Source organism: Gobio gobio, assembly GCF_949357685.1.
Source record: "Gobio gobio genome assembly, chromosome: 22".
NCBI lineage: Eukaryota > Metazoa > Chordata > Actinopteri > Cypriniformes > Gobionidae > Gobio > Gobio gobio.
Window position 1 is genome coordinate 26758025 of NC_137118.1, and position 121896 is coordinate 26879920.

A 121896-nucleotide genomic window follows, 5' to 3' on the forward strand; every position below is an offset into this window, starting at 1 on the left:
GTCTAGCACTGCAAAAGTGACTGCAGTATTGGGAATAGAATATATACACATATTTACACAAGCATGCATTGAAAACAGCATTAAAGTTTAGTACAGAATTCAGAAATATAAGATACGCTTGGTATGTGACAGGCTGACTAGCAGCCCTGACTAATCACTTAAGGAACATCTGATAAAGTAAATGTATTGGTAACATTTAAGTAACAAACATTATACAATGTTTTGCGCGCAAGTAGTTTATGAACGATTAAATATGAATATATTCTTAAATATATTAATCATACTTAAATGATATTGATGAAAAGCCAGTTAATTAAAGCCAATAATGTCTGTATGCTGTATAAATACTACTAAGATGAAGGCGTTGCTCATGCATATTAATTAGTCAGCCTCAACTATTGGCTGAAAGACAGAGGCGGGCGCTAATCAGCTTGGCTCAATTAATAGTCATGCCTTCATTTTGCCTTTTTAACACAGCAGTAAACTTTTGCATGCTTTGTCTGTTGATGTCAAAGGAAGAGAAGGACAAGCAGCCAATTGCAGAGTAAAACATATGCACCAAAGAGCACTTTTGCATTTTTTATACTGATGGTATTATATAAATAAATGAGTTGAATTCTTTTCCACAGTCACACCTGTGTCATTTTCACTCACAAATGCTCACAAAAGTTTTTTGATTATTATGGTTTAAAAATAATTCCCAAAAGGGAGAATTATGCCGTATTTATACACAAGAAAAGACTGACCGTGTGTTTTTAAACCGCTGTGTTCCCAGGTTACCAAATCCAACAACAACCCTGATGAGCTGGGCGGTTTGGCCAATCAGCTGACCACAGAGTTCGGTGACCTGGCGTCAGAGGCCAAATGTGCAGCCATGACTGCTGAAAACGACGAGGTAACTTCGGTTCTTCTGTCTAGATTTTGTGGTCTGCCCACCTTTTAAATTCACGTGAAATCAAATTGACCCACATTTACTTGCTGCACATTATTGTTCTTATTGAGGACAATTCATCAGTGCATGTTATTCCAAAGAAAATAGTAAATGTATACTACCATTCAAATTTTTGGAGTCAATACGATTTTTTTTTAACAGTATTTTAGGTAATATTGTTAACGGGTTTGTTCTTCAGATCGGTTCTCACATCAAGAAGCAGGTGACAGAGTTGGGCTACAGCTGTACTGGACTGGTCAGTAAAGCAGGAGCGCTTCAGTGCAGTCCCAATGACTCCTACACCAAGAAAGAGCTCATCGACAGCGCACGGAAAGTCTCTGAAAAGGTTTACAGTAGTTCTTCTTCTCTTATTTGACTTAGATGTTATTCAGTTTTCATCAGACTCCTAATATCTTCATTCTCTCTCAGGTGTCTCATGTGTTGGCGGCTCTTCAAGCGGGCAATCGTGGTACTCAGGCCTGCATTACCGCTGCCAGCGCCGTATCTGGCATCATCGCTGACCTGGACACCACCATCATGTTTGCCACCGCTGGCACTCTCAACCGAGAGAATTCTGAAACGTTTGCAGATCACAGGTACTTAACTGCATGTGTCCTTCCAGCAGAACTACAGCACCCAAAATGCTTATGAATTGAAAAGGTTTTTAAAGGGTCATGAAACGCAACTAGTCTTGAAAGACTTGAAAGTCACACCTCAGATTTGAAAAAGGCTCAGGATATATACGTGTGGAATGATGGGAATCAGCACAGATGTTAATGGAACCATTAAGAATCTAGAATTGTTCACTTACCTGAATCTGACATTTATGCTGTGGCTCTGATCAGCTCCCAAAATTTGATGGCGTTTTAGAACAGAATGAAACCATTATAATGTCAAATTCAACTAGACGGAAAGAGTTTGATGACAAACATTGATGTTAGCTTGACAAAGACTGTCCGGTAAGTATCAAATAGTTTTAAAAGCTTTTAGGTTTGTAGGTTTTATTGTCAGATTGACAGAAGCAAAATCAAATGAAGACAGGAAAACAAATACGTTTCAGACAGACCACCATTTCAGACCCCATTTGACCTCACCTCATTAGACCCCCAAGAAACTGTATCAAACCAGTTCAATCCCCAGTAACTTTTCGGACCCAATTAAACATCATAAGATCACTAAAGCCCTATTCGCACGGGATAAGCAAGCCTGTGATTTTACTCGAATTTACTGACTATCTCCCAGATATGATGTCAAGACTTGTAAAAAAAAATTTGTTATAGATATAGCTGAATGAAATTATAAACAGTCGTATGGATATAATTTTGATTGTTTTATAGTAATAAAAATAATTTAGTTCAGTTAGAGAACAGACGCTACAATTAAAAACCTAACTGAGCAATAATAACAATATACGGCGGAAGATTCAGTTTCAAAGCTAAATGTAAAAGCGCCCATTTAAGCGAGTTTGTCATTGTACTGTTCTGTTTTTGTGTTTTTCATTAAAAATAATATTAAACACACCATTCAAGCAATTTACTCCCAAATAGCTAATTCTAAAGTGAAAGTATAATCCGCGTGGCCGCACGGGAATTCATAACGATGCGCATTATGTGCAGCCTTGCGCCATTCTTTGTGAAAGATAAAGATAAAAATGCGCATAATATTAATATTATCACAGGACCTCGTTGTTCGGCGAAATATGGTAGGTAATTTGCAGGGGAATTTTTACTTTACAAATTACAGACATGGCCGATTCACGCGGGATTAAGATCACAGACATTCTCTGCAATTATTACAAATCACCAGAGGTCCCCAGATAATACTAATCCCGTGCGAATAGGGCTTAAGAAACCAATCAGAAATCAGGCCATGTTTCTCGGCATTGCTAGCATGTTTTAATAGTTAGCATTTTGCCAACGTTGTTAGGCATTTTTGCATATTACTTTGTTTTGCTAACATGATTTGGCATGTTTGTTAGACGTAGCTAACATATTACACTTTGCTGGCATGTTTCAGCATGTTTTATCAAGTTTCTAACATATTTTATCAAATTGTCATTTGTCAAAATGATTACTTGTTACTTCTGTTAGTGTTCAATTAGTGTATTGTAATAATATTGTTTTATTTCCTGTGTTTGATCAGAGAGCATATCTTGAAGACAGCCAAAGTTTTGGTGGAGGACACTAAGCTGTTGGTGTCTGGAGCTGGAGCGAGTCAAGAGAAGCTGGCTCAGGCTGCACAGTCGTCCGTCAACACCATCACCAAACTGGCTGATGTGGTCAAATTGGGAGCAGCAAGTTTGGGCTCTGAAGACCCTGAGACACAGGTACTGACGCGCCCACCCTGACCCAAAACAGGAACCTCTTCACACGCTTTGTAAACTGTAGTTTGTGTGTTTGTGCAGTTATGTGTGTGTGGCTGTGTGTTTTGAGTCTGTGTGTGTGAGTGTGTGTCTTTAGTCCTGTGCTTGGCAACAATTCTTAGGTTTCTGCTGTTCCTATGGCAACACTAAATAATTCATGGAATATTCTCGAAGCTTGTTATAGCTGTAATGTTCAAGGAAATACAGATTTTGAGGCAAGGATTAATTGCACTTCCATCAAGTTCATGAATGTGATAAAAACGTTATCTTCAAGCCAGTGAAATCTCCATTACAGTATTTTTAAGATCTTTATTCTCACTTTCCACATGCAGCAGCTGTTTTTAAGTGTCCATACTGCATTTTCTTTTACTTTGTATTGCTAGTCAGGGTAATTGGCTGTGATGTAACTGATACTTAATTAACTAGCATTTATATTTGCATAACACCTTTTAGTTGTGTTTTATATTTGCGCTACTCTTACTGTGAGACTTCATTTACATTTCTTGTGAAGTTCTTATACTGATACGTGTTTCTCCTATTACTGCATATATTTTGTGACACACAAGTTTTGATATTATGCCCATGTTTGTGGTGCAGTGACGGAACAACAGTTTTTTTTTTTCGTTTAATGTTCCTTTTAATCCCATTCATCCAAAGTGCTTGTCCTCTGTAGCTTTGGTGTGTGTGTGTGTGTGTGTGTGTGTGTGTGTGTGTGTGTGTGTGTGTGTGTGTGTGTGTGTGTGTGTGTGTGTGTGTGTGTGTGTGTGTGTGTGTGTGTGTGTGTGTGTGTGTGTGTGTGTGTGTGTGTGTGTGTGTGTGTGTGTGTGTGTGTGTGTGTGTGTGTGTGTGTGTGTGTGTGTGTGTGTGTGTGTGTGTGGTGTGTGTGTGTGGTGTGTGTGTGTGGTGTGTGTGTGTGGTGTGTGTGTGTGGTGTGTGTGGTGTGTGTGGTGTGTGTGGTGTGTGTGGTGTGTGTGGTGTGTAATATAACTAGAAGAATCATTCATGAGTTTGCATGTCTGTTAGAATGCACTAGATGTCAGCATAAGCCAGTTGTCATATCATGCGTTTGTTGTCGAATCTCAGGTGGTTCTGATCAATGCGGTGAAAGACGTGGCTAAAGCTCTGGGTGACCTGATCAGCGCCACGAAGGCAGCCGCCGGCAAACCTCACGATGATCCTGCCATGTTACAGCTCAAGAATTCTGCTAAGGTATAAGACACGCACACAAACACTCCAGTTAGCCCTCAGTCTGTCTCTGCTAACTGATCTCAATGAAAATGACTCTTCTTGTTATTATGTGCTGCCCTGAAATCGAGAGTCCTTCCCTTTTACCTACAAACTGAGCTAGAAGAACGGTGTTATTATTGTTAACTAAAACTAAAGCTAAAACTATCAAACATTTTGGATTTCAGTAATTGAAATAAAATAAATATTTGTATTAGTATTATTATTTGATGGAAAAACTTAAACTTAAAAAAAGAAAATGAGACTGAAATAAATAAGTTTAGGTTGAAGTACTAAAATGAGTAAAACTAAAACTGAACTCAAATTAAAGCTAAATAGTAATGTTATAAATTTAAACTACAATTCAAATGAAACTGGAACATATGAAAAGCTAATTCAAAATATGAATAAATACTATAATAGTATGTATAAAATGCCAAAATAACACTGACTCAGAATAGTTAACATGCACAGTATTTCATATGGGACATACATTATCACTTACACAAGTTATATTATTGTATTCAATTATACTTATTCGATTAATATTAAATAGATCTCATGGTTAGGGCTTGGGAATATAATTGAATAAATAATAAATGTGTGATAATTTTGCTGATTATATAAAATTAAGCAACCTTGTGAATGTTGCAGTGAATTTTAATGTGCTTTTTATTTAGCTAGTATGTTTCCTAAAGAGCCTGTCATTAGAAAATATGTTTTTATAAAGTCTTTAGATTTTGTTTTATTTTTTAGTAAAAAGCAGTGTTGAAAAGGTGCCTTTTTATTATTATTTTTTAAATTCTTCACTTAACACATTTTGCACGAATACATGCAAATTGGGATGCAGTTATCAAAAATCTTCTATCTATAATTATTTAATTATATATCCTTAATCCACAAATGATGCACAGTATGTTGATGAACTGATCAGTATGGGCCATTATTTGGATTTTTAAACATGTTTATTTTTTGGTCAGTATCTGAATGAAATGAGTGTTACCAACTGTTTTTTCTGTGCCAGGCTTTAGGCAAAACAGTATAGATTTATAATATTGACTAAACTTAAAAAATATTATTTCTGTTTTGGTGCGTCCCTATATTATTATAACTGATTGTGATCTTCTCCTTTGATTGAGTACTTTGAGCACAGTCTTCAAAGACATAAGTCATCATGTGTGATGTTTCTGTGGCGTCAGGTGATGGTGACAAACGTGACGTCTCTACTGAAGACAGTGAAGGCCGTGGAGGACGAGGCCACTAAAGGAACTAGAGCACTAGAGGCCACCATAGAACACATCAAACAAGAACTGGCTGTAAGACACACTCTCTGAGCATACACATTTAAATCACTACATTCAAATTATATTATAAATAATAATTATTATTATTATTTAAATGTATTAAGTCCAAGGCCACTGGGAGGAAGAAGAGCAAGTAAAATGTTAACAAAAGTGTAGCTTAACATGTTTGTGTTCATCACAGCTTTTGTGCCCATGCTTTGTTTCTTCATCAGGTGTTCAGCAGTCCAGATCCTCCTCCAAAGACATCCACTCCAGAGGATTTCATCCGCATGACCAAAGGCATCACGCTGGCCACGGCTAAAGCAGTGGCTGCTGGGAACTCCTGCCGTCAAGAGGATGTGATCGCCACCGCTAACCTTAGCAGACGAGCCATCGCTGACATGCTGCACTCCTGCAAGGTGAGACGACCGTCGCACATGGCGCTTGACACCTGCACAGGCATATTAATGACTGCATATGCTTTCACATCGACTTCAAATGAGTCTGATCATACAGAATCAGATTTTCCCTAATCCTCTGAAATAAAACAGTAAAGCAATATTGTAAAATGGGTTCATTTAGTAAATAATGTATCCCAAGGTAAGCTTCATTAAGCAAAACATAGCTCTTTCAGAACAATTAAACAGCATGAAAACCCCTATTGTGTAGTTTCCCTTAGGGAAAGACAACAAAGACATTTGAATATGATGCTGTATACTCAAAATTACATTTTCATGTATTTATGTTTGTTTAGGCGATGATGGCAGCCCCTTAAAGGGTTTAGTTCACCCAAAAATGAAGATTCTGTCATCATTTACTCGCCCTCATGTCGTTCCAAACCTGTAAGACTTAGATTTCTGTCCCTCCATTGACAGCTACGTAACTACCCCTTTGACACTTCAAAAAGTTTATAAAGAGATCGTAAAACTAATCCATATGAATCCATATGATCTCATGTGTTACGCAGCACATTTGAGCTTCTGTAAGAACCAATGAGGTTCATTCTCGTGTTACGCAGCACTTTCAAAGTCAAAGTGGTAGTTGTAGTTGTGTAGCTGTCTATGGAAGGACAGAAATCTCTGTTTTCATTAAAATATCTTAATTTGTATTTCGAAGATGAACAAAAGTAAAATGACATGAAGGTGAGTAAATGATGACAGAATTTTCATTTTTGGGTGAACTAACCCTATTAGTGTTTATGTACTGGGGTCCTAATGATCCTAGTTACACCACTTAGTGTGCTTGTTCATGTGTGGCATTATAATTTTTATTGACAATTCATGTATTTGTTTATTCCCAAGGCTTGAGTAGTGCTACATGCAACTTTAATTGAAAAAGATATTGTCATCAGTAAACAGAAATGAGTAGAGAAAATATTCAGTGTGGAGGGCTGAAGTTTAGAAAATAATTTTTAATATAAACAAGTCCACGTCATTTTTGTTAGTGACTTTACTATTATTTTAAAATTTGGAAAATAGTCATATAAATGAGTGTTCAGACTTTGACAAATAGTGTCTATTTATTAATGTTAACCTGAAGAAAATGTGTGATGTTTCTGTTGTTCAGCAAGCAGCATTCCACCCGGAGGTGAAGCGTGATGTTCAGAATCGAGCGCTGCGCTTCGGCTCTGAATGTGCCACTGGTTACCTGGGCCTGCTGGAGCATGTGTTAGTGGTAAGTTAGTAGTAGTTAGTGTCTGCCAGGCCACCCTGTTACATCCTATAAACACACACACAGCCTTCTAGAGCTCTCTTATGGGGGGGTCATTAGGGTTAAAGCTGTGTGAAATAACTGACGCTGCTTTTGTTCCTGTTATTTTAGTGGCTGAACTCAAAGTATGTTTGTCACTCAATGGGTCTCACTGTGGGGGCAGTGAATGAAAAATTTGTCTAAAGCTCTATTTAAATGGTAATTGTTTCTCATGAGGACGTAATGTATTTTCAGCATTTACAGAGGTTAGTCTGTGATTTTATTGCCGTCCGAATACAAAATGTTAGTGTTTTTCTCCCATCACCAATGACTAAGGTGTGTGGTCATTTAATTGCAGTCCGAATCCACATCTCTGAGTTTATAAAATGGGATCAATCCAAAGGTAATTTTGTAAATCCTACCGAGCACTGTATGGTAAATTTTGAGTTTTGCTGTAATTTGCATGTGCATTTATGTGTGCATTATTATGGCAGCAACAGGTATGCAATGCCATTTTTTAAAATATGTATTATTTACAATTAAATACATTAAGAATATAAACCAAGTTATTTTACTTTATGTAAATAAGAGGTTGCATTAACTTATTTCTGCTAATTTTCACATTTTTAAAAGGACATCCATCATTTTGAGAGATAAAATGCAACACAGAAAACCATTTGAACCATTAGCATGTCCATTTTTCCTTTTTTTATAAAATAGGATATTTAAATAAATATTGCACATAAGATTAACCAAATGAAAAGTGTGTTTCCGGATTCGTAGGATCACAAACTCGCACCTCCACCGTGAATTTATCTTCATCCAATTGTTTTATCACAAGGAGCCAGACGTCCTCATGAGAAACAATTGCCTTTCGAATAGAGCTTAAATGTAGATGAAATACGATAAAACATTACAGGTAGGTAACTGGATTTTTGTATTTATTTGTAAAGGTCCTGTTTTTGAACAAAGAGTTGTTAAAGGTGGGATTTTGTGATTAGTTGTAACAAGGCAGAACATTTGCTATGCTGGTCTGAGAAATATTTTTTTGTTGTCTTCTATGTGTGTGTGTTGGTTCACTGATAGCCGGTGAGTTAAAGGGGACTGTTTGTGCATGTGAATGTGTGTTGAATCATCTCTTAACATGAGACAAAAGTTATATAACATAGTGGATGCTACAGTGCTTCTCAACTGGTGGGCAGCAGATCTACATTTATTTCCATTTCCGTCTATACATTTTCACCATTTGAATGTTACTGTAGAACCACATTTTTAAACTTCCTCTTGGACATATAGACTTTCATGACAAGGTTTTCTAACTGACAAATCTTTTAAACATAAAAATTCGCCAGTCAACAAAACGTGGTATGTCTAGACATTCTGACCACATTTTGTGAAATTCTGTCCATAGGGGGCGCAAAAAAACAAACAAAGCTGCAATCATTTGTTTAATGAAGCAAATATTTGTCACCAATATAATGATGAACTGTCTTGAAGTAAAAACCACTTGAGAAGCACTAGTAAGATCTATCAGTGTGGTAACTGGTGTGATTTTATTATCGCCTGATATGGTCCTGAAGGTGACAGTTGGACCTTTTAACTATAACAGAACATTTTGACTAATCAAGAATCAAGATGACATCCCTATTTTAAGAGTTTTTCAGATATACTGAATGAACAGTACTTGAATGGTGTGCAGAAGGATTTAACATTTTGACAGTGTATTTTTAGACTTCACTGTGATAATGTTTGAGTATTTTCCATTGGTGTGTGTGTGTGTTAATCATGTGCACTTAACATTTTGCGCGGAGACCATCAGAACAGAAAGAGACCGGGTGATTAAATAGAATAATTAAAGGATAAATAAATATGATTAAATTAGCATAAATAAATAACAAAGACAACACAGATGTGTGCTCGCTTTCTTAAAGCAACAACACCTAGGTTACTATTAAGAACCCTTAGATTCTTCATGGTTAAACCTGAAAATATCAGGGAATTTTAAAGGTATGTTTTTTCCAGGCCTGGGATAATTTCCATAGTAGCTATAATGTTTATTTCTAGTTTAACTTTGCTTTTAAATATTTTATGTAACAGTTTGTGAATGCTTGAGTGGAATAAAACCAGTGTGAAACATTAGTCTGTCTGTTGAGCATCATATTGGACACATTAGTACTATTATTGATCGTTTACTTTTATTCATTCCAAATATATTTACCACAGTGTGCATAAATGACTGGAACAGTTATTAAAATCCATCGATCGAAACCCTGAAGAGAGAGACAGACTGTCCTTTGTGCTTTTATAGGGTTTGTACAGACAGACAGATGGCATATGTTTGTCTGTGGGTGTGTGTGTGTGTGTTTCTGGTATTGTCCATGTCATTCCCAGCATTCCTCCTCATGGCCAAGTCTTTTCTTAGCCGTCTGTTCCAAATGAACAGCTCTGCTAATGCCACACACCTGTTTCACTGTCACCAGCACCACCCTGGAGGACACGCCGAGGACATGCACTCAAACATCTCAGAAATCACTAGATTAGACTCACGAGTGTCTAACAGCGCTTGAATCAGTGTCAGATTGATTTAACAATCCATTTTTTAACACATTCATGTGTGTGAAGTCTTGTGATCTCCATCCACAGATCATTCAGAAACCCACTCATGACCTTAAACAGCAGCTGGCGAACTACTCCAAACGCGTGGCCAGTTCAGTGACGGAGCTCATACAGGCTGCGGAGGCCATGAAAGGTACAGTGTGTCATGTTTCTCTCCACACCCAGCATCCAGCACTCAGGGTGGATTATCTTCAGCCTGCAGTGCTCCAGATCTAGGGCTTCTATCGTACTCCTTGCCCTCTTGTCCTCTCCATCAGATCAGGTCAAGTGTCCGCTTCCAGTTCTGCATCATGAGCAGGGAATCCAAGTGGGATTTATCAGGATAATCCCTGCCACCCATCACTGAAAGTGATCTGAGAGCTCAGGGTGATAATACCCAGACCCTGATTTAACACATGATGAGAGATGAGGAGAATCTCTGGGGTGTCTGAGAGAGCGAGATAGAGAGAGTTTAAAGGAAAAGGAGGATTTATAGGTGCCAATTCACATGAAAAGGAAGAAAGAAGTTAATGTTTCGGTCTTTCTAGTTTTCATATGAGAGAAATAGTATTTAATATAAGAGATATTAATGAGAATGAGAGATGTATGCTATCTGCTGTTGTTGACTTTCACCGTTAGCATCACTGCACATATGGAGAATATTATGTGCCTTTACACTACTGTTCAAAAGTTTGGGGTCAGTTATTTGTTTGCAGGGTTTTTTGTTTTGTTACCAGGACACAAACCGTGTCCATCCATCGCCTATCAATGACATAATATCCGCGTTACCCATTTTTTGTTTTTTTTTTGTATAAACCATGGAAACACCAAAGACTCTTTAAAGGTGAATTATATAAGATTTTTGCAGTAAAATATCCAAAAACCACTAGGCCAGTGTTATATATTTTGTTCAGTTGAGTACTTAGAATATCCCAAATGCTTCCAACTATTTGTAAATCGTGAGAAATTGCTACTTTGACCAAGGAACCGGGATGTGTGAGCTATGCGTTTGAGGGAGTCGCCTGTCGATTGCGTCATATCTGCGTTACCCTCGGTTTTCTGTTTTATTTAGCTGAAACGCTGTACTCTCACTGCAGTGTGAACAAGTGACATAGCAGCCGCCGAGCAAACGTCATAACTTCCTTTTCAACACACTCAGATATATCTAATACGATAAACAGAGTTCCGTTACCTCATACTCATGACTGGAAAAGAGGAAGTGGCGCCGGCGACTATGCCATAATAACAGTCCCGCTCTTCAATCGCTCCTGCGGCCTTGCTCAGCTCCACAACACTCGGTCCTCCTCTGTTTCATACTACAGTAACGTTAATAATCGCATCCATGAACATGATTTCTGCCCGAGTCCTATCCTGACTCTTTTCCACCGGCTGTGAGGTGAAGACCACATGTCCCAAGATTCTGCGCTCAAACGTGGCGTCATCAAACTACGCCTTTGTTTTGAACAGGCGACCTCTAGTGGATGGAAAAGTTACATAGTGTAGCTTTAATTATATGTTTTATTAGACAAGGGAACAACTGTTTGAAAACGATTACCGTAATACAGCATTTTGTCCGTCATAAAATGTTTTAAAATTATTTGCATGCCATTTAGCAACACAAGCAGCTCTGCGTTACCCCACATACGCTTGACCGGAAGAAACGGAAGCAGCGAATGTGGCATAATAAAAGTTCCGTTGTTGTCAAGCCGTGTTTTGCGCTCGTCTCTCATTAGCAATCGCTTCAGCTGCCTCGTCGGGCTCCCACAGCACTCAGGCCAGCTCTGCTTCATAATACAGTAACGTATAATCACATCCATGAACATGATTTCAGTCCCGTCCCGATTATTTTCCACCAGATGAGGTGAAGACGACAATCCCTCAATCTCAGCGTCATCAAGCTACGCCTTTGTTTTGAATAGCCGACCTCTAGCGGCGACCTCTAAACTACATAGTGTGCCTTTAAATAGATCAAAAGGGAGAAAGACATTTATAAAGTTACAAAAAATAATTTTTCCAATAAATTCTGTTCTTTTGAGCTTTCTATTCATCAAAGAATCCTGAAAAAAAGTATCACGGTTTCCACAAAAATATGATAGTCAGAAATGTTTCATAATAAGTCCTAATGTTCGGATGATTTCTGAAGGATCATGTGACACTGAAGACTAGAGTAATGATGCTGAAAATTCAGCTTTGATCACAGGAATAAATTATATTTTAACATGTAAGAAACATGGAACACTGCTGTGTTTTTACTGTGTTTTTGATCAAATAAACACAGCCTTCGTGAGCAGAAGAGACTTCTCTAAATGTTTTAAAAATCAATACTTTTGAACTGTAGTGTTATCATTCTAATATCAATATAGCAATATCAATTACACTTTATTACACAGTAGTGTTGTTTGTGTAGAGTAGTTTCTTTGAATACTCTGAGTGAAGCGAAGAGGGCTTTTTGAGGTCTGAAAGTTTAGACACACCTACTGAGTAAAAAAACGTATTTATGATATGACTTCTACACCAAACTGGGCTGAAGGCACATTGTCTTCAGGACCAGGCATTGGTGAAGGGATGTTTTCATACCACTGTAAAGTTTCAATAGGGCAGCAGTAGTTTTTAGTACAGGCACACAGCACAACCCTACAGATGAGTTTGATTGGATACGATACTGTCTTTAGGTACAGAGTGGGTAGATCCTGAGGACCCGACCGTCATCGCCGAAAATGAGCTCCTGGGAGCCGCAGCTGCCATTGAAGCTGCCGCCAAGAAACTAGAGCAGCTCAAACCCCGAGCCAAACCCAAGGTGAGAAAACATTTACCCACATCCCTCAGGACTCACACACGTACCACCAACTTAACTGACACATTATACAGCTTGACATCTCACATTTAGCTTGGAAAATCCTGTACTGTTTATATATTCTTAAGCTAATGTTCCTGACCATTATATGACATTTGTATAACTTTTTCCCGTTTGCATTGCCTAGTTTGGATTTGGATTCAAGGTAACACAAATCGTGAATTATGAATGCAGCCACAACTGCAATCATTGAGCATGAATTGTCCATCATCATCATCATCATCATGGATACTGGAATGAAAAAACCATTGTGTTGTGCTCATACGCATGGAAAAAACCCTCAAGATCAGTCACAATGTTCAGACGGTCATGGAAATGAATGTTTGTTCTGTTCTGTTTAACAGGAAGCCGATGAGAGTCTTAACTTTGAGGAACAGATTCTGGAAGCAGCCAAATCCATCGCTGCAGCCACCAGCGCTCTGGTCAAAGCTGCATCTGCCGCTCAGAGAGAGCTGGTGGCCCAGGGGAAGGTATGAACAAGCACAACTCACTGCTGCCATGATGTAAACTTCATCCAGAATGCTTGTAAATCATGTGCTTTGTTTAGCTTAATTAAGATAAGTCAGCACTGCCAAAACCAATGTCTCTTTCTCTGTCAGGTCGGGGCGAGTCCAGCAAATGCGGTGGATGATGGACAGTGGTCTCAGGGTCTCATTTCAGCTGTAAGTCTGTTTCAAACTCATCATCACAAGTAGGGAGCTTATTTTAGCTTAACGGGGTAGTTCATCCAGAAATGAAAATTTGATCATCATTTACACACCCTCATATTGTTATAAACGCAAAAGATGATGTTTTGAAGAATGTTTCAGTCCAAAATAACATTGGTTTCCGTTGACTTTCACTGTATCTTACTTATATAAATATCCAGTCATACAGGTTTGGAACGACATGAGGATAAGTAAATTAATACAAAATTTTCATTTTTTTTGGATGAACTAACCCTTTAACTTTCTCAGTTTGTTCTGATGGATTTTAGAGGCTGTCTGTAAACACATATCTACATGAAGTAGTTTTGATGAGGTGGATGTTTAACATATTTTGTCCATGAATTCATTACTCTAGGCCCGTATGGTGGCCGCAGCTACTAGCAACCTGTGCGAGGCGGCCAACTCTGCCGTTCAGGGTCACGCCAGTGAGGAGAAACTCATTTCTTCGGCCAAACAAGTGGCAGCATCCACCGCACAGCTGCTGGTGGCCTGTAAGGTCAAGGCTGACCAGGACTCCCAGACCATGAAGAGACTGCAGGTCAGTGTGTGTGTGTGTGTGTGTGTGTGTGTGTGTGTGTGTGTGTGTGTGTGTGTGTGTGTGTGTGTGTGTGTGTGTGTGTGTGTGTGTGTGTGTGTGTGTGTGTGTGTGTGTGTGTGTGTGTGTGTGTGTGTGTGTGTGTGTGTGTGTGTGTGTGTGTGTGTGTGTGTGTGTGTGTGTGTGTGTGTGTGTGTGTGTGTGTGTGTGTGTGTGTGTGTGTGTGTGTGTGTGTGTGTGTGTGTGTGTGTGTGTGTGTGTGTGTTTGCTGGGTTTCAGTACTTCCGTACAGATTTTGAGTTACATTTCTGAAGATCCTTGTATTGAGTTAAAAAAAAAAAAAAGCATACACTCTTAAATAAGGAAGGTTCCAAGAGGGGGTTTGGCAGTGATGCCATAGAAGAACCATTTTTGGTTAACCAAAGAACCCTAAACGGAATCAGTTCTTAAAAGAACCTGTGTGTGCGTGCGTGCGTGCGTGCGTGCGGAACATTTAAATAATCTAAAGAACCTTTTTCCACAATAAAGAACCTTTTGTACAATGGAAAGGTTCCATGGATGATAAAGTTTATTCATAGAACCTTCAATGCCAATTTTTTGTATGATCGTAAAAATTGGGGTCAAATTGACCCTTTGGTTTTAATACAGCTCACCAAACTTTTTCTATGAAAAACACAGAAGGAATAAGGTAAAAACAGTAAACCTTTCATATTAATACTTCTCACCCATTGAGAAAAAAAGGAGAACATGCATTTTAAACTGTTTTTTAAACATGTCTGTGAATATTATACATATTTAACACAAAAATAAACATTTTAAACATAAGAAGTATGGAAAAGCACCTTTTTCTGTGTATTTTCTTTCTAATCAAACAGTAGAGCGTTAGCAATGCCAAAATCATTATTTTGATTCCCAGGGAACTGAACATTCATGAACTGAAATAACATCTGACAAATGCATAAATGTAAATGCCCTCAAAGGGTAGATGTTAAACTGACATTATAAAATACATTACAAAATATATATATTTTGAGTCTGTGCAGCTGCCTTTAACCTTGTAACATGCTGGTCAAATTAACCCGCGAATATCATAATCATAATATAAATTTTGTACACACATTCCACCGCACATCAGTGTGTTGACATTTTGCGGACATGTTAATGACCCTAAATGAGGAAAGGCCACTAAATATCAATATCAAAAATCGATATGGGTCAAATTGACCCGCATCCTAATATGAAGGATAAAAAATAAATTTTTCTCTCATCTTTTGCCATTGCAGTGGTCTGACATGAATATACAATGAAGAGCCTTAGTTGTTTTGTGTGCGCCTCTCAACAAAGCCTTTAAATATTGAGTGACGCACCCCCTCCTGCCTCCAGTGAGACAGCTGCCGTCCTGCACAGGGTGAAGGCTGAGGGTTAAATTTAAACCGTATTAACTTTGAGATCACCATTGTATCTCAGTCACGATAGACACCATATTGAATTTTTAAACAAATGAAACAAGCTAATGCCTGCTAAAGCTAATTCTGAGCAAAGCACTAGCATGATTTGTTTGCAGATGCAGTGACATTCAGACGTTATATCTACAGTATCCCTAGTAAAGCTCCATGTTTAGTTTAACTGTGTTTTAGCTGTGCAGCAGTGAGATGAATCTAATGCTAAAGCTGGAATAGGCCCAGTGTCATCATCTGGTCTTACACAGTCCAGCTGTCTGATGTGTAATGTGCACTGATGAGGGCTTGTGATAAAAGCAGTGCTGATGGCTGCTGGGAGATTTTGCATTAATGGTCCTCAGGAATCTGCTTTATCTGTGGGTAATTAATTCCAATATATGTTTCTGTTTATTATGCTTCGAGACATTAATGACAAGCTTCTGAAAAGCAAGAAATTTAACATTTATTGAACCATTTGTCACCCGAGACACTGAGCAACAAGTTTGTTGTTGAACACACTACTTTGATTATTAATTTGCATTAATATTTAGATAACTAGTGGTGCATGGGTCAGGAAATTTGAGAAAGTGTACGTGACTCCCTGATAGCCAAACTGTCTACATCCCATCCATTCACCAACTGAATGACTGCCAACATTTGCATTAGATAAATTAAAGTCAGATTTTTCTTTTTGCATCTTTATTTATCCTTTAAATTAATCGTTACATTGTGCACAGCCACATTCTGAGATTATCTCCAAATGAAGGATACAATGAAACTGACATTTTGTGGAATGGTGTGCATTTATTTGTGGATCTGTTCCTGTCCATGTGTGCACCAGAGCACACATTTGTGAATTTTGAAACATTATCTTACAGCACAACTCCATCTGCTTTCTACTCCAGCCAATCAGATTTTAGAGCAGCCTTTTACTAATGAACTAAGAAACAATCATTCCTTTGCTACCACCCACACTACAATTTCAGCTATAGCAGGTCTTTTATTTTTTTTTTTTACCTGTGATAAACTTTCCTCTCTGCTCCACCATCCTACTTCTGCTGATATTTGTCTGCCCATGAGAAGAGTCTCCTCACCTGCACAAAATATGATGTAACCAAATACAAGTCATATTGAAATTTGTGAGGTTGTAACTCAACCCAGAATTTTCAAAGTCGAATAATTTACTTGCAAGGTTTATCATTTAAAGTGTACCTTTAATATTATTACATTTTTTTTTACCAACTCTCCAGTGTTTAATATGTGCCTTTGTTCCTAGTACTAATAGAGCTGTGCACAGTGATGTAAAATGTCTTCTGTGGCAGCAATGCAGAATCTCTTGGCTTTGCTGGTTTGTGTATAAAGTGCGGGCCAGTCCTTCCTCTTACAGAGATAAATCCGACTACTGACAGTTGAACACACTCAACCCTAAATCACACCTTCAGTCGTGCACAATGCCTCAAAAGGCATAAAAAAAGAAAAAAATATTCCTGGAACGTTGGCCAAAGGAGCTCCAGGATGTGTTTGGTTAAGGCTGCTCTCTCCACAGCTGCATTTCCTTATAAAGCCATCCCTAGAGTCCAGACACATGCTGACCGAGCCTTCCCAATAAATATCAGATCAGTCAGATATGGAGTTTGACTACAAACCCCTGCTTGTTAAAAGCTACTTCATTGGGTTCACAAATTAAAGTAATTGTACTTGTGGTTGTACTGGTAGCCACAAATTAAAGTAGTTGTACTTGTTTCACTTGTAGCCACAAATTAAAGTAGTTGTACTTGTTTCACTTGTAGCCACAAATTAAAGTAGTTGTACTTGTTTCACTTGTAGCCACAAATTAAAGTAGTTGTACTTGTTTCACTTGTAGCCACAAATTAAAGTAGTTGTACTTGTTTCACTTGTAGCCACAAATTACAGTAGTTGTATATGTAGTTGCACTTTTAACCACATTAAAGTAGTTGCCCAACAAATTACAGTAGTTGTTCTTGTAGTTGCACTTGTAGTCACAAATTACAGTAGTTGTACATGTAGTTGTAGTCGTACTGGAAGCCACAAAAAGTAGTTGTACTAGAAGCCACAGATTAAAGTAGTTGTTCTTGTAGTTGCACTTGGAGACACAAATTAAAGTAGTTGTACATGTAGTTGCACTTTTAACCACATATTAAAGTAGTTGCCCAACAAATTACAGTAGTTGTACTTGTAGTTGCACTTGTAGTCACAAATTACAATAGTTGTACATGTAGTTTTAGTCGTACTGGAAGCCACAAATTAAAGTAGTTATACTTGTAGTTGCACTTTTAGACACAAATTAAAGTGATTGTACTAGAAGCCACAAATTAAAGTAGTTATACTTGTAGTTGCACTTTTAGACACAAATTAAAGTGATTGTACTAGAAGCCACAAATTAAAGTAGTTGTACTTGTAGTTGCACTTGGAGACACAAATTAGAGTAGTTGTTCTAGAAGCCACAAATTAAAGTAGTTGTAGTTGCACTCGTAGACACAAATTAAAGTAGTTGTAGTTGCAATTAAAGTAGTTGTAGTTGCACTCGTAGACACAAATTAAAGTAGTTGTAGTTGCAATTAAAGTAGTTGTAGTTGCACTCGTAGACACAAATTAAAGTAGTTGTACTGGAAGCCACAAATTAAAGTAGTTGTTCTTGTTGTTGCACTTGTACTAGAAGCCACAAATTAAAGTAGTTATACTTTTAGTTGCACTTTTAGACACAAATTAAAGTAGTTGTACTAGAAGCCACAAATTAAAGTAGTTATACTTGTAGTTGCACTTTTAGACACAAATTTAAAGTAGTTATACTTTTAGTTGCACTTTTAGACACAAATTAAAGTAGTTGTACTAGAAGCCACAAATTAAAGTAGTTATACTTGTAGTTGCACTTTTAGACACAAATTAAAGTAGTTGGTCTTGTAGTTGCACTTCTAGCCACAAATGAAAGAAGTTGTATGTGTATTGCTATAGAGCTAGATGACAGTCACTGTGTCTAGTATTAGGCTTGTATTTAAGTATTGGTTATTGATATAAGTATAAATATTTAAGGAATGGTATCTGTAGTCACCTGAAGTTTGAGGTGAATCTAGGGGTGCACCAAAATTTCGGCCGCCGAAAATGTTCGGCCGAAAATGGCATTATTGGTTTCGGGCCGAAATAAAAAAAACAGCCGAAACCGTAAACCGAAAATTAATGTCACCCGCCCCTCCCATCCGTGCGCAAGCGCTTAGGTTTCACTCCCGGTCGAGCCGGTATCACGTGACGCGTCTGCCTATCAAAGTTTAAGCATGTCAGCGGTATGAGAACAAATAGAGACGTATCCAGCTGAACTACCCATTGCCAGAAGAGACAACCCCTTGACCCTTTCCATTGCTTGCGCGGAATGCACGCAGGTATTTATCTGCCCCAAGCAGTGTTGCCAAGTCCGCGGTTTTCCGGTGGGATGTTTTTACATGTCCGCGGGTTGAAGCGACCCCAATTATGTGATATTTAGACCCAGGAATGCAAATTTTAGCAGGCAACCCTGCCAATATATATATTGGTATACGTTTTTAAAAAGAAGCCATTTTCGATTTCGGTTTTCGGCCAAGTGCATCCTAAATTTTCGGTTTCGGCCCAGAATTTTCATTTCGGTGCATCACTAGGTGAATCTTAAAGAGTCTCACCTTAAAGCTGAGAATTTGTATTTTGTTGAATGCTCGGAAGAGTACTCTGATGACTTTTTTTTTTCTTTAGGTTGCTGGTAATGCTGTCAAGAGGGCATCAGATAACCTGGTGAAGGCAGCACAGAAGGCTGCATTTGAGGCTCAAGATGATCAGGCTGTGATAGTGAAGAGCAAGATGGTGGGCGGTATTGCTCAGGTAAAGAGAACATCAGTGAAACCTCAGTTACAAGTAAAAACAGACCGCGTCTGTTTTTACTTGGCTTGTTAAAGTTGATTAACACTTGCAATGAATTAATTATGTTATTAATGTTCTTTCTTTAATGTCCTGCAATGTGGATTTTCATATGCATGTGCGTGTATCCTCAGATCATCGCTGCTCAGGAGGAGATGCTCAGGAAGGAGAGAGAGCTGGAAGAAGCCAGGAAGAGGCTGGCCATGATCCGACAGCAACAGTACAAGTTCCTGCCGTCAGAGCTCAGAGAGGATGGACAGGAGCAGTGAGCCGCACCAGAGACTAATCAATGACATTACACAAGAGTATGAGAAAAGTAATTAATGATATGCAATGAGTAAAAAGTGAACCATGTATCAGGATGTCTATTTTAAAAGTGTTTTGTTTATTTCTGTCACTTTTATGAGCATTGCCATGCCAGCTTTATTGTTTTGTTGTATTTTGAAAATATGCCACATATACGTTGGTTATTTTGAATTTCTTCTAAAAGATCTATACTATTTTTTTTTTCAGTACTAGATTAATTTGATCAGCAGTTATGAAAGCTCGTGATCATGGCAGGGGCCAAACAGTGTTTGTAATGTCTGGTTAGCTTTCCGAGACAACATTTGAACTTTCTCGGTTTTCCTTTAAAAGGGTGTCTTCTGCTCTTCTCCCAGTCGACAGCTGTTTTCCCTTTTTTCCCCATTTCTTTTTCTTTCTTTCTTTTTTTTTGTGGCAATGTGGACCAGCGGTGCAATCATTAACTTTGCGTTGAAACAATTCATAGAGAAAACATATCATTTTCTAAAGAAAAGAATAATAAAGCTTTGAAACATTACAAATAGTATCTCCTGTTAATGTTTTTGCAGTGTCAATGTTTGCGTTTGTGACAACTTGGTCTACTGGCATTTCTATCAAAAGTATATCTTTTATAAAGCATAAAAGCCATATTTCCATTTTTGCTTTTATAACGCGTGTTGTTTTTTGTTCTTTTGTTCCAATTCACTGTTGATGTAATTCCCATCCAGATGTATACAGACTATTAGATTAAAAATTATTTGCAGCAGAAGAATTGGTTAATTCAAATGGTTGTGCTTATCAAAGAATTATCAGAGTAATTATAAAGAACTGTTTTAAAGAAAAGACTGTTATTAATGGATCAAATACATAAACCATTTGAGTTTTTGCCATTGTTGCCTTTCCTGTTGCATTCATCAGTATATGAATCTTTCCTGCTTTTATATTTTATAATTGTGTATTTAACTGTTAACAGTTTCTCATTTAAAATAAGCAAACGCACTTAGTCATGTGTTTAACTAAAAACTCATAAATTCACTGATTTTCAAATATCTCCTATTGCATTTGTGTGTTTTTTTTACAGAGGTGCTGTTGTTGGAGGGCTTATATAGCATTAAAAAACGAATAACTAATAAGTCATTAATGAATATTTTATAATGCTTAACATAGTAGTTCATGTGCCTCAAATATCAAGGTGAATCATGCCTGGCTAAAGAGATTCATATTTAGTCTAAACTATAAACTGATTCCTGAACATTATCAGTAAAGCTATTCCAAAGTTTAAGAGCAATGTATGAAAAGTGGCGAAATATACTATTATAAAATTGGACTGATATGATTAGACTCTTAATTAGAACTGCTGCATTTAAACAACATGACGCTTCTGGGACATCCAGCCTGTACTGTCCATTACAAACATTTAGTTTTGAGGTGATAAACATATGAACTAGCTTTTCTGCATCATGAACATGTTTCATAAAATATTTCTAAAGCAGAAAAATGCTTTCTAAGAAACTGGAAATGTGGTTTTCAAAAAACTAGACAACATCAATAATTTTAAATTGTATGTTAACAGCGTATGTTTGAAGTTTTTGGTCAATTTCAAAAAAATGATTAGCCATCCATCTGAAAAATTGTGAAATTTTATATACAGAATACTGCATGTAAAGTTCAAATTAAAATGTATTGTTTCATGATAATATTACCTAAGGGGAGCATGAAAAATGAATAAAAGAGGACAGAAGACTGAGCCTTGTGGTACTCCAGTACTTACTTCACTTATGTTCAGTTTTACAATTCATCATTGACACACAAAATCATACTGATCTGACGTGGGATCTAAACATGGTTAATCCTTGCCCACAAATGTCATTGCAATTCATCTTAAGGACAATGTTGTGATCTCTGGTGTCAAAGGCAACACTAAGAGCTAACAATACTAGCACAACCAGAACAATATGCAATGTGTGCGGCCTCTGTGGGCTAAATCCTGATCAAATGCTTTTTGAATACCATTCCTCCGAAGAAACAGCATGGTGGACACAAATTAGACATATTTGAGTACACAAGTCAAATCAAAACTGTGCCTTCTTTATAAGCGGTATTAATAAAGTCCTTAGGACATGCCCAAGTTATAGTTTTTCTCACTCGCCTAAAGACATTAATATTTTTTTAAACTGTAAGCACAAATTCAGCATTTTATGCCATGTGTTCGTAAAGAAAGTACTAGTATTCAAAAAACATTACAATGTAAACACAACTCAGCTTTGAACACAGTAGACAAAATTATATGACAGTAATCAGTGTGAACAGGAAATCATTGTCCGGGCTGTGAATGTGTATTAAGTATCATATGTGTTGGGAAGGTTACTTTGGAAAGTAATAGGTTACAAATTACAATTGAATTTACCCTATTTAAAATGTTTATTAAAGTAATGTAACTAATTACATTTGTTTATTTTTAGATTGCTTTTCTGATTTCTAGCACTGGAACGCATTTTTATCACTTATGGTGGCAAATCTTAGACAGGTTGTAGCCTAAAGCTTTCAGCGCCAATGTGGATTGATGTAATTGGCAGACTCTACAAATTCAAACAAGAGAACCAATCAAAAGCATCAGAATAGCATCGCTTTACTAAACGGCCTTTAAATGCATCGTGCACATCAAAAACAGGCAAAGCAACAAATTAATATTATTCAACATATCCTAGCTTTTTACAGAAAATATTCAGATGTAACCCCCTTTGTAATCATTAACATTTTCATAAGTAACTGTTATTTAATTACACATTTTTTCTCAGGAACTGTAACTGATTATAGTTACATTTATTTTGTAGTTAAATTACGTAACTCTGTTACATGTAACTAGTTACTCCCCAACACTGGTCATAAAAGAGTAGAGATATATTAGAATTACCTACAGCATCCTTTAGAGACTATGAGAAAATGATCATCACTGTTATGTCATGGTGAAATGTTAAAGATAAAAGTTTGATACGCTAAATGCACAGAGTGTAATGTGTGATTACATCAGTAGCTGTTTTTTTTTCTTCTCCAGGCACTGACCTCAGATCTTCTTCTTAAGTATAACTGGAGAATGAGGATTCAGAGCCTCCCAAACATGGACAAAAGCACAGGGTCAAATGCTGAGCCCATTCAGCAGGACGAATCAGAGCGAGGGGACGTCACTCTCCCAGAGACTTTAGAGAAGTTTCCAAAAAAGCTCAGAGTTCCTCTGGAGGGGATTCCAGCCGCCTCTCTGCTGTGCCGTAGTCAGCTTTGTCCGTCTCTGCCTCCTCTCTTTTGAACAAGTTCTCCTCTTTCTCTTCGGCTGCTAGTAGAAACACAAGAAATCAACCATGGAGGCCATCAAGAAGAAAATGCAGATGTTGAAACTAGACAAGGAGAATGCCATAGACCGCGCAGAACAGGCAGAGATTGACAAGAAAGGTGCAGAGGACAAATGCAAACAGGTAAAGAGACTAACTGAAAATTGAGATTATATCAGACAAGACTGTTTTCTATGGGTCCATGTTTCGGTTGTTTTCCATTGTTCCAACTGTATTCTCTGTTAGGTGAAATAAGGAAAAGTTTGAGGAGGTGTGGTATAAGCAGTGATATAAACATAATACATACTTTATCACAAAATAGTTTATAGCCAGAGTGCTCACAGAAATCATATCATTTGACTTGTCATGTATAATCTGACTTTCTATTTACTGTATATGAATGATCAGTAATCGTGTGGTCATTGGCATCAACTTCCAAAAAAAAAGAATGATTATCCCAGTTTATGGTCCAGCATTTCTGATGCTTGGAGCTATTTTTAGTCCTGTTCCTTAAGACCTGTCAATCATGACTAACTGAAGTGACCGATGCCAAACATAGAAGTGTAAATATGTTAGTATATTTAAGAAGGTAGACTTGATTACAGCCATTTGATTAAGAGCCCCGGGCCGATGGGTGACATTTCCATCGCTTGATTAAACGCGACACAAATAGCAGCACAAATGGGCCTGTCACCTGTTCTTAGCTATTTTACGAAAAGCCATTTAAAGAAGACCTTTTCCATCAAGGATACTGTCATTCTCTATGATGGAAGTGCAGCTGGCTTTTCCAATGATGTCCATTTGATTTTGAATCAGTTATCTCAAAATATCTCATTATTAGAATTGGATTGGTCATGTGCTCCAAAATAGGATTTTTTGTTTTAACAAAGATGTTATTTCCCAAAAGCATGTGCCCTGATGGCACAACTCAATCTATTCTTATCCCAAGGCCTTTGTTATTGCATCCCTGTTGGTCAGCAGCACACATGCTGTCCTTGATCTTTTTTTGTCCCGCTCCACCTTCATGAAATTGTTCCACATAATAGGATCAAGGCTTTGTACCATCTGGAGCCACCAGGCTACATTTGACGCCAAAGCCGCGATGCTTCTCATAACTGGCTCCCCGAGCCTGTCCCGGTCCATTAAATGGACTAAAGGGGAAGGCATCCTTCATGAGCGCATTGTGCGTGTTCACTTGTTCTGTCATTCACCCTAGTTATTTACACTTCTCAATTTATGAGCTGACCAAAAGGCTACCTACCTATGAAGCTGTGGTCTATTTTTGCAGCCAGCATTATGGTCTGCGTTTCCATATGCAGAAGCCGACTGTCTCACTGGCCCAAAGTGAGCAATAAATAGAGGCTGGTTTATGACACTAATCTATGTGTGATGATACAGTTAATGGGTTGTGGTTTACTTGAGGGGGGGGACTGGCAGCAGCTGCAGAAGCAGTCCACTCGTTTATGAGACGGGATTTAGAGATCATCAACTATCATCGATATAGGAATGAGTCAAGATGGAGACACATTACTTGATGAGTAATGATCTTCCAAAATGTGGAGACATAAAAGTTTATAAAAGAATTCCTTTGAATACAACTTGGCGAAATGCCTTTTATCACATCATTTTACTGTATTTTCAGAAATGGGACCCATAATTGTAGCTCTAAACAAGTGTTTTGGGTGTAAGTGAGTCAAATTTTGCTGTGTTTATGTGGATCGAATGTCATTACAATGATGGTAAACACAGGTAAAACATAGCCCCTATATAGACAATGGATCAAAGGGACTAAAAATGCAAAGCTATCTACACAGGTTTAGAGTTAGTGTAAATTAATAACAGAAGTCAACAGAAAGTACCCACAATGATATAAAAGTCAATGTGTGCCTGTGTGTTCATATTTTTTTGTCCCGGTTGGGACTTCAACCTGAATGCACACTGACTCATGGAAACTTGTGTCACTGTGGGGACATAAATTGAGGTCCCCATGGGTACAAAAGCTTATAAATCATACAGAATACGTATATATATATATATATATATATATAATGCAGAAAGTTTTGTGTGATGGGTAGGTTAGAGTAAGGGGATAGAATATACAGTTTGTACAGTATAAAACCCCACAAAGATAGTGAACCAGACATGTATGTGTGTGTGTGTGTGTGTGTGTGTGTGTGTGTGTGTGTGTGTGTGTGTGTGTGTGTAGCTGGAAGAGGAGCTCTTGGCCCTGCAGAAGAAGCTGAAGGGCGTGGAGGACGAGTTGGACAAATACTCAGAATCACTGAAGGACGCTCAGGAGAAACTCGAGCAGGCCGAGAAGAAGGCCGCAGACGTGAGTGACACACATGATCATCAAAGATTTAACATATCTCTCATTCACACCTTGTTTGATTTGTTGTGTGCAATACCTTTCAAAAGAATACACAACTTGTTTTTTTTTTTAAACCACTGACATAAATATTTTGCATGAATCTCACAAATACAAATTCACGTCATATTTCACCCCATAAGATGATCTGTTGCATAAAAAATGAAGCCTATAGGCCTATATATGATGATAATAATACATAATGAGTGTGTTTACATGCACGTGATACGTGACAGGAAAGTGTCCCTATATGGCAGATTTGAGCACATCCAGCAACTCTGTTCTCATCTCCTGCAGTGTTAGGGACCGTTCATGTTTTCCCATTCCAATGCGCAACTTTTCCATTTTACACGTGCTAGACGGACATCTTTGACCGCTGCGCTCGGGTCTTTTGCGGCGTTCATGACACAGCGTTCTAAAAATCTTAATTGTCTTAACAATAGGCCAATGTTGAAAAGACGCAGTGCTGGGTAGTAACTGACCAGCCACTGGTCATGTGACTATAATTGAAAACTGAGAGTCACACAGCAATTGGTCACTGGAATTTTTTGGGTTTTCTCAACATTTCAACATTGCATATCTAATCAACTCCTGATAAACATGTTAATTATTATTTGAATTATCACTGTATTTGAAACAGTATTACTGTATTTGTCTTTCGGACACATTAAAATGTACACATCCACGTCATTTCTTTGACCTAATATATTTATATGAAGAACCCCCCGAGATTTTACTTCGTAAGTTAAGTCAAAATAATAAATAATAATTACTAAAATTAAGTTCAAGGTCAGATAATCAGTCACATGAATGCAGGTAAACAAATACAATTTTATTTGTACTGTTTTTATTATATTTTATGATTTAATTACTTAATAGCTTTTCATTAAACTCACAAACCCCTGCTGCAGTTCCATCACAAACCCAGTCTGGAAAACCCTAATGTAAAGTAATATTTAATGTAATGCACTTTATGTTGTTGAAAACAAAGAATGGAATATATTTTCTTTCTCTTTGTATTTTTATATCAATATGGTACAAGATTATTCTACTCAAACCACTGTAATAAACACATTTGGTCAAAAGTAATCTAAAAGTAGTCTGATTATATGTAGGCCTAATGTAATGGATTAGGTAACTAACAACAATTTTTGTCATAATTTTGGAATCAGTAACCGATTACAATTTGTATGTAATCTACTGAGTTGGACAGAAGTGTTCAGGAGCTGGAATGATGAAGCTCAGCTCGCACGCGCCCTCCTGTGGCGGCAGTTAGTATAGCGTCTACAGTGCAGAGCTCAGGCTGTCAATCACGAGCGGCTTCCTGTCAGCAGCTGCTCTGCTCTGGAGAAGGTGTCGAGCCCATCCACTGTATCATATTCTCTAAACACTTCATAAACACTGTCAGCACCTCGCAGCAGATGCCGTGCGTGCTGCGACTTCATCAAAGACCGCTTTTTGCTTATGGATACATTTTGTGTGTACTGAGTGGATGAAGTAATGACAGTGAGACTCGCAGCGGCAGTAAAGGGTTAACGGGTTCATCCAAAAATGAAAATTGAAAAAAATGAAAATGATTTACTCACCCTCAAGTCATCCTAGGTGTAGAAGACATTCTTCTTTCTGACGAATAAAATCAAAATTGTCCTGGCTCTTGCAGGCTTTATAATGGCAGTGAATAGTTGGGTCATTTTTGAAGTCCATAAAAGTGCATCTGTCCATCATATAACTGCTCCACACGGCTCCAGGGGGTTAATAAAGGCCTTCCATCCATAGGCTATCCATATTTAAAACTTAATAAAGTAAATTATCTAGCTTCTACCAGATCGCCTTCCGTATTCAACTTACGGAAAAAGTGTAGTGCCTCTCGCAGTTCAAAATGCTAACGCTACGTCAGACGACATTGCACACCAGTTACGTCTTTTTCCAATCTGGCGGAAGCTAGATAATTTACTTTATAAAGTTTTAATTATGGATATTTTTCTTATACAAACACATGACTTTGCTTCCGGAGGCCTTTATTAACATCCCGGAGCCGTGTGGAGCAGTTATGGATAGATGCACTTTTATGGACTTCAAAAATGACCCAACAATTCACTGCCATTATAAAGCTTGGAAGAGCCAGAACATTTTTAATATAACTCTGATTTTATTCGTCTGAAAGAAGAATGTCATATACACCTAGGATGACTTCAGGGTGAGTAAATCATGGGCTAATTTTCATTTTTGGGTGAACTAATACTTTTAAGAGCTGTTATGTTTCCGTTCCAAAGCTTAAACATTTCCATTGAAAACATGAGGCCATTTAGTGCGTGGTCAGGAACGCTCACTCTGTGTGTATTGTATTTGCACCATTACGTGGCCAAAAAAGGAAAGAAATCAGAGGAATGCAGTGATTTGTTTAGAGTGAAGAGACGTCAGAACTTCCAGTGCTTCTGCTCATAGTTTCACTGAATGGATCGGTCTGAGGACAGTGAAGTCAGACGTTTGACTCAAACATCCTGCTTTATGGTCATGATTCGCTTGAAATTCATTTGATTGGACACAATTATGAAGAAAGTCTGGAAGTAATAACGCATCTCTCAGATCAAATGCCCAATTTGAGTAAATAAGATTTTTAGACAGGTGACCAAGAATGCAGTAGATATAGTAGTCTATAAGTACTGTATATGTACTGTATATTCATAAGCCTCGCAATGACAACATTTTACTTTCTTTTAACAACATTTTCCCAATTTCACACATTTTACATTGAGTCATTGGAACTAAACAGACAACAGAACCAGGAATACAGATTTGCAAACAAACAGTAGGCCTACATAGGAATAATAAAAAATTTCTTTGACAATGAGGGCGTACAAATTCAGTGGTTAAAGTCACAGTAAAACAGAAGTAGATATTTTCCTCCTTATTGTGAAGTACATCTAGGTGAAACTGATTATTGAAAAATGTAGGACTGGCCCCACTTTTGTGGGCGTGGCATGCACTGGGGCGGGGTTTACGCGCACTAAATGACTGGAGAAGTCCAGCACACATCACTAGAGAGAAGTTGTGAAAAATTCTCATAGAGTAAATTCTTAGCTGGACTATATATTTTTTTTGCCATAGAGTGCAACAGTCGGGTTCTGGAAGTAAAATATTTTCTCCATAGGGAAATTGATTTTGAACAATAAGCCTTTAAAAATTAAAGACAGCCTTATTGTGAGCTATGAGGTGGTTAAAGGATGGTATTGGCTTCTGCTGAAGCCACCAGTCCACTTTATTTTTATCTCTTTTTTTTTAAGTAATCGTGTTTAACAGTGGAATCCCTGGTTAAAAACTACATTACCCATGATGCTGTACAGAAAATTGCAACAATCAGAGAGTCGAAAAAAGCAACATTCTCCAAAAGAGCTCTTTAGCCCCGCCCACTCCCATGAAGCACTGCGAATAAAATAGTCCTACTTAAAATATTTGAATATTATATACAGTATATATGCATATTTTACAGTAAACTTCAAATGTTTTATATGATCGTTTTGAATGCATAGTTTTATATTTCTCCATACTTAATTTGAATATGCTGTTCGCAATGCCTCATGGGATTGTAGTTTTTCCCTCACTAAAACATTACCTTCACTGTCTTGTACCTTTGTATTTTTGATTTTCAAATTCTTTTTAGCTTCAAATCAAAGTTTGTATTGTTGTGATTCACCTCGTAGCTGATTGGCTTGGTTCAAGGCTTATAGCTAACTCTTTAACAAAGAATTTTTTTTTTTTTTTTTTTTTAATTTTACTACTACTAGCCAAATAATAATAATATTACAATAATAATAATAATAATAATAATAATAATTACATTTCAATATAAAAATATATAAAAAAGACAATAAAAGGCCCAATCAAAAAAGATGAAATTAAGACATTTTCATTTGCATGTCTAGTGACCATTAACCATTGTCAGAGAATTGTTAATTTGCAAATATGTTGTAAAATTATTGAAATATTAACCTTAAATTTTGTACTTCAAGTAAATCTTTTTTTACGTCAGGGTTTCAGCTCACAAAAAGTTTTTGAACTTATGTTCTAATGAAGTATTAATTTCAAGCATACAGCTGTATCAATAATACCGTTATTTTTATGAATATATTTAATTTGTGAAGGCACAAATCAAACATGCGATTATTTAAATAAATAGCCTGCTCATTTAAAAAAAAATGAGTTGCTCTTGATTTTAGTTTAGTTAATTAAGACATTAGTTTTTAATAAGTAGGCTATTTACAAACATTTTATGCTGAAGAAATTGTGATGAATGCGGGCGTCAGGTCCCCTGATAGCACATGTACATCTCTGAGACGTCTGCAAGATGCTCATCTGCAATAAGTCTCTTATAATAATAAGACATTTCCTGTCAAATAGACATTTAAAACGTCTTATGATGTTTGTGATTTAGAATGTATGTAAAACTGACATTTTAAAGATGTTTATCAGATGTTTGTACACAACAGATGCTTTCCAGATCTTTAACAGACATATTGGAGACGTACGTGTGCTATCTTGAGAAGAAGGTTTCTGCATTGGAATTCACCTGTGTATCCCTGCTCGCTTTACGTCCTTAATGATGATTTCGTTATGAATTTGGTCTGTTTTTGGTTTACGTGCTGAAGAACAGACCGAGGAAGCATCAATGAGTATTGAGGAGAATCCCTGCTTCTGACAGGGGAGGGTCTTCGGCTGAACCTGCTGCTCCTGCGCTTCGGATCACCTGAAAGCTGCGCGGCGCCATCTGTTGTACCGGCGTCAATCAGCTTTCAGTTGAGCCTGTCGGTCGGATATTTGTTCCGCTCTTGGTCTTAATACGTTACACCATTCGTCGGCGATTTGTTTCTCTCTACGCTAAACTTTAACACTTATGTGGTACATGAACGCATGATTGTTGACTGGGATAGAGCGATATCGCTGCTGTCCTGCCCGTGTCGTGTTTAGCATTGTTAATAGTAGCCTCGGGAATGGCATCGATAACATCCATAGAGGCCGTGAAACGGAAGATCCAGAGCCTGCAGCAGCAGGCGGATGATGCGGAAGACCGAGCAGAAATACTGCAGAGAGAGGTGGACATGGAGCGGCAGTGCAGAGAGAGAGTGAGTGGCCCTCTCTCACACATCAGATGTTATTATTTATCTCTTTATTTAAACTGGTCTGTTGTTAACTTCAAAGATAGCATATTCACTGCAATGTCCCTTTATTGCAAAAAGTCAGTTGTTTGTAAGAAGGGGCCTTTGTAGGCCAGGGGTTTTCAAATGGGGCCTGGGGGCTGGGGCCACAAGGGACTGACAGGGGGTCGGTGGAAAAATCTAGATTAAAACTGTAAAAAAAATAAAGAAAGAAAAAGGCGATTACAATAAAAATATTAGTTTGTTAACAATCTATTAAATCATTTTGATTAAAATGAATTAACAAAATTAGATTAAGTGTAAACATTGCATTTAAAAAAACTAGTTGATTGGCTTAATATCATTTTAGATCATTTTAGATTGTAATTTTTCAGTCTATAGATTTGGTGTTTGTAAAAGATAGATGCCTTTTAAATTTTAGGATGAGGGTCCCTCACGTGAAGATATATTTGGGTGTTTGTGGCATCTAAAAGACTTAAACCCCTTGTAAGTCCGGATGACTGCAATAATCTTTATTAAACACTTGTATTACATGTTATGTAGTGTCACTCACTGTCATTGTGTGCTGATTGTCTTAAACCAAATTAAAACATCAATTTCACTTTGTAAACACATTATCCAAATATCAGTATCCATTTAGGTAGAACAAACAGTGCAGTATCAGTAAAAGAAGTTTGGGCTTGTCGTTGTACACAGAGCTGTCAGATGAACTTGGGCTAATGCGCGGGACAGGAGGAGCGGATTAGAGTTCATGTAGAGGGCGGGTGTGACGCACCGACTCAAATCATCTCTAACATCAAACTTAAGCTGTTTTTATGACATTGGCCTTATAGATTTGTGATACAAGTGTTCAGTTAAAACAAGTGATTATGCAGTTTTAGTCCTCCTGAAGGTGGAGCTCAAAACTTCTAGAACAGGATAATCCTCTTGTGTTCTTGTCTACCGGTAAGAAAAGTGGTTGTTTACATCAGGATAGACAGCAAATAGACCAAGATAATTTCTTGACAGGAATGAAAACGAGGCCGTGAGGGACAGAAGTACGGTGCGTTCAATGGATTGTACTGTTTAACAACATGCCAGTTGTTCAGCTGATAAAACGTCTTTACAGAAAAAAAAACTTTTCAGTATGTCATGATCTAGCGTCTTTATTCAGTGTGTGCCATTGTAAAGGCTGTACGTCTATTCCTCACAGCCTTGAGTTGAGTTCAGTATGGCGTCTAACCTGACTAAAGTCTATTAGATAAAGGTTTTGATGTGCCGTCAAGTTCCTATAGTCCATCTTATCTGTGTTTCACCAGCTTCACTTGAAACGGGCCTTGCAAAAGAAGGGGCCTCCACTTATGCTCAAAAAAGACCTCCACCATCACGCAGTGCACGCACGCCAGTGTCGAAAATTAACAGGCACTTGGGGCAAAAATGCAAATAAAATGAATAAAAATGCTTCCAAAAGCCAAAATATGGTGCAAAAAAAGTCTCGGTACAAGTTCTTGTTTTTGCAAATCACATGAGCAAAAGTGCATTTTTTTCCCGAATATCAGCATCTTTGCAAATGTGATATTGATTTTATTCAACATTTTAATAAACAATAAGGTAATAGCAAGCGGCAACCTTCCGCGGTTTCTCTTGAAGCCAACACAGAAGTGACTTAAACTGCAATTCATCGACTGGCCGCTAGAGACTGGCTCCAAAAGGGTGTCAAATCTGTATCTCCCCCATGTTAAAATGTCCAACTTTACAGCAGAAAAAAACCATGTTTCCAGGAAGCGGCAACCTCCCGCAGTTTCTCTTGAAGCCAATACGGAAGTGACTTAAACTGCAATTCATCGACTGGCCACTAGGGACAGGCTCCAAAAGGGAGCAGAATCTCATTGAGCCCCATGTTAAAATGCCCAACTTTACAGCAGAAAAAAACATGTTTACAGCCTGGTACAAATTGTGGTTTTGGTCTATATGGCTAATTTTGCCCTTCATGATGACAACTGTGCATTTTTTTATAACTCATTCGTTTATATTATATAAAGCCTTAAGGTTCTGCATAATTAAGGGCGTGGCCACTTTGAGTGACAGGTGGATAGTCATTTATCTGCTGTCTGTTAGTCATCACCTCAGCTCCACCCACGTCTTTGCCCATTTTCTGTTATCCGGGAGTGACACGCGCCCATAGCCCATAGGATTCTGATGAGCAGTTTTGAAGCGTAAAGTAGGGTCGAGCTGGCCGTTGCCATCTTGGCAGCGCGTCATCGCGCGTCACTCCCGGATAACAGAAAATGGGCAAAAAGGCGGGTGGTGGGCATAGCTGAAGTGACGCGATGACTAACAGACAGCAGATAAATGGCTATCCACCTGTCACTCGAAGTGGCCACGCCCTTAATTATGCAGAACTTTAAGGCTGTATATAATGTAAACGAATGAGTTCTAAAAAAATTCACCCCATCACAGTTGTACTGAAGGGCAAAATTAGCCGTATAGACCAAAACCACAATTTGTACCAGGCTGTAAACATGTTTTAATCTAGTGTAAAGTTGGGCATTTTAACATGGGGCTCAATGAGATTCTGCTCCCTTCTGGAGCCTGTCCCTAGTGGCCAGTCGATGAATTGCAGTATATGTCACTTCTGTGTTGGCTTCAAGAGAAACTGCGGGAGGTTGCCGCTTGGTTTCTGTGCTGCTCTCTGCGCACGATCTTCACGTGATGTGCGAGTTTCTGTCTGAGTGTTCGTTTGTCACAATATATCAGGCATTAGTTCAACATAATATACATCTGATGGTCTAAAATCGCTTTAATGTTCAAACTGGCAGGCCTTAAAACATACAAATGACAGCTTTGTGAGGACGCAGGTGAAAGAGGTCTGCCTTCTGGGAGTGCGCACATGCGTTGTCAGAGACGCGACACAGCTCGGCTATGTCACAGAAAAAAGCTGAGCACTTTTCCGTATTGTTGTTTTTGAATAGTGCACAATCGCTTTATAAGTTCAAGCCTTTAAACGCATTTACTTGACAAACTTTACGGGGACAAAAGTGAAAGCGATCTGGCTTCGGGGCTTGCGCACGCCGTGTGTGTGTGTGTGTGTGGCAGCGTGTAGGCTATAAGAACGGCAATTAACTTACCTGTATAAACTGTGTAAAACATGCAGTTACTATAGTGATTCTGGGCATCTGTAAACAAAGATAAGTGCTCCTGCATCTCTCTGTGTGCCTGCAAACTGCACTTGATGTGACTGACGGGGCGTAGTCACATGACTAAAACCGAAATAACCGACATGGGAAAAATACGGGTTAGAGGTTCTGAATTTCGATTAATCGTACAGCCCTACTAGAAAGTGAAGGTAACGCTACATACGCGCAAATTACGGCTAGTTGAACAAAATAATGTTGATGTTGGCAACATCAAAATTGGAACCTGAGTTTAATAGCAATCATTTTCATTGTGTGAGCTATGGTCTGTTACATGATTTACTGTAAAACATTTGCTTTTCCAGTAGGTCAGAACAAATGCAGCAGATATGTTGCTTGTTTTAGTTGTTTTATTTTTGTATTTTAACCTGGATTTTGCCATGGAAATATCTATGGCTGGCATGGCCTTAACCCACAAAAGAATTAGGCCACCTTTGTACTGAGCACTGTTGTTTTGCTAGTACAACTATTGTTGTAAGTATTTTATTAGCCAGATGACATCACACTTGCCCTTTTTGAGTAGTGATAAATACGGCTATATATTGTTTTTCAGCATTCTTTAAAATGATAAACAGACCAAGCATTTATTCATGTTCAGTGCATGCTTTATTTAGTGATGTGATCCACATGTAAAGGGTTGACATAGTAATTGCAGTGCTAGGGTGTAGTTAGCTATTAAAGTATTGGACAAACAGTTGACAGAGATTTCAACCCTCTTTACCCAGTGAACTTTGCATTTTTAAAGTTTAACTTTCGGGCCAGCAATGCATGCATTCAGAGAGAATGTTACTGTGTCTGATGGGAACATCTGCTTTTTTCAGCCACAAAAAAATTGGGATGGGAATCATAACAATTCTTAGGGAATGCATGAAAAAGTCACTTTGGATAAAAGCGTCTTGCATAAATGTATTGTATATATGTAAAAATTCTGGTTCCTACAAAGAAATGTATACCGGTTTGATGACCGAATTTTAATTTTTGGGTTAACTAACCCTTTAACAAAGAAGATTTTATACATTTAAAAAGTAAATAAGACATTCATTTAAGAGATTCATGTTTCTGCAGTTAAAATTTTGAATATTAGCTTAAAATACTACTGCTCAGTTTTACATTTTATATTAATTTTATAGCCGTGAATTTGCACATTGTTCTGAGCAGAACAGTATATGGAAATAAGCGTTTGCCAATTAAATACAAGAATTTAGGCCTTTATCTGAGAGATTTATAGTTGGGGTTTTTTCTCAAATAATTGTTAGTTGCAACCACTGACCTTTTTAAACTTTTTAATATAATATAGTGCAGTAATAGGGGATTGTATTTATTGTAATATTTAATGTATGTTCAAATACATTTCTGTTAGTCACTTACTAGTCAGTTAAAAATATTTCGTAATTTGAATACAGAAGACGGTCTGGCAGAAGCTAGATATTTTAATTTATAATGTGTTAAATATGGATATTTTTCTTTCACAAACGCATCGCTTCGCTTCAGAAGGCCTTTATTAACCCCCTGGAGCCATGTGGAGTACGTTTATGATGAATGGATGCACTTTTTTGAGCTTCAAACTTGTGAGCCCTATTCACTGCCATTATGAAGCTTGGAAACATCCGGATATTTATTGATATAACTCAGATTGTGTTCATCAGAAAGAAGGAAGTCATATACACCTAGGATGTCTGAGGGTGAGGGGTAATTTTCATTTTAAAATGAACTAATCCTTTTTAAAACTGTTCATGTGCGACTGATACGCAAAAAATCGGGTGATTTTATGTCAGTGTTTTGGCTGTAAGTCAATGATCTGTCAGTAAGGAATCGGAAAATGGCCACTCGAAAACCGCCTGCCGAAAGTTTAGAACGCAATGAGCAATCCAGTCATTTATATATATAAATATCAGTGGTTGCAACACTAAAACCTTACGGTTTTTGAAAGGGGGAAAACAAAAAGAAGAGTGTTGCACTTAATTTAACATTAATTCACGTCACATGCCATCATCGCCTTATCCAAACAATTTCAATCATATTCTTCCACCGTGTCGTGCAACCCCCTGTGTTCATTGACCGATTTTCCTGTGATCGCAGGCTGAGGCTGAGGTGGCGTCCCTGAACAGACGTATCCAGCTGGTTGAGGAGGAGTTAGATCGTGCCCAGGAGAGACTCGCCACTGCGCTACAGAAGCTGGAGGAGGCAGAGAAAGCTGCAGATGAGAGCGAGAGGTGTTAACTTTAACTACACACCTGGGCTTTGTTCAGAGGCACAGTATTTTATGTATCTGACTCGCATCCATTGTTGTAATATGAACAAAAAATAGACAGCAAGATTCAAGCCAGACTTGTAGGTTTTTTCTGGTCATTTGAGATCCGTCCAGTGTGTTTCCCTGCCTTCGGCCCGAGACACTGGGATCAGCATTCCCGTGACCCTACATAGGACAAGCGGTTTGGAAATGGATGCATGTTTTTCCACAATACCGACTACTCTCTCGGCTAGGTCTCTTGGTAATGCGGACAGTCAGTACTAAATATCTTGTGCATTGTGTGAACAAAGCCTTGGAGAACCATGAGGAAATACCTTAATCCTGTTTAGATTTGCTAAGTTTGTCTGTTCATGGCATTGCCTTAATGCAATACTGACCATGTGCTTTTTTCTCACAGAGGAATGAAGGTGATAGAGAACAGAGCAACAAAAGATGAGGAGAAGATGGAGATCCAGGAGATGCAGCTGAAGGAGGCCAAACACATCGCTGAGGAGGCGGACCGCAAATATGAGGAGGTGTGCATGACACATTATTAAATGACTGGAATCAGTTGAAATGTGGCTTCTTATAACTAGATCCTTTGCACAGTAGATGGCAGTTATTAGGGGTGGTGGTATGGGATGGGTCATTTTTTATCTCAGTAACACTTTATATGACAGTATATTTTTTGCAGGAAATTTAACCCTGAAATGTTCATCATTGCAGTTGCACGTCTTTAAGGCTTATAGGGTTATAGGGCAATGCACTCAAATGTATGAATAAACGAGTCATTACGGCCAGGCCTGAATTTTCACAATGGTGGCAAAGTATTCATGAAGACATGGAAAACACTTTTTTCTAGATTCAGATGAAAGAAGAATAAGCTAATCCCATAAGCTTCCTAAAATATAAGAATTAATTTGTTTTCTTATATTTCATATTTATTAATTTACGAATACATTTATATATGGCAGTGACTTGTGGGAATATCTTGCAAGTTTGGTAGATATTTTTCATCAACACCCTGTATGTATATTCCAAGTTTCATGTCCAGCTGCCATTCAAATTTGAATTTTGAATGGGTGTTGGTGGCCCATTCTCTTAGTTCTTCTTAACTTACAGATCTTTGATATTTACCTGTAATTGGTAATAGCTGTAACTAGCTGTGTTTGTTTGACTGCAGGTGGCGCGTAAACTGGTGATTCTTGAGGGTGAGCTTGAGCGCTCTGAGGAACGAGCTGAAGTGGCTGAGGCGTAAGTACATACAACTCTTTAGTTGAGATTGGCCTATTGCATTATTGTAAAACATTAATAAATCAAATCATCTGTAGCCTTGTGTGTTAACAGTGTCTGTAGTCGTTGATATTTCTTACTGATATAATTTGTTTTTTAGTAGCACTAACATATATTGATTGTATTGGTTTATTCAAAAATCTGTGGAATATGTGTATATGTGCCCATGATAACAAAAGTGATAAAACATTATGGTAACAAAAGTGCATTATAAATGTATTGGCATGAATAATTTAGTATGATATGCATGTCTGTGGTACCTGAAACAAATTACAAAGCTGCTTCCAGCAAACCCGTGTTACCATTCAGTTGTCATTTTGAGCTGACATGACAGAACTGGAATTTCCAAAGTCTTCTGCTGCTGCAAATGCTCTATATTTAGTAACAGAAGAGTTCTCAGGGTCATTTAACAACAGCAAGGTTTCTGATTGTCCTTTCTCCCCGTTTTCCAAATGCATGCTCCATTGTTCCTTATCCGGTGTCTCCCCCATTACCTGCCCCTCCCCCATTGACCTGTTTTGGACTAACCCAGTCGAGTCAGGCAGCTGGAGGAGGAACTTAGACTCATGGACCAGAATTTTAAATCCATGATGGCCGGAGAGGAAGAGGTACTGCTGAGAGACTGACGTAGCACGCTAACGCCGGCTTCTTTTTACTTGATCTATGACCTCCTCTGCTGCTCTTCTCGGCTTTATTCCTATGCCAATGAAACGCATCTTTTTCAAAAAGTAAAGGGGCCTCAACTAGAAGCTTGGGGAAAGTCGCACTTTCATTTCTGCTGTAATGTAAAAATAGCTTGGAAAAGGATTGCTTTTTCATTATTTGAATAAACATTAAAGTAGCTAGGGTTGACCTCTCAACTTACATTCCAAACAAAAATTATATTCTATATTACATGGACTTCTTTTTCTATACAAAGTGGTTTGTGAATAACGTTCAGGCATGTAAAGTGTTACAAGCCTGATGTGCTTGGAACTGTGACTGGTTCTAAAGATAAAATAAGGGAAATTACTTAATTGATACATTTGAGGTTGGGGTCTCTTTAGCTAAAACTGCTGCCTTTCCTGTCTTCTCAAAGTGCTGTCTCTCTCCTCTACTTTGCCCTTTCTTTTCCTGCATCTCTTGCTGTGGTGTAGCAAATCTGGTGACCTTGAGGAAGAATTGAAAAATGTCACCAACAATTTGAAGTCCCTGGAGGCACAGGCTGAGAAGGTAGGCAGAGCACTCAGCATTTTTCAGCGTGAAAGGTCCAAATGCCCTGCTGTTCACTTTCAAGTCAGACTGCTCATGTTTACCTCTGTATTTGTGGTTGTAGTGTTGTTCTTTGCCCAACAAATTATTGTATCACATGTCATTTGTCCAAATTTTAAAAAAAAAACTTAAGATGAGATTCCCCTTGTTAAATCAGCATTGTATAGAGGATGAGATAAGACAATTCTTTTTAATCAGTTCTGTTGGTCAAGTAAAATATCTTTCTCATACTCAGTCTCCATAGACTTCACTGCCATTTCTCTTGCCAACACTATGCATTGTTATTCTTCTGATTTCAGATGCGACAATATTATGTAGCCTATTAAGAATTCTTAAAATATAGAATGACTGCAGAATATTTATTTATTTTTTATTCCCCAGTACTCCACAAAGGAAGACAAATATGAAGAGGAAATCAGAGTACTCACTGATAAACTCAAAGAGGTGCGTTTTCATTTCACTATATTGAATTTTCACTACTCCATCACTATGTGTATACACAATTCATACTGTGAATTATAAACTATGAATACTGTGTTCAGTGCTGGTGAACTGGCTCTGGGCTTGTGCTTTTCTATCCAGTGATGAATGTTGTGTTCATCACTGATAGAAAGGCACAAGCCCCTTGGCCCCATTGAATTCGACACCGTTAAATGTTATACACTCATATGATATGGGAACCTTAAAAGCTTCATCCTAAAGAATCATGCTATCTGAAACTGGATTAAACAGCTTTGACCATGTAAACTGGAAAACATGATACACAATGGGTAATTGCAAGATTGTCAATCCATGCAGCACCACCCATATACAAATTTACATTGCAGTTACTAACATTGTAAAAGTTTGTTTTAAACTTGATTTATTTTTGTAAGTGTTATTATTATTATTATACTAATTAAATTTTGTATATTAAGGGGACTTAAGTCTTATAAGTACTTAATTACTTGCTAAGTCAACACTGGCTCGCCGATAAAAACCCCAGTCTATCCCTGCAGCAGATGTGAAATCTTCATCTACTATGTTGCCATTCTCATTTGAAGTATGCTGTCAGTTATGTCACTTCACTGCCATTCACATCCCCTTTCCCGTGGCCTCATGGGATGGTAAAGTGTCCAGTGCTTGTGCACTTTAGAATGGCCCTGTCCCAAATGGCACACTTCATGTGTCTTGTCTCGTGGACTTATAATGACCACCAAGTGCACGTGACCGTTAAGTCCACAAGACAGGTCCTGTACCAAATGGAACCCTAAGCCCTCGCGATCTTTCTCTGAGTCCACACTTTCGTAATGCTGCTTTGACTGTTGGGTAGAAGTTTGGACTCTGCAAAAGTGCACATCGAGAGTGTCCCACTTGTCATTTTAGGTTTCAGAAGGGTGCTGGCGACCGATATGCGCCCTCAATGCACTTTTGCTGAGCCCACAAGTCCACAGCAAGAAGACCACAAGGGTTCCATTTGGGACAGAGTCTGTTTTTTTATGAATACTGTTTACATAGTTTTACATGTGTGTGCATTCCACTGCGTGAGTTCTGTTCAATGTAAACACATTAGTAGTTGTCTTCTTCTTCTGCTCTTGAGTCTATGGCGACCCATAGAACCGTATGGTAAAAAGTTGTGAAATTTGGCACACCAATTGAGGACAGTCTGAACATTAACCACAGCCAATTTTGAAGTATCTAAATCAATCCTGCTTGTGCCACCAACTGTTTCACTTATGTTTTTGCTAATAACTTTTAAACCAAAATTAAAAATTATAGAGACAAAATAGAAACAAAAATCTGGTTTCCTCTGATTCCTAGGCTCAAGATGATTCAAATGCATAACATTTTTCCGCCATTGGGTATTTTCTGAAAAACCTATGTTTTCAAACTCTAGATGAGTGGTTTTCAAACCTGTCCCGGAGCCACCCCAGCACTGCACATTTTGTGTCTCCCTCATTTATCACACTTGATTCAACTTATCAGCTCGTTAGTAGAGACTGCAAGAACTAAATTGGGGGTGTCTGATAAGGAAGGCATACAAAATGTGCAGGGCTGGGGTGCCTCCAGGACAGGTTTGAAAACCACTGTTCTAAATGGTTTGTCTAGTTTTCACCGAAATATGCTCTGTTTTACAAAATATGTACGTTTGATGCGCATAACCCCCATAGAATTGTTGTTTGTGTAATATTGCTGAAGTGATAATTTTGTCCAAATCGGTTATTGGAAAAATAATCATTGTAAAATTTGATACTGTCTTTCGCTCAAGAGTTCATGAGAACGTTGATTTTCTTTTCTCTAGGCTGAAACACGTGCTGAGTTTGCTGAGAGGTCTGTGGCAAAGCTTGAGAAGACCATTGATGATTTAGAAGGTACACCTTCAAGATTTATTATGCTGCCTGTGAACAGTCTACTAATGACAGAATAACAGCAATGTACTTTGTGTGTATTAGCAGTTTTGATGCCTCACTCTTCATAGTGTGTCATTCCAATTATAACTTCCCTTCCATGTTTTGTAAAACATAATTAGTAATAGGAAAATGGAAAAACTGTTTCGCATGACCAGAATGTGCTGGTGGTATACTAACATTGCTTGAAATGGTGAAGGCGTTGCGTGTGTTTTCGGCAGATGTATCTGGTGTATTTTTAATGTACTGAAACTGCATGTCATCTGTTTTTTGGTGAGGTGACTGACACCTTAGATGTTCAGTGAATGAGTAGACGACACGTGAGAGCATGTATCGTGGGTTTTTGGCGGATGGAGTTTCATTTCAGAGTGACTGATCAAGGCGACTCTCTGAGTGAGGATTGCTTGTGCCAAGGTTTTTTTAACCAAGATTTCATACTAATGGCTTGTTGTTCAAACAAACTGGCCTCTGTAGTCCTCCATCTGACGGCATTATTTTGTCTTTTTCTGCTCATTGTTTCGTTCTGTCTGTTTGTTTGTGTTCTCTGCGGTCGTTCCTCTGGGATGATGCACAGATGAGGTGTACGCTCAGAAACTCAAGGGTAAAGCCCTCAGCGAGGAGCTGGATCTGGCTCTAAACGACATGACTACCCTCTAAACGTGCTCTCTGTCTTCTCCTCATCCTTCTCCTCTCCGGTTTTTTCCCTTCTGTGGCATTGTCCATTTGGCTAGTTCTGGTTTGTTTTCTTCTACATGTGACTTTGAAACGGACATCAGTCTGATTCGATGGAGCTCAGGCTGCAGCTCAAGTTTTGTGTCCTTTCTTTCTCTCCTGATTTTGTAATCTGTATTGGAATGGTCAACATTGTGTATTGTTCCCTCCCAGGACTGTCCATTTAGAGGTTCTTGATAAGCCTGATGTTTAGCAGAGTATCTCTAACAGTGTTGACACTTCCACTGCAGCGTCTGTGTCGTATGTGCTCACTGCTGCTTTACTTTATCCCACTGCTGTTGTAATAAATGTCCTTCCTAAATGTCTTCCTTCAGTTTCCTTCTGTTTCTTGAGATTTATTTATTTGCATTCATCTCACAGATTGACCATCTATTTTATTTGCGAGAGTAAATAAATCAGGTAGTGACAATTTATTTTGATGATCCACTTTATATATTCAATTAACTATAAGTTACTTTGGAACTATATGTCAACTAACTCATTAGAATATTAGTAGACAGTTAGGGTCAGTAGAATAAGTTGACATGTAGTTGCAAATTTACTTCTAGTCAGTAGAATGTCTGTTGAGGAGCATCAAAATAAAGCGTTTTGTCGATATTAAGCAGACTGTCTACTAATACGCTGTTCAATATATCAAATCTGTTCATCCTATAAAGCGATTGTCTCTCTTCAGAATTTCTTTTTTTATCTGTCATTTTTCATTGACAATCATTTCACTGTATGTAAATCACACATTTATGCCAAAATTCTTAATTAATATTCAAAGCAGTCGCACTGTCAACGCATTACTGTTTAAGATTAATCCAATGTTTAACATCATTAAATGTCTTTAAGGCAGTTACTACGCATTCATTCATCTATTTTAATACTGCTCTCAGAAAAATTAGCCACGGTTTTACTGGAGAAAAAAAATGGTTGTTGTAGTTTAACCATTGTATTTGTAGTAAAACAAATGGTAATCAAGCCACGAAAAAAAACATGGTTAACATTTTACTGTAATAAAAACCGTGGGTAATTTTCATAAGGGTGTTTATCAGTCAAATTCATGGACTGCGGCAGGTTAGTTGGGTAATACATATGAATGCACATTTGGAAGGGAACGTTTCAGCAGGCTATGATGTGAGATATGAGATGTAAACATCCTCATTTTGGAAATGCATAGGTCTATGAATGTACTCCCGCATATTATTTTAAAAAATGACCTTCATCCCGCCATATCAGCCTCATCCATGCTTTCCTCTATTCTTTTAGTGTCAGGAAATGGTGAAATCTGAGGTAAGGATATCGTTGTTTAGAATTAGAGCTGCCGGATCGCTGCATGAACACTGGTGAGAGGATTCCGCCATTAATTTTGATTGCATTTGCAATGGGACCGGAAGTAGTGGTACAATGCTTCACTTACCGTAAATAGGAAGTGTGATAAAGGTCTATAAGCCTCAGGCTGATGGAAATGTGAATTCACACAGTAGAGGGCGCAGCTCAAACTAACCTTTCAGCTGTGCTGCCATTCTGGATTGCAGAAGAATAGGACTTAGGAGAAGAAATTTCAACACTTAATTCCACAATAAAAACAAACAAAAAAAACACGTTTGGTTAATAAAGTGAGATTAAATACATAAAGTATATTTGTGGTATTTAAGATATTTAATTAGTGCAGGTTTGTGTAATATTGGATATTCTGAGTTAGCTTTTTCACTGTTTTTATTCATTTTGAGGAATACTGAATCTGTTTTTGTGCAAGTGAGATGAGTTAATGCCTGCTCACATTTAGGGCCCTATTTTAACGATCTGAAACGCAAGTGTCAAAGCGCGAAGCGCAAGTAACTTTGTGGGCGGGTCTCGGCGCTGTTGCTATTTTCCCGGCGGGATAAATGGCTCTTGCGCCCGGCGCAAATCTAAAATGGGTTGGTCTGAAGTAGCTTCATTATTCATAGGTGTGGTTTGGGCGTAACGTGAATAAACCAATCAGAGCGTCATCCAACATTCCCTTTAAAAGCAGGTGCGCAAGTTCCATTATGGATTGCTATTATTATGGCGTATTTACCAGGCGCACGCCAGGAGCGGTTCACAGCCGAGGAGACTGATGTTCTTGTAAGAGCAGTGAAAGACAGAGAAGTGAAGTTGTAATTTTGTACATTATGGTAAAGGTGATTTCACAGTCTTTTTTTTTTCAGTCTTTCAGTTTTTTCAGTTTTTCAGTCGATTTTTTTTCCTGGTTCTTGACGGACAAACCAATTTGTCAGATGTCCTTATATACATATATGTCTTGCCACTATTGGGCAAACAGGTCTTATCCTTAATTATTACAATTAGCCTGAATAATTTGTAAGCTAGATTTATGGCTATTTTTTCACATCTTCGTGGCACACCACAATGATTTCCGTCATCTCATGTGTTAATATTTTTTTAGTGTAACAATTTATGATTTGCAAAAATAACTGTTGCATCTGTGTAGATTACATGAGCAAAGTGTATGCGCGTTGTGCACGCTATACATTATGGTCAAGCATGCGCCCTTAAAATAGCATAATGAACAACGCGCAACGCGCCACTGACTTTAGACTAGGTTTTTTCTGGTCAGTGGCGCAATTGTTTAATGGAACAGCAAAATAGCACCAGGGATTGTTTGCGCCGGAACACGCCTCCTTTTTTGCGCTGAACCGCCCAGGTAGCGCAAGTTCATTCACTAGTTTAGCGACGTGCTTCTGTGGAGGGAAAAGCGCGCTTTGCGCGGGTGCAAAATAGGAATGACACATGCGTCGGTGTACAAAGTCATTTGCGCTGGGTGCAAGATAGGGCCCTTAGTCTAGAAGTACAATAACCATCATGTTTTCACACAGCGCACTCTCCTTTTTCACAATGCCTCTGCACGTACTCACGATTTCTCTCAACATCAGTCTATAAATGGGAAAACAAAGTAACTTACTCGGATATTCTTCAGATATTTTGTTGTAAATTTAGAAGTAATGCATTACTTTACTAGTTACTTGAAAAAAAGTAATCTGATTAGTGATTACAAAACTTGTGTTACTTGTAATGCATTACCCCCAACACTGGTCATAGGCATAGTCTACTTCTCTGTCCATTTTTTTATCCATTATTGGTAGAAATATATTTAATTTGACACACATACAACCATAACATGGTTGGATATGGCCCGTGATCTGCTTCGCTAGTGTTTTCAATCTTACCGCAGTGTTTTGTGTAGAAAGAAACTGCTCTCATGATGGTGTTGTGAATGTGCACTCCTGTATCAGGCAGTGCAGTGATTGGATGGAAACCAATTGTAGGGCATTCCCTCGCATGAAAAATGTAAAAATTGTACTCTGAATCACTCAAAGCTTGATGACACACATGTTTTTCTACACGGTTTTTCATCTATCACAATGAACACAAGGTCAGAAACATACTTTATGCAACAAGGCAAAAGCAGGGTCCTCTTCAACATCATTAACGTCCATTCTCTGGTCTACATGTATTGCTCTGGTGGTGGAGTTTCCTTCAAAACTTAAACAGACTTGCTCATCAGGATTCTCTTCAAACCATTGTTCTAAAAAAATTGACCGATAAAGAAGACCAATCATGTTAATTTCAGCTATGCAAAGAATTCAAGATGTATTTACATTGTGTTTCAGATTCAGTTCAGAGTTTCAGTTCAAGAGTAGCTTCCAGTTCCAGATACCAAGGTGTCCTTGTTACAGTATATTACACATTTAAGGACTGAGTGAGATTAAATAACTGCATGTTAAGTGAAATTACATTTCAGAAAGCAATTGAACCCTTCTGTTAACATCTCGAATGCTTTAGGATTTCATGACCCTTTTAAAAGCATAAATCAGCTGCAGTTGACTAAAATGGACAGATTTTATTGAGTCTCCTGTCTCTAATATCAAATTTAACATCTATGTTTCTTGTTTGCTACCTTAAGATTCTAAAAAAAAAACATTATAGTTATTATCACTGAGGTCAGGAGTGAGTGACTGCTGGATTCCATGCAAATGTGGAAGCGTAGTTTATGGGATTCACTGCATCTGAATGTGCTTTTCAGTCCCATAACTTTCAGTGTTATACTTTGTATGTGGCTAAATAGAAAAATAGAGAAAAATATATGTGATCAGAAAAATTCAAGTCAACAAATGATCATGCTAGTGCTTATTTACTGCTCTTTGAATTCCTTGGAATCTCTTGCTGTCTTCGCCTCCTATACCCTCATTCACTATTCCCTACATTACCGCTTTTGCATAGTTACTTCTTGCTGTTTAATAATCATTTAAAACGTAGGAAACTACCTGAATGGTACTTCATTCGATGCGTGGAGCGACTCTCTCAGTGCATTATGGGTATTATCTAGTCGTTGAGCGTACATTGGTTGTACACTCGTTATTGCGGTGCATTGTGGGACTAAATTGGTGCACTCGATAATGTCCAATATGGTTTTGGACACCACTACAAATGGCTGTCCCTTCAAATAGTGCCCTATTTAAGGGTATAGGGGGCGAAACATCTTTTATGCTGAGTGTTCATTAATTCCAAAGAAAATACATTTACAGAATAAATTCTTAGATGCGCATTAAAGTCACTTGACTTGTAAGTGAAACAACTTCAATTTCTATTTTGCGTTATAAACGGCAGTGACGATCTTCTTGCGCTTTAGCAATATTTCTGTTTTGTTTTGGGTCACAATTTTGCTGTTTGGATAAGACACAGACATATAAGACTTCAGACACAACCTGGTTGGAGTTGCTTGTGTTATTGACTGTGCCTTTAAAATGCTCTGGCTTTATTAAATATTGAATGCTGACATATTACACACTGCCAATGGCTTGCAGACATGGGTGCTTGTAAATAGCCGGTTTGACAGAGGAACAAAAACTTTAGAAATTCATAAAAGGTGCTGATAAATGGAGTACGGAAACTGCACTGGAAATATACTCCAGGGACAGTTATATTACAGGTTTAGGTTTGGGTGTAAATACAATTATTTACAGTGTGGTTTCTTAGAGAATGATCAACAATTCCTCTAATTTTTACAGTTCCTATATCATAATTGTCGAGCTTGCTTATTTTATGTGATACTTTGCGTTTTTCATTATTCTGAGGTTGTATATCAAGGCTGTCTTACCAAGTCTCTTTTTGTTCTCACATCACCAGAGAAACTAGCCCAGGCCAAAGAGGAGAATCTGAACATGCACCAAGTGCTTGACCAGACCCTTCTGGAGCTCAACAATTTATAAAGATGGAGTCTTACAGCACCTGCTCTCCACCTGCAGATCTTTGCTTTGATTAATGAATGTCTTATAGTCACACACTTGCTATTTTCTTTCCAAACAACCCAATGCAAACAATGTCTTGTAATAGTAGCAAAGCCAGCAGTACTTTAAAAAAAATAATTTACTTGGATTTGTAATAAATTCATTGTGATTGTCTAATTTGGTTTGATTTATTCGAAATGCCACGTTTACTACAAATGTTGTTTCCTCAAAAGTCAACTTTTTGACCTGAACTGAAAAAATGTTGTTATTCACTACTTTGGACCATACTAACAATTTTAAAGAAATTTTTTGCACTTTTGAGGTTACTATTTTTTAAGCTTTTTCATTGATTTGTACCAAATTGCACAACCTGTGATTGTAACGAATGTGTCTCAAATCAACTGTAAAATTATAAAACAAATGCTGCAAACTTGTGGCCTTTCTGTGAAATTTGCTGTTCCAAATGCAGCATATGTTTTTGATGTGATTTGTGTGGATTTTATTGGGGAGGGTCCAAAAATTAATTTGTGCTGATATACCCATGCTTGTACAGACCTATATTAATTTAAAATGTTGTGAAATGGCAGTAGGCTAAATCATTGGTCATAATGATATAAAATTGGGCCTGTATGACATGGCTTATGCTTTCGACTGTAATAACTACTGCAAATGTTTGCAAACTGTCTTTTGTCGATTTGACAGATCTGACCAAATCTGTGCAGCGTCCTGTAACAGCACATTGAACATCGCGCTACTTAAGGTGATGATTATACTACTAATGATGGGGTTGCATTAGATTTCTGAAGCGATGTCACTCTTTCTTTGTTATGTGAAAGAATGCAATGGATTTGATTGATTGGGGAAATTTATTTTTAAATTGTTTAAATGAGTCTTAACTCCTCTAATGCAAATCAATATATTGTAAATCCTTGAAAAATCAATGGAATTAGTTGATATATAAAAGGGATATAGTTAAAGAAACAACTTTCGGGTCATTCTTACACACCTTTTTAAATGATTCCTTCAATTTTAAGAAGCCTCACCCCTTTATGTATTCTATGCAATTGTTTGTGCTGATTAAGTTGATTAAAATAATGAAAATAGAACTTTGCCTTTTGACGATTTGTTTACATGCCGATGTTTTTATCGCAAACTTTGAACACAGTTTATGGAGAGATTAGTGAATGTGTATTTGTGCCTTGCCATAGAGAAGTGTTTATGCACAGCTTTAGTGAGGAAAAACTGATTTACATTTGAATAAACAGACTGTTGTGCCTCTGTTTTCATATTTATTAGTCATTTAGGTGTAAAAGAACCCCTTAAAAACCCTTACTAAATAACCATGGAGAGTCAGCAGTTGCTGGAACTCAGACCCCCATTTCAGGTTTTATTTTGAATAAATTTGCAATGTTAGCTATGGTGTGTAAATTGATGTGAAGAAAAATTTAACAGTTTAGCATAAGGCTGCACCATAAAATGTGAAGATAAAGCGATCTAAATACTTTCTGAAAGCACTGAACATTTTAGCTAAGTATGGCCATGATGTGATCCATGTTTTTGATAGTCTCAACCTCAACGGACCATTGGCTGATGCATATGGCACACTTATCTGGAAACACTTCAGGAGTTTCGAAGGCGCAATCTGATTGGTTTGAATTCTACAGGATGTCCGCAAGATGTGTGTGTAGTGTTCTTTAACGGCCCCCCCTGGAAACAAATGCTGTGACGCCAAACTCCCTCTTGGAAGAAGAACGCTGTTGTGTTTACATCTGTGACAATGAGCGCTTATCAGGATCAACTAAACACTGGATTTTCAAAAGTATGTGAAGTATCGTGGCTCCATTGTTGCAGTAAACCTGCTCAACATTACTGTTTTAATTTAATTAATTTATAGATGCATGCCGGTCTGTTGCAGGACATCGACTTTACATTTTCACGCCTCTAAACATGATGCAGGAATAAAACAAACTGTGATTGGTTGAGTTTCAGTCAAATGTCCTCTTGGATGGTCCTTGGCCAATGAAAACTAGAGTTTTTTTTTTTCGCATTTCGTGGAAAGATTGCATGATTGCATACAGAAAGGCCTTAAAAACAGCTAGATCTGCTTATTTTTGGACTCTCTTTGACAAAAACAGACACAACCCTTGGTATTTATTTGATATAGTGGCTAAATTAACAAGAAATAAAGCTTCAACTTCTGACATTTGCAAACAGCACAGCAGTAATGATTTTATGAACTTTATGACTTTATGTGCAAGATTGATAATATTAAGGAGAAAATTATAACCATGCATCCGTCTACTACAGTATCACATCAGACAAAGAAAAATTACACTCATTCACTGCTATAGGAGAGGAAGAATTGTCTAAACTCGTTAAATCATCTAAAATCAACAACCTATGCTAGACCCTATACCATCATTCCTGCTTTGCTACTGAAAGAGATGCTTCCAGAGGTCGTAGATCCTCTTCTTAATATCATCTTTGTCATTAGGATATGTACCGAAATCCTTTAACCTGGCTATTATTAAAAAAAAATGCAACTTGATCCTAGAGAATTAGTCAATTACAGGCCGATCTCAAATCTACCCTTTCTGTCAAAAATACTAGAAAAAGCACTGTCCTCACAACTATGTTCCTTCTTAGAAAGAAATTATATCTGCAAGGATTTCCAGTCAGGATTTAGAACGTATCATAGTACTGAGACTGCTCTCATTAGAGTTACAAATGATTTGCTCTTATCATCCGATTATGGTGGTATCTCTCTATTAGTGTTATTGCTGCATTTGATACTATCGACCACAACATTCTTTTGAATAGACTCGAAAGTTTTCAGTTTGTAGCAGTAAATGAAAAGATGTCATACTGATCACAAATTCAGTATGGAGTACCGCAAGGCTCAGTGCTAGGACCGTAGCTTTTTACCCTGTACATGCTACACTTGGGAGATATCATTAGGAAGCATGGTATGGCATTAGTTTTTCTGGAAGGTTCTCCTCTCTCCACAGAGAAACGCTGGAGCTCTGTCAGAGTGACCATTGGGTTCTTGGTCACCTCCCTGATTAAGGCCTTTCCCTGATTTGGCCAGGCGGCCAGCTCTAGGAAGAGTCCTGGTGGTTCTAAACGGATGATAAAGGCCACTGTGCTCATTGGGACCTTCAATGCTGCATACATTTTGCTGTACCCTTGCCCAGATCTGTGCCTCGATGCTTGTGCTCTGACATGCACTGTTAACTGTGGGACCTTATTTATACAGGTGTGTGCCTTTCCAAATCATGTCCAATCAACTGAATTTACCACAGGTGGAGTCCAATCAAGTTTTAGAAACATCTCAAGGATGATCAGTGGAAACAGGATGCACCTGAGCTCAATTTTGAGTGTCATGGCAAAGGCTGTGAATACTTATGGGAGACCGGGGCACAACCTAACGTGGGTCCTTAGCGTATATGTCAGCATCGGAATCTAACCTTAAAAAGCTTGATGTGGAGCAGGCACTTCGGATTTGTACTAGGGCATTTAAAACATCACCAGTAACCGCTTTACAGGTAGAAGCAGGAGAGATGCCGCTACGTATTAGGAGGGTCAAGATCATGTTGGCATATTGGACTAATTTACAAGGACATAGTATGGAGCACCCCACAAAAACTGTCTTGCAAGAATGCGCAGAGCATAATAAAAGCAATTTTTACAGTTTCGGATGGGTGGGGGATGCTAAGGCTCAAAATTTAGGTCTCAATCAGTTGCAAATAGGACCCATTGTGGCAATATCAACAATACCACCCTGGAAATTTATAAAACCATCTGTAAATGTAAGTTTACAACAAATACTAAAAGAAAACTCAAAAATAATGCCGCAAGGGATAATAGTTCAAAACTATGTAGAGCAGTATCAAGAGGAATTATTCATTTTTACGGATGGATCAAAGCAGCCGGAAACAGGTCGTACTGGTGCAGCTTTTTTTATTCCTCGGTATGAAGTAGTAGTCAAAAAGAGGACTACAGATTATCTGTCAGTTTACAGTGTGGAGTTGATAGCAATTTTACTGGCATTAGAGTGGGTGGAAAAAAATCATCAGAGTCAAGGTGTTATTATAGCCTCAGACAGTTTATCAGCATTATTAAACATTCAATCTGGGAGAGCATCATGTAGACAAGACCTCATTTATCAAATACTTCACTTGCTTCTCACACTTCATAATAAGGGAGTGGTTGTCTCCTTCCTTTGGGTTCCTGCCCATGTGGGGGTGGAAGGAAATGAAGTTGTGGATATGCTAGCAAAAAATTCTATAAAGCATGAAACAGTAGATGTACAAGTACCAATAAGTAGAGCAGAGGTCAAAACCATCATAAAGCAACATTCACTTAATATATGGCAAGAATATTGGAACACAGCGGATACAGGACGTCATCTATACAGCATACAAAATCAAGTAGCCAGAAGCATGAGGAAGGGCAGAAGCCCTAGGGAGATGTTAGTCTCACGTCTTAGAATGGGTCACACTGGTTTAAATACAACATTGCACAGAATAGGAAAACATCCCACTGGGTTATGCACTGAGTGTAATGTGCAAGAGACAGTGAAGCATATACTATTAGACTGCAAAAAATATGAAGAAGATCGGGCAGAATTAAAGGCAAGGATGGATGAACAAAGCATGACACTTGAGCATTTATTATGGAAATCATCTGGGAGTATACACAATTTATTAATTTTGTTTTTGAAAAACACTGGATTAAGTGAAAGAATTTAATAGAAAGGATTTTTTTTTGTAAAGGTTTTTGTTTAAGTTTTTATTTCTATTTTATTTAATTATTTAATTTTCTTCACCTCTCCTTTGATGTCATTCTAATACCCACACTCAAGTCTAGTAGGTGGCGGTAATGCACCTTTGAGATTAGTTGCCAACCGCCATTAAACCCGAAAGAAGAAGAAGAAGAAGAAGAAGAACCTAACGTGGGGTTAGTTGTAACACACATTTCCACACTTTCCACACATGCCAGGATGACGCTATTATATTTATACTTTTATTAATTCTATTGAGAAACCATGAGAAAAGGGTGAATAAAGACTGAGAGTCAATGTTCAGAAATAATTCAGTATATATTTTTTAACTATACTGTATAACTGATTTGAGGTGTGCTTGTTGTCAAACTCAAAAATGTGTTTATTTTTAATGATTAAAAAATGCCAGTTAATAATTTAATAAGTTAATAATTGTATTTTATTGACAAAATATTTGAGTTGGTCTTGGAATTGAGGAAAAAATAATTAATTTAATCCATTTTGGAATAAGGCTGTAACAAAACAAAATGTGGAAAAAGTGAATACTTTCCGGATGCACTGTATATACCCTCAGTCATCCTCTGTTTAGCATCTTGTGTTAATGTTTCATGCTGGTGTTTCTCGTTATTGTTCCTGGGTTTATTAAATATGATTTCACCGTTCATCTGTATCAAGCTTCTTGAATCTGGATTATCAAGTCAAGCCAGTACATGACAGAACAAAAAGAACAAAATACCTACAAAAGAAAGGTATGGATATAATAAGAGAAAGAAAATGTGCCAAGGAGAAACTGTATAAAAACGGATGACCTATTCTGTGGAGGAGTTCCTCACTTTTAGCCATATTGTTTCCTGGGATGACGTTACTCTAATGGACTGCCAGACTCTCGTCATGTCATGGCTGCCATGCCAGAGTCTTGTCACATTATGGCCGCTATGCCAGAGCCTCGTTACATCCTGGCAGCTGAGTCATGTCACGACCTCCACAACAGAGCCTTGTCATGTCATGACCATCACGCCAGAGTCTCATCACTTCATGACCGCCTTGCCAGATCCTCGTCACGTCATGGCGGCATAGTCACGTCATAACCACCACGCTAGAGTCTCGTCACATCATGGCAGCAAAGTCTCGTCACATCATGACCGTGCTATGGCGGCAGAGTCACGTCAGGACCGCCACGCCAGAGCCTTGTGTCATGACCGCCACATCAGATCCTCGTCACGTCATGACCGGCATGCCAGAACCTTGTCATGTCATGACTGCCACGCCAGAGTCCAGTCACATCATGATCACCTTGCCAGATCCTCGTCACGTCATGACCGCCTTGCCAGATCCTCGTCACGTCATGACCGGCATGCCAGAACCTTGTCATGCCATAGCGGCAGAGTCACGTCATGACCGCCACACTAGAGCATTGTCATGTCATGACTGCCACGCCAGAGTCTCGTCACATCATGACCACCACGCCAGAGCCTCGCCACGCTATGGCGGCAGAGTCACGTCAGGACCGCCACGCCAGAGCCTTGTGTCATAACCGCCACACCAGAGTCTCGTCACGTCATGACCGCCTTGCCAGATCCTCGTCACGTCATGACCGGCATGCCAGAACCTTGTCACGTCATGACCGGCATGCCAGAACCTTGTCACGTCATGGCGGCATAGTCACGTCATAACCACCACGCCAGAGTCTCGTCACATCATGACCGCCACGCTATGGCGGCAGAGTCACGCCAGAGCATTGTCATGTCATGACTGCCACGCCAGAGTCTCGTCACATCATGGCAGCAAAGTCTCGTCACATCATGACCGCCACGCCAGAGCCTCGCCACGCTATGGCGGCAGAGTCACGTCAGGACCGCCACGCCAGAGCCTTGTGTCATGACCGCCACACCAGAGTCTCGTCACGTCATGACTGCCTTGCCAGATCCTCGTCACGTCATGACCGGCATGTCAGAACCTTGTCACGTCATGACCGACACGCCAGAACCTTGTCATGTCATAGCGGCAGAGTCACGCCATGACCGCCACACCAGAGCATTGTCATGTCATGACTGCCACGCCAGAGTCTCGTCACATCATGGCAGCAAAGTCTCGTCACATCATGACCGCCACGCCAGAGCCTCGCAACACTATGGCGGCAGAGTCACGTCAGGACCGCCACGCCAGAGCCTTGTGTCATGACCGCCACACCAGAGTCTCGTCACGTCATGTCCGCCTTGCCAGATCCTCGTCACGTCATGACCGGCATGCCAGAACCTTGTCACGTCATGACCGGCATGCCAGAACCTTGTCACGTCATGGCGGCATAGTCACGTCATTACCACCACGCCAGAGTCTCGTCACATCATGGCAGCAAAGTCTCGTCACATCATGACCGCCACGCTATGGCGGCAGAGTCACGTCAGGACCGCCACGCCAGAGTATTGTCATGTCATGACTGCCACGCCAGAGTCTCGTCACATCATGGCAACAAAGTCTCGTCACATCATGACCGCCACGCCAGAGCCTCGCCACGCCAGAGCCTCGCCACGCTATGGCGGCAGAGTCACGTCAGGACCGCCACGCCAGAGCCTTGTGTCATGACCGCCACACCAGAGTCTCGTCACGTCATGACCGCCTTGCCAGATCCTCGTCACGTCATGACCGGCATGCCAGAACCTTGTCACGTCATGACCGACACGCCAGAACCTTGTCATGTCATAGCGGCAGAGTCACGTCATGACCGCCACACCAGAGCATTGTCATGTCATGCCTGCCACGCCAGAGTCTCGTCACATCATGGCAGCAAAGTCTCGTCACATCATGACCGCCACGCCAGAGCCTCGCAACGCTATGGCGGGCAGAGTCACGTCAGGACCGCCACGCCAGAGCCTTGTGTCATGACCGCCACACCAGAGTCTCGTCACGTCAAGACCGCCTTGCCAGATCCTCGTCACGTCATAACCGCCACACAAGAGCCTTGTCACACCAGGGCGGCAGAGTCACTCTTATGGAAATGTGTTTTGTAATTATCATTTAAATCTGACTAAATTTCGAATTGTTTGTTATAAATCAACATCTCAGGAAAATGTTATGGGGCTTCTAATCAAAATATGACTTTCTGTTACAAAAAAGGGCATTGATTTCATACATGTCCTCAATAGAGGACACCGGGACTTAAAGCATGTTTATCGGGCATTTTGGGAGACTCAACAGGTGAATGGGGAAAGAAATTACATATCAATATCACTATAAAAAATATTAAATATTATTAGGAGAATGTTGCCAACTATTACTCCCATTATTACACTTCTTTTTTCATTACATGTTGCTCCAAGAACACAATAATATGCATATAAGATAGTGGAAAGATGCATTGCATTGAATGAGAAAACATATGGCCATTTTTCCCACATATTGCATACAAGTAAAATGGTATATCAAGATATTCTGTTATATCTTTCATAACATAGTTGAAAATCATCTTTAAACAAAGTTTGGTTAAAAACCTGCACATTTTCAAACCTGCATATTGATTGGTGAATAAAAAAAACTTTATATGTCACTTCATGTAATTTTATTTTTAAGTTCCGGTGTCCACTTACGAGGACATAGAACAGGGGTCTCCAAACTCGGTCCTGGAGGGCCACTGTCCTGCAGAGTTTAGCTCCAACCCCAATTAAACACACCTGAACCAGCTAACCAGCTTACGTTGCGACACCCCTCCCCCTCCTGGGACAGTCAGATCACCTTTCTTTGTTTCTCACCCCCAAATATGCACCCCTCATCAACCGTGTGAAGCCATCAGTGAAGACCATCAAGGTGTGGCCTGCGGGGGTTGATTCCACACTCCAGGAAAGGTTTCTACACACAGACTGGAGTGTGTTTGCTTCTCAAGCCACCAGTGGCGCTCACACAGACATTGACTCCTACACCTCCTCTGTATTGGATCATATCAATACCACCATTGACAGTGTTACAACCCAGAAACAGATCACCACATACCCAAATCAGAAGCCATGGATGAACAGGGAAGTGCGACTCCTGCTGAAGTCACGCAACGCTGCCTTCAGATCAGGAGATGCACAAGCCTACAGTACATCCAGAGCTAACCTGAAGAGGGGCATCAAACAGGCCAAGCACTGCTACAAGCTAAAGATGGAGGGTCACTTTTCCAACTCTGACCCTCGACGCATGTGGCAGGGCATTCAGGCCATCAGTGACTACAAACCCCCCCACTCCACTCCCGCAGCCACTGAACTCAACTTCCTGAACGAGCTAAATTACTTTTATGCTCGCTTTGAAAGAGACAATAGAGAAACTGCAACCAAGCTCAAACCCTCAGATGACCACAAACCAATCATACTCTCCACCACAGATGTCTGCAAGGCACTGAGCCGGATCAGCGCGCACAAGGCTGCTGGACCAGACAACATCCCTGGTCGTGTTCTCAGGGCATGTGCGGAGCAGCTCGCTGGGGTTTTTACAGACGTTTTCAACCTGTCTCTTGCCCAAACAGCTGTACCATCATGCTTTAAATGCACTTCCATTGTGCCAGTGCCAAAACACTCTAGCCCGAGGTGCCCTAATGACTACCGCCCTGTAGCACTCACACCCATCGTTATGAAGTGCTTTGAGCGGCTGGTCCTGGAACACCTAAAAGACTCTCTACCATTCACATTGGACTCACACCAGTTTGCCTACCGCAGCAATAGGAGCACAGAGGATGCCGTTTCCATGGCACTGCACTCTGTGCTCACTCACCTGGAAAATAAAAACACTTATGCACGCATGCTGTTTGTTGACTTCAGCTCAGCATTCAACACTGTCATCCCAACCAAGTTAATAGCCAAACTTGGAGACCTGGGTATCAACACTTCAATGTGTAACTGGATTTTGGACTTCCTAACTGACAGACCCCAGAATGTTCGATCAGGACTCACCTGCTCCACATCCATCACTCTTAACACTGGTGTACCACAGGGCTGTGTGCTAAGCCCGTTTCTCTACTCCCTCTTCACTGCCGACTGCAAGGCTGTTCATGGTTCTAATTCTATCGTCAAGTTTGCGGACGACACTACGGTGATTGGTCTCATCAGCAACAACGATGAGACTGCCTATAGGGACGAGATCCAGCACCTGGCCACATGATGCACCGAAAATAACCTGCTCCTCAACACCACCAAAATGAATGAGCTCATCGTGGACTTCAGGAAGGAGTCAAGAGGCACACACGACACCATCCACATCAATGGAATGGCTGTTGAACGTGTCTCCAGTTTCAAGTTCCTGGGGATCCACATCTCGGTGGACATATTGTGGACAACAAACACCTCCAGCCTGGTCAAGAAGGCCCACCAGCACCTCTTCTTCCTGAGGACACTGAGGAAGAATCAGCTCTCCTCGGCTATCCTGGTGAACTTCTATCGCTGCGCAATAGAAAGCATCCTGACCAACTGTGTGGCAGTGTGGTATGGGAGCTGCTCTGTTGCGGAGCGCAAGGCACTGCAGCGGGTGGTGAAAACTGCCCAGCGCATCACAGGGACTCCACTACCTGCCATCGAGCACATCCAGAGGAAACGCTATCTGCATCGAGCTCGCAGCATCCTTAAGGACTCCTCTCACCCAGCCCACAGTCCACTGTTTTCTCTCCTGCCCTCCGGCAGGCGTTTCAGGTGCCACCGGACCAGGACCAGCAGACTAAAGAACAGTTTTTTCCCCAGAGCTGTCTCTTTACTGAACTCAAACCCCCGTTGATCCACTTCCCTCATATATTGCTAACTCTCCTACCTAACATCTGCCTCACTTTGTTATTTGCACTACCGACTGTTTATTACAGTAACAACTGTTTACTTATGCATTTTGCACTACCATACCTTAACTGTATTATGCTCATTTGCACTGCAGACTGTTATTTACAGTACCTACTGTTTACATTTGCATTTTGCACCGTACTTCTAACTGTAATATGCAACCACTTTCCACTGCACTTTTACACTTTTTTTGGATAGCTTCTGTCCATAATTTATTGCACTACCTTAATCCACTGCCATATTCTTCATCTTAGCCTAACATATCATTGTATACCTCTATCTATAAAATTCTGTTTATAGTAATAGCCATCTGTATATTATATTATATTTATAGTACATATTCACCTGTAAATGTTTATAGTAATAGCCATCTGTATATTTATTCACTGTACATATTCACCTGTAAATTCTGCGTATAGTAATAACCATCTCTCTATTTATAGATATATTTATATATATTCAGTACATCCATGTCCTGCACTTATGCAAACGTTGTATATCCTGCACTTGCTGCTATTGCACTTCTGGTTAGACCTAAACTGCATTTCGTTGCCTTGTACTTGTGTAATGACAATAAAGTTGAATCTAATCTAATCTAATCTAATCAGTGTCTTACTAGGCCTAGGGCCTTGAAAGACACTGATTAGCTGGTTCAGGTGTGTTAAATTGGGGTTGGAGCTTAACTCTGCAGGACAGTGGCCCTCCAGGATGAGTTTGAAGACCCCTGACATAGAATAACATATGAATAAAATATCATTTTTCAAAAACTTTTTTCCACTTGTTTCTTATGCTCTAAACCAGTGATTCTCAAACCTGCCCAGGGGACACCTCACCACTGCACATTTTGTTTGTCTCCCTCATCAGACACACTCAATTCAAGGTTTGCTGTTTCTACTATTGAGCTGATGAGTTGAATCAGGTGTGTTATGAGGGAGACATGCAAAATGTGCACGGGTGGGGGGTCCCCAGGACAGGTTTGAGAACCACTGCTCTAAACAATGTGATGACATGAAGAAGAAAAAACTAAATTCAAAAGACTTTGTTTTCCTGGGTCTTAGCAGGTTAAGTAGTTTTTTTTATATCTTTGTTTGTTTGGTATCTTGTATATTTCTTCCATAAAAAAACTCTTTCAACAGTCTATGCTGTTTACTAGCGACAGCGCCACTAGGCGACAGGAGCGCGCGGCGCTAGGACGTAAACCCGGAAGCGCAAGCCAGTCATTTAAACCAAACAAAAGCCCTCGGAAGTGTCGCGTGTGTGTTTTATTCGGGAAAGAGAAACTGGAGATTAAGTTAGAAAATGTTACCAAACAAAGCGCTGACTGAAGAACGACCCAACCCGCGCCAATATTATCGGATTTATTCGTTTTGAAGTCTTTGATGGATCGATTCTTTATTTGTCTGTGTAGGAGAATTCTGTGATTTGTCTGTATTGTAACGCTTCAAATGAAATTAGCAGGTTTAAACTATCTCTGATTGATGGAGAATTAAGTAAATCTGTCTCTACATTGTATTTAGTATATTTCTGTAATTTTGTGTATTTCTGTTGGAGCCCGATTGTTGCTCATAATAGCAGGACTGTTTACTATAAAGAGAAAGGTCCTCGTCTGTCCAGAATGACTCTGGCAGTGTTTTTTGGCTGTGCTTTCATAGCGTTTGGTCCAGCTTTCGCCCTGTTTGTTTTCACTATCGCCAAAGATCCATTAAGAGTCATCATTCTGATCGCAGGGTGAGTCACGTGATCACATTTCACTCACATCATACACAGTCAAATGCATAATGCATTTAACAAAAGCGTGTTTTATTCATACATTAATTATACAGTGCCATAGAGAATCAGGTAGCTCCACAATAGTTTGTATTGTGACAAAGACAGGCTCAGTTTTTGGACTCCAGATAACACTATATTTTTCATGAATACATTTATTTATTTATATATATATATATATATATATATATATATATATATATATATATATATATATATATATATATATATATATATATATATATATAGTGTGTATATGTTCAACATATATATTGTGTGTATATGTTCAATAAATCTGCAGTTTATAAACATTCTAATGTTAAAACAACTCTGTTTTCCATAACATTAAAGTTAGATCTGAATGTGTGTCTATGAGAGGAGGCAGACATGGAGAATCCAGGCAGATGGAGCATGTGTTTGTGTGTTTCAGGGCGTTTTTTTGGCTGCTGTCTCTGCTCTTGTCCTCTCTGGTGTGGTTCATCGCTATGAAGGCCAGTAGCGGGGCACAGGATCCCAACCTGCACAGGGGGCTGCTGATTTTTGGAGTTTTCTTCTCGGTCTTGCTCCAGGAAGTGTTTCGCTTTGCCTACTACAGACTTCTCCGGTAAGGCTCATTATTGTGAGCCATAAATGATAAGAAATCCTCAGTGCCAAACATGACATAGTTTCACATAGTTTCCATTAGAACGGCTCAGATTCCAGAGCTTTTTAAGGCTAAGGATTATAACCAACAGATATCACCATATACTTTCCCACTTGATTAATCACAGTACAATAAAACTTTATTTTAAGGTTACATAGTTACACGTTACTACATGTACTTAGTAGTAACAGTAAATTATGCATAATTACAAGTAACTAACCCTAAACCAAACACTATAACTCTATAGTAAGTACATGTAGTTCATTAATATTACTCAGTACGTAGAGTAAGTACAATGTAACTACGTCACCTTAAAATAAAGTGTAACCAAAAGCTGTCATGCACTACTTTGTGTTAGTATTTGTATTCATATATTTTCAGAACAGAAATGTGAGCATCTGATTGCTTTATTTTGTTGACTTGGTGTTAGTGACAATACTGTCAACAGCCAGAAGGAAAAAAAACATATTTTCGATACATACAGTTTTTAGGAATACAATGTATAAAGTATACCATCAGGTAAATTATAGAGCTGCTAATTATAGATTTCTGTAGAGGCTTGTTTCCGCCACAGAATAAAACCAATTGAAATATTATTGCAACTTTTTTTCTTGCAATTGCAAGTTTACATCTTGCCATTCTGACTTTTTTTTTTACTCAGAATTGGGTCATATAAACTCAGAATTGTGAGTTAAAAAGTTGCAATTATATTTCAAATTGTTTCATTCCATGGCGGAAACAAACCTCCATCGATTTCTGACTTTGAGGAAAAGGGTCTTTAAAAGATATGTATTGTGATTGAAATCTACAGACACAAATAGATAAAGTGTAATAAAATGAACACTTAAATGTCTATTTTAGATGTTTTCTTTCCATTAGTCATGTTATGGAAGCAAAATAACCTCAAAATTGAGCAGTGCATGAATAAACGGTGGTTTTGCCTGCATCGTCTTGCCTAAATTACAAAATTATAAATGACAGAATAGATGTTATGATTTTGGAATTCGTTCTGATATAACGAATAATAATTGCTTCTTTCAGTTGATGCTCTAAGGCAGTGGTTTTCAAACCTGTCCTGGGGACACCTCACCACTACACATTTTGTATGTCTCCCTCCTCAGACACATCTAATTCAAGTCTTGCAGTTTCTACTAATGAGCTGATGAGTTGAATCAGGTGTGTTAGATGACGGAGACATGCAAAATGTGCACTGGTGGGGGGTGCCCAGGACCGGTTTGAGAAGTATTGCACTATGGCTACATTAATGCGGATATTATATTTGGGGGAAAAAAACACATTTACGCTTCAAAACACTGTCCACACTGGCGTTTTCAAGCATTTTCCAAAAGTTTCTCATCCACACTGAAACATTGGAAATTGCTAAATTCCCCTTACTGCACATGCGTAAAACCCATAGACTGTAAAAAAAAATGTGATGTCACCCATAGGATTTTGAAGAGCAGTTTTGAAGTGTAAAGTAGGGTTGAGCTGGCCATTGCCATCTTAGCAGCGCGTCACTCCCACAAAACTGAAAATGGGTGAAGAGGCGGGACGTGGATGGCTAACAGACAGCAGACAAACGGCAATCCACCTGTCGCTCAAAGTGGCCATTCCCCTTAATTATGCAGAATTTTAAGGCTTTATATATAATGTAAACAATTGAGTAATAAAATAAATAAAAAACTCACCGTTGTCATGAAGGGCAAAATTAGCCGTATAGACCAAAACCACAATTTGTACCAGTCTGTAAACATGTTTTTTTCTACTGTAAAGTTGGGCATTTTAACATGAGGCTCAATGAGATTCTGCTCCCTTTTGGAGCCTGTCCCTAGTGGCCAGTCGATGAATTGCAGTTTAAGTCACTTCCGTATTGGCTTCAAGAGAAACTGCGGGAGGTTGCCACTTGGTAAAACCTCATAAAAGCTCAATGAGATGATACAGATGGAACCGACATAATTAAGTTCTCATGCTATTCTTCTGGGAAGATTATTTTATTCAGCAAAATATCTCACCATTCACTGATGCGATTTAGTAATCATTATATGTTTGGTCTGAAATGCTACTGCTCTCATGTTTTGCCGCAGGACAGCAGTTGCAAGTCAATTTTCTGTCATCTTTGCAGGACTGTGATATAGAGTGTGCAAAGTAACAGTTTAGCAACTGTGTGAAAGTGAATAGCACAACAGACACAATAGCGGAATAAACATGCATGTATATCGGTTTAATATGCGTCACATGACTAAACATGCATCATTGTTTTCAAATACCTCCATTTTCACAGTCCACACTACGTCTCAGTGTGGACCAAAGGTCAAAACGGTGAGACATGATGTGTTTTCAAACGAAAACGTATTAATGTGGACGGGGCCTAGATCAGTAGGCTTGTATATCGATATATCGTCCCAGAAATACTTGCGATGAACAATATTATTGTAATTTTAAGACCATTTTATGCCACTGAATATATAATCCTAATATAACAGCATAATAATGCAAGTAGACCTACACACTTTCAAATGACAACCTTTTAATTCTTTAGATCATGGAAATTAAGGGTAAAAAATATATTATCCTAAATACATTTTTTTAATAAATAGTAAATAAGCATTTTCCATTGTGAAACGGCTTTAACTTCTTTGAAATCGAGTCCATTTGGGCTTATTTTTCAAACTGTCAGCCTCAAATGGTGCCTTTTTTTTCACCTGTCGATAACCGCTGTGTATGAAGGAACTGCCCGAGAACCACTTTCGCCTCCGCCACGGAAAACATACAAGATGACAGCACAATCAAGTAAAATGTTGGTGACATTTATTATCATGTAAACCTAATGGCCGATATATTGCATCACAAAAAATTATCGAGGTCATGTACATATATTGGTTGACATATTGATTATTACGACAAGCCTATAGATCAGGGGTTCCCAATCCTGTTCCTGGAGATCTACCTTCCTGCAAAGTTCATCTTAAACCCTGATCAAACACACCTGAAGCAGCTTAAGATCTTCAGGAGCCTGTCTGTGTGTTTGATCAGGTAGATCTCCAGGAACAGGACACTCCTGCTCTAGAAGGTCCCTGTGTTACTTGTCCAAGTTGTTGTTTTTCTTCGGTGGTGATTGCAGCTGTTGTAAGAGAATCTGTTTCCTATAAACTGTGATATATTTTTAACTCTTGTGTTGATCCATCAGGAAGGCCAACGAGGGTCTGGCAGCCATTAGTGATGATGACGGTTTAGCCATATCAGTCCGACAGATGGCTTACGGTAAATTGTGTTCCTGTCACACTTTGTGCTGCCTCAGCATGTTATTGTGTTTCCTGTTGCCTGTTGAAGATCACTAGTTGGCAGATTTATCATCAGATTGTCTGTGTGTTTTTTGGGCAGTGGCTGGACTGGGCTTTGGCATCATGAGTGGTGCGTTCTCGATGATCAACATCCTGTCTGACTCTCTGGGTCCCGGGACGGTTGGCATCTTTGGAGACTCACAGTATTACTTCATTACAGCAGGTGAGCTCCTGCAAAGTCTTGTGGGCCATCCAGATAAGCAGAGTAATCAACAGCTTCAACCACAAGGTGTGGTGTGTTTTTATGTCAACAGTAACAAACACTTGACGAATGGCACAAAACCAGTCCTGCTGTTGGGAAGAGCTGTATATTCTATTCTAATAATTGCTGGGGTCACTGGCGGAAAATATCTGAAACATTTGATATGTCCTGTGATATTTCTAGTCCACTGTGGAAAAAATCTATTCTGACTAGTTTTGTCAAAAATATCTATTTCAATATGTATCGATACTGAAATATCTGAAACGCTTCCAGTACTCCTTTATTTTTTGTGTGTGAATGTAGTTCAACAATTCAAATAAAGCATCCCTGTTCTGTGTGTAAGCTATTACAACAAAATTACCCAAATTATCTAAATATTATGAGATGATAACAAATTATCTGTATGGCGGTATATATGGAAGTTTTCCCCATGGTTTTGAAAATGGTATAGAATATCAATATTTTTCACGGTAACATATATCGAAGTATAAACATTTCAGTATCATGACAACACTAACTCTAACACCCTTGATATGAGTTTAAACAAATCAGTTCTCTTGAAAATGAATCTTAAATATCTTGTAGGTTTTTAGTTGTTCTTATCGATCTATTATAACCTGGATTTGGCCATGAAATATAGAAGCAGCAGAGTAAAGGTCATGTCGTTAGGTTCTACTTTTACAAGAAACACATATTTATTACATTATCATGAGTACATCCATATAATTTCAGTTAAATATCATTAAAATGTTGTGTAGCTATATTGAAACACAAGATTTTAATGAAACCAGCTCTGAAGCTTTATCTGTTGATGGCTCTCTTCTCAAACTCAAACAACAGAAAAACCTCGGATTGATATTTAAAATTTCACCATCATGTACGTACACAGCCTTGCTTTACCCAAGGTTATTATAGTTAACTAAAATGCCTAAAAAAAAACATAAACCCATAAAAAAATCATTACTTGAAATGACAAACATTAGCTGAAAACACCTTATTTCTGCTAGTTGCCAAGGCAGTATTTCTCATTTTCATGTACTTTAACCAAAACTATTAGGGGTGGGGTGAATTGGTGTATTGTGTTTGCATCTTTAAGGCTTGTGTGTTTGATGTGTAGCGCTGATGACTCTGGCGCTGACGCTGCTGCACACGTTTTGGGGCGTTGTGTTCTTCGAGGGCTGTGAGAAGAGCCGCTGGTGGGTCATCGCTGTTGTCGTCGGTCTCCACCTGTTAGTTGCTGGCCTGGTGAGCTTTACATAAACATACACACGTTCACTGTCCTGAATCTGTCTCTAATGTGAGGTCAAATCTGACAAAAACGACAAGTCACAAGTTCCATATTTTTTTATTAATAGTTTTCTATGTAATGCAGGTTCATTTCTATAGTCCACTCTGTTTAGTTGATCCAGACAATTGATTTCATATATTCAATTTACTTGTGCATTAGGTTGTACTTATACATACTTATAAATGTGCTACTGTTCAGTTAGGCTTTTTTGAAGGAATGTTTCAGAAGTACCGGTGTGTATTAATGGATCAAAAATAACTGTAAAGTCAATATAACTTTTACATTGCTACAAAAAAAGTCTGTTTTAAATAAATGCTGTTCTTTTGAACTTTGTTCATCAGAGAATCTTGAAAAAACATATTTGTGGAGAATCATATTTTCCACAAAATATGAAGTGATTGATATTAATTAGAAATGTTTCTTGATCATCAAATCAACATATTAGAATTATTTCTGAAGCATCATGTGACACTGAAGACTGGAGTAATGATAAATTACAGTTTACAATATAATCATATAGAAAACAGCTATTTTAAATTATAATAATATTTCACAATATTAATGTTAACTGTATTTTGGTCAAAAAAGACTTCTTTTTTTTGAGAGAGATTTCTTTAAAAAAACATTAAACAATCACTCCAAGCATTTGAACGCTAGTGTACTCAAGCGTGGCAAATGATGTGCTGTGTATACAGCTGAGCAACTGTATCTTGTGATGCTATAGTTACACCAGACATTTGATATGCTCTCCATGCTAATTCATGATAATGCTGTTGCTCAGATGATTGAATAGCAGCTCAGAGGTCTAATGTCTCATCTGGAAGCGGCAGCAGAGGTTCACATTACCTGAAACTGCTCTGATGTCACAGGAGCGGGACTGGGCTGTCCCTTCATACACACAGCTTGGATTATCCGTGTGCCTCGCTATATAAACTTTCCCCAGAAAGTGCTATTGCTTTTTATAGCTTGTCAGACTTTGGCCCTGTTTATGCCTTGTATTAACACGCATCTCAAAATATAAATGTCAAGTTGTCACCTTTATTTCTATAGCGCTTTGTTCAATATAGATTGCTTCAAAGCAGCTTTACAGGGAAAAACAGGAAAATAATGATCAATGATGCATACAGCAATTCTGCTGTGAAGCAGCTCTAAAAAGACAATAGGGTCATTGTTCAGCTGAGGTCAGTTCAGTGTTGATTCAGTTCAATAACTGTAAAGTTCATCAATTATGAAATGAGTTCATTTCATCTTTAGCAGCTCTGCAGAAAAAAGTGATGTCATCGTCCGGCTCAGTTCAGTTCTCATCCAATAGCGTCAGTGCGGTCAGATCAATAATATTGCTGAATATTAAGTGTCCCCAACTAAGAAAGCCAGCGGAGACGGTGGCAAGAACCCAAACTCCATCATGATAGAAATAGAGAAAAAACCTTGGGAGAAACCAGGACCAGTTCTCCTCTGGCCAAATTACCAAACATGGTGTGATTTATGATTCCAGGCTGCAAATCACAAGTCAGATTATGGATTGATATCGTTAAGAATATTTCATCCAGTTCCTTCTGCTTGAAGAGTGTCCTGTCCAGATCAGATCTGTTTTTCTATACCGTGTCTACTGCTAGTCTGCAATGTTCTCTCTTCCTGTGTGCCAGTCGCTGTTGAACCCGCTGTATGAAGCCAGTCTCCCTCCTGTGTACGGCATTATGCTGCTGATGGCTGTCTGGGCCTTCTTCTCATCTGGAGGATCACTGCACAACCTCAACGCACTCTGCACACGTAAGACATGACCTGCATACACTCTACATTTATGCTCTTTTTGCGCATTTCTTGACCCAGGAAGTTATTGAAAGTCACATGCTTCCAGATGTTCTTCATCGCTCTCATTACAGTAGACAGTATCTGTGAGCTGGGCTCAAGAGCATTTCCACCAGGCTCACATGAATACTAAGCTTGCAGATTTCCACAGTTGTTGACCGTAATTGTATTTGTACTCCGCTAAAATATTTAGGCACATTTGTCAAGTATCTGTAACTTTTTCTCCACTACATCTTAAAGGAACACGCTGACTTTTTGGGACTTTAGCTTATTCACCGTATCCCACAGAGTTAGATAAGTCCATACATACCATTCTCATCTCCGTGTGTGCCATAATTATGTCTGACGCACCCATCGCTAGCCTAGCTTAACACAAAGACTGGAGGTAAACGGCTCCAGCTAGCCTACTGCTCAATAAGTGACAAAAGGAACTTTGCTGCCGTACCATGAGTGCAGCGGCGCAATGATATTACGCAGCACCTGAAAATAGGCTAACTTCTGTCAACATAAACCAATGTGACAACCTGCTTGCACGGAGAGTGTGCTGGGGACTATTTTCAGGCACTGCGTAAAATCATTGCGCCTGCTGCACCCATGGTACGGTAGCAAAGTTCCTTGAATATTACGCAGGGATGAGAGTATAGTTCCTAGCCATATCGGCCTAGAAAATCACAGCTTTAAATTTTCCGTTGGTCTTAGTACACGATGTAACTATACACATCACATGTAAATAGGAAAATGTTGGCGTTATTTTGTCACTTATTGAGCAGTAGGCTAGCTGTAGCCGTTTACCTCCAGTCTTTGTGCTAAGCTAGGCTAGCGGTGGGTGCGTCAGTTATGGCACGCACAGAGATGAGAATGGTATGTATGGACTCTGGGGGATACGGTGAATAAGCTAAAGTCCCAAAAAGTCGGCGTGTTCCTTTGAAGTATAATGTACTTTTATTTCCTTTATTATATTTGTTTAATCTGGAGCCATATTCAATTAACTTAAGAAAAAAGTTAACTCTAAATAAAACATTCTTTTATTTTTGAAAAAACCTTTAAGGTTCCAGATGGAAAATATTTTTTACTATTTTTTAAATCATTTATTAATCTTTGTTAATGTTAGTAAGTATAATTGTTAATTGTTTGTTAGTTCATACTGCATTATTGTACTAATGTAAACAAATATAACTCTTGATTTTAAAAATGTATCAGTAAATGTTGAAATGAACATTGATTAATATTAATAAATGCTGAAGAAAGTACTGATTAATGTTAGGTCATGTTAACAAATGAAACCTTATTGTAAATTGTCATCGAGATGTTTTTGGGAATACAAAATATTCGTAATTTATTCTTAAAGGAATAGTTAACCCTAAAATTCTGTCATTTACTCTCCCTTCAAATGAGTTTCTTTCTTCTGCTGAACACAGAAGATGATATTTAAAAAATGTTGGTAACCAAAATGTTGATGGTCACCATTGACTTCCATAGTATTTTTTTTTCCTACTATGGAAGTCAATGGGGGACCGTCAACTGTCTGGTTACAGACATTCTTCAAAATATTGTCTTTTGTGTTCAGCAGAAGAAAGAAACTCATACAGGATTTGAACAAGTTGAGGGAGAAAAAATTTCAGAATCTTCGTTTTAGGGTAAACTATTCCTTAAAGGTAAAAAAAAAGCAGTTAAGAATTGCCTTCTTAAGAAGGGCATGGTGAGTCCGACCATATCCTTTTCCTAAAGACTAAGAGCAGTACCAGCCCACAGATCAGTGCTCCCACACCATCCCAAGCCCTTGATACCTTCCCGTTTGTCTAATGGTGTCTGCATTGGCTCTTTGTGCAGGCAGGAAAGCTGAAGGGGAATCTTCATAGTGAGATCCAGTACGAGAGAACGGCTTGACTGAACGGCAGCGGTTTGTGAAAGAGCACATCGAGTAGCTCCAAACCCTGAGGGGATCCAGACACATCCCCTCCAGCATCAGTGATCTCAGACGGGCCACAAGACTCTCACACAAACACTGTAAATAGCTTGATCTGAATGCAAATCAATAAGACTGATCTTTAATATTATTGTTTTAAAAGCAACATTCTCTGGCTCTTCTTGTGAATGTTTGTGGTTTTGAGTTTTCTTTGTTGATGTCCTTTACATTTTGAATGAAGCCTTATTGTAGAGCCACTGTTAGGGGGAGGAGTGATCGAAACAGAGCACCTCTTCACCCTCTTTCACTCATGTAATCATCATTTATTATTATTAGTCCAGAGCATTTCCATTTACTGGCATTGAAGGCTTTTCATATTTGTACAGTACATTCCGGAACACGTTCTTTGTGTTGTGACAAATGAATGCACAATGAGAACATTTAACTTTTACACTGTTCTCAAACTGAACAAATGTCTCCATGTGTAATTATGCAGTTTTTGGACAGATCGATGCCTGGTCTTTTTGAAAGTCTTTCTGGTAACACTTTATTTTACAGTGTCCTTGTTACACGTTATATGTACTTACTGTAGTAATAACTATAACGTATGCATAATTACATAGGATTAACCCTTAATCAAATCCTAAGTGCATGTAGTTTATTATTATTACATAGTATTTAAATGTATAATTACACTGAAACGCCTTAAAATAAAGTGTAACTGTCATTTTCCATCAGTATTGAAGTAATTTGGGTAACACTTTATTTTACAGTGTCCTTGTTACCCGTTACTTACTATAGTAATGACAGTACATTACATAATTACATGAAACTATCCCTAAACCAAACCCTAACTCTAAGTACATTAATATTACTCCGTACCTACAGTAACAAGGAAACATTAAAATAAAGGGTAACACATTTTTTCATCATTGTTGAATTAAAGTCACTTTATTTTAGTGTCCTTGTTACACACGTTACATGTACTTACTATATTAATAGCAGTAAATTATACATAATTACATACAACTATAGTAAGTACATGTTAATTAGTATTATTCAGTACCTACCAACAGTAACAAGGACACTTAAAATAAAGTGTTACCGTTGTTTTCAATCAGTGTTAAAGCCATTTGGGTAGCGCTTTATTTGACCGTGTCCTTGTTACCCATTACTATAGTAATAACCGTACATTTTGCATAATTACATGCAACTAAACTAACCCTAAACCATATAGTGAGTACATGTTAATAAATGTTAATCGGTACCTACAGTAACAGGGACACATTAAAACAAAGTGTAACCATAATTTGTTTGTAGCTCAGTATACAATGGGAATAACAAAGCAGCTAAACCTCATTTTCAATATATTTCTGACAATTGAATGCCACCTTTACACGCATGGATGGGAAGCAAAATCTGGATATTCTAGAGTCATTAATAGGCGCTTCAGAAGTGGTGCTGGACTGTGTTGTCACATGCAGGACAGCTGACTTGGATGTAGATCTCACACTTGTCATCTCAGTGACTTACAGTAACATAGCTTTAATTCCTAACCCAGCACACTAACATCATCACAGCATTTACTGACACATCAGCTGTTTTCCAGCCTTAAAGCACATTCCGCACACACGGGGAGCTGCAGCGTTCGGGTTGTTTCTCTGGATGCTCCTGCTCCTTCTTTCCAGCACGCGATTAGCATACGTTGCCTTCAGTAACCACCAACATTCACTCTGCTTCTGTATGTTAATGTATTACTTTCTGTACTCATACTCTGTTTGTATGCAAGCTGTTTCTGGTCTACATTTGGCATCCAGTGTTAAGAACTGTGCAGATGGAGCTCTCTCTTCATGGTCTGTACTGTATATTGGACACAATAACTCGGTGCTTACCTGAATTTCAATTACAAAAGGACTTCTTGTAATTATGTAACATTTTAATGCTGCTTTATAAAGTTTATAAGAATATGATGTGCCAAACAGGGAATCAGATTGCTGTTGAAATTGATTAGAAAAACAAAAAAGATTAAAAAAAGACCCTGTTAATCATTTCATGGTGTCAAAGTTATTTGAGGGGAAAGTGAAATATTTACTCCAGATATGGTACACATTTATGTGAATCGTAAATCTAAACTGAATGCATAAGGTGATGGGTGGACTCAATGCTAAGGATGTTTGGGTAACACAACATTGAGGTTAGGGTTAGGGTTACTAACAACAATGAGTGTACACAGCATTAATCTAGTTTAATGTTAGTTTTTCAATATATTATTAATTCATGTTCATTCCTGAAATGGTAATAATGTACAGTAGTGGCCAAAAGTGATGTCCAGCCTAGGAAACATCTTGACTCAAATATTAAAAATGTGTTCAAGATTTTAAAAGTTGTGCCTTGCAATAGTTTTATTTGTGATGAAAATTGTGCTGACGTTTTTTTGTCAGTCTGTCATACAAAGAATGTTTTTTTCCTGTTTTCTGCATAGTAAAAAGCCTGTAGCTGTAGTTATACACTGATCAGGCATAACATTATGGCCAAGTGAAGTGAATAACACTGATTATCTCTTCATAACAGCACCTGTTAGTGGGTGGGATATATTAGGCAGCAAGTGAACATTTTGTCCTCAAAGTTGATGTGTTAAAAGCAGGAAAAATGGGCAAGCGTAAGGATTTGAGCAAGTTTGACAAGGGCCAAATTGTGATGGCTGGACAACTGGGTCAGAACATCTCCAAAACTGCAGCCCATTGTGGGGTGTTCCCGGTCTGCAGTTGTCAGTATCTATTAAAAATGGTCCAAGGAAGGAACATTGGTGAACCGGCGACAGGGTCATGGGCGGCCAAGGCTCAATGATGCATGTGGGGAGTGAAGGCCGGCCCGTGTGGTCCGATCAAACAGGCAAGCTACTGTAGCTCAAATTGCTCAAGAAGTTAATGCTGGTTCTGATAAAAAAAAAGGTGTCAGAATAAACAGTGTGTCGCAATTTGTTCCGTATGGGGCTGCATAGCCGTAGACCAGTCAGGGTGCCCATCCTTACCCCTGTTCACCGCCGAAAGCGCCAACAGTGGACACATGAGCATCAGAACTGGACCACGGAGCAATGAAAGGAGGTGGCCTGGTCTGATGAATCATGTTTTCTTTTACATCACGTGGGTGGCCGCGTGTGTGTGCATCGCTTACCTGGGGAACACATGGCACCAGGATACACTATGGGAAGAAGGCAAGTCGGCGTTATCAGAGGCAGTGTGATGTTTTGGGCAATGATCTGCTGGGAAACTTTGGGTCCTGCCATCCATGGTAATGTTACTTTGACACGTATCACCTACCTAAGCATTGTTGCAGACCATGTACACCCTTTCATGGAAACGGTATTCCCTGGTGGCTGTGGCCTCTTTCAGCAGGATAATGCGCCCTGCCACAAAGCAAAAGTTTGAAGTGTTGACTTGGCCTTCAAATTCCCCAGATCTCAATTCAATCGAGCATATGTGGGATGTGCTGAACAAACAAGTCCGATCCATGGGGACCTCACAACTTACAGGACTTAAAGGATCTGCTGCTAACATATTGGTGCCAGATGCCACAGCACACCTTCAGGGGTCTAGTGGAGAGACCATGCCTTGAAGGGTCAGGGCTGTTTTGGCAGCAAAAGGCAGACCAAAACAATATTATTGTAATGTTATGCCTGATCGGTGTGTGTATATATATATATATATATATATATATATATATATATATATAGCTCTGGAAAAAATTAAGAGACCACTTAACATTGAGAAATCACTGTTAAATGATCTCTTAATTTTTTTTCAACATATATATAGTATTTTCCTTACATATTGATGGTTTAATCAAGCTTGTAGGATCAATAAGAGCTAATATCCCCTCCGCACGTCCCTTGTGGCCTATTCTATTTGTTTATATAGAAATTGACATTAACCAAGATTAGTAAATGCTGTTAAAGCACTGCTGTTTAATGTTAGCTATTATATTAACTTAACTTAAAATGTTACTGATATGTGCTGCTTTGACACGTTAGGCTCTCAGGGTCATGCGATCTCTGCCCTTCTGTCAATATATAAATGACCCTGTGACCTCCCCCACCCCCCAGTGCTTTAGATTGCATAATTTATAGTCAGTCTTCAACAGAGTTGTGTTGAAATACACTCAAATCCTCTACATGACCTGTCATATCTTATATATAGCATTTATAATTTAAATGCTCATGGACTTTGAAATTTGTTTACTATTCCGGACCATGTTTGAAACACACCTGCAGTATCATCTGAGAGAACGACAGAGGAAGTTTTCCATCTGTTTGGTCACGCAGCTTCACATAAGACTGTGTTCAAATTGTCAGCATAATGAGTGAATCATAGTTTGTGGTCCACTCGAAGAGGGCAGTGACTACTGTCTGTGATGTGTGAAGGACTGGGAGTTTATTAAAACGTGGAAAAGGTTCTTCTGATAAATTGGTTATTTTACTGATCACTGAAAGGTTCTTTGAGGAGCCAAAATGGTTCTTCTTTGGCATCTCTGCGAACTCCTCATGGAACCATTTTAAGAGTGTATGTAAAAATATCCTGACCCACAGTGACGTACAACATACCAGAACATACAACTATACAATATAATTATAAGATTAATCACAGACAGACATAATTTGCAAACCAGATTTTGTTTGGGAAATTCATTCCAAAATCTCACGTTCAAGACTCTTTCCTCAACAAACAAACAAGACAAAAAAGTTTCAGAATAAATGTGGCTCATGTTACAGTAACAGAGGTTTGATCTATTTCCTTAGCAGCTGGTTTATAAATAACATTTTTCTTGGGGTCTTTTTTAAACCTGGAGAGAAACAGAGAGAGAAGCATGTGAAGTATTTTGTACTGCTTTCCAAAAAGCAGAGAGCAGTAAAGGTTACAAACAAAAACTCTTAAATTAAGGGGTGATGAATCAGATGGGCATGAACATACTTCGAGAACTTTTTCTGCTGTCGATATGTGTACATGGAGAAGACCAGAAATGTGACGGCGAAGAGAACGCCAAACATAATGGCCAGAATGTGCCCTGTGAACAAAAAACAATAATCAAAATGAAACATCAACAAGAAACATCGTTTGATATAAATTTTCTCCAGTTGACTTGTAATCAGGTTTGTATTATACATTACAGTAGATTCTTACAATGGGCTCCACTGGCTTTTATTACATTGTTGTCTTGTGTTTCAGGCTGTGGAGATTCTTTGGTTTCTGTGAAAAACAACATTACACTACTGAATGAACCGCAACCCTAAACCTACCCTACTCCAACCACAATGACAGCAAAAACTCAGTTTTGCAGAACAACGTGTATGTACACAATAATTACAATGCTTAATTGATCATGTAGCTTTTTTTCTAATATAAACATATTTAGACTTTTCATAAAACTCCAAATACTTTTAGGGGCCACTGTAAGTTGCGACAAAATCAGGGGCCAGTTGCATAAACATAGCCTTTAAGTTAAAGACTGCCTCTTAAGAACTAGTCTCATTAACTAGCAATTAGTTATGGCTAAATCCGTCTTTTCAGATTCAACTGAGACCAATCTACCTTTTTATGTAACATGGGTTTAAAAGAGCTAAAAGAGACCTAATGTACATTGTACATACTTCCCATAGTGGATACCAGGTGGAAAGATGTCAGCACTTTTCTCCCGTGCAGAAGTTGTTGCGCTCTGAAGTTTTTGGATAGAAGCTTGTTGTGTCCAGTTTTCAAAGTGTCCTCCAATGCTGCTAGCTAACAAACGAAAGAACAAGAACGCAGTGAGTTGGATGAGTTATAAAGCCCTTTCATGTGTTTCTGATGAGGTTTATGAGGTTGTGAGAACAGCCTGACCTGTCTTCTTGACACTTTGATTGAGTCATTGAACAGAGTCCAGCTGACCGTCTGAAAGCACGGAGGGGTCGTCAGGGACCCATTGTACCTATAAAACCTCTCCAGGCTGTTTGGCAGAAGATGGCGCACATTAAAACCAGGAACCTCAGTGTTTGACTCTGACAAAAAAGACCATTAGATCAGGTTAGATGATAATTCCTCTCCACTTGGTTCAGAAACATCAGCAAAGCTTTTCTTTGTTGACAGATATTAAGGCATCTTCACACAGCGGAGTTAAGGCTGCTCTGTGGCTGCTCAGAATACAGTTTAAAGATGCAATGCCACGCAAAAGCCAAACTTAAATATAGCTACAAGCAGCGATGATGGGCCCAGCGACACCACCATTATGTGGATGACAGGTAATGCATTACAGGTAGTGCATTTAAAGTGGGTAAATGTAAAAGAACTACATCAAAATCAATTGAATATGCCACATTTACTGCAGCAGCTGGTGCCACTATGACCATGAACAACAACAGCCACACCCATGAGCCACATCATGATTATTTAATTATGATTATTTATGATCTAGTTGAGCCAGAAAATTCTACATTTTAAACAAAAAAATAACTGTGACAGAAAGTAGTCTTTGATAATGTCTAAATATATATTAATTTGCAATATATACAAGTAATAAATTATGTCTGAAAACACTGTCCTCAGCAATAAGGCTTTTATTTTTTTAAATCTGTTTAAAATAGGCATATGCCGCCATTAAGTGGTAATACTATGTATTACAATTCATTTTATTTATTTATTTTAGCCAGATAGCTCGAAATCTGCATATTTTTAACAAGGCCGTGCAGAGAGTTCTTCAGGGGCAGGGGCTCAAATGTAAAAAAGGGGCAATATATATATATATATATATATATATATATATATATATATATATATATATATATATATATATATATATATATATATATATATATATATATATATATATATATATCCTTATGCTCATCAAGCCTGCATTTATTTAATCAAAAATACAGAAAAAACAGTAGCCTAATATTGTGAAATATTATTACATTATGTTCTTTTTAACTTTTTATTAATCCAACAATCTTGAAAAGAGTATCACAGTTTCCATCATTGACATTAAATCCTCATATTAGAATGATTTCTGAATGATCATGTGACACTATGCTGAAAATCCTGCTGTGATCACAGGAATAAATTATATTTTAAATTATTTTAAAATAGAAAACCATTATTTTAATATATTTCACAATATTGCTGTTTTTTATCAAATAAATGCAGGCTTGAAGAACATAAGAGACTTCTTTCATAATGCTGCATAATATTAAAAAATGTTAACGTTAATATAATAAAGCCCTTTCACGTCACCATTTCGCCAGTCTACACTTCGCTTGTAGGTGCCGGTGGCACTTGGGTTTTGTTAACTTTGATAGTTTCATGAAATAGTAAACGGTGTATCAATATACATAAATACAAGTGAGTTTACTACTTACCATTAATGCGACTTTTGCTGCTGCATGGTTTTGTACAGGGATTTGTTTGTTGTCAGTTAAAATCCATTTAGTCAGTGATGCAATTAATAAAATGAGACAAACCGCAGGAAATCGTTCCACAAACGTTAGTTCGTCTGTCCATGTCATTTTCAACCGATTTATGAATAAGAACAGAAAATTACCGCCCCACTTCACATCACCCAATGGAATTTGAACTTGCTTTGCCAGATCACGATTGGTTGGTGTATTATACACTAACAAACAAGCATTGGTGAATTGTGTAATACTTTAAAATATATAATATATAGATGTGTAATTAAATCAACACATTAGCTCTGATTATGGATGAAAAAAAAAATATTGGTTTACTTTTTTCTCGTGAGGCCACACACTCTCTGAAAGGACCATATTTGGCTCGAGAGCCGTTTCCGAACAGTGGAAAATCAGCTGTCAATCAAAACGCACGCAACCCATAGCAACCTATTTTTTTACGGTCTATGATAGCAACGCGTTATAGCAGCGCCTCAACAGAAATTGTCCGACTTTTGAGACGTCCGTTACTATTGTATACATTGTCATGTTATAATAATCACATTTATTTAGTTTTATTGACCACGATATTATAATTGATATTCGTCTGAGAGGGGCACTTTTGATTCATTTTGAAAAAGGGCAGGGGCTCGAGCACCCAAAGCCCCCCCCCTCTGCACGTGCCTGATTTTTAACATCATGCATTAATTATACAAAATAATAAAATTTGTTTTTTTTAACTTTTTATTTGTATTATTTTATATAGCAATAAATTGTGTATTATTTAGAAGATATGAAACTCTTCCAGTTTCCCTTTTTGTCATTCATTTAATCCCTTGACTTCTTGTTGGTTGGAGCTAAAGACTGTAAATTAGAAAGTTGTGCGGCTCGAAGAGGACAATACATGTAGCCTACCGTGTTTGGTGACTGTAGGTAAAACTAACCCCTCCCACCCACTTTGTCAAAAGGTGGAGTTATAGAGCCCCTTCTCCCCGCCCGTTTCTAAGGCTTTGCCCGTGTCTACTAGCCGTCAACTTTGTTGTGTGTTTCAAATTCCATGACATTTGAAGCATGATAAGAGTCTCTAAAACACCCAATAAGAATGACTGATTTTGATTAAACTTAAGCTGTGTGTTTGTTGTTGGAAGCCGTTCCCATGGATGTGAGTCAGAGTCATATTCAATATAAATTTGTTGTCTCGCCACGGCCAAACCACAATTTAGCATCGTCACTGTCTTGGTTTCATGCTGACCAAGTTTGGTGGCAATCGGATGAATCCCCAAGGAGAAGTATATCAAATTCCAGAGCATGTATTTCCCAAATAACCAGTAATAGCCAATTACCGTCTGGGCGGAGCCAATGAATATGAATGTGACAGTTGTTTGGCCCAATGAAGTTTGGTTACTGTAAGTGAAAAGGGGTATGCTACAAAGCTCCTCAAATACAACCATATAAAAGGGTACACCCCAGAGACCCCTAATTATGGGCCTACTTCAGCCCTAAGTGTCAAAGAAGTTGTAATTTAAGTGCACCTCTGAACACCATTAAACAGTCCACCTTTGAGCACCATTAAAACAGTTCACCTAAATGCCATTCAGAAGTGCTTCTGTGCCACCTTTTCAGTATAAATTTATATACTGCATTAGTTACAGTTTCTTACCCTCTATGCTGATGTCTGTTAAAGCAGATAGGATCTTTTCATAGTTGTCATTTTCATGCAGGCCAATCTGTTGAGGAAAAAGTCCACAAAAAAAAAAAATACTAACAAACGAATTGCAAAGTCTTTATTGGTATCAAACCACATTCTGCTGCTTGAAAAACTTTACTGTAGCCAGAAAGGTTTTAGTCAAAAGACTTACACCTATGAATCCTCCTAGCACTGCCAATCCATCAGCTTTAGTAGCAGCCTCAGTCAGATTAGCATATTTGGAGTTATAATGAACCACATGGATCTAAGGGAATGAGGAAACTGTTGTAACAAATATTATACAATATGCCACACATTATGTTTGCAATCACTTATGACTATAGGAAATAAAGAATCTGCAGACTTTTTCTATGTTGATTTCCTGGGGGAAATTAACTTGATGGATTAATTGTTAGTGAAAAGTGAGATATAGGGGAGACTTGGGATGTGGAATCTCTTTTAGAATTAACATCTGATTGTGTCCTACAGGCTACATATGTAAAGCATCAACGTAATGGACTGGGAGATGTGTGGAATTTTGTAATGTTTAGGGGTGGGTTAGGGTGGAGCTTCATGCATACTTTTTTTTAAATAAAAACATTTTCATACGAATCACATTCTATGAATTCATGCGATATCTCCACCTCGTTCAATAGTTATGGTTTCTCATGAGATCGGTTTGGGAATTCCATACGGAAAACAATGAATGCCATGACATTTGCTCTCATCTGATGCCTGTTGCTTTACATTAGCCACTTTCACACATTAAAACCACTATGTTGCTTTAAAATAGCTGAATTGCCTTTTCTGGTAAATTTAAACCATCTGCTGTTAAAACAAGACTTTCTGTCGTTTTAGTGATATCATTCACACAGCACGAATTCTACAAAATATGTAAATTCTACGTAACTCTGTGATGTCAATAATTGGCTGAAAATCCGCCCGCCCAGATGAGCAGTGTCACTATCTGTTCACTCTGACAACAATTTTCAGCTTCCGAGTCACAGGCATGGCTGCAAACAGTAATAGCATCATCTACATAAGAACTTTATGATTGGCCTAAAGCAGCACGTCCTGACCTTCTCAACATGATCTGTAAACGATAAAAATGTTCCAGAAAAGGCTGCATGTGTGAAAGTGGCTATAGTTTTATAAAGACCGTGTTTTGTTTATCTCTGCTCACCTCAGCAGGGAAATGTACATTATCTATGGTGTGCTCTGAACCAGGGACCTCTTTAGTTCCCCAGTGAAAGTGAAGCTGGGCTGCGACATAAACATGATCAAATCCCCTCATGATACGCATGCTGCTTGGCAAGCTCAGCTGCACTGACAAAAGAACATAAAAAGCATGCATTTCAGAATAATTCAAATCAACATATGGCAGCAAAATGGACCTTTCACATCAAACACAAAAAAGTGAAACAAAACTCAAGAACAGTCTGTTCCACCAAGAGCAAAAGCACTGAACTGAACAGAACAGAACAGAACAGAAAGGTAAAAAAAAAACATCAGCACAACAAATGTTACATGCGAGCGAACAGGCAGAAGACACAGAGCACACTTGTATATTTAAAATTCTGTCATTATTTACTCACCGCATGTTATTCTAAATCCATATGACCTTTCGTTTTTGGAACACAAAATTAAATTAGAACGAAATGATTTATAAACGCTTCTCTTTAAGCTTTGAAAAAGGGTGAAAAAGTATAATAAAATAATTCCAAGCAACACATTTTTTTTCATTTCACATTTTTTTATTAAATGTAATCTTTGAAAATCAACAGCAAAAACAACTGGTAAATAAAGTAAGATTAAGTCCATTGACTGTATTTGTATTTTTAAGTATTATTTAAAGCTATTCTTTTAAACTTAGATTAAAGTATAAACCTGGCAACAAGTGACCTTTATGAGTGAATTTATTAAAACTAAATTCACTCAACAAATTTGATCGACACTGATTCAGGAACGAAACATGTGACCTTTTATGAGTGAGTCATTGAATCAATTACTCAACCGACTTTTTCAAAAACTCTGATTCATTTAGAAATGAAACGCTGCTATCGTGCGTAACAAAAAGATATAAATATTGATTTTGCGTTGACTTAATTTTTGGGTGAAGCAAAAATACACAAAATAACATGGTAATATTGTGTTTAAAATTTAGGTTACTTAATATAAACTTCTTGTTTGTAGAGCAGCAACATATAACACAAGTTTCATTATCTTAATTAGGGCTGCACGATATTGAAGAAAAATGTGATAACTTGTTAAATAATGCAATATTCGACATGCAATACAATAATGCTTTAAATGGATAGTTCACCCAGAAAATTATGTAATTAATTACTCAGCCTCATGCTGTTCAAAACCCTTAAGGCCTTTGTTCATCTTCTGAACACAAGATATTTTTGATGAAATCTGAGAGATCTCTGACCCCTCCATAGACAGCTATTTAATTACCACTTTCACCTTAATTTTATGAAGCAATGAGAATACTTTTTGTGTGCAAAAAAAAACTAACAAAAAAAAAAAAATTCAACAATTTCTTCTCTTCCGTGTCAGTCTCCTACGCAGTTTACATTGATCAGCTCCTGTGTCAGCATCACACGCATGCGTCGTGGTGCTCACGTGAACAGCATCGGCCAATGGTAAGCCGGCGTTCTGGCGTAGCTCTGAGGTAACTCTGAAGCACTGGACTGTATTTACAACGTCAACAGCGTAGGAGACTGACACAGACGTGAAGAAATTGTTGAATAAAGTTGTTATTAGGGGTTCAAGCACGAAGTGCTGAACACCTATTGTATTTGTGCTGATTTTTATTATTATTAGGGGTTCAAGCACGAAGTGCTGAACACCTATTGTATTTGTGCTGATTTTTATTATTAGGGGTTCAAGCACGAAGTGCTGAACACCTATTGTATTTGTGCTGATTTTTATTATTATTATTATTATTATTATTATTATTCAGACCTAAAACGCATCGTGCAGACCAAACTGTAAGGGCTAGAGACTTGAAACTTGGCCAATAGGTAGTACAAAAATCGAGGAGAGGTTATCAAATTATGACCCCGATTGGCCTATAGGTGGCGCTATAGCAATCAATTGCGCGAAACTGCTCATAACTCCTAGACCGTATGTTGTAGACTCAAGTGTCTTATATCATTGGAAAGCTGAATACCTGACGTAAAAAATGTATATCTCCGATTTCATTTCCGGTATGCAAATTTTTCCGCCATTTTGAATTTTGTCAAAAAACTACTTTTGCAAACTAGTCCTAGGTTTTTTGTCCGATCGGAACCAAACCAGTGCCAAAATGTTCTCTGGAGTCTGAATATTATTAATCATTGAAAAAAAGTCATAATTTGGATTCAAGATCGTTAAGGGGCTTAAAAATTGACGTTCAGGGCGGAGCCTATTTTACTAAAAAGGCTATAACTCTAGATCAAAATAAGATATCTTCACCAAACTTGGTACACATATGTATGGGCTCAGTCTTTGGTCACGATAAAACAATCGCGACGATTGGCCACTTGGTGGCGCTATAACATGATAATAACATGAAAAAGGCTATGACCACTTGACCATTAGTCCGATTGACTTGAAAATTGTTATTCAGTGTCTTGGTCCAAGGTACCATATATATCTATGAGGAAATTGGCGTATGTCAAAAAACATGGCCGCCACAGCCAATTAAATTTGAGCACCTATTAGACAAGGTTAACGGAGGCCGATCGGAACGAAACTCTGTGGGCATGTTTGACTCATGGCCCTAGAGGTCTGTAAGAATTTTGAAAGAAATCGGCCACTAGTTGGCGCTAACGAGTTTAATGGCTCTGTAATCACGTGGTGTTGCACACATCCACAAAATATGCATATCATATGATAGGTCTCCTCATACTAAACAACTTTGCCTCTTGAACTATTGCTGTCAATCAAATCGTTCATTAAATATTTGTTATTATGTTTAAAACCTACTTTTGCGAACTAGTCCCTGGATTTTTGCCCGATCAGAACCAAACCAGTGTAGGACAATTCTCTGGACTCTCTTGATCAATAATTATCGAAAAAAAGTTGAACTTTTGCATTTGGATGGCTATAACAGGGCCATTTAGAAGAGGGGCGTGGCAAAATACACTCAAAAGCCTATAAATCCTAAAGAAAAACTCAAAACTTCACGAAAATTGACATGTATATATGTCATAACATGTTGAAGAAGCATGCAGAGTTTCATGGAGATCGGACCATAGTTGGCGCTATAACTGTTAAAAAGCTTTGAAAACCATGTATTCCCAATGGTGAATTGCCTGTTTTGGCTGTAAATGGTATTTTCCATCTCTGTAATCAGGTGGGGTAAAAAACATCCACATAATGTGAAGAAATTATGATAGATCTCCTCACACTGAACAACTTTGCCTCAAGAACCAATACTGTCAATCAAATTGTTATTTATTTATTCACAATTATGTTAAAAACTTATTACCTAAAATTGCCACCAGATGGCAGCAGAAGACCACTCATTGGTTCATTCTGCTTACTAAGCATATTTAAACTTTATAAAATCATTATAATAAATGTTGCAAATGACATTTTGTCAATGTTTATCAATTAATTTGTTCAGTTGATTAATGTTTTTACAATAATTATTAAATTACAATTAAAATAATGCCTGAAAATATGTTTTAAAGGGGAAAACCTGGAATAAGCTATTTGTTACCCATCATTTATTTCAAATATCTATATCTCCAACAAAATGTGCATGTGAGTTAAGCACGTTTAAAGACATTAACTTGGAAAATGTGCCCATTAAATGAAAAACAGACATTTAAAATGAAAATGAGCCAATGAGTGGTTCTCTGCTGCCACCTGCTGGGCTTAAATGGTCATTTTGTCATACTATTTACTTATCATGTTCTATAATTCCTATTTAGACATTATAAAGTCACTATTACAATATTTACAATTACATTTTGTCAAATTAATTTATTTCAAATATATTATGGCGTATTACCTAAAATTGCCACCAGATGGCAGCAGAAGACCACTCATTGCCTTATCCTCTAAACTAATATTGTTCAATCATATTTAAACTGTGATCGTGCAGACCAAAGCGTAAATGCTAGAGACTTGAAACTTTATCAGATGGTAGTACAAAAATCGAGGCTAATGTTGTCAGAGTATGAACCCGATTGGCCAATAGGTGGCGCTACAGCAATCAAAAGCGCGAAATGGCTCATAACTCCTAAACCCTATGTTGTAGACTCAAGTGTCTTATATCATTGGAAAGGTGAGTCCATGGCAAACAAAACGTATATCTCCAATTTCATTTCCGCCATGATAGATTTTCCGCCATTTTGCATTTTGTCAAAAAACTACTTTTGCAAACTACTCCTAGGTTTTTTGCCGGATCGGAACCAAACCAGTGTCAAAATGTTCTCTGGAGTCAGTTTATCAATAATTATCAAAAAAACGTCTAAATTTATATTCACGGTTGTTAAGGAGCGTAAAAATAATTGTTGAGAGGGGAGCCTATTTACTAAAAGGGATATAACTCAGGAACAAAATGAGATATCTTCACCAAACTTGGTACACATGTGTATAGGCTGAGTCTTTGGTCACGATAAAAAAAATTGCGACGATTTAACACTTGGTGGCACAATAACATGAAAAAACATCAAAATGGCTTCAACCATCTGACCGCTAGTCCGATTGACTTGAAAATTGGTATGCAGTGTCTTGGTCCAAGGTACCAAGTATGTCTATGAGGACATTGGCGTATCTTAAAAAACATGGCTGCCACAGCCAATTAAATTTGAGCACCTATTAGACAAGTCTCATGGCCCTAGAGGTCTGTAAGAATTTTGAAATAAAACGGCTTCTAGTTGGCGCTAATGAGTTTTATGGCTCTGTAATCACGTGGTGTTGCACACATCCACGAAATATACATATCATTTGATATATTCTAAGGGAAAACTCAAAACTTCACGAAAATTGGTGGGCATATGTGACATTAGATCCTTAACAAGCTTGCAAAGCTTTATAGAGCTCGGACCATAGGTGGCGCTATAACTGTTAAAAACCTTTTAAAACCATATGTTTCCTATGGTAAATTGCCTATATTGCCTGAAAATTGACTTTTCCATCTATTATTTCAGTGTTTAAAATCTTGCTAAATAAAACTTAATGTCTTTTGATGCTTGTGTGCTTAAAGGCCTTAAAGGCTTGAACCCCGCTAAATGCTGCTCGCAGCTTTAATTATTATTATTATTATTATTATTATTCAGACCTAAAACGCATCGTGCAGACCAAACTGTAAGGGCTAGAGACTTGAAACTTGGCCAATAGGTAGTACAAAAATCGAGGAGAGGTTATCAAATTATGACCCCGATTGGCCTATAGGTGGCGCTATAGCAATCAATTGCGCAAAACTGCTCATAACTCCTAAACTGTATGTTGTAGACTCAAGTGTCTTATATCATTGGAAAGCTGAATACCTGACATAAAAAACGTATATCTCCGATTTCATTTCCGGTATGCAAATTTTTCCGCCATTTTGAATTTTGTCAAAAAACTACTTTTGCGAACTAGTCCTAGGTTTTTTGTCCGATCAGAACCGAACCAGTGCCAAAATGTTCTCTGGCGTCTGACTATTAATAATCATTGAAAAAAAGTCATAATTTGGATTCACGGTTGTTAGGGGGCTTAAAATTGATGTTCAGGGCGGAGCCTATTTTACTAAAAAGGCTATAACTCTAGATCAAAATAAGATATCTTCACCAAATTTGGTACACATATGTAAGGGCGTGGTCTTTGGTCACGATAAGACAATCTCGACGATTGGCCACTTGGTGGCGCTATAACATGAAAATAACATGAAAAAGGCTATGACCACCTGACCATTAGTCCAATTGACTTGAAAATTGGTATGCAGTGTCTTGGTCCAAGGTAGCATATATGTCTATGAGGAAATTGGCGTATCTCAAAAAACATGGCCGCCACAGCCAATTAAATTTGAGCACCTATTAGACAAGGTTAACAGAGGCCGATCATAACGAAACTCGATGGGCATGTTTGACTCATGGTCTTAGAGGTCTGTAAGAATTTTGAAAGAAATCGGCCACTAGTTGGCGCTAACGAGTTTTGAGGTTCTGTAATCACGTGGTGTTGTACACATCCCCGAAATATGCATATCATTTGATAGATCTCCTCATACTGAACAACTTTGCCTCTTGAACTATTGCTGTCAATCAAATAGTTCATTAAATATTTGTGATTATGTTTAAAACCTACTTTTGCGAACTAGTCCCTGGATTTTTGCCCGATCAGAATCAAACCAGTCTAGGACAATTCTCTGGACTCTCTAGATCAATAATTATTGAAAAAAAGTTGAACTTTTGCATTTGGATGGCTATAACAGGGTCATTTAGAAGAGGGGCGTAGCAAAATACACTCAAAAGCCTATAAATCCTAAAGGAAAACTCAAAACTTCACAACAATTGTTATGTATATGTGACATAACATGCTGAAGAAGCATGCAAAGTTTCATGGAGATCGGACCATAGGTGGCGCTATAACTGTTAAAAAGCTTTGAAAACCATGTATTCCCTATGGTGAATTGCCTGTATTGGCTGTAAATAGTATTTTCCATCTCTGTAATCAGGTGTGGTAAAAAACATCCACATAATATGCAGAAATTATGGTAGATCTCCTCATACTGAACAACTTTGCCTCAAGAACCAATACTGTCAATCAAATTGTTATTTATTTATTTATTCACAATTATGTTAAAAACGTATTACCTAAAATTGCCACCAGATGGCAGCAGAAGACCACTAATTGGTTCATTCTGCTTACTAAGCATATTTAAACTTTATAAAATCATTATAATAAATGTTGCAAATGACATTTTGTCAATGTTTATCAATTAATTTGTTCATTTGATTAATGTTTTTACAATAATTATTAAATTACAATTAAAATAATGCCTGAAAATATGTTTTAAAGGGGAAAACCTGGAATAAGCTATTTGTTACCCATCATTTATTTCAAATATCTATATCTCCAACAAAATGTGCATGTGAGTTAAGCACGTTTGAAGACATTAACTTGGAAAATGTGCCCATTAAATGAAAAACAGACATTTAAAATGAAAATGAGCCAATGAGTGGTTCTCTGCTGCCACCTGCTGGGCTTAAATTGTCATTTTGTCATACTATTTACTTATCATGTTCTATAATTCCTATTTAGATATTATAAAGTCACTATTACAATATTTACAATTACATTTTGTCAAATTAATTTATTTCAAATATATTATGGCGTATTACCTAAAATTGCCACCAGATGGCAGCAGAAGACCACTCATTGGCTAATCCTCTAAACTAATATTGTTCAATCATATTTAAACTGTGATCGTGCAGACCAAAGCGTAAATGCTAGAGACTTGAAACTTTATCAGATGGTAGTACAAAAATCGAGGCTAATGTTGTCAGAGTATGAACCCGATTGGCCAATAGGTGGCGCTACAGCAATCAAAAGCGCGAAATGGCTCATAACTCCTAAACCCTATGTTGTAGACTCAAGTGTCTTATATCATTGGAAAAGTGAGTCCATGGCGAACAAAACGTATATCTCCGATTTCATTTCCGCCATGATATATTTTCCGCCATTTTGCATTTTGTCAAAAAACTACTTTTGCAAACTAGTCCTAGGTTTTTTGCCGGATCGGAACCAAACCAGTGTCAAAACGTTCTCTGGAGTCAGATTATCAATAATTATCAATAAAACGTCGAAATTTATATTCACGGTTGTTAAGGAGCGTAAAAATAATCGTTCAGGGGGGAGCCTATTTACTAAAAGGGATATAACTCAGGAACAAAATGAAATATCTTCACCAAACTTGGTACACATGTGTATAGGCTGAGTGTTTGGTCACGATAAAAAAAATCACGACGATTTAACACTTGGTGGCACAATAACTTGAAAAAACATCAAAATGGCTTATCTTTGGCGTATCTTAAAAAAAATGGCTGCCACAGCCAATTAAATTTGAGCACCTATTAGACAAGTCTCATGGCCCTAGAGGTCTGTAAGAATTTTGAAATAAATCGGCCACTAGTTGGCGCTAATGAGTTTTATGGCTCTGTAATCACGTGGTGTTGCACACATCCACGAAATATACATATCATTTAATATATTCTAAGGGAAAACTCAAAACTTCACGAAAATTGGTGGGCATATGTGACATTAGATCCTTAACAAGCTTGCAAAGTTTTATAGAGCTCGGACCATAGGTGGCGCTATAACTGTTAAAAACCTTTTAAAACCATATGTTTCCTATGGTAAATTGCCTATATTGCCTGAAAATTTACTTTTCCATCTATTATTTCAGTGTTTAAAATCTTGCTAAATAAAACTTAATGTCTTTTGATGCTTGTGTGCTTAAAGGCCTTAAAGGCTTGAACCCCGCTAAATGCTGCTTGCAGCTTTAATTAGGGGTTCAAGCATGAAATGCTGAAACCCTATTGTAATTGTAAGGATTCGTAAAACGCATCGTGCAGGCCAAACCGTAAGGCCTAGAGACATGAAACCTGGCCAGATGGTAGGCCTCAGTTTGGGGACAACCTATCAGAGTATGACCCCGAATGGCCCATAGGTGGCGCTACAGCAACCAAAAGTCCAAAATTGCTCATAACTCTTAGACTGTTTGTCCCAGGATCAAGTGTCTTATATCGTTGGAATCCTTGGCTCAAGGCAGACAAAATGGCTATCTCCGATTTGGATGTAGGCAGGGAAAATTTTCTGCTATGTCGAATTTTGTCCAAAACCTACTTTTGCGAACTAGTCCCTGGTTTTTCGCCCGATCGGAACCGAACCAGTCTAGGACAATTCTCTGGACTCTCTCGATCTATAATTATCAAAAAAAAGTTGAACTTTGGTATTTGGGTGGCTGTAACAGGGTCATTTAGAAAAGGGGCGTGGCAAAATACACTAAAAAGCCTATACATCCCAAATGAAAACTCAGAACTTCACCAAAATTGATGAGCATATGTGTCAGAACATGGCGAGGAAGCATGCAGAGTTTCATGGAGATCGGACCATAGGTGGCGCTATAACTGGCAAAAAGCCTTCATTCTTATTAGGGGTTCAAGCATGAAATGCTGAAACCCTATTGTAATTGTAAGGATTCGTAAAACGCATCGTGCAGGCCAAACCGTAAGGCCTAGAGACATGAAACCTGGCCAGATGGTAGGCCTCAGTTTGGGGACAACCTATCAGAGTATGACCCCGAATGGCCCATAGGTGGCGCTACAGCAACCAAAAGTCCAAAATTGCTCATAACTCTTAGACTGTTTGTCCCAGGATCAAGTGTCTTATATCGTTGGAATCCTTGGCTCAAGGCAGACAAAATGGCTATCTCCGATTTGGATGTAGGCAGGGAAAATTTTCTGCTATGTCGAATTTTGTCCAAAACCTACTTTTGCGAACTAGTCCCTGGTTTTTCGCCCGATCGGAACCGAACCAGTCTAGGACAATTCTCTGGACTCTCTCGATCTATAATTATCAAAAAAAAGTTGAACTTTGGTATTTGGGTGGCTGTAACAGGGTCATTTAGAAAAGGGGCGTGGCAAAATACACTAAAAAGCCTATACATCCCAAATGAAAACTCAGAACTTCACCAAAATTGATGAGCATATGTGTCAGAACATGGCGAGGAAGCATGCAGAGTTGCATGGAGATCGGACCATAGGTGGCGCTATAACTGGCAAAAAGCCTTCATTCTTATTAGGGGTTCAAGCATGAAATGCTGAAACCCTATTGTAATTGTAAGGATTCGTAAAACGCATCGTGCAGGCCAAACCGTAAGGCCTAGAGACATGAAACCTGGCCAGATGGTAGGCCTCAGTTTGGGGACAACCTATCAGAGTATGACCCCGAATGGCCCATAGGTGGCGCTACAGCAACCAAAAGTCCAAAATTGCTCATAACTCTTAGACTGTTTGTCCCAGGATCAAGTGTCTTATATCGTTGGAATCCTTGGCTCAAGGCAGACAAAATGGCTATCTCCGATTTGGATGTAGGCAGGGAAAATTTTCTGCTATGTCGAATTTTGTCCAAAACCTACTTTTGCGAACTAGTCCCTGGTTTTTCGCCCGATCGGAACCGAACCAGTCTAGGACAATTCTCTGGACTCTCTCGATCTATAATTATCAAAAAAAAGTTGAACTTTGGTATTTGGGTGGCTGTAACAGGGTCATTTAGAAAAGGGGCGTGGCAAAATACACTAAAAAGCCTATACATCCCAAATGAAAACTCAGAACTTCACCAAAATTGATGAGCATATGTGTCAGAACATGGCGAGGAAGCATGCAGAGTTTCATGGAGATCGGACCATAGGTGGCGCTATAACTGGCAAAAAGCCTTCATTCTTATTAGGGGTTCAAGCATGAAATGCTGAAACCCTATTGTAATTGTAAGGATTCGTAAAACGCATCGTGCAGGCCAAACCGTAAGGCCTAGAGACATGAAATCTGGCCAGATGGTAGGCCTCAGTTTGGGGACAACCTATCAGAGTATGACCCCGAATGGCCCATAGGTGGCGCTACAGCAACCAAAAGTCCAAAATTGCTCATAACTCTTAGACTGTTTGTCCCAGGATCAAGTGTCTTATATCGTTGGAATCCTTGGCTCAAGGCAGACAAAATGGCTATCTCCGATTTGGATGTAGGCAGGGAAAATTTTCTGCTATGTCGAATTTTGTCCAAAACCTACTTTTGCGAACTAGTCCCTGGTTTTTCGCCCGATCGGAACCGAACCAGTCTAGGACAATTCTCTGGACTCTCTCGATCTATAATTATCAAAAAAAAGTTGAACTTTGGTATTTGGGTGGCTGTAACAGGGTCATTTAGAAAAGGGGCGTGGCAAAATACACTAAAAAGCCTATACATCCCAAATGAAAACTCAGAACTTCACCAAAATTGATGAGCATATGTGTCAGAACATGGCGAGGAAGCATGCAGAGTTTCATGGAGATCGGACCATAGGTGGCGCTATAACTGGCAAAAAGCCTTCATTCTTATTAGGGGTTCAAGCATGAAATGCTGAAACCCTATTGTAATTGTAAGGATTCGTAAAACGCATCGTGCAGGCCAAACCGTAAGGCCTAGAGACATGAAACCTGGCCAGATGGTAGGCCTCAGTTTGGGGACAACCTATCAGAGTATGACCCCGAATGGCCCATAGGTGGCGCTACAGCAACCAAAAGTCCAAAATTGCTCATAACTCTTAGACTGTTTGTCCCAGGATCAAGTGTCTTATATCGTTGGAATCCTTGGCTCAAGGCAGACAAAATGGCTATCTCCGATTTGGATGTAGGCAGGGAAAATTTTCTGCTATGTCGAATTTTGTCCAAAACCTACTTTTGCGAACTAGTCCCTGGTTTTTCGCCCGATCGGAACCGAACCAGTCTAGGACAATTCTCTGGACTCTCTCGATCTATAATTATCAAAAAAAAGTTGAACTTTGGTATTTGGGTGGCTGTAACAGGGTCATTTAGAAAAGGGGCGTGGCAAAATACACTAAAAAGCCTATACATCCCAAATGAAAACTCAGAACTTCACCAAAATTGATGAGCATATGTGTCAGAACATGGCGAGGAAGCATGCAGAGTTGCATGGAGATCGGACCATAGGTGGCGCTATAACTGGCAAAAAGCCTTCATTCTTATTAGGGGTTCAAGCATGAAATGCTGAAACCCTATTGTAATTGTAAGGATTCGTAAAACGCATCGTGCAGGCCAAACCGTAAGGCCTAGAGACATGAAACCTGGCCAGATGGTAGGCCTCAGTTTGGGGACAACCTATCAGAGTATGACCCCGAATGGCCCATAGGTGGCGCTACAGCAACCAAAAGTCCAAAATTGCTCATAACTCTTAGACTGTTTGTCCCAGGATCAAGTGTCTTATATCGTTGGAATCCTTGGCTCAAGGCAGACAAAATGGCTATCTCCGATTTGGATGTAGGCAGGGAAAATTTTCTGCTATGTCGAATTTTGTCCAAAACCTACTTTTGCGAACTAGTCCCTGGTTTTTCGCCCGATCGGAACCGAACCAGTCTAGGACAATTCTCTGGACTCTCTCGATCTATAATTATCAAAAAAAAGTTGAACTTTGGTATTTGGGTGGCTGTAACAGGGTCATTTAGAAAAGGGGCGTGGCAAAATACACTAAAAAGCCTATACATCCCAAATGAAAACTCAGAACTTCACCAAAATTGATGAGCATATGTGTCAGAACATGGCGAGGAAGCATGCAGAGTTGCATGGAGATCGGACCATAGGTGGCGCTATAACTGGCAAAAAGCCTTCATTCTTATTAGGGGTTCAAGCATGAAATGCTGAAACCCTATTGTAATTGTAAGGATTCGTAAAACGCATCGTGCAGGCCAAACCGTAAGGCCTAGAGACATGAAACCTGGCCAGATGGTAGGCCTCAGTTTGGGGACAACCTATCAGAGTATGACCCCGAATGGCCCATAGGTGGCGCTAAAGCAACCAAAAGTCCAAAATTGCTCATAACTCTTAGACTGTTTGTCCCAGGATCAAGTGTCTTATATCGTTGGAATCCTTGGCTCAAGGCAGACAAAATGGCTATCTCCGATTTGGATGTAGGCAGGGAAAATTTTCTGCTATGTCGAATTTTGTCCAAAACCTACTTTTGCGAACTAGTCCCTGGTTTTTCGCCCGATCGGAACCGAACCAGTCTAGGACAATTCTCTGGACTCTCTCGATCTATAATTATCAAAAAAAAGTTGAACTTTGGTATTTGGGTGGCTGTAACAGGGTCATTTAGAAAAGGGGCGTGGCAAAATACACTAAAAAGCCTATACATCCCAAATGAAAACTCAGAACTTCACCAAAATTGATGAGCATATGTGTCAGAACATGGCGAGGAAGCATGCAGAGTTTCATGGAGATCGGACCATAGGTGGCGCTATAACTGGCAAAAAGCCTTCATTCTTATTAGGGGTTCAAGCATGAAATGCTGAAACCCTATTGTAATTGTAAGGATTCGTAAAACGCATCGTGCAGGCCAAACCGTAAGGCCTAGAGACATGAAACCTGGCCAGATGGTAGGCCTCAGTTTGGGGACAACCTATCAGAGTATGACCCCGAATGGCCCATAGGTGGCGCTACAGCAACCAAAAGTCCAAAATTGCTCATAACTCTTAGACTGTTTGTCCCAGGATCAAGTGTCTTATATCGTTGGAATCCTTGGCTCAAGGCAGACAAAATGGCTATCTCCGATTTGGATGTAGGCAGGGAAAATTTTCTGCTATGTCGAATTTTGTCCAAAACCTACTTTTGCGAACTAGTCCCTGGTTTTTCGCCCGATCGGAACCGAACCAGTCTAGGACAATTCTCTGGACTCTCTCGATCTATAATTATCAAAAAAAAGTTGAACTTTGGTATTTGGGTGGCTGTAACAGGGTCATTTAGAAAAGGGGCGTGGCAAAATACACTAAAAAGCCTATACATCCCAAATGAAAACTCAGAACTTCACCAAAATTGATGAGCATATGTGTCAGAACATGGCGAGGAAGCATGCAGAGTTTCATGGAGATCGGACCATAGGTGGCGCTATAACTGGCAAAAAGCCTTCATTCTTATTAGGGGTTCAAGCATGAAATGCTGAAACCCTATTGTAATTGTAAGGATTCGTAAAACGCATCGTGCAGGCCAAACCGTAAGGCCTAGAGACATGAAACCTGGCCAGATGGTAGGCCTCAGTTTGGGGACAACCTATCAGAGTATGACCCCGAATGGCCCATAGGTGGCGCTACAGCAACCAAAAGTCCAAAATTGCTCATAACTCTTAGACTGTTTGTCCCAGGATCAAGTGTCTTATATCGTTGGAATCCTTGGCTCAAGGCAGACAAAATGGCTATCTCCGATTTGGATGTAGGCAGGGAAAATTTTCTGCTATGTCGAATTTTGTCCAAAACCTACTTTTGCGAACTAGTCCCTGGTTTTTCGCCCGATCGGAACCGAACCAGTCTAGGACAATTCTCTGGACTCTCTCGATCTATAATTATCAAAAAAAAGTTGAACTTTGGTATTTGGGTGGCTGTAACAGGGTCATTTAGAAAAGGGGCGTGGCAAAATACACTAAAAAGCCTATACATCCCAAATGAAAACTCAGAACTTCACCAAAATTGATGAGCATATGTGTCAGAACATGGCGAGGAAGCATGCAGAGTTGCATGGAGATCGGACCATAGGTGGCGCTATAACTGGCAAAAAGCCTTCATTCTTATTAGGGGTTCAAGCATGAAATGCTGAAACCCTATTGTAATTGTAAGGATTCGTAAAACGCATCGTGCAGGCCAAACCGTAAGGCCTAGAGACATGAAACCTGGCCAGATGGTAGGCCTCAGTTTGGGGACAACCTATCAGAGTATGACCCCGAATGGCCCATAGGTGGCGCTACAGCAACCAAAAGTCCAAAATTGCTCATAACTCTTAGACTGTTTGTCCCAGGATCAAGTGTCTTATATCGTTGGAATCCTTGGCTCAAGGCAGACAAAATGGCTATCTCCGATTTGGATGTAGGCAGGGAAAATTTTCTGCTATGTCGAATTTTGTCCAAAACCTACTTTTGCGAACTAGTCCCTGGTTTTTCGCCCGATCGGAACCGAACCAGTCTAGGACAATTCTCTGGACTCTCTCGATCTATAATTATCAAAAAAAAGTTGAACTTTGGTATTTGGGTGGCTGTAACAGGGTCATTTAGAAAAGGGGCGTGGCAAAATACACTAAAAAGCCTATACATCCCAAATGAAAACTCAGAACTTCACCAAAATTGATGAGCATATGTGTCAGAACATGGCGAGGAAGCATGCAGAGTTTCATGGAGATCGGACCATAGGTGGCGCTATAACTGGCAAAAAGCCTTCATTCTTATTAGGGGTTCAAGCATGAAATGCTGAAACCCTATTGTAATTGTAAGGATTCGTAAAACGCATCGTGCAGGCCAAACCGTAAGGCCTAGAGACATGAAATCTGGCCAGATGGTAGGCCTCAGTTTGGGGACAACCTATCAGAGTATGACCCCGAATGGCCCATAGGTGGCGCTACAGCAACCAAAAGTCCAAAATTGCTCATAACTCTTAGACTGTTTGTCCCAGGATCAAGTGTCTTATATCGTTGGAATCCTTGGCTCAAGGCAGACAAAATGGCTATCTCCGATTTGGATGTAGGCAGGGAAAATTTTCTGCTATGTCGAATTTTGTCCAAAACCTACTTTTGCGAACTAGTCCCTGGTTTTTCGCCCGATCGGAACCGAACCAGTCTAGGACAATTCTCTGGACTCTCTCGATCTATAATTATCAAAAAAAAGTTGAACTTTGGTATTTGGGTGGCTGTAACAGGGTCATTTAGAAAAGGGGCGTGGCAAAATACACTAAAAAGCCTATACATCCCAAATGAAAACTCAGAACTTCACCAAAATTGATGAGCATATGTGTCAGAACATGGCGAGGAAGCATGCAGAGTTTCATGGAGATCGGACCATAGGTGGCGCTATAACTGGCAAAAAGCCTTCATTCTTATTAGGGGTTCAAGCATGAAATGCTGAAACCCTATTGTAATTGTAAGGATTCGTAAAACGCATCGTGCAGGCCAAACCGTAAGGCCTAGAGACATGAAACCTGGCCAGATGGTAGGCCTCAGTTTGGGGACAACCTATCAGAGTATGACCCCGAATGGCCCATAGGTGGCGCTACAGCAACCAAAAGTCCAAAATTGCTCATAACTCTTAGACTGTTTGTCCCAGGATCAAGTGTCTTATATCGTTGGAATCCTTGGCTCAAGGCAGACAAAATGGCTATCTCCGATTTGGATGTAGGCAGGGAAAATTTTCTGCTATGTCGAATTTTGTCCAAAACCTACTTTTGCGAACTAGTCCCTGGTTTTTCGCCCGATCGGAACCGAACCAGTCTAGGACAATTCTCTGGACTCTCTCGATCTATAATTATCAAAAAAAAGTTGAACTTTGGTATTTGGGTGGCTGTAACAGGGTCATTTAGAAAAGGGGCGTGGCAAAATACACTAAAAAGCCTATACATCCCAAATGAAAACTCAGAACTTCACCAAAATTGATGAGCATATGTGTCAGAACATGGCGAGGAAGCATGCAGAGTTGCATGGAGATCGGACCATAGGTGGCGCTATAACTGGCAAAAAGCCTTCATTCTTATTAGGGGTTCAAGCATGAAATGCTGAAACCCTATTGTAATTGTAAGGATTCGTAAAACGCATCGTGCAGGCCAAACCGTAAGGCCTAGAGACATGAAACCTGGCCAGATGGTAGGCCTCAGTTTGGGGACAACCTATCAGAGTATGACCCCGAATGGCCCATAGGTGGCGCTACAGCAACCAAAAGTCCAAAATTGCTCATAACTCTTAGACTGTTTGTCCCAGGATCAAGTGTCTTATATCGTTGGAATCCTTGGCTCAAGGCAGACAAAATGGCTATCTCCGATTTGGATGTAGGCAGGGAAAATTTTCTGCTATGTCGAATTTTGTCCAAAACCTACTTTTGCGAACTAGTCCCTGGTTTTTCGCCCGATCGGAACCGAACCAGTCTAGGACAATTCTCTGGACTCTCTCGATCTATAATTATCAAAAAAAAGTTGAACTTTGGTATTTGGGTGGCTGTAACAGGGTCATTTAGAAAAGGGGCGTGGCAAAATACACTAAAAAGCCTATACATCCCAAATGAAAACTCAGAACTTCACCAAAATTGATGAGCATATGTGTCAGAACATGGCGAGGAAGCATGCAGAGTTTCATGGAGATCGGACCATAGGTGGCGCTATAACTGGCAAAAAGCCTTCATTCTTATTAGGGGTTCAAGCATGAAATGCTGAAACCCTATTGTAATTGTAAGGATTCGTAAAACGCATCGTGCAGGCCAAACCGTAAGGCCTAGAGACATGAAACCTGGCCAGATGGTAGGCCTCAGTTTGGGGACAACCTATCAGAGTATGACCCCGAATGGCCCATAGGTGGCGCTACAGCAACCAAAAGTCCAAAATTGCTCATAACTCTTAGACTGTTTGTCCCAGGATCAAGTGTCTTATATCGTTGGAATCCTTGGCTCAAGGCAGACAAAATGGCTATCTCCGATTTGGATGTAGGCAGGGAAAATTTTCTGCTATGTCGAATTTTGTCCAAAACCTACTTTTGCGAACTAGTCCCTGGTTTTTCGCCCGATCGGAACCGAACCAGTCTAGGACAATTCTCTGGACTCTCTCGATCTATAATTATCAAAAAAAAGTTGAACTTTGGTATTTGGGTGGCTGTAACAGGGTCATTTAGAAAAGGGGCGTGGCAAAATACACTAAAAAGCCTATACATCCCAAATGAAAACTCAGAACTTCACCAAAATTGATGAGCATATGTGTCAGAACATGGCGAGGAAGCATGCAGAGTTTCATGGAGATCGGACCATAGGTGGCGCTATAACTGGCAAAAAGCCTTCATTCTTATTAGGGGTTCAAGCATGAAATGCTGAAACCCTATTGTAATTGTAAGGATTCGTAAAACGCATCGTGCAGGCCAAACCGTAAGGCCTAGAGACATGAAACCTGGCCAGATGGTAGGCCTCAGTTTGGGGACAACCTATCAGAGTATGACCCCGAATGGCCCATAGGTGGCGCTACAGCAACCAAAAGTCCAAAATTGCTCATAACTCTTAGACTGTTTGTCCCAGGATCAAGTGTCTTATATCGTTGGAATCCTTGGCTCAAGGCAGACAAAATGGCTATCTCCGATTTGGATGTAGGCAGGGAAAATTTTCTGCTATGTCGAATTTTGTCCAAAACCTACTTTTGCGAACTAGTCCCTGGTTTTTCGCCCGATCGGAACCGAACCAGTCTAGGACAATTCTCTGGACTCTCTCGATCTATAATTATCAAAAAAAAGTTGAACTTTGGTATTTGGGTGGCTGTAACAGGGTCATTTAGAAAAGGGGCGTGGCAAAATACACTAAAAAGCCTATACATCCCAAATGAAAACTCAGAACTTCACCAAAATTGATGAGCATATGTGTCAGAACATGGCGAGGAAGCATGCAGAGTTGCATGGAGATCGGACCATAGGTGGCGCTATAACTGGCAAAAAGCCTTCATTCTTATTAGGGGTTCAAGCATGAAATGCTGAAACCCTATTGTAATTGTAAGGATTCGTAAAACGCATCGTGCAGGCCAAACCGTAAGGCCTAGAGACATGAAACCTGGCCAGATGGTAGGCCTCAGTTTGGGGACAACCTATCAGAGTATGACCCCGAATGGCCCATAGGTGGCGCTACAGCAACCAAAAGTCCAAAATTGCTCATAACTCTTAGACTGTTTGTCCCAGGATCAAGTGTCTTATATCGTTGGAATCCTTGGCTCAAGGCAGACAAAATGGCTATCTCCGATTTGGATGTAGGCAGGGAAAATTTTCTGCTATGTCGAATTTTGTCCAAAACCTACTTTTGCGAACTAGTCCCTGGTTTTTCGCCCGATCGGAACCGAACCAGTCTAGGACAATTCTCTGGACTCTCTCGATCTATAATTATCAAAAAAAAGTTGAACTTTGGTATTTGGGTGGCTGTAACAGGGTCATTTAGAAAAGGGGCGTGGCAAAATACACTAAAAAGCCTATACATCCCAAATGAAAACTCAGAACTTCACCAAAATTGATGAGCATATGTGTCAGAACATGGCGAGGAAGCATGCAGAGTTGCATGGAGATCGGACCATAGGTGGCGCTATAACTGGCAAAAAGCCTTCATTCTTATTAGGGGTTCAAGCATGAAATGCTGAAACCCTATTGTAATTGTAAGGATTCGTAAAACGCATCGTGCAGGCCAAACCGTAAGGCCTAGAGACATGAAACCTGGCCAGATGGTAGGCCTCAGTTTGGGGACAACCTATCAGAGTATGACCCCGAATGGCCCATAGGTGGCGCTACAGCAACCAAAAGTCCAAAATTGCTCATAACTCTTAGACTGTTTGTCCCAGGATCAAGTGTCTTATATCGTTGGAATCCTTGGCTCAAGGCAGACAAAATGGCTATCTCCGATTTGCTCGCCCTTCAGGCGCCAATTTTGAGTAAATTGCATTTTTTTGAAAAACCTATTTTTGCTGACTTCTCCTAGGTTTTTGGCCTGATTGGAACCAAACCACTGCAAGACTATTCTCTGGAGTCGGTCAATCAATAATCATCCAAAAAACTCAAAATTTCAATTAACGGTCGATAAGGGGAACCAAAATCTTTGATGGCACAAGGGCCATTTTTACTAAAATGGTTATAAATTGTGAACGGAAAGAGATTTGTTTGCTAAACTTGGGATACATCTTCGTGAGCTCATTCGGAGATCACTTGAAAAAAATCGCAACAATTGGCCTCTAGGTGGCACTATAAAACGGTTATAACTTGTGAAAAGAAAGGGAAATTTTCGCAAAACTTGGGACACATGTTCATGAGCTCATTTTGAGGTCACGTGAAAAAAAATCATGACAATTGGCCACTTGGTGGCACTATAAAATGGTTATAACTTGTGAACGGAAAGAGATATTTTCGCTAAACTTGGGACACATGTTCATAAGCTCAATTTGAGTTGACATGAAAAGAATCGTGACAATTGGCCACTTGGTGGCGCTATAACAGTGAAAGAAATCATGAAAATAGCTATAAGCGCACCCAACCGTTACGCCTGTTTCACACATACTCCGTTTGCAGTGCGTATGCGGTGCATATTTTTTTCCCGACCCATGTTAACGGATTACAGCTTTCACACTGCGCGCGGATGCTGTCCGTCAGTCCGTTCCAGGTGCGGTGCGTCTGCAGCAGTCCGGCGATCGTTTCCGTACCGAGTCTATTTTTTGCTGTGCTGCACTGCGGAATTAAAGTGACAGCACATTGTTCGCTTTAAAATAAACATGTACTGACACGAAAATCTAGTAATTTTACCACAGATGTATGTAATTTAAAATATACTCTGTTTCAAAGTCAACACATGGCTTTTTTTTCTCGGGTAAAGCAAGGAAACGACACCTTACCTGGCATTTAGGTTAAAAAAATTTAAATAAGGAAGAGCACGTACATTCCTGGAGGTGGAAAAACAAAGGTCTTTATGACCTGCTTTTAAAAGGGTTTAAAAACGAAAGAGAAGACGAGAGTCGGCTGTTTCTATTGTAAGTTTCTAATTTAAAATGTTTATAGGCTATAAGTTATATTTCAATGTTTTTCCACTTGTGTGAGCTAAAGTATAGGCTATATAAAGTTATATAGGCTATATAAATATAAAGTAATGAATTGAATAAAACGTTGTTTAAATGTACTACGTTAAAACGTGACATCTATGAAAGTGTAAACAAAGAGAATTTTAATTCTGACAAGCCATGTTCAGTAACAACTTTTGGATTTGAAATGAAAATAATAATGAATAAATGCTGTGTTTGTGGTATACAACCGCGGATCAGTTGCACGCTGCAAACACAGCATATATGAAAGCACAACAGCGCGTGCTGCTCCTGCACCGCATACGCACCGCAACACGCACCGCATACGCACTGCAGACGGAGTATGTGTGAAACGGGCGTTAGTTTACTGAAAATTGGCATGCAGTGTCTTTGTCAAATCACTTTATTGTCACTCTACCATATGCACAAGTGCAACAGTAGGTGAAATTCTTAGGTGCAGTTCCGAGCAAGTATACGTCATTGGCACAATGCCTTGAAGGAGCCTTAGAAGTTTCAAGCCCGTGTTTTTTTCACAGGAGAGACCTCCTAAGAATCCTTGCCGAGTCCAACAATACCAAACATGCCAGGTTTCGCCTTATGGTTTTTGTAAGTGTCATTTACAGCTTTAAAAAATTGTGGTTATCTTCAAAGCTGTTAGTCTGATCGAGACAACAACAAAAAAACAAATGAAATTTGTAAACATAGGTAAATAGCTAAACAATAACGCCAAAATGTTAAAATTATGATAGGAACTGACAAAAAAATAAATTAAATCCAATCAATTTCACCCATGGATCATTTTGATGCTCTCACATGTTTGAAACAAACAATGATGGATTGTGATGAAATTTGTTTTGAATTGGGACTGGCGAATCCCCGTCCATACTGTCAATGACCGTTCGCAAAGACCAGCCCACTTTAGTTACTGTTGCTATGTCTGACAAGCGACGCCACTCTCAAACCACACCAAGTTCTCACGCAGTGAAAAATACATTGCGGATCAGAGAAAAGACTGCGTGCTGACAGACAAGTACTTTTGATATGAAACAAAGTATCACCTTTCAAATGTAGTCAATTTTTAGAGACATTTAAAAAATAAATGCCATTTTGTGACTCTTTAATGTGTCTGATAGATTGCTGTAGACTCGAGGCTCAGTTAAAGCTGCTTGTGAACCGATCATCTCTTCCTTCTAGTTAATTTATATCATTAAAATAAACATGAATGAACATAAAAGGAATGTTGTTTTAAAGTGCTAAGACGTCAGTACACTTTGTTTTTCAAATTTAATTCCTCCTATGTTAATCTACTAACTTTCCTGACTGCTTTGTTGGACAAAATGGCGGATTATGATTAGTCAGATCGCCTGTCAATCAAACTCCCTCCACATATATACAGTATGGGCACACTTTGAGTACTACTAATAAAAGTGGTGGAGATCAGGCAAGACTATAAGAAGACTCAGGCAAAAGGTGCTATAACTGTAAAAACGCTTTAAAACCATATATTTCCTATGGTAAACTGCCTGTATAGGCTGTAAATTGACTTTTTCATCTATGATGGCAGTTGTTAAATGCTTGCTAAATAAAACTGAATGTCTTTTGATGCTTTTGTGCTTAAAGGCCTTAACTGCTTGAACCCCGATAAATGCTGCTTGCAGCTTTAATTATTATTATTATTATTATTATTCAGACCTAAAACGCATCGTGCAGACCAAACTGTAAGGGCTAGAGACTTGAAACTTGGCCAATAGGTAGTACAAAAATCGAGGAGAGGTTATCAAATTATGACCCCGATTGGCCTATAGGTGGCGCTATAGCAATCAATTGCGCAAAACTGCTCATAACTCCTAAACTGTATGTTGTAGACTCAAGTGTCTTATATCATTGGAAAGCTGAATACCTGACATAAAAAACGTACATCTCCGATTTCATTTCCGGTATGCAAATTTTTCCGCCATTTTGAATTTTGTCAAAAAACTACTTTTGCGAACTAGTCCTAGGTTTTTTGTCCGATCAGAACCGAACTAGTGCCAAAATGTTCTCTGGCGTCTGACTATTAATAATCATTGAAAAAAAGTCATAATTTGGATTCACGGTTGTTAGGGGGCTTAAAATTGATGTTCAGGGCGGAGCCTATTTTACTAAAAAGGCTATAACTCTAGATCAAAATAAGATATCTTCACCAAATTTGGTACACATATGTATGGGCGTGGTCTTTGGTCACGATAAGACAATCGCGACGATTGGCCACTTGGTGGCGCTATAACATGAAAATAACATGAAAAAGGCTATGACCACCTGACCATTAGTCCAATTGACTTGAAAATTGGTATGCAGTGTCTTGGTCCAAGGTAGCATATATGTCTATGAGGAAATTGGCGTATCTCAAAAAACATGGCCGCCACAGCCAATTAAATTTGAGCACCTATTAGACAAGGTTAACAGAGGCCGATCATAACGAAACTCGATGGGCATGTTTGACTCATGGTCTTAGAGGTCTGTAAGAATTTTGAAAGAAATCGGCCACTAGTTGGCGCTAACGAGTTTTGAGGTTCTGTAATCACGTGGTGTTGTACACATCCCCGAAATATGCATATCATTTGATAGATCTCCTCATACTGAACAACTTTGCCTCTTGAACTATTGCTGTCAATCAAATAGTTCATTAAATATTTGTGATTATGTTTAAAACCTACTTTTGCAAACTAGTCCCTGGATTTTTGCCCGATCAGAATCAAACCAGTCTAGGACAATTCTCTGGACTCTCTAGATCAATAATTATTGAAAAAAAGTTGAACTTTTGCATTTGGATGGCTATAACAGGGTCATTTAGAAGAGGGGCATAGCAAAATACACTCAAAAGCCTATAAATCCTAAAGGAAAACTCAAAACTTCACGAAAATTGTTATGTATATGTGACATAACATGCTGAAGAAGCATGCAAAGTTTCATGGAGATCGGACCATAGGTGGCGCTATAACTGTTAAAAAGCTTTGAAAACCATGTATTCCCTATGGTGAATTGCCTGTATTGGCTGTAAATAGTATTTTCCATCTCTGTAATCAGGTGTGGTAAAAAACATCCACATAATATGCAGAAATTATGGTAGATCTCCTCATACTGAACAACTTTGCCTCAAGAACCAATACTGTCAATCAAATTGTTATTTATTTATTTATTCACAATTATGTTAAAAACGTATTACCTAAAATTGCCACCAGATGGCAGCAGAAGACCACTCATTGGTTCATTCTGCTTACTAAGCATATTTAAACTTTATAAAATCATTATAATAAATGTTGCAAATGACATTTTGTCAATGTTTATCAATTAATTTGTTCATTTGATTAATGTTTTTACAATAATTATTAAATTACAATTAAAATAATGCCTGAAAATATGTTTTAAAGGGGAAAACCTGGAATAAGCTATTTGTTACCCATCATTTATTTCAAATATCTATATCTCCAACAAAATGTGCATGTGAGTTAAGCACGTTTGAAGACATTAACTTGGAAAATGTGCCCATTAAATGAAAAACACATTTAAAATGAAAATGAGCCAATGAGTGGTTCTCTGCTGCCACCTGCTGGGCTTAAATTGTCATTTTGTCATACTATTTACTTATCATGTTCTATAATTCCTATTTAGATATTATAAAGTCACTATTACAATATTTACAATTACATTTTGTCAAATTAATTTATTTCAAATATATGATGGCGTATTACCTAAAATTGCCACCAGATGGCAGCAGAAGACCACTCATTGGCTAATCCTCTAAACTAATATTGTTCAATCATATTTAAACTGTGATCGTGCAGACCAAAGCGTAAATGCTAGAGACTTGAAACTTTATCAGATGGTAGTACAAAAATCGAGGCTAATGTTGTCAGAGTATGAACCCGATTGGCCAATAGGTGGCGCTACAGCAATCAAAAGCGCGAAATGGCTCATAACTCCTAAACCCTATGTCGTAGACTCAAGTGTCTTATATCATTGGAAAGGTGAGTTCATGGCGAACAAAACGTATATCTCCGATTTCATTTCCGCCATGATAGATTTTCCGCCATTTTGCATTTTGTCAAAAAAAAAATTTGACAAAAACTTTTGCAAACTAGTCCTAGGTTTTTTGCCGGATCGGAACCAAACCAGTGTCAAAATGTTCTCTGGAGTCAGATTATCAATAATTATCAATAAAACGTCGAAATTTATATTCACGGTTGTTAAGGAGCGTAAAAATAATCGTTCAGGGGGGAGCCTATTTACTAAAAGGGATATAACTCAGGAACAAAATGAGATATCTTCACCAAACTTGGTACACATGTGTATAGGCTGAGTGTTTGGTCACGATAAAAAAAATCAGAACGATTTAACACTTGGTGGCACAATAACTTGAAAAAACATCAAAATGGCTTTAACCACCTGACCGCTAGTCCGATTGACTTGAAAATTGGTATGCAGTGTCTTGGTCCAAGGTACCAAGTATGTCTATGAGGACATTGGCGTATCTTAAAAAACATGGCTGCCACAGCCAATTAAATTTGAGCACCTATTAGACAAGTCTCATGGCCCTAGAGGTCTGTAAGAATTTTGAAATAAATCGGCCACTAGTTGGCGCTAATGAGTTTTATGGCTCTGTAATCACGTGGTGTTGCACACATCCACGAAATATACATATCATTTAATATATTCTAAGGGAAAACTCAAAACTTCACGAAAATTGGTGGGCATATGTGACATTAGATCCTTAACAAGCTTGCAAAGTTTTATAGAGCTCGGACCATAGGTGGCGCTATAACTGTTAAAAACCTTTTAAAACCATATGTTTCCTATGGTAAATTGCCTATATTGCCTGAAAATTTACTTTTCCATCTATTATTTCAGTGTTTAAAATCTTGCTAAATAAAACTTAATGTCTTTTGATGCTTGTGTGCTTAAAGGCCTTAAAGGCTTGAACCCCGCTAAATGCTGCTTGTTTTTGTTTATTTTTGCAATCAAAAAGTATTCTCGTCACTTCATAAAACTAAGGTTGAACCACTGGAATCACATGGACTATTTTAACAATATCTTTACTTCTTTTCATGGGCCTTGAAAGTGTGTGTGTGGTTTTTTTGTTTGTTTCTTGAAATTGCTGTCCATGGAGGGGTCAGAGAGCTCTCGGATTTCATCAAAAATATCTTCATTTGTCTTCCGAAGATGAACAAAGTTCTTATGGTTTTGCAACATGAGTAATTAATAACATAATTTTCCTTTTTGGGTGAACTAACCCTTTAAGTGTGTACAAAACATTTTAATGATATATAAATATATTTAAAAACTGAATGTTTCACATTCTTTTTGTGAGTAGAAAGCATCCCTACAGCTTCTGAAAGTTAACAACAGTCTTTTACTGTAGCATTACAGTATATAAAAAAAATAAGTGTAATTTTAATGTCTGTTTAAACCAGGGGTTCAGGAAGGCCTAGGTTTATTTAACAACAGAAATTGAATTATAATCATATGTAAAAATCACACACTGCCAAGGGGCCTTGACTTACATGTGTGTCCATTGTTGATGAGGGTAAGAGCGGGGGAGCCGGTGAGATCATAACCGTCCAGTTTAATCGGATGGAGTTTGGGCTCATAGAAAACCTTATGAGTGTCTATGTTGACTGGAGACTGAGACTTTCCATTGCAGTGTTCAAATGCAGATGACCATGCGTCCTGATCTGAGACAATGAAAATCAATAACATACAGCAGCCTTAACAAAATCACTTTATTTAAACGTTAAGAACCTGATGAAAAATAGTATTCTTAATATGTATGGGACTAAATACAAAAAGCACTAGTAATCAATAAAGCTTCAGGATACTGTTGCATTTCTTTGCAAAGACCAATTGTTTAAAGTGGCCAGCCGGGGGGCTAATCAATGGCATTCTCGTTAATGTTTCAGTTAGTACAATACACTGACTATGGGATATTGATCTTTCGTTTGCTTTATGGGTGACTCGGTGGTTATACATTTCCACACTTAAAATGCTTATCATTCACTCTACAAATGAATAAAGTGGCACAATGCTACCAGACTAAATCCTGTTATGTTCAACAAATAGGTCTACAAACATTAAACCAGTTGAATAACTGAAAGTGACAAGGGACAAAGCAACATAAATAAAAGCAGCAAACAGTAAAGTTCTGGCATAATATAATGCTAAGAACTCGAGTACTGCAAGCTTAACCTTAACACCTTGCCTAAAGTGCTCACATTCAACAGAAACGCAGAAAATAATTAACTGAAAAGCTTTGGTGTGCTTAAAGTACTCAGAGTAAAAAATACTGCAATTAATCTTCAAAAGAATTAAACAAATTTTTCTGGAACCCTACTATGTCGTTTTGTTTTCACTTGTTTTCACTGCTTATTTTTTAAGATATTTTGTTGATAAAAGTGATAAGAGGTGTTGTGTTTGGTTTAGTTCCTATTGAATAATTTTATTTTAGTTAGGCTACATTTAATGTTACAACCGTTTTAGACTGCTGGGGTCATTTTCATGATCCGCAAGTTGTTTGACAGGTTCATTTGAAAACATGAGCTTCAAAGACAGTGTGGGCATGAGCTGGAGGGACCTTTTTTTCTCTCATCCAGTCTCCCACAATGACAACACATATAGACCAATGGCAGTGCAACGTGTGTGACACAATTTAGGTTTAGAGTGAACAGTGGCTGCTAATAGCATGACAAACTTATGAATGCCCTGTAATTTGTTATGAAATGACTTGAGATGAGAATCTAGTCTAATCTACTCTTTTTTCTAATTAAATAAGTGCTGCAAAATTTCTAAACCAAATAATATAAATGACGATTCCTTTCATTCACAGTAGCCTATTATATATTACAGTGTTACTAGGTCATGACTCATGAAAGTACTGTGACTAGAGCTAACTTACTAACTTAGCTAGTAAGAAATTCAGCTCGGTACGAAACTGTAAGGAAAACTCTTAAAAGTAATTGTGGGTATTTATAGTATGTATATATTTACCATGGTAACCCCATTGGTGCTGATGAGGAGAACCTGTGAAGAATGGAAAGAGATTATATCAGGAAAGAAAGACTTTCTTGAATAGCTTGACTCTTTTAAATGGGGGGTTGGTGGGTAGTGTATACATATCTGCCAATAGTACGTCTAATTAAGATGATTTTTAAATGCTTAGTTTGATATACACCTATCAGGTATACACCGATCAATATTGTGTTGGTCTCCCTTTTGCAGCCAAAACAGCTTTGACCTGTCGAGGCATGGACTCCACTAGACCCCTGAAGGTGTGCTGTGCTATCTGGCACCAAGATATTAGCAGCAGATCCCTTAAGTCCTGTAAGTTGCGAGGTGGGGCCTACTTGTTTGTTCAGCACATCCCACAGATGCTCGATTGGATTGAATTTGGAGGCCAAGTCAACACCTCAAACTTCTTGTGCTCCTCAAACCATTCCTGAACCATTTTTGCTTTGTGGCAGGGCCCACTATCCTGCTGAAAGAGCCACAGCCACCAGAGAATACCGTTTCCATGAAAGGGAATACATGGTCTGTGACAATGCTTAGGTGCTACGTGTCAAAGTAACATTCACATGGATGGCAGGACCCAAGGTTTCCCAGCAGAACATTGCCCAAAGCATCACACTGCCTCCGCAGGCTTGCCTTCTTATAGTGCATCCTGGTGCCATTTGTTCCCCAGGTGAGCACCGCAGACCAGGCCACCGTCTTCCATTGCTCCGTGGTCCAGTTCTGATGCTCATGTGCCCCCTGTTGGCGCTTTTGGCAGTGGACAGGGGTCAGCATGGACACCCTGACTGGTCTGCATCTATGCCGCCCCGTACGCAACAAACTGCAATGCATTGGGTACACCTTTCTATCTGACACCTTTCTATCAGAATCATCATTAAATTATTGAGCAATTTGAGCTACAGTAGCGCGTCTGTTTGATCGGACCACACGGGCCAGCCTTCGCTCCTCACATGCATCAATGAACCTTGTCTGCCCATGACCCAGTCGCTGGTTCACCACTGTTCCTTGCTTGGACCACTTTTGATAGATTCTGACCACTGTAGAAGACTGGGAACACCCCACAAGAGCTGCAGTTCTGGAGATGCTCTGACCCAGTCATCTAGCCATCACAATTTGGCCCTTGTCAAACTAGCTCAAATCCTTACGCTTGCCCATTTTTCCTGCTTCTAACACATCAACTTTGAGGACAAAATGTTCACTTGCTGCCTAACTAACAGGTGCTGTGATGAAGAGACAATCAGTGTTATTAACTTCAACTGAATAATGTTATGCCTGATCCATGTATATATTTTTCATCATTAAAAATTGTTCATAGTACTACAATTACATATGAATAAAAAAGTTACCTATATACAACACTAGAGCAGAGTATAGGTGAAAAACATGTCCGTAAATTCATTCCTTAAACACTAAATACTAAATATTAAATACGCTTCCTTGTAGACACTTTACACAGTGCCATGTAGACACCCTTCATGTACATGTGCATCTCAATAAATTAGAATGTCGTGGAAAAGTTCATTTATTTCAGTAATACTTAAACGGTGAAACTTATATATTATATATACTCATTACATGCAAAGTGAGATATTTCAAGCCTTTATTTGTTATAATTTTGATGATTATGGCTTACAGCTTATGAAACCACCAAAATCAAAATCACAGAATATTGTGAAATGGTTCAGTATTGTAGGCTCAAAGTGTCACACTCTAATCAGCTAATTAATCAAACACATCTGCAAAGGGTTCCTGAGCCTTTAAATGGTCTCTCAGTCTGGTTCAGTAGAATCCAAATCATGGGGAAGACTGCTGACTTGACAGTCCGGCTGGTGTTGGTCCACTGTGCTTTATTAAGTCCAGAGTCAACGCACCTATGGGATCAGATTCCCGCCTAATGTATTGCGGTCACGCATCAAAAAATAATAAGCGTGAATCCAAATTTTAAAAACACGTGAAAATATAACGCACAAAACTAAAAAATCAATGCAAAGTTAACCAGAATCACAAACAAAGCTAGCCTGGCTCCGCCCTCCTACATACTTTCGCTCAATTTTCATTTTCCTTCAGTACTACGTCTGGGACTGCGGTATATTCTTAGGTTTTCTCCGATCAAATTTTAACCGGTCCAATCAGCGAACAGAGGGAGTGGCTGAGACGATGACGTTGATGTCATGCGCTAGTTTGAGTTGTAGTTCAGTAATGGCGGCGGAGAAAGATGCAAGCGAAGCCATTCATTCCATTGTGGCACCGTTGCCGAATATTCAGAAGTTAAAGCCGGAGCAAGAACAATCTTTGCTGAGTTTTGTTGGTGGCCATGATGTTGTGGCCCTCCTCCCCACGGGGTTTGGGAAAAGTTTGATTTTCCAGCTCGCTCCGTTAGTGGTGAAGGAGTTAGCTGAAGCCTTATTCAGACGGTAATTGTTTCTCGTGGGGTCGTAAGGTATTGTCTTCCTTTACAGTGGTGATTTTATTGCCGTCCGTCTCCCACCACCCGTGTAAAAATCCCGGCCGAATTACCTACTGCTTTTGACAAACACCAAGGTCGTGTGGTAATTCAACTGCTGTCCGAATCCACTTCTCTGAGTTTTCAATAATATATCACTTCAAAATTCACTGTTTATATCCTTTTTGACCACTGCAGAGCACCGTGTGGTTGTGCTTCGCTGTAATTTGGATGCATTTATAGACTTGTATTTCTTTAAATGCTGGCAAGTATTTACAAGAGCAATATATTTCATCACCACTCAAAAAATAAAAAGAAGAAAAGCACGTAAACATTTGAATTGGGCTGTTATTTACGGCAGCATTTATTCTTATCATACCAAGCATATGACATTTTATTTACAGCACCGATCACAAAACTCTCCCCTCCACCGTGAATAAATCACAATCCGAATGCACAAGTTTTAGGTTTTATCACTGAGGTGACATGCACATTTATTTTTACGGACTTCCATGTGAGAAACAAAAGGCGAACGGCACATGACATATGTCACAACCAAACATTAGTGATTGGTTATGGAAGATCCAGAGTGGCTCTTGGCAGATCCAATAGTTTTAAACTTCAACTGAGTACCCGCCTTCAAGGAAGTAAACGCTTGTCAATGGAGAGTGGCCAGACTCTCTGTACAAATGAAATGTATGAGAGTCTGGTAAGACCAGGCCAAAACAACGCAGTCAGGGAAATAAAAATAATAAGCGTAAATCAAATATTTAAACAAGTTTAAAATTATATTGCTCAAAACGGAATCATGAAGTCAAAATTATCTGAATCGCTCACAAAACCATGTTTTCTGCTCTTATTTTCATTTTTTGTATGTCCTTGCTCTTTTCTCCTATGCTCTTCCACATTCTGCGCTTGCGTTTCCAAATGTTGCTGGTAGAGTTTCATGTAAATTAGGGCGGGTCTTAGCATCACCATATAGGTCCACTAGTTCTAGATTGACAGCTCATCCTCTAGCCAATCAATCGAACTGTTGATGCTGTTGAGCTACGAATATAATGCATTCTCTATCACTATGTCTGCAAGGAAATACATTATTGTATTGTTATGAATATAATCTAAGGACTCTATTATTTTGTATGATAGACGTTTTAGGGGGGTTTCTCGCCATTAAAGCAGTCAAATGAACGTTCTGGTTAACTTTGCATTGATTTTTCAGTTTTGTGTGTTATATTTTCACGTTTTTAAAATTTTGATTCACGCGTATTATTTTTTGATGCGTGACCGCAATACATTAGGCGGGAATCTGATCTACCAGGACATTTTAGAGCACTTCATTCTTCTTTCAGAAGACAAGCTTTATGGCGATGCTGACTTCATTTTCCAGCAGGACTTGGCACCTGTCCACACTGCAAAAAAGTACCAAAACCTGGTTCAGTGACCATGGGATTACTGTGCTTGATTGGCCAGCAAACTCCCCTGACCTGAACCCCATAGAGAATCTATGGGGCATTGCCAAGAGAAAGATGAGAGACATGAGACCGAACAATGCAGAAGAGCTGAAGGCCGCTATTGAAGCATTGGTCTTCCATAACACCTCAGCAGTGCAACAGGCTGATAGCATCCATGCATGCCATGCCGCATTAAGAAAGTAATTCATGCAAAAGGGGCACTAACAACGTACTGAGTACAAATGCATGATTATACTTTTCAGAGGGCTGACATTTCTGTATTTAAAATCCTTTTTATTTAATTTTTTTTTATTGATTTCATGTAATATTCAAATTTTCTGAGACTTTGATTTTGGAGGTTTCATAAGCTGTAAGCCATAATCGTCAAAATTATAACAAATAAAAGCTTGAAATATCTCACTTTGCATGCAATGAGTCTATATAATATATTAGTTTCACCTTTTAAGTTGAATTACTGAAATAAATTAACGTTTCTACAACATTCTAATTTATTGAGATGCACCTGTATATAGCAAATATGTGAAACTTATAGTCTACATGTTAAATTTAAACTTCCTCAATCAGGGTTGCAGAGTTATAATGCTTTTAAGTTATAGCAACGACTGTAGGATTTGTTTTAAGGTAATTAGGTGTCATCAAAATATTCATAAATATGTTTGCCAAGTTTAACCCTGTAAAACCTGACATAAAAAATAATAGTAAGACAAATCAAAAGTTTTTGAAATGGTCTTTTTTAATTAATCTTTAGACTAAATATTTTTTAAAAATCTATTTAAAAAAATGCATATGTGTTTTTTGTTGAGTATCATATTTGATACATCAGACTTTTATGATATAGTGTTATATGGAGCTCATACTCGAGGGAAAAAAACACCTTTATTCGGCGGCCCAAACTGAGAAAACAATATGCAGTTTGCTGCAGATGTTGATATTGAAATTCTGATGTTTGTAAAGTAAATCAATTAGATTTTTTAATATTGTTGCAGATACTTACATAGAATGCATATAAATATCAGTTGTCGCTCTTTATCTGCCAATAATTTAAGTATGATATTTAAATGCTTAGTTTGATTATCAAAGCTCTGTAGTTTCAAACATATAATGCAATGGAATACAATGATGATTGAGAGATGAACAAATAAACCTTCCTCAAAAGCCAGTAGAAGAAAAACTGTGAGAACAGGTTTGGTCATTCTGAGTGAATGAGCAGGATTGAGAAAGACAGTATCTTTTCCTTATTCACACACATCAGCACACACACACAATCCCGCCTTCATTCAGTGCAGTCAATGTGAGCATTATGTGCTCCAGTACAGACGCCTGATGCTAAGATGACCGCTGAACCTGATATGCATAAAACACAGCAAAATTCAAGGCTCAGGCCACTGCAAGAAAAGGCCACACAGCTGAGCGTTTCAAAACTCAGATCATCATAGTTAATTGCTCAAGAGTCATAATAATGACTTTAAGTGCAGTGTGCTTTGTGGTCATTTTAACGCCCGCAATTGTTGCAGCACCAGACCAAACTCCTGTGAGCTCTACAAGGGCAAATCCATGGCTATTTGTGCATTAAATGCTCAAAACCGAGGCAGAGAACCAGAGGCGTAGCAAGCTTTTCAAAAGTGTGGGGGATGGAAGTGGTTTGTTTGTTAACAATAAAAACGATGAATACAATGACAGAAGGGTACAAAAGGTATAACATACAAGATACAATCTTGTCTTATATGTATATTTTTTTTAACACTGTGGTTAAAATATATATATATTAGTGCTGTCAAACGATTAAAATATTTAATCGCGATTAATCGCATTAATGTCATAGTTAACTCACAATTAATCACAATTAATCGCACATTTTTATTTATTCTAAATGTCCCTTGATTTCTTTTTGTCCCATTATTTTTTCTTATTTTAATGATCTTATCAACATAGAAAAGTGGATCGGCTTGCTTTGTTCAAATGTTTGTTTTATTGAAAACAACATTGGCATACTTTAGTGTTCGATTTCACACCAACATTCTCACTTGGAGCAAATAATCTCACACAATGTAACACTGCCCATCAATAAAAGGGTGAAACAAATACTTTGTTGCACAAACAGCCCCTTCAACAGCCCTTTCTAAGGGATCAAAACAGGGTGATACAAAATAAAATTACAAAGTGCACATGCAAGGTAAACTAGGACTCCGCCTATAGTGCAGTTAAACCAGGGGTCGCCAACTAGTGGACTCCGGACCGCGAAGCCTTTTGACGTAATGAAACAGTTAACGTTGCAATGCTCAGTTACTACGTTCAGACCCAGACGCGCGGTCAAGCATGCAGTGAAGAAGAGACTGATGGTGCGTTCACACCGGACGCGAATGACGCGACATGCACGCCGCTTAATCCGCGCCGCAGAATGTCTATTTGCGTCTTTGCATTGACTTAAATCACTCGCGCAAAACGCTTCATTCGCGTCTGGTGTGAAAGCACCATCAGAGCAGAAAGCAGCGCTCAAGACAAGCACTTTTAGTTGAAGACCCCTGAGTTAAACCATGGCATAATACGTTTCTCATTTCGGCGTCTCACGCTTGCCATCCACGTCTACTCTTTTAATGGCCCAAACGAGTGCGGGCAGCCGCAGCGTGCCTGATGTTTTGTTTCCGGTCTAGCTACATCCGGAGTGGTGTTGTAGTTTTTCTAACGTTACTAGTTGTTGCAACAGCATGTGAAAAAACTACAAAGTTTGTTAGACCAAAAAGAACGTTAATCTCGCGATAAAAAAATTGACGCCGTTAAAATAGGTTTGCGTTAACGTCGTTAATAACGCGTTTAACTGACAGCACTAATATATATATATATCTTGTCTTATATACAGGGAGTGCAGAATTATTAGGCACGTTGATTTTCTGATCATATTTTTTTTCCAGGCACATTTGACCAATTCCAAACCACAGTAATCCTAATAACTACTATTGATTTAGTATTTAATAATGTATAAGTGATATATAATTGTTCATGAAGGCTGGAAATGAAAATCACCTTATATTCAGGTGTGCAGAATTATTAGGCATGTTTTCTTTTACAGATAAATTGAGCCAAAAAAGAGATTTAACTCAGACTGAAAAGTCAAAAAGTATTAAAGGCCAATGAGAAGGATGCAATACTAATGCAATACTAGACATTGCAGTTAAGGCATGACCATTGGACAGTGAAATGTTCGTTGGGTCAGCAGGATCTGACAAAAACAGGTGGTGAAGTAAAGACACCTGTTAACTGCAAAAGAATTAAGAATTAAGGTGAAGAATTAAGGGTGAAACCATCAGGAACCCTTTAGTCTCCAGCGCCACCATTTTCCAGAGCTGCAACCTACCTGGAGTCTCCAGAAGTGCAAGGTGTCAGGATCTCAGAGACTTCAGTTAGGTAAAGAATCCTAAAAAATGACCCCCACTAGATAAGAATCACAAGCTGAAGTGTCGTAAAATACATGAAGAAGGTTTTTTTTATAGGCTTTATGGACAGATAGGTTGAGAGTGACTCTTGAAGGACCAGCACCACATCCTCTAGTACTACTGTTTGAAGAATTCATCTTCCAGAATCTGGCAGTACGTTTTGGGAGTTCATTTTAGTCCATCCTGAAGTCCGTTTTGCAGAGATGGACTAAAAATGAACTCCCAAAACGTACTGCCAAGATGAATTCCTTCTTCATGTATTTTACAACACTTCAGCTTGTGATTCTTATCTAGTGGGGGTCATTTTTTAGGATTCTTTACCTAACTGAAGTCTCTGAGATCCTGACACCTTGCACTTCTGGAGACTCCAGGTAGGTTGCAGCTCTGGAAAATGGTGGCGCTGGAGACTAAAGGGTTCCTGATGGTTTCACCCTTAATTCTTCACCTTAATTCTTAATTCTTTTGCAGTTAACAGGTGTCTTTTCTTCACCACCTGTTTTTGTCAGATCCTGCTGACCCAACGAACATTTCACTGTCCAATGGTCATGCCTTAACTGCAATGTCTAGTATTGCATTAATATTGCATCCTTCTCATGGGCCTTTAATACTTTTTGACTTTTCAGTCTGAGTTAAATCTCTTTTTTGGCTCAATTTATCTGTAAAAGAAAACATGCCTAATAATTCTGCACACCTGAATATAAGGTGATTTTCATTTCCAGCCTTCATGAACAATTATATATCACTTATACATTATTAAATACTAAATCAATAGTAGTTATTAGGATTACTGTGGTTTGGAATTGGTCAAATGTGCCTGGAAAAAAAATATGATCAGAAAATCAACGTGCCTAATAATTCTGCACTCCCTGTATACATACCTCTGTTTTTTTTTAACCACAGTGTTCGGTTGGGTTCTGATGGCTAGTCACATCAGTTTTTTGCTATTCTATTCTTAGGCGACGGGAACAGAAAGAGGTTAAGGAGAAAAAAAATGCTTAAAAGACTTGAAAAAACCTTACTAAAAACTTAAAACTTTACTTAAAAAAACCTTGTACACATTCCTAGTGTATAGTATAATATAAAATAAATATATAAAGATTTACACTGGCAGCTCAGAGCTTTACAGCAGCATTTAAGTATGAAATTTAATGAATAGATGTAAAAATAAAACACTACATAAACTTCACTATAAAATATACATTGATTCTTATTAAAGCTATATTAATGTTTTTCAGTCAAGAACAGAGAGTGCTTTTCTATGTCTTTTGTAGTTTTATTAACATTAAAGTCCCCATAGTAGGAAATAATATGGAAGTCAATGGCTACCATCAACCGTCTGTGTTCAACAGAAGAAATTAATACAGGTTTGGAACAACATTAGATGAGTAAATAATTACATAATTGTAGAGGCTAACTGTCCCTTTAAGGGCTGCGCTCCTGTCAATTAAGTGCATCTAATATATGACACACGCGAATTTACTTTCACTTTACACATAACCGAATGTGTTTATGTTAACCTTGTGTGTATTTGACACTATTAGCACAGTAAGACTACTTAGTCCAATAATCAAGTGTTTGACAGGATTTTAGTGCGCGCTCTGCGCATTAAAACGATGCATAAGCACGCGAATAACCGGCAAGGCTTTAAAACGCATGCAAATAATGAACTTTCGGAATTGTGAATAACTATAGTTCCGTGAGTATAACTCTCTGACACCAGCATTGCAAGCGTGTCTAGCACTGTGTATAGTGATTGGATATTTGCTCATATCAGCGCGTAGACTCACAGACACACTGCAAAAACAAAACAACAAAAACAACGCAATTCAAGCGCTTATTGAACCGTGAATGCCATACCGAACGGTTTACTATTATAATGAGAATTGTGGCATCCCTAAAGCGTTTGTGCAAAACTGCGGGAAAACTGCAGAAAAAGTGTGGGTGTTGAACCCTCACACCGGGAAAAGTGTGGGTGTTAAAACACCCACACCCCCCACGGGTGCGACGCCCCTGCAGAGAACCACCCAACATGATGCATGATGCATGATGCTGAAATTCAGAACATCACTGTCCCATCGCATGTAATCTCTTAATTCCCCATGTTTGACATTTGCTGTCATTTATTTTGAAACCGACACATTAAAGTCGCCATGAAATCAAAATAGACAACTCCTATATTTATGGAATTTTGCAGTATTTTTTAAATAAATGATTTATCCATTTAAATTCTTGTTCCTTGTAATCTTAAATCAGACTAACTTCCCCTCCCTCTTGCAGCTCATCTCTTCTCTGATGATGAGACGGGACCTGTCACTCAAATGAGATCCACCAATAACAAACCACAACCATCCAACCATCCAATCAATTCCTCACGGACAAAATCAAGCCCCGTCCTACATTTGTTCTAGTCATTTCACTCGGATATACGTCACTATAGGGAAGTAAAAGACTATTGCAGCTTCCGTTTCATGCCGACTTTTAGCAGATTCAGGCATCAACTTTGTCTCTATGGAGCTCTAGATATTGCAGCAGTGCTTTTCCAACTGTAGTATATTGCTTTTAGTAAATCCAAGTTTGTAATTGTGAATTTTTTCTAAATTTAAGTTCTTTATTATTAATGTGGCATCTCCTTTAGTTAGTTTTTTCCCATTTCCTATATGTACAATTTTCTGTATTCAGAATTGTCAGTTTTTGCGTTATTTGTACAGATGACTTATTTCCTGACTAACTCCTGAAACACTGGCGCAGATTTAATACGACGGAGATTTCATTCATGTGACCAGACATTCTTTCCCATGCACATGTTTACGCACACTTACACTTACAGAGATTATAGCAGTTAGCCAATTTTGCATGGGATCAAGCACAAAAATATCCTACTTATTTTTGATGTTTCTAGTTCCTCAGGTTTGTGTCAGAATGTCTCTACGGGAAGCAATGAGTTGGAGACACTGGTACACTCTGAGCGGCACGTAGACCAAACGCTCTCCAACCACAAGAAACCACAAACAGCTCATGAGCACCATCATCTTCCAGGAATATGTGATGAATGTCTTACATTGACACTCACAAAACTCACAGCAAGAAAGGTTAGGAGGATGACATTTTCTCTCTTCATTACTGCTAATTGAATCTTTTTTTTTTTTGGAGTAATTTAAATGTTTGCAGTGTTCTGACGCAGTGTTCCGCGACAGATATACAGTTCTACAAATACAGAAATACAGTTCTTACTGTATTGATGTGATAGAAGGACTTTCCTGTTTCCTATCTCTTTTCATATTCACACATTATCAATGGCATCTTGTTTCATAGCCATTTCACAATAAGCTAACAATAATCAAACATTAACTAGCAACATACTATAGTAAATCGAACCCTTCCCTTGATAATTGGCAGGTTAACAAAAAGCAATAAAGATCTCCAGATACAACATAAAAGATTATATGTTCATGCTGGTGTTGAGGTGATAATTACTCATGTAGGTGAAATTTTATCAGTCTGTGTCCCAGAATGCACCTGTTGTGTTCAAATCAGAGAGCAGCACACATGGATGAAAGCCAGTAACCACCCAAAACCAACAGCCATGATGAAGTTAGAAGGATCATCTCACTTTCATAATTTACAGTTTTTGGCTAATTTCACATAATGAACATTACTTTTTCCCTAAACAATAGCTACTGTGTGCATGATTTTTCTGTGATGAATTTTAATTCATTTTTTAATGAATGCATGTTTTAGCTCTTCTAGAGTGCAACAAACTTAAACAGCAGAATTTAGGTTGGACTATTCACAATACACAATTACACTGATGGATGCATAACTGATTTTACGCTCACATGCTGATGTACTCACCTTTACTGTGTTCGTCATCCCTCTCGCTGCTCCCATCTTCCTCATAGGAGGATGAAGATGTTATGACGAGCACCTGAAGATGAAGAACGAGGAACATATGCAGCAGCATGATAACCTCTGCAGTTCACAGATCCGTTCTCATTCACACACAGATCCCATCTCAGCCTGTGCTGAAGTGACTCAGGAGTCTGGGGCCGGGCTTCACGGAATAAACCAATCACAATGCTCAGGCTGGTCAAGGTGCCAGGACATCTCTCTCTCTCTCTCTCTCTCTCTCTCTCTCTCTCTCTCTCTCTCTCTCTCTCTCTCTCTCTCTCTCTCTCTCTCTCTCTCTCTCTCTCTCTCTCAGAGTTAGAGTGTAACCAAATCTTTCACTCTCATAAAATACATCTCTCCCTCCTTCCTTGATCAAAGTTCAGTGTGAATGAGCTCAAACTGAGTGGCTAATTCTTTTTAAGCACAGATGTGGCTCTTTTTACTTAAAACAAACTTGAAAACAATTTTTTTCTGATTTTGGATTAATCTGCTGCTCCTTTTTTATCAGAATATATTACTGTTATTGTTTTTGAGCTTTTTTCCAATAGCTTTTTCAAACTCTTTAGAAGGCTGTCTTTTAATCATGCAGATAGCACTTGGATTTTTCTTATATTTTGTCAAAGAAACCAGAATTCCTTTGCAAAGCAAAAATGATACATCATTGATATGTTAAGAGTAAATCACAGATTTTATAATATGCTTAAATTTGCTTTGCTGTATTTGTCTTTTCACATTGTGGAAGTCCAACATACAAAAAAAAAATGTCAATGAAAAAAAAGTCACCCAATTTAATAAACAATATCTGATTATTTATCAAATTATTGGGTGACACTTTATTTTCGATACTTTAAGAAGTCACCATTTATATAATGCTTTTAACAATACAGATTGTTTCAAAGCAGCTTTGCAGTGATAATAGGAAATTAATGCAACAAAGATTGTTTTGGCTGTGCAGCTGCTCTAGAAAGAAAAGTAATTGTCCAGCTTAAGTAAGTTTTTGATTGATTAAATTCCGTTGTAAAAATCATTAGTTATTAACTTAGGGGCTGCTTACACAACACCGTTTAGTCTATAGGCATGCGCGTTTGAATGCGCATAGTCTTTCTTTACAAAGTGACCGCCAATTACTTGTTTGCCATGCAGAATACAGCACTTTTAGTCGTTCCCACAGATCTGTTTAAACAGGAATCATTTTGATAAAGTTTTCATTTGTACAGAGGGAAAAAAACGTTGTGTTGATGAGGCCTTCACAGAAGATAGTAGTTGACACAATCTCTGCTGACACTTCAGGGCTGCTTTGTCTTGTCTAGAAGCAGGTTCTTTATCTTATCTGGATCCAGCCTGGATCTGGCTGACACTTCAGGGTTGCTTTGTCGTGTCTAGGTGCAGATTCATCTTCTTATCTAGATCCAGCCTGATTCTAGTACTTACTAGAATGTAAAAGGACTGTAAAGATGTAAAATGACTAGAATGTAGTTCTGACTATGAGTAACTTTGCAACTACGTCAATTTATTCTAACCCGAACCTAACAGTCTACTAACAATCTACTATAGTCTACTAATACTCTAATGAGAGTTAGTTGACATAGTTACAAAGTTACTTATAGTTAGTAGAATGTCTAAAGTGGACCATCGAAATAAAGTGTAACCATTTATTGCACTGGATTTCATCCAGTCTAAAATGAGTCTCAAATGGGAGCAGCCGAAAGAGAAATGTACCTTTCCCAGAGGAGTACTTTAAAACTTTTTTCTCCTCTTTCCTTCTCTTCTAATCAGTAGTGTGAAGAGAATTAAACGGGTTGCAATGGGCCTCTAAACCCGATTAACATTGTTTAGTGAGTTTGTGTTGAAAGAAAATAAATGAAATGATAGAAAGCATTTAGAATTATCCACTAATGTACAATTGTTATAACTGTTATAGTTTATTTTAAGTGCAATATTTGCTTTCTTAAATAAAAACAGTTTTTGTTCAAGAATGGCATTTCCTTAGTATATATATAAGGGTATAAGAAGTGCCAACAAGGAAGTGGATTTTTTTGTGGATGGGGTGAAAAAAAGTTGAATGTTTCCAAACATGCAATTCTTATTAGTCATCGGTTTAAAGATTTGGTGACCTCCAAAAGAGTGAGTGATGGCACATTCAATGTGTTGGGAAACCAGAAAGGAGGAACTTGAAAATGTTTCCTCATCAAACACACCCAGTTCAGGTCTTTGATACTCTATTAACGTAATGAGGAATTGAATCAGGTGTGTTTGATTAGGGTTGGGAAATGTGTGTTCCAAAGTCAAATAAAGGAGCACAAATTTGTCAAATTGGTCATGACACCTTGCCAAACAGTCAAGGTGGTGGATCCTTACTCAAGACTCATTTGTTTTCCACTTAAAGTGTGGTGTCACATTTAATACTCTTTAAATGAACCAAACCCAGTTTCGTTAAAGTTAACCAGAAAGGTAACCAGATACAATATACCTCAGTTCTTTTGGTGTTCACAATGAATTAGTAGGCATCAGACCACTTGTTGTTCACACCACAACACCTCAAGAACTCAGACCCCCAGGTTTCTGTTGAAGGATAGAAGCTATAAATCACCTCTATACTTAAATTTTTGAGAAAACAAAAGAACTTTGATAATTTTGTATCCTGAGGATAGTTTAATGCAACTCTCTCCAATATCATAAAGTCAACCAGCCATTGCAAAACTTTTTTTTTTTTTTTTGGCAAGTTATTTAATGTCAAACCTTGATGGACTTCTGCCATAACAAAGCTTAATCAACTCATAAAAGGACACATAAACAAACCAAACTCAGACAACTTTCATTTGTGTGTCCTTTAAAGCCCATTATACATTGTAACATTTGGGCTGTCCTAGACGAAAGATCCTACGTCATACAGTGAGAGAGATTCAAAGACTGTCTTTGGTCTTGTGACCAAAGAGAGTCTGCAAACATTTTCTGACAGTGTCAGAAATTTAGCACGATCATCTCACAGTGTTTTCTGCTATGGCTTACGTCTACTGACTATCTAATAAAAATGCAACATAAAATGTATTATTCAACGCAATATGGCGCTAAAACTTAAATACCATGGAGGCGAAAAGAATGAAAGGAATACCGGTATGTGGGATTCCAATAAGGAAGAAAATCTTGTATCGTGGTGGCAAAAGAGGTCTTGCTTGTACAACATAATATTTTTTTCAGTACACAAAAAACACAATTGCCAAAGCACGATTCATCTTACTCTATTTGTTTTCCACTAGCGCAGGCTGACGTTTTATTCTTCTGTACTAACTTGCGTCGTAGCCTATGATTCAATAGGTGTCATCATTGTACAGTCATACATGTCGTAACCTAGTTTATTAGATCCGTGTCACCAGTGTTGGGGAAACTTACTTTGAAAAGTAATGCATTACAATATTGCGTTACTCCCTTAAAAAGTAACTAATTGAGTTTGAATTACTTAGTTACTTTTTAAGAAAAGTAATGCGTTACGTTACTTTTGCGTTACTTTTTCTCACCTGGGCTGGGCTGGGCTTGTTTTTGTTTTATAACAAAAAAAATAATATTTTTGTAAAGACCTCTTCATACCAAAATTTAAATAATAAGCCCCAGGTAAAAATGCAAATTCACGCATGAACAGTAGAGGGCGCAGCTCCATTCTGGATAATGGAAGAAAAGGATGCAGGAGAAAAAAGTTTTACCAATAAAAACTAAAAATCTAGTCATTTTTATCATCAAAGGTCAGCAGCAAGACATTGGTAAATTAAATATAAAAGGTAGATTAAATGCATAAAAAAAAATGTATTTAACATTTAATTATTAGAATTATTGGCTAGCAGGGCACAGCGAGAACTCAATCTCGATTCTGACAGGGATTGGCAGGATAAGTAAAACTGGTAAAAAGTCAACCAAGGAGTAATCCCAAAGGGAAAATCCAACAAACAGTCTAAAATGGTAACCAGAGAGGGTGGACAGACAGGTTAACAGGAGCATGTCAAACTTTGAACCTCTGCACAGGCAGGAGTCAAAACTGAGCAAAGCAGAACACAGAAGACTGATGGACTGACAGAAATACAAAGCTGACCAATAGCAGACAGGATGAATCGCTGCACACACCGAAAGTAACAAACACACAGTTACAAATAAAGCTTCCAAAGAGAATTTTGTTTTCACAACAATGTCATAGAGCAGTGTTTTCCAACCTTGTTCCTGGAGGCACATCAACTCATCAGCTTAGAGACTCAAGACAAGGGCTGAATCCAAAATCGACTATTTGAAGGGACAGCCATTTGTAGTGGTGTCCAAAACCATAGTGGACGTTCTTGAGTGCGCTCATTCTATCCCACATTGCACCGCAATAACGTGTGTACAGCCGATGTAAGGTTGATCCAGAGTCTCAACACCAATCGACAATAAACACTTTAAAGGGGTTATATCAGATGAATAGATTACATTGTTACAGGTTCTTGTTACAAGGGACTGAAGGAAGCATGGGTTGAACCGGGTTGGAAAACTGCACAAGTGCTTCAGGCAAGTGCCTTTCAGCTTGGTCAAGATACTAAAATTACACAGATAAATTGCTACTAATGTTTGCCTACTACTTCATGAGAAACCTATTCACTGTGATCAAATCCATGCCTGAGCTACTGCAGAAAGACAAACCATGGATGTCGTGAAATAAATGTCTGAAAAAAAAACTGCTTTTGTCCATATCCAGTGCATTATGACCCACAGCAAC

At 38.6% G+C, this 121896-nt stretch overlaps 4 protein-coding genes across 12 annotated transcripts in view; 3 read left to right on the forward strand and 1 right to left on the reverse strand.

Annotated features, from left to right (window-relative positions):
* The window catches only part of tln1 (talin 1), a 125390-nt gene extending 104538 nt beyond the window's left edge, over positions 1-20852 (forward strand). The window contains exons 42-56 of the mRNA XM_079805298.1: positions 776-895; positions 1131-1277; positions 1361-1527; positions 3074-3257; positions 4377-4502; positions 5717-5833; positions 6034-6219; positions 7367-7474; positions 10133-10238; positions 12757-12881; positions 13283-13408; positions 13538-13600; positions 14001-14183; positions 19358-19483; positions 19654-20852. Coding sequence (XP_079661424.1) covers positions 776-895; positions 1131-1277; positions 1361-1527; positions 3074-3257; positions 4377-4502; positions 5717-5833; positions 6034-6219; positions 7367-7474; positions 10133-10238; positions 12757-12881; positions 13283-13408; positions 13538-13600; positions 14001-14183; positions 19358-19483; positions 19654-19788 — 2019 coding nt within the window. The 3' untranslated portion in view covers positions 19789-20852. The remainder of the gene's footprint in view (positions 1-775; positions 896-1130; positions 1278-1360; positions 1528-3073; positions 3258-4376; positions 4503-5716; positions 5834-6033; positions 6220-7366; positions 7475-10132; positions 10239-12756; positions 12882-13282; positions 13409-13537; positions 13601-14000; positions 14184-19357; positions 19484-19653) is intronic.
* Positions 20853-22956: 2104 nt separating this feature from the next.
* On the forward strand, positions 22957-48244 carry tpm2 (tropomyosin 2 (beta)). 8 transcript variants are annotated; one of them, XM_079805337.1, is made up of 9 exons: positions 22957-23271; positions 25334-25459; positions 35901-36034; positions 36470-36587; positions 37235-37305; positions 38481-38556; positions 38977-39039; positions 40877-40946; positions 41557-42019. In XM_079805337.1, exons 1-9 carry the CDS (start codon positions 23158-23160, stop codon positions 41637-41639), a joined length of 855 nt encoding a protein of 284 aa, XP_079661463.1. In that variant the 5' UTR covers positions 22957-23157; the 3' UTR covers positions 41640-42019. The 8 variants fall into 8 exon arrangements, with proteins under 8 accessions (XP_079661463.1, XP_079661465.1, XP_079661464.1 ...); XM_079805339.1 differs by lacking the exons at positions 38481-38556; positions 41557-42019 and adding exons at positions 37877-37952; positions 46866-48239 and having other exon boundaries at positions 22970-23271; XM_079805338.1 differs by lacking the exon at positions 41557-42019 and adding an exon at positions 46866-48054 and having other exon boundaries at positions 22970-23271.
* A 10487-nt stretch (positions 48245-58731) lies between these two features.
* LOC307119102 (gamma-secretase subunit Aph-1b) lies at positions 58732-70876 on the forward strand. Its single transcript, XM_079805181.1, has 7 exons — positions 58732-59269; positions 59739-59912; positions 63139-63212; positions 63333-63455; positions 64612-64739; positions 66429-66552; positions 68422-70876. The coding sequence occupies exons 1-7, from the start codon at positions 59157-59159 to the stop codon at positions 68448-68450; spliced, it is 765 nt and encodes a 254-aa protein (XP_079661307.1). The 5' UTR covers positions 58732-59156; the 3' UTR covers positions 68451-70876.
* A 1422-nt stretch (positions 70877-72298) lies between these two features.
* Positions 72299-117287, reverse strand: ca9 (carbonic anhydrase IX). 2 transcript variants are annotated; one of them, XM_079804381.1, is made up of 11 exons: positions 117126-117287; positions 105907-105939; positions 104427-104597; positions 78782-78924; positions 77771-77863; positions 77572-77638; positions 74368-74525; positions 74142-74268; positions 73675-73740; positions 73465-73558; positions 72299-73336 (listed from the first exon to the last, which is right to left on the reverse strand). In XM_079804381.1, exons 1-11 carry the CDS (start codon positions 117232-117234, stop codon positions 73255-73257), a joined length of 1143 nt encoding a protein of 380 aa, XP_079660507.1. In that variant the 5' UTR covers positions 117235-117287; the 3' UTR covers positions 72299-73254. The 2 variants fall into 2 exon arrangements, with proteins under 2 accessions (XP_079660507.1, XP_079660508.1); XM_079804382.1 differs by lacking the exons at positions 104427-104597; positions 105907-105939 and having other exon boundaries at positions 72955-73336.
* Between the last annotated feature and the right edge of the window lie 4609 nt (positions 117288-121896).

Coding starts and splice junctions, on each gene's coding strand:
- tpm2 (XM_079805337.1), top strand. CDS start 23,158: ATGGAGGCCATCAAGAAGAAAATGCAGATGTTGAAACTAGACAAGGAG. Junction 39,040..40,876: donor TCACTGATAAACTCAAAGAG/GTGCGTTTTCAT, acceptor TCTTTTCTCTAG/GCTGAAACACGTGCTGAGTT. Junction 40,947..41,556: donor GACCATTGATGATTTAGAAG/GTACACCTTCAA, acceptor GATGATGCACAG/ATGAGGTGTACGCTCAGAAA.
- ca9 (XM_079804381.1), bottom strand. CDS start 117,234: ATGCTGCTGCATATGTTCCTCGTTCTTCATCTTCAGGTGCTCGTCATA. Junction 77,639..77,770: donor TGCTAGGAGGATTCATAGGT/GTAAGTCTTTTG, acceptor TTTCCTCAACAG/ATTGGCCTGCATGAAAATGA. Junction 74,526..77,571: donor AACAGACATCAGCATAGAGG/GTAAGAAACTGT, acceptor CTTTTTTGTCAG/AGTCAAACACTGAGGTTCCT.
- LOC307119102 (XM_079805181.1), top strand. CDS start 59,157: ATGACTCTGGCAGTGTTTTTTGGCTGTGCTTTCATAGCGTTTGGTCCA. Junction 59,913..63,138: donor GCCTACTACAGACTTCTCCG/GTAAGGCTCATT, acceptor TTGATCCATCAG/GAAGGCCAACGAGGGTCTGG. Junction 64,740..66,428: donor ACCTGTTAGTTGCTGGCCTG/GTGAGCTTTACA, acceptor CCTGTGTGCCAG/TCGCTGTTGAACCCGCTGTA.